This window comes from Lontra canadensis, unplaced genomic scaffold (assembly GCF_010015895.1).
Source record: "Lontra canadensis isolate GAN:19392208 unplaced genomic scaffold, GSC_riverotter_1.0 scaffold79, whole genome shotgun sequence".
Taxonomy (NCBI): domain Eukaryota; kingdom Metazoa; phylum Chordata; class Mammalia; order Carnivora; family Mustelidae; genus Lontra; species Lontra canadensis.
Window position 1 is genome coordinate 9691685 of NW_022631073.1, and position 142054 is coordinate 9833738.

The following is a 142054-nucleotide window of genomic DNA, read 5'->3' on the forward strand; positions in this document are numbered from 1 at the left end:
GAGAACAAAGGGAGCCCTGGGGACCTGGGCCTCCTTCACCTGGAGCCACCTGCTCCCCAGGCTGCGGGCCGGAGCGCCACGCCGGCATCTGGCTCCCGGGAAGGAGTTAAGTTTTGCTCAACGCTGCTCTTAGAAATCTGTTAAAGAAATCGCTCCTCCCTTGATGGCCTTTCTCCCCAGCTTGGGGACAAAATATAAGAGCTCTGGGACTCTAAAAGGGTTACTGGGTTTGTGGTTTTACGATGCGTCCTGCTCTGTATTCTCCGTCTCCTTCCCGGAGTTTACCAGGATCCCGGCAGCATCATTTTTCTCCCCTTTGGTTTATTAAAGTGAACTTCTTTTCACGTTTGGACGAAGTAGACGCACACTCTGGGGAAATGGTGTAACAAACTAAACAGAAATCAAGGGGAAGGAGGGAGGAACGCCTGGTGGAAACCGGGTCATTGCAAGGAAGGGAAACGTGCACCGCCGGGTTCCACAGGCCTTGCCCTGATGTGGCTTTTATTGTCTAACTTCGAAACATACCTCATCCACTAGGCGCAAAACCCCGTGCTAATGTACCCGATGCCTTAATTGGGAAACCCCAAAAGAGGCTAAGTTACAATCACCATCAATCAAGTATCTATTGAGGGCCTGTGAGCACAAAGGGCCTGTAGCAAACTGCCAGAGTCTGGCCAGGCACCTCGCCCAGCCCTCCAACTGCAAGATGGGGGAGGCAGCTGAGCTTTCTGGGGGTTCTAATTTAGTGGTCCCCGATGAACCCCCTCCCCCTGAACTGATGCCCATGGTCAGATTCAATGGGGCGTTTTTGAAGTGCATCACCCTCTTGGTTCAACCAGCCTTTCTCCCTCTGGGTTCCTGGCTCTGAACGCACAGCTCTGAGTTCCTGGGGACTTGAAAGAGGAGGAGTCCTCCCAAAGAGAATCAGAACCCACAGAAAACCCCTGTGGGGGCTCCTTCGAGTGGTCCCCAGAATCAGGACATGATGCTACAGACACCATATCACTTAGGTTCAGTCAACAGTAAGATTGCAGTTGTCCAACAAAGACCTTTCCTGGGAATTTCCAGGACTCTTGCCCAGCCGAGGAGTCGAGTTCCCACCCCTAAAGTCCTCTGGTAGCAGGACACCAGCGAGAATCCATGGGAGTTGGAGTGGGGGAGGCAGAAGCAGTTCCTGGGGACTCTCCTGTCTAAGGAGACCTCGGAGGAAAAGAGGAAGACAGGGTTCTCTCCAATGGCCATTTCCTGTAATCCCAGCAACACCCAATTTGGTGGCCAGAGCCATTAGTGGCTGTTGAGCTTGTGAAATGTGGTTGGCACTCCTGAAGGGCTGATGTGTAAGTTTTATTTAGTTTTAATTAATTTAACTTGAAATCATCCCACTGGCTAGTGGCTACCATATCAGATAGTGCCGGTACAGCTCTAAGCAGGGACGGTGGGCAGGGGGTGGCAATAGGACATCATGGTTAATCTCTTTCCAATTGCCCCACCCTGGCTAAAAGCACCTGCATATCTTCCCTCCAGTCTGCTGGGAGCCCATTGTTTTGGTGGAGATGGGGGTTGAGTGCAGGCCAAGGGTGTCGGGAAGGCACGGAGCCTTGCAGCCAAGGAATGACATGCCATATGTTCTTAAGCAGCAATGGGCCAGGGATTAGAGGATTTTCCTGGTAGATACCGTTACCAGCAGACAGGGGTCAACAGCAGGGTTCCTAGACTGTGGTTTTAAAATACTTCAAAGGGTATGTTGATTTCCCCTAACGCGGTTGCTCTTTGGTGATGGGTCAATGACCACTTTTAGTGTCTCTTGAGGCAGCGAATGTTCAGCGATTGGAAAAACTGGAGATCTTAGACAAATTTACTTTTTAAGGGGAGACATTATGCAAAAGAAGCAAGGCCAAGTGGGGGGAGGGGTGGGACATGTTCAATGGCTGTCCCAGAATCATATGGTTCTTGGCAACACTGGGTTAAAAACCCAGGTCTTGGATGTCTTGGCCTGGTGCTGTTCTACTGCACAACATGGCAGGTCAGATACCTTGTGACTTTGGGCAGTGTAGACATTACATGTGGCTGGTTTGGCCAACCATCGAACTGACCAATCGATTTTCCTTCACAGATGGGCAGGTGCCTGGTAGGATGCAGCCCTTGTAGTGGTGGTGAGGGGGGGTGGTTAGTGTTGAGCCCAAAGTAAAATTTCCCCAATTATTCCCCCTCCCGCTACTTTTACAGCAATTTTTGCTTTTCTTGAACCAGGATGCTGTCAAGGTTCCTGAATTGCCCATTTATCACCTTTGAGTAACAGACCTAGTTACCCAGTTTTAAATAGCAAACGTGTGGCAGATTATTAAGCCTTAATTCCTCAAGCACAATTCTTCAGAATTTTCCATTTCTATTTGTTTTCATAATATTGCTGATAAGAGTCATTTTTATGAACCACAAACGTTGGCCCTTACTTCTTCCCCTATTTTGAAGACTGCGAATTCAGCTTGTGAACTGCAGGTGTGTGAAAGAGGTCTAACAGTCTTAGGTACCTGAACTTGAAGGTTTCTTGGAAACGTTAACAGCAACAATGACCCTCACCAAATTCTTGGAGCACTTGAAGAAGTCGGATGAACCTATGGTGTGGGGGTAACTGTTCTCTTGAAATATTAACACTTGGGGAGACAATGAATTCTACTCACATATTTTAGCTCTGCCTTGAGTTGGACCACCTAGAAGCCATCGCGTGGCATGGAGAGGTGAAAATGGTTGAGTTGCTATAGTGGCCTGCTGGAAGGAATCGCAGCCCCATCAGGAGACAAGACTTTTGGTTTCCCTGCCCTGGACCAGTGGTGTGACCCTGAGGCCACCACTTCCCCTCTCTGAGCTCCACTCCCCTCCCTCATCAAATGTGGAGTGTCAACATGATGTTTTAACACACACTTCCTCGCCTCCGGTCTGGTCTCCTTAGGAAGACCCAGGCACGTCACTGAAGCCAGTTGGAGATCCGAGAAACCATAAGAGCAGAACGTAGTGGCAATTTTAATTCAGGTGCTTCTCATGTTTATACAAAAATTCTTTCTTGGGGCCGAATTTTTCACCAGTGTTAAAACAGCTTCTGTCTGACCTTCCTCCTGCCTCTCTTGCTACCCCCAGGTGGGGACCAATGGGTACCAAGAAGCATGAAGTTGCCTTCCATTCGGATAATCATTTGTATGACAGGCGTACATGCTGTACAGGTGGCTTTCCGTCTCAGGTGGGCTTTGGGTGGGCGTCACCAGGTCCTTCAACTGGGGCAGAGGGTGGGCATGGGGAATTCAGAAGTCACGGCTCCAGACTCTGTGAAAACCAGGCCATAGTCATATCCGGGTGGGGCCAGTGGGTTCTAGGCTCTTCACTGAAACACTTGAATCCTTCCGATAGACCCAGGGTTAGGAACATTAAGAACAGCTAATAATGATTATAGGGTACACATTGCATTTCCAGAACCATGAGGAGTATCTGAATAAAATCTGGTTTTGTCACACTTTCATTCATTTTGTCTTGTTAGTGACCCTATTTAAAAACTCCAAGATAGGTACCACGATTGTCCTCATTTTACCTGAGAAAATGGAAAACTCCGAGGAGTAACCTGCCCAAGGTCACACAGCCATTGAGTGAAGAGAGCAGCACCTTGCCTTTTGGAACCAAAGCGCCTTGCCTCAAAGCGAGGTAGGAATTCTGGAAGGACTGTGTCTCCAGGGACTCTTGGCTTTGAGATTCTGTTCTAAGTTTAGAATCATCACTGATGTTCGATGTGTGGTGCTGGGATTTATGAAATGCCGTGAGTTCCCTGAAGATGGGACTGAGCTGTGAGGGGTCAGGCCCCTCCCCTCATCCCGGGAGTTAACTAGGCTAACCACAGTCCTTGAACTAGTCTATCTTTCACCTCTCAAACGCTTCTTTCATGCTCCGGACATTATTGAGATGTAGCCAAAGGAATGAAATTCATACTTTCCCAGTGAGCTCAGGACATTAGAAGGGCTCATTAGCACTTAATGCCAGCGGCCTTTATTCATCTAACTTTTCTATGGGGCAAAGGAACAACCACCCATTAAAAAACAAATTATTAAAAAAAACTTCTGAATCTTTAGAGGAGAATGGCCCGTGGCTGCAAGGGCTCCCACCCCCCCACCATTCCCTCCTTTCCTTTCCCCTCCCCTCCCCTCCCATAACCGATGGGCTAGCGACACAATTTGTTTCTTGAAAGTCATGGGGCATCGGAGTTCTGGTGTCCTCATTTTTCTTCCTTCCACTGATGTATCATTACTAGAGTGAAAGAAAGAAGGGCGTCTCGAGGGCTTTTGAAAAAAAAAAAAAAAAAAGGTGGCTACTCAAGACATTTTGTAAAGGGGGGAAAATTGTGAAGAAAAGGGACGCCAGTGGGGGGCGGAGGGGTGGTGAATGTGGCCTTGTCTGGCGTTCTTTCAGCAGAAACCTGGTGCTGGCGTTGTAGTTCAGTGCAAACTGTCACCTTTAGTTCTTGCTGGCTTTTCTGCCCTTGGCCCTGAACCTCAACAGATTGGGGCTTATTTACCTATTCACACTCGGCCGGGGAAGCTCATTAATAGGGTTATTAGCAACACCATTCACGGGAGGCCATTGACAAAAGGGGTTCCAGCCACTTGAAGAGGGAAGAGAAAAAAAACTGTCCAGAGATTATTTTCTCATTCAGAAGCCTCACTGGTGTGAAAGCTTTCCTAGACCCTCTGAGATCACTTGAAGCCTAAATATGATGACAGAATTGGTTTTTGTTTAAAAAAAAAAAAAAAAATTCCAAACATGCTTTTGCTTCTCTCAAAACTGAAGAAGGTTGCTGCTGTGGGCCTGTGGGCCTCGTTCCCTTAAAAACGGGAAAACTCTTAAGAGAGTAAGGGTCTTGTGATGGATGGGTGTCTTTTCATCCCTCGAAAGAATAAGTTCTGCAAACTGCATTTGGACATGAAAGTAGGTGCTCTGATTTGTCATTTTCAGCGGAAGCCTGCCTTTTTATTCAGTGTGCGTAAAGCTATTGATGATTGGGGTGAGGGACGATGGCTTCCTGCACCAGTAATTTATGTGAGAACGTGTTAACAGCATTTTGAATGGCTGACGGATATGTTGCAGGACGGGAAGGGAATCTGTCCTGAGACACTTGAGTTTCCCGTTGGTGGGGAATATAAAGATGTTAAGTGCCAGGGCCTGAGCGGGCAGACATTCAGCCCCGTCTCTTTTTGTGACCCCAGGTCTGACGACTTGAAAAAGGTATTGGTGTGTCCAGAACCATCCGGGTGTGTGAGCGGATCCGGGTGTGTGAGCAGACTGGTAAGATGTCAGTTCATGAAAAGACCTCTGGACCGATCCAGGTGAAAAGACTTGACCAAACACATATGCCAGCACTTGGACCGATAATTTTGGTTGAGAATCTATTCTTTTTGCTGTCAGATTTCCAAAATAGAATTTCACAGCCATTTGCCTGAAGCACGTCAATGGATTTGATACTCCCAGCATGTAAGTCATTTCATGAAAGTTTTCTGTGATGTATCGTGAAGAAAAATTATTTTCTCATGATGCGTGGCACCTTCAAAAAAATTTTTTTTTCGTAAATGTTATTGAAGTGTGCTACGTCGGTGACCCAGGCGCAACTGCATTTCTCAATGCTGGAAAAGTCGATTTTCCAGGTCAGTTTTGTACTCACTACTCCATCTATCTTCAGGCCTCAAAAGCATTCTGAAGCACTTCGGGGTTTAATGACCTTTTCTAAAGAAAAATAATTAAGGTTTTTATCCATATTGTCTTGGACTTAAGCACAAAAGCTTAGGAGCTGGATGAGTGGGGAGGAGAGAAAGTGTATTAAAAAATAAATTACCCCATTGCCACAGCCTCCCGAGAAAGGTAAATGGAAAATATGAACTTAAACCAGGTGCAGCCTGGCATTTAGTTGAAGAATCTGATTTTGCGGTTGAAGAATCTGAGATTCAGGAGGAGGAACTGCTTTGCTCAAGGCCACACAGCTATTTATAGCAGAGTCATCTTTAGAATCTTTCTAATTTCTTTGGATTACTCCAGATATATATCACTAAACAACACTTTTTTTTTTTTTTTCTTTGTCGTTGCTGTTTTTGACTTTCGGGAGAGGAGGCCAGATTCAAAGTCAGGCTGTGCCCATAAGCGGCTGTGTGGCCCTGGGCCAATGACTTAACCTCTCTGCTCCGGTTTCCTTATCAGAAAGTGGGAATAGGACCTTCTGCGGGGCGTTGGGGCCGAGGAAGAATAACTTGCTCGGCGTGTCCTGCCCAGAGGAGGACCTCCAGAGATGCTGGTTTCTTCCCTCACCGCGGCTGTTTTGCAGGACAGAGAAGTGCAATGTCCTGCAGACCTTCTCATCCACAAGTTTCAGTTGCATTAACCCCTACCCCCCCACCGCCCCTGCCACCCCCACAGTGCAGACGCTTCAGGGGCAGGGCAGGCAGGCAGGTCGTCATTTGTTTTCTGCCTTGAACTAAAACAACGAACGCGATCAGCCGGCGCGCCGTCGGTCTGGGTCCCCCAGGGAAGGAGGGGGCGGTGGCGCGGGGCGAGGCCGTCGCCGCACCTCTCGGGGCCGGCGGTGGCCGCGGTCTCCGGCTGCTCGCGGGCGTCGGGAGCCGCGCCGAGTCGGGGCGGCCGGGCGCGCGGCGCTGATTGGCAGAGCGGGCGCCGCCGTCCAGGAAACGGCTCGGGTTTCAGCGGGGGCGTGACCCGCGGGGAGGGGGCGGCGGCGGCGGCGGCGGAGAGCGCGGCGGAGAGCCGAGCGGGCGGGCGGCGGGTGCGGAGCGGGGAGCGAGCGAGCGCGGCCGCCACAAAGCTCGGGCGCCGCGGGGTCTGCGCGCGGCGTAGCTGGCCCGGCGCGGCGACTGCTTCCCGGGCTGGCGGGGCCCGGGCGCCCCGAGGCCGCGGCTTTCCAGGGCGCCCCGAGCGTTCGCAAGTTGCGAGCAAAGTTTGGGGGAGGAGACGCCGAGCCTGAGTCCTTTCTTCCTCTCCCTCCTCAAACCCGAGGGCAGCCGGCGGGCGTCATGCCCGCGCTCCTCCGCAGCCTGGGCTGCGCCTGAAGCCTCGGAGCCTGCGCGCAGGCAGGACCCGAGGACCACTCGGTCTCCGAGTTTCCCCCGAGTTCGTCGCTTGCTGCATCCCGACTGGCGCCGGGCGCGGGGACAGACCGGCGGCCGAGGAGCGTTGCCATTCAAGGTAATCGCCGCGTCGGGTGCCTCGGGGAGCCTCGCCCGCCGGGGAAGCTGGCGCCACGGGAGCTCGGGACGCCGGGGGCACCCATCCCCGAGCGGAGGGCGCGGGGGACTGGCACCGTGGAGCCTGTTCCCCCTCCTCCCTCTTCGGCTGCGTAGGTGATGGGGGAGTCGGGTGCGTGCTGACCGCGGCCCCTCGGGAAGGTCTGCCTCTACTTACACCCCATCCAGATGCTGACATCTGCCTTTGGCGCTGACACCCCCTCCCTGTCAAACTCCGGCCGGCGCCGTCCCACGGGCCGGCGCGATCCTCCGACCCCAGGGCGGTCAGGCGAGTGGCGGGGCTACCTCGCTGGAGGTTCGGCCCCCTCGGGTCCGGGGTTCGGAGGGGCATCGTCGGGGTGCCTCATTCCGGGGTCTGGGGGGCGCTCGCCTGTCCCATCCAGGCCGGGGGTGGGCGGGTGGAGACCCTTCCCCGGGAGGGAGCCTCTGGATGGGACCGGCGACCTCTCCATATAGGGCTGGCTGTGCTGGGGGCGGGGGTGGCACCTTGGGCGGGTAGGCCGCTGGGGTTCCCCGGTTTCAGTAACCGGCGCCCCTCTCCCGCTGCCGCCGTCGGTGCTGGAGGGAGCGCCCCGCGCCTGGGGCTAGGGGGCGAACTGGACCGACTTTTCCCAGCTCGCCGCCTGCTCAGCCGGCAGCGGCTCCGGGGTGTCGAAAGCGCCGGCGAGTTCTAACTTGCGCGCTCATTCTTTCAGCGCCGGGGCCGCGCCGGGGAGTCAGCCGAGGGCCCTGCCAGGCGCTGGCTCCCACCCGCGCGGCCACAGGGCCAGGCTCAGCGGTCCCGGCCGGGCGCGCCGAGTGGCCGCCGCTCCCTTCGAAGCCCCGCTCCCGCCAGACCCTTCTCCGGGCCTGCCTTCCTCCGGCCCAATTCAATAAAACCTGCCCTTAAAAGCAAACCTGCTTTCACACTCGGGGCACCCATTATGTGTTTGGTGTGAAACGCTATCAACATTTAAAACCCCATTGTCCCCCTGGTCCCAAATCCCTGTAAATCTTCCACTGGCCGCGACTCATTTTCATCTGAAAAGCCTGTTTAGTTTGAATAGAAAAGCAATCAGGCGCCCCTCTCGCTCTCCCTGGAATGTCAATTAAAATGCAGATTTCTCTGAGCTCTTTAGCGCCCCAAGAAGGGGGAGAAAAACAGGATATTCCAGGCAAGCAAATGAAAGAAATGTTACAATGGAACAGGGGCTGGTGGTGTTCAGGAGTTCCCCAAAGCTGCGGCAAGTTCTCACTGGCTTGTTAACGTTAAAAGGGGCATGGATCGTCGTCCTGGATCAGCCTGTATTTTGTGTTTTTTGAGATTTCTGTATGTTGAAGAATCTCTTCTCCATCCCCCCCTTCCCTCACCCGCCCAGATTTGACCCCTGATAGCTCCCTCCATTACTCAGCTGGGAAGACAAGGAGAACAGTGGGGAGGCTTTGAGCTCACTGATAGGTCTGCCCCCTGGGGGGACCCAGGCATCCCAACCTTGCCTGGCACTGTTGACTTTCCTGAGGTAGAATCCACCAGAAACAAAGCACCCAAGTGCTCAACATGGGTTAGCCGGCAGAGGACAGATAAGCGCTCAGCGATAGAAGCTCCGTTAAGGTAGGAGGACTGTGTTGGTTTGTCTTCTTGGAGTGTAAGGGGGGTTGGGGAATATTTTGGTTAATTGAGCCCAGCACGAACCTGGCGTAGGGGCCACTCGCCAGCCAGGCTCCCTTGCTTGTCACTTTGCCTGTCTATGGGGGCAGGCTTGTGTCCAGGTGAAAACGGACCAGGGGAGCGGGTGGCCACGGAGAGCCGTCCATCATAGGGAGGGTGACAACTCCTCCCTGGGCCCAGGCTGAGAAGAGAGTTCCCTTTCAAGGGGAAAAATAAACACGCTGGGGCTTTCACTGAGGCCCAGACTCCAGGAAGGATTATGGTATTGAAGGCAGGAAGCCGGGATTGTGGCCTCCAGCAGCCTGCTGGGCCTGTGTTCCCAACACCGAGCCTCGGGACCTAATTATCCTGCCTAGGAGGTCCCTCCACACTTGTGTCCACTCTGGTGAGGAGCTGTGCAGACCTGCTGCCTTAGGCCTCCGCCTTCCAGAGATTTGGGCAGGGGGCGGCCTGGGGCCTCGAGCTGGTAATGGCTAAAATTCAAGTTTCTCCTGCAAGCTGATGGGATGAATGAATGGTGTGAGATTTAGCTGGTTTAGGTCACTGGCCAGTTTTCTCTGCTTGGAGGAAAGGAGGCCCCTCTGGGCCGGGACAGGTGTGTGATGAGGCCAGGGAAGCAGCCCAGGATGAAATCTCCTGCTAGGATTTAAGATTGTTTAATGAAGTTGTATCAGAGGTAGAACATTCCCATGCATTCTGGAAATGCTTAGTAAATCTATGAGAATGCTTGTGTACTTTCCTCCCACACGTGTGTAGAAATAGATACGGAGTTATCTTTTGAGGCTCTTAACTTCAAGAGGAAAGAAAATTGAGGGGGGAAAAACATCCTTCAAGCAAGCTGAAAATAGAGGGTGTGCTCACAGGCACAGGCTTTTCTTGCTTTTGCCCTGAATCACACCGTTTCATACGTGCTTTCTTTTGCAGCAGAGGTTTTCTTTTTTCCTTCCCAGGAACTAGTGCAGCATTCTCTTTTCCCATTTTAATTTTTAGTCAAGGCTAGCAGGAACAGTTTTTCTGATGTAGCTTTGGAGAGGCTCAGGCAATGTTGAAGTCTTACACGGCAGAATTTGGAAACATCGAGTTGGCATGCCAAAAATCCAGGCTTTGGAGATTTTTACATTAAAGTTCTCACCCTTACACTCCCCCTCCCCCTTAAAGTGAGGTTTGTTTGTTTCACCCCATCTGTGGTTGTTTCAAATTCTCTCAAGTTTGTATGTTTCGGTTGTGCACTTAGTCATGGAGGATAATGAATGCACTTAAAGTTATTTGGAATCCTTAAGCTTGGACAGTTCTCTTTGCTTTTGGGTCACATGGGTGCACAGACCAGTGAGTGGAGCACCCTCTGTAATTTTTGAAGTCTTAACTAATAGGTTAGCCTATTGGAAGTTATTGGCCCAATCACATACCAGGGCAGTAATATGCATATCACCTTCGTCCTTAATAAACACCTGCCTTGGCATCCCCTCCCTTCCATCACGAACCCCGTGTGGGCTGAAGACAGTTACGGGCGGGGGTTGCTCCGAGTGGTAGTGGAGGGGGATTCAGGCTTTGAATGTATTGGCAGCTCCGTTCATTCTCCTGTAAGTGGCTGCTTGGTGAAAGATGGAAATACACTTCCGTATTGGAAAATGAATCCTGACAAGTGTAAACTGGTGGGGGCTTTCTGGTCGCCTTCCTGCAGTTCCCTTTATTTTGCTGGTCTCCTTTCTGGTCCAGTGCTACAGGGAGGGTGGGGCCAGCCGCTCTGCTGCAGCCCCAGCAGAAAGTCTGCACGCAGACGCCTCCACCGTCCAGCTGTCTGAAGCCCCGCTGGACTGAGAGAAGTTAACAAGGCGGGTTCTGCCAACCCGAGCACTGGTTAACTTGCTTTTGTAGTTGCCCTTGAAACTAAGGTCACGTTGCTTCTGCGTTTTGAGGGCTGCAGAGGTGACAGTGGATGGCAGAGAGAGTGCGCCTTGCCTAACGGAGTGGCCGCAGGGAGCTGTGTCCTGGAGCTACTCCTTCATCTCCGTTTCTTAAAAGTATGCTTTCCTCCGATCAGCCCGACACGGCTCTCGGGGCACCGGTCTGGCGGGAGCACCTGGGACCCTGAGGCGTGTGTGCCAGGCATTTGCGGATAATGCTGAGGAACTGCTGGCGCCCGTTTGAAGAGGCTGAGAAACTGTTGTAGCCCACTTGGGTTTGCACCCGTTGGCACTGGGGAGGATTTCACTGACTCGCCGACTCTGTCTCCCCTAGAGGCTGCAGCAGCTGCGGGAGCAGCGGCCAGACCGGCAGCGGCTGCGGGAGCACCTGGGCTCCGGAGCCCACCGCAGGCTGGAGGCGTTGCTGGCAGTCCATGCTCGCAGGCGACGTGTGCAGATGGGAGTGACGTCCACATGGAGATATGGAAGAGGACGGGGGATTGGCACCGCCGCAGCCATGGTCAGCTGGGCCCGCTTCGGCTGCCTGGTCGCGGTCACCATGGCAACCTTGTCCCTGGCCCGGCCCTCCTTCAATTTAGTGGAGGATACCACATTAGAGCCGGAAGGTAAGTTGTTTCCTCTCACCCTTCAGGTCATCAAGTTTGTTTGGGGATGTGTCTGGGGAAGTGGCCCTGAGGTCAAGGCCTGCATTGTAAGTGAGTCTTTAAGAGCAAGACGCATGGGCTCTCTGCTCCCCGGCAGGTCAGAGATTGGCAACTCCCACCTCCCCCAAAGTCAGAGATTGTGGGAGATGCTTCCTTGCTGTGACACTGTGGTTAGAACGGTCCAGTTTGGTGGCTTCTTGGTGTGTGCGTTTGTTTTCCTGCGCTGGCTGAGGGAGGCAGCCGGCCCTTCACCTTTTCCCACTGCCCGGGGGAGCTGTGGGAGGGGACCTCTAGGTGAATGCCATCTAGAGCCTTCCTGGCAGGAGCAGTCTTACTGGAGGGAGAGTCTTGCTTATGATGTAAAGAATTGGCTATTTTCTGACAAAAGGAGCTGCAAAGGGAAATTGCCAACATCTGAAATGCTGACATTTTATTTTCATTGTCTAAGGAGAAAAAGAAGCTTCTGGAGCTCACAGAGATGCTTGATGGTTAATTTTTTTTTTTTTTTTTAAGCCACTGTATTTCCTAATACCTAAGCAATACGTCACAGAAGCTGCAAATTCTGTTTGAGGTAAATTTGTAAGTGACGGTACCTGGGTGTCTTCCACATCTCCTGACAACTTCCAGGTCGACCGGGCACACACTGGTGTTTCAGTTTTGGAAATTTAATTCTAAAGGTAGAAAGCCAGTTGCGAACGCTAAATGGGAGCGAATAACTCAGCTGGGCAGGTCTGGAACCTCTTTCCCGGGTCTTTCCGAGACGACAGTAGCCAAGCCTCCACTTGGGGTGGCATTGAAATCTGTCATCAGCCAGGAATATTGGTAGCTGAGTTATTTTTTGAGTGGTAATCCGAGAATAAAATGGCAGATCCCAGCACTCATCGCCACTTAATGAACCTGTTTGCTGAGAGCCCACCTGGTGCTTGCTTTGCTATGGGGGCCTGCCGTGGTCCTGAGTGGTCTGGGGTCAGTTCAGCTGTTCTGGAAAAGCACCCAGGGCCACAGGCTGGCCGAGGACAGAGAGCCTGGTCAGGACAACACGGGAAGGAGGGCTGCATTCCTGCCCGAGGTGACCGCACTGAGAGAGAGGCTCCTAGTGGGACCCCATGCATGGGTCGTGAAGGGATAGGAAAGAGCAATGGCTTTTCTAAAACGGCCCTGATTTTACCCAGAGCAGTCGTGCTCTAGCTAGAGGGAGGCCGGTGCTGTGTCTCACACAGAGGCCCAGAGGCCTCGTGAGAACAGGTGCGGTGACGTCACAGTAGCTTCTCAGGGAGGGGAGTCTGGCAAGAGTTTGTTTCTGTGGCACTTACAGGCTCTAGCTACGGTGATGAGGGGACAGCCTCCTTGTGACCTGTGCTGGGACGTAAGCACACATGTGATTTGCAAAGGCAGTACCTTTCTGCGGGGCTTAAAGGGAAAGAAAAGGGTCCTGGTTTCTGAAAGTCAGGGCTGTACTTCTTTAATTTTGCTAATAATTAAAATCGATGTGTTTCCTAATTGCTGGTTTTCCCTTGAGTGTGAGGCTCAGCACGCAGCCAGGCAGCTGAGCCAGGATTTCCCACCCGATGTGCCCAGAATGGCCCAGGTTAGGAAGAAACTGTCATTTTTCATTTCGACTCTCAGGGCAGCATATTCTTGGGAGTTTATCTCAGCAGAAAGTGTAAAACGGTCCTGGAGGACTTCTTTTCTCCTCCTTAATTACTGAGGAAAGTTTAAAATATGCAGGAAGAATGAGGTGGGGTAGAGAGGGGCAGAAACCATGGACAGCGATAAAGTGCCCCCAATGGTTCTTTGTGTAAAATTTTGTCTCCAACAATGGGAGTATTGTTGAAAGCAGGTATTCCCAACCCCGGGATCTGGGGCTGCTCTTGGGGGTTGGGGGCGGGGTGGTTCGCCAATTCCCCCAAATTATAGGAAATACTTTGCCAAAGTTGTTTGATGCATTTTCCTGGGCTCACAGCTTCTGTGAAGTTTGTGTCCAGGGTTGTGAGACATTTTAAATGGAAGGTGCAGACCCGCAGGACTGGCTTTGGAAAAGCATGGGAACCCCCGCCCCTCTGTTTTCCTTCCTGTCCTCCCATGGTTTGATAAGGTGACCTTGAAAGGTCTTCATTAATGTTGTGTGTATTAACGTTGTCAGGAGGCTTCTGGTTCTTTACGTTAAGAGATCACCAGGAGATTTCAGCATCCCTGGGAGCAGAGAGTGGACAGCATGTGGCCTGGTGTCTCCAGGGGACCCAGGACATGTCAGCCTCCTTGTTGCCCGTGAGATGGGCTCACGTGTCTGCCCTGTCCTGTGTGGGCAGGTCCTGCCAGGTGCCACAATGTCAGGAAACGTGGAGGCTCTTGGGGACAGTTGGGAAGAAAGTCACTCTGTCATGGAGAAGGCCCTTTGTGACTCCAAGCAGCCGTGTTTGCTTTCTGGAGGGTCCAGGTCACCCTGGTCTGTCCTAGTCTGTCAGTACCATATCGGCAACCGATTTGAGTTCTTCCATTGCAGGTAGTTTTGCTTTAGGGGCAGAGGTTATTAGGAAGGTCGTCTAATTCTAGATGAAAAAAGAGTTAGCTGGAAGCCAGTCGACTGACTGGGACAGCTCTGGTTTAGGCCATGGTCCTCCTGCCGAATTTGGGGGAAGGAGGGATGACGGATGAAAGAGTATGTGCCAGTCCCAGCCTGTCCCCTGTGGTTAGTGTAACTATACCTTTGGTTAATATCAGTTTAAGCTTAACCTTTTATTGCACCAGACCCCACCTTGGAAGACTTTCTGGTTTGTTAATTCGGAGGCTGAGATTAGATGAGGTCTGTTGGGCTGGGCTGGAGGAAAACGCACCCAGGGAAAAAAGCGAGTAAGTTCCAGGAAGGAGCCTGAGCCCTAAGACCGGAGGATCCTTTTTCCGTCTTCTCGGTTTTGTACGACATGATCCTTTATCATCATATCCTATCGTCCATCACATGCCCTTTGTCTTCTGGACACAATGAAGTAGAAACAAACAGTAGGGTTGGATCTACTCAGCTGACTTGAGAAGCAAATAATCTCTAGGAGATTTTAGTTAATATCCTTGATTAAAAAAGAGTATTTCCAGTTGGTCATTCATTGTTGTGGAGGATTGGCTGAAGGCTATAAATTCAGTCATTGATGCGGGGGTGGGGGGGCAGTCCTCAATGCCAAGTACTGTTCTGTTGACTAATATTCCCATTATTTAAAGTAGAGTCAAGCTTGATTATCCCGGGGAGGAGGTGACTCTTTCGAGTTCTTGTCACCTACTCTGGTTAATTAAGTCATTGTTGACATTAATGATATCTTTGTTTACACCAGCCCAGTAGGAGCTAAAATAAAAGGGCTTTTCCAACCCCAAACCCCTAATTACTTTCCCACCCTCCAGAAAGTGTGATTCTGGAGAGCAACAACCTGGGAAGAATGTAGTTTTCTTTTCAAACCAGTTTTTTTTTGGCCACCTTCTAAGAGGTGATGCTGTCCTGGACTGATGTGAGTTGGTCCAAAACTCAGTAGCAGAGCGGGTGAGTGCAGGACGCACATGGAGAACTTTTGAAGTTCAGATATTTCCAGCATGGTTTAAGTTCTTTATTAGAAGTATTGCAAATGCCACAACACCAGCCACACTCATTTAATTGCAAGTTAAAAGAAGAGAAAAAAAAGAATGTATCTGCATACCAAGAGTGAATGATTTAAAATAATCTTCTGTTTTGTATTATCTGCGTCTTTGTTCCTCAATACAAGTGTTAATATTAAGAGTCCGCTGGACCTGGAGAGTTAGCTCAGGAACAAGGACTTAACTCTGGGTCAGTTAAACCAAATGCAGGCTTATGCAGTTAAATACACAATGAAATACACACTCTTTATTAGTATATAAAGTATTTCACAATTCAGAGACAGAGAACTATGCTTAATATTACTTCGAGAGTGACAATTTGGCAAGCTGAGTTTCTATACTCCCTCCCTCTGATCCAAATTCAGTGTGTGTGTGTGTGTGTGTGTGTGTGTGTGTGTGTTCTGCCTGTTTATTCTAACCAGCCAGAACGCTTTGAGTACCTACTATGGGATGAACTCCCTGGTGAGAAGCCAGAAGCCTTTCTTTCCAAGTCCTTCTGACCCAACTGAGGGTGAGAATTCAGATAACCAGAACAATGCAGTGGGGGATGTTTCCAGTATGGGACGGGAGGAAGAATTACACCCAGGGTAGCATTGAGGCAGGAAGAGTCGTGTTCCGTGTTCATATTCTCCCTAAAATGTATCCAGTAGCCTTGCAGCCTGACATCTGTTTGGATATTGACTTACCCAGGGTAATTGTTAAAAGGCTACCACCCCAAGGGCGCCTGGGTGGCTCAGTGGGTTAAGCCTCTGCCTTCGGCTCAGGTTATGATCTCAGGGTCCTGGGATCGAGCCCCGCATCGGGCGCTCTGCTTGGCGGGGAGCCTGCTTCTCCCCTCTCTCTCTGCCTGCTTCTCTGCCTACTTGTGATCTCCCTTTCTCTGTCAAATAAATAAATAAAATCTTAAAAAAAAAAAAAAAAGGCTACCACCCTTTCTTTGCACAGTCTGGCCTGATTTTCCATTTCCACGGAAGCTGCCTGATTTTAATCTTTCAGGGAGAATGTGGGAAATCAGGTTTTGGCCCCAGGTAGGAAGTAAAACTGGTGTGCTACTTTCCACGGTCCTGACTGGAGTCCTACCATGGTGACTTGGCTCTGTAGGCAACTCCGAAATTATTTGGGGAAGTGTTTCAGGTGATCCCACAAAGGAATCCGATGCAGGGCGTTCTCTGCTGCTGTACAGAAATTCCTGTGATCTTTATTATTTGTTTTCCTTGAGGAGGGTTGACTTTAGCCTTAGGTTGTTTTTTTTTTTTCTTTATGATTTTATTTATTTGTCAGAGAGAAAGTGAACACAAGCCGGGGGCGGGGGGGTGGCGGCAGGTAGAGGGAGAAGCAGGCTCCCCGCTGAGCAGGGAGCCTGATGTGGGACTCGATCCCAGGACCCTGGGATCATGACCTGAGCGTCCCATGGCTCTATTCCTTTTTATCCGTTTGCGGTGTCCACTTATGGAGGGTTCGCAGTGGCTGTGTTTTTTCAACTTTAATGGCATGGGCTTGAAGCTGCTCACCATGCCTTTACCTCAAAGCCTCTGACCTGCCTTCTCAGTGGGTTTCTTTTAACTGATGGTGACTGTGTTTGAGGCTGTATGTGGCTGTACAGTGAGCCTGATGTAGGGGCCTTAGCTGAAGGGGGGTGAGGGGGTCTTGGTAATCATCCTTCAGCATCGTTGTATCCAAGATGAGCAAATGCCTAAGAACACAGCTTGGACTTGTTAGAGGCTCTTGGACTTGAGATTTTAGTATTTTTATTTATCTTATTATTTTCGTATGTAAGTTCAATTCCCATCGTGGGGCTTGGACTCATGACGCTGAGATCAAGAGTCACATGCTCTACAGACTGAGCCCACTAAGGGCCCGGGACATGAGATTTTAAAGCTCGGTAAAACTCGTGTTCCATTTTGGGGCAACTCTTTTATCTTCCTGTGGAGGCTTGAGGCTTTCTGGCTGCTGTAGAGTCTCCACAAAATGGCCTCTTCCTTCTGCTTACCCAGGTAACCTGGAGTGACCCAGCTGGTTTAGCTCTGGCCTTCTTGAATTAGGGAATGTGTAAAGAAGGAGGTAGGGAAGGGAGCCCGAGGCCAGGCTCTTTAATGAGTCTGGTTGAACAAGCTGTTGGCCTCTTTACTATAATGATCCTGTGTGTCTTGGAGATGCCTTCTGGAATGAACAAAGGTTACACTTTTCCCAAGTGTTTTTTTTTTTTTTTTTCTTTTCTTTACCCCTTCCTTGCTCTGATTTGTGACTACCCCCCACTTTTTTTAAAAGGTTTTATTTATTTATTTGATAGATCACAGGTAGGCAGAGAGGTAGGGGGGGGTGAGGGGGAAGCAGGCGCCCTGCTGAGCAGAGAACCTAATGTAGGGCCCAATCCCAGGACCCTGAGACCATGACCTGAGTGGAAGGCAGAGGCCTAACCCACTGAGCCACTCAGGCGCCCCCGTGACTACCCCTTTTAACAGGACATGATAGAGAACCCAAAATGGGTTTCACTGGGCTTCATTTATGTAACTTCAAGCTTTTACCCCTTCTATATTCATGCAAAAGGATATTTAATTCTCAGGACAGACTGGCTGCCCTTGAAGAGAGTATGTTATGTAAAATGGGCATGCTGTAGGTTTTTGGTGATTATGGTTTTGGGAAACTTACACCATGACGGAGTTGTAAGATGTTGGGTGTGAACTGTTGTCATTTATTCCACTTTGGAATACATAAGTGATTACGCCCCATTCTGGATTTTTGCCACTTCATGGGAATATTGTAAATTTCAGATTCTTTTTGTACTGAGTCAGGGACCTAGGCTGTGGCATATTCTTTCCTTTAACCCCTTATTCAGCTAAAGAATGGTAAATTCTAAGTCCTGTACGAATGGAATACATATATGAAATTTCAGGTTACAATGAATATGTTTTATGAGGAGGTCAAAAACCAACTTATAGGAAAGTTCTTATATATTCAGGAATGAGGACAAGGTACATATTTATTCGTTTGACTTATGTATCACGTTCCCTGGAAAGAAGGAAACCCAGTCCTGAGCTCTGACACCGAGAAACCCTATATGAATTGTCCTATTTATTTTCTAACACCAGCACTCCCTTCTTTGTGGTACTAGGGTCTCTCTTTTCACATGACTGTTCACTGTTAAGGTTTTCCATACATGACCAGGTGTCCTGCTTTAAGAATATGTAGACATCATGAAGGCCGTCTTGGCCTGTTGGGTGCAGAGCAGGGTGGAGAGGGGCCTTAGAGTGAAAATAAGGGTCATTGCAGTGACAAGTTTTGGATTTAGCCTTTTTTGAAAACCCTGAAGCTTCAGATTCTTAGTTGATGGTGAGATTGCCTCATAGGAGTGTGGCTGGCTGCGTTTAAGGCCTCCTCTTTGTTCGCCAAAGCTTCCTGGGTTTCCGCCAAAACGTGTTGCATTCTTAGCTGACGGGAGGTAGGTGTACAATTGAATTTGGATCCTAAATGTTCTTAATGTTTCAAAGTTAATATCACTCAAATCTTTAAAGACCAAAAAGCCCCTCTAAAATTAACTTAAAATTTTCATCTATTTTTTTTTCCCCCCATAGAAACGAATAAAATACTGAATGGCCTGTGTTGTGTTTTCTGGAGACAGACAGAAGGAACTTAGCCTTGGGAGTTAGGCAAGTCAGGCTGGAATCACTCTCCTCTATCTTCTGGTGCTGTGACCTTGGATAAGATAGATAATCTCTCTGAGCCTCCCTTTATCTAAAATGGGGCTGATAATATCTCCACGAAGGGGGTAATATGAAGATTAAATGCAAATGAAGGTAGAGCCCTTACTGGCGTTCTTGGCCTAGGAGAGGTGCTCAGTAAATGCTACTTTTCTCTCTACCCATCCCTACTTTTTGTCTATGTAAAAATCTGATAAAGGATTTTTAAACATTTTTCAATTTTTTATTTTTTAAAGTCGGGCCGGTGGAGGCGGAGGGAGAGAATCTTAAGCAAGCTCCTTGCCCAGCATGGAGCCCGATGATGTGGGGATTGATCTCATGACCCTGAGATCATGACCCTGAAATCAGAACCTGAGCTGAGACCAAGAGTCAGACGGTTAACATCTGACTGAGCCACCCAGGCACCTCGGTAGAGGATTTAAAACCAATATTTCAGGTATATTTACCCTACCACGTATAACGATAAATCTTCTGATGAGAGGCATTTACGTTAATTAAAATAGAATGAGTGCTCTAGGCTCTGGGCTATCCAACCCTTTTTATTTTCGTGGGGTCTTTCTAAGTCTGGACTTCAGGAGTGTGCTCTGATCGCCTTGCTGGTGGTAGTCCAGATGGTTCAGGGTTGACCTGTTTTTCCCCATTGAAGAAACTTGGGTGGCAGCTCTGCAGTCATGGTGGGACACACACTTCGTGGAGAGCCGTATATTTGGGCAAGAAAAGAGTTTTTCTTTTTTTTGTTGGAGGCTTCCAAAGGGTTGTCATCAGGCCCTGTGAAGAATGGTGGAGACCGGGGAGTGGGGGTTGGGAGCGGGGTTGGGGTGTAGCAGGCTCTGCTTTTGTCCGGGCCATCGTATGTTATGGACATCCCGGCCCAGTTTGCCCTAGTGATTTCCCCTGGGCAGCCTGCTGGGCTTTCCTTGGGGCCCAAGTAGTTAGGCTTCCAGAATTTAGGGAAGGGAGGGAAATTATGAGGGGACACACACGACTGAGGGCAAGGTGCTGAGCAGTCCTTCGCGTGTTATACCCTTGTGGGGTCACTTGATAGGACCAGTGGAGGTGAGAGGGGGAGGGGTCAAGATGGGTGGATGGGGTCATATTCTTTAGCCCATTCCTTGAGAGGATGAGGACGAAGATGGTATCAGGAGCTCATTACCATTAATTACGTGCCTGCCATGTGTTAGACATGGTGCTACATACCTTGACCTGTATTATCTCTAATCTTCCCTTTCCCCCTCCCCCATTAATTGAGATACTATAGGCATACAGCCTTGTGTAAGTGTAGGGTATATAGCATGATGATTTGACGTATTTATATTATGAAATGATTATTGCAGTAACTTTAATATCCATTATGTCCTATAGATGCAAATATAAATATAAATATATATGTATGGTTTTCCTTGTGATGAGAGCTCTTAGGATCTATTCCCTCAACAACGGTCACGTACACGACACAGTGGTAGTAATTGTAGCCATCCTACTGTGCGTTACATGCCTAGTCCTTATTTATGTACAACTGGAAGCTTGTACCCTAGGACCACCTTCTTCCGGTTCCGCTCTCCTGCCATCTCTAATCTTAATGACCCAGCTGATCCCAGGTGTTACGCGTTGTCCCACTTAATGGAGGAGACTCTTGGCTGAGACTCTTGGAGATGAAATGTTTCCTCCAAGTTAGCATTCCTCCAGTTAGCGTTGGCCCAGGCGTTTGGGTGAATTTATCGGTATGACAAAGATTTATCAGTTGATTCCTTCTCTTTCCTGAGTGGGGGGGTATTTTGTGGAATACTGTGCCGGCCCCTCGTTCTTTCCTAAATCTGTCATGGGACTCAAACATGTAAGGATGCTGCTGGGTGATTCTGTCTCTTGCCCACATATCCACACCTATTTTTCTAAAGCTGTATAAAGAAAAGTCATGGGCAATAAAACCACTCCAAGAATTACCCCTTTGTGATTCTTCTAGAATGGCCTTTGGCAGTATGTAGCATATTAGTAAGGAGCTAACCCTTCTGCTCCTCAGGGAGATGCTGCGAGTCCCAGTTAGCGACCCACGCTGAGTCACCTGGCAGGTGTGTAGGCAGGTAGGGCAGGCTGGCCTGGTATTTGCCCGTTTTCTGGCAGTTTGCTCTGGCTCTACGAAATGTTTGCCTTGTTGGTTGTCACTCTGATAGCATGTCAAGCTTTTCCTCAGCATGTCTGATTTTCTGTGGGTCAAGACCCACCCGCACAGACCAGTGTACCTGGGGCTCCTGCTGCCTGTGGTCATGGCAATGACAGATGCCATAGAAATGACAAATACCTGGCCCTTATGATGTCAGAGACCAGGGAAGAAAAAAAAAGTAGTGGGGAAGGAAAAAAATATGAAAGAATGAAAGGTCAGAAGGAACAATACCTAAGCCTCGGCCTCTTGGCTAGGAGGGGCATCCCAAGGGGAGGAAAAGGTTGGGGAGTAGAGCATTTTGCAAGCAAACAGAGTTCATTTGGGGTGGTTAAAAGTAATTTCTGGGGCACCTGGGTGGCTCAGTGTGTTAAAGCCTCTGGCCTTCGGCTCAGGTCATGATCCCAGGGTCCTGGGATCTAGCCACGAGCCACGGGCTCTCTGCTCAGCAGGGAGCCTGCTTCCCCCTCCCCTCTCTCCCTGTCTCTCTGCCTACTTGTGATCTCTGTCAAATAAATAAATAAAAAATCTTAAAAAAAAAAAAAAAGTAATTTCTGAGCGGAGCTGCTGGTCCTGGAGGTGAATCGGGGCTGGTTTAGTCTGCCGGGCTCTGCACAGAACTTGGATGGCAACTGCAGAACGCACGCTCAGGGGTCGCGGGCGTTGAGAAGGGGGTGCTCGGTGCCGGATGGAAGGTGTTGGCCCAAGGAGACCCTGCACTTTCCCTCCAAGCCTCGAGGCCCTGGTGGGGTGACCACTTGCAGAGCTCGGCAGAGACAGCCGATCGTCGGCACGCTCTCCACACTGCAGCGCAATCGACTTTGACTTTGTTCCCCCAGGTATGGTTTTTGAAACCCTGCTATGTCCTAGGCCCTGTGAGGATAGCGTTTCAAGCCAAAATCAGCCTCAAGTGCTGTTGAGTGGGCAGCCACGGACCTTTGTCACAGAGCTACGGAAGGGAGGCGCCTGTCCCCTTGCAGGGTGCAGGTGCTCTGAAGAAGCTGCCTGGCGGCCTCGCAGGGAGGTGGGAGGCCAGGGTGCTGGAGTGACAGGGGCCGGGGGCCTGTGTGAGGCTGGAGAAGTGGGCTGGGAGGCCTGTGGGCCATGCTGAGGATTTTTCTGGCTACTCCTGACGAGGCAGCTTCCCAGACCGCGCTTCGAAGGGAGGTGGGCAGCCACCCACCGCATCGGCCCTAGTGGGTACCGCCAGACGTGCCGGCCAGGTGGCTTCCCGTGCCCCTTGGGAACTGTCCAGGGCTTGGTCCCTTTGCTGGCCTCTGTCCGCATTCGCTCGTCGCCCAGAGGTGCCCACCCGTAAAGGATGGGTGGGCAGGGGGAGCTCTCGGCTGCCCCCCTGACGGTCTCTTTTCCAGAGCTGTAGTTATCAGGCCACTGGGGAGGTGGGAGTACCTGGCCCGGGTAGCGAACACCAATGGTGGGGTCTCTCCCAAAGACCTGGGGGTTCACATAAGACTTTTTCCTTTTCTTGGAGTGGGGTGGGGCACAGTCTTGTGTTCCAAAGGGCAGGTATGCCCTCCACAGCAAGCCAGGATGCTTGGGGGCCCAGCACAGCCCCTTCCAAGAGGAGATGTTCTGGTGGGTTTTGTAAGGGGCTCTGTCTAGAGAAGCAGGATTTCTTGAGTTTGTTTTCAGGAAGGTTTTTTGTCTATGCAAAGACGTGGCTTAGGGCCTAGGAGAAAGGTTAGGGTCTAACCCCGGTGGCACCTTTCCTAATTTGGAATTTCCTGAATGACTGTGGTTTCAGTCCTGGGGCACAGGATCGCCCAAGGGAGAATTTCCTTTTCTTTCTAAATCACTGGAGAAAAGTGACCCCCCAGCCCCCCAGCCCCAGGCTCGGACCTCCCTTTCTCCGTCCCGCCTTTCTTGGCTTGAGGGGCAAAGCCGGCTGGGGACGTGCCCCACCCACCGCAGAGGCTCCCTGCCCCCTCTGACTTTAGGAAACCTCTCCAAGAGGTCATTCCTACCCAGCTGCTTGCTGAAGACCCCTCAGGCTATGAACCTGTGATTTCTGCCCTGGCTAGGTCTGAACTTGCCGAGGCCTGTGTTGCTAGATCAAACCCATTCAAATGAGGAGGGCCATCTGTTTCCCAGTATCCAGCTGCTGTCCCTTCACTTGTAAATGGCCGGGATGCTGCTAGGTTGGGGCGGGGGGAACCAGTCCTGGGACACAGCTGCAGACTCTGAACAAGTGTTGGAGCTGGGGTCCTGCTGAGAGGAGAGAGGTCCAGCCCTTTAAGTCAACTTGCGATTGGTGCTGCAAAGGGCCCCCGAGTTGAAGTGCAGGCTGCGGCTTGCCCTTGAGGAGTCACTCTTAGCCCGCCCCCTTCCCTTTTCTTTTGTCCCTGGGGGCACTATTTCACTGGTTCTGAAAGTTATTCTTAACTGCAGGATGGGCTGGGGGAAAATGTCACAGAGGATCTGGATGTGATCTGACCTTTCAGGGACTTGTCGGGCAGATGTACCCACTTGAGTATGTCGGGGGGGTGGTGATCTGGTCCTGGAGCAGCGGTAACACTAAGTATGGAAAGGTGACTTGTGGCCCCTGAAGACTTGCTTCTGGCCTGTAGTCAGAAGGCTGGCTGTGGGACGTGGTCTCTGGAAAGCAGGCCAGTTTCCCCCTTGCTGCAGCTTGGCCCCTCCAGCTTGGGGGATGTGCAGGACATGGGTTGGGCCCCGTGCCCCAGGGGTTTGGTGTTCAGGGTTACTTTTGGCATGCTGTGGGGTTGTGATAAGGCATCCTGTCAAGGGAACTCTGCTGAGGTTTCTGTGCCCTGCATATAAATATGAGGGACCCCTGATTTGTGGGATGGATGAACAGTAGATGCTATTTTAATAAGCCACAGGCCTCTTCCCTCACTGAAGTCATCAAACAGGTGTCATCGGTGTTGGTAACAACACTCGCAGGACGTTTAGTTCCATTTACGAACATTCCAGAAATCCCCACTTAGGTAACTTACATAGATGCCATGTGACAGATCTGCGCATTTGTAAGAAAACCCTGTCTTAAAAGTCAGAGGAATGCAAATCAAGGTTCCCATGTGGTTGGGGAAAAAGAAAATCTGCTGCTCAGGTAGGATCAAGCTACGACCCACAGGTAGGAGCCCAGGTCCATCCTGGCTGCAGCTGGGGTAAGGGGCGCTTTTTCTCAGATGTGCCCCCCACTTCAGGGTTTACAAAGGCCTTCCTAGGCAGCGTCCTGGTTTGTCCTCATGGTGACCTTGACCAGCAGCAGGCTAGCCCGGAGGTGTTTTTCCTGTTCTATAAACCAGGACTCAGGCTCCGCAATGGGAAGGGGCTGCCCACGTCAGTGTGGGTTCATCACAGCAAAACCGGGCCTCAGACTCTTACCCTTGCACACTGGTGCTGAAGCTCTTCGACTGCTGATCCCCTCTTGAGGAAGGTCCGTCGGAGAGGGCGGGCAGGGGAGCGGACTGTACCCGGCTGTGTATGTACTAGGTGCATAGACAGAGGCTGTAGTGCCTTGGAGATGAGAGCAGTGTGGGCTGTGTTGATGGAAATCAGGAATTTTCACAGAGATGATATCTGAGCTGGGCTTTGAAGCCTGAGTAGGAGTTTGCCAGGCAGAGCAGTGGGACAGGGTTTCCAGGTAGAGGAATGAGTGCCCATGAGAACAGACAAGTCTAGGGTGTGAGGGAGAAGGTGGAAAGGGATCTGGGGCCAGGAGCAACCAGGGCCTTAATGTGGGTGATGTTCTTTGGGGTTTTCTCTGTCAGAGTGGGGAGTGGTCTTTGCTTTTTTTTTTTTTTTTTTAAGTCAGGGTCAGCTTTGCTTTTCAGAAGCTTGCTCTGGTGGTCTGTGGTGGATGATCATAGGGCGGACTGTGGCGGTGTGTTGGGGCCCTCGTCGAGGTCTTCTGGAGAAAAGGTAGGGGGCTTGCTGTGAACCTGCACGTGAGGTCTTGCCCTTGCTCTCTTTTCAGAGCCGTTTCAGAGGGAATTGGCTGGGGTGCAGGTGCGGGGTGCAGGTGCAGGGCCCAATCGGATGGGAGGCAGGAGGGAGAAGCCGGGCTTCAGGGCAGACTTGGAGCTTGAGTCATGTTGCGGGGTGATTCTGTTCAGCAAGGAAGGGCACGTGCTGGTTTTGGGTGGCACGTCTGTAGCAGGGCAGCTGGAAATGGGAGCCCGAGAGCAGGGAGTTGAGCGGCATTGACCTGGAGTGGGTGGGAAGAGCTGCTGAGATGGAGGGGAACAGAGGGCAGGGGAGGGAGCTCCAGAGCCGGGGTGGGATTTGGCACCTATTCACAGACACAGGGTGTGTGGAAGGAGGAGGAGGTCCCAGGAAGCCAGGAACACCACAGGGCTCTGTAGTTAGGAACTCACACATGCGCACAAGCAGAAAACAGAATGACACCGTAGGGGACGCCTGGGTGGCTCAGTGGGTTAAAGCCTCTGCCTTCAGCTCAGGTCATGATCCCAGGGTCCTGGGATCGAGCCCCGCATTGGGCTCTCTGATCGGCGGGGAGCCTGAATAACACTAAACCACGTGTTAGGGCGCCCGGAATATAATAGGAGGCTCCCCTCTGTTGTGTTACGTCCCCATCCTTCCATGCTGAGAACACCGGGTTAGGTGGCTTTCCTTTCGCTTGTGCTTTGTCCGCTGCCGCCGAAGAGCTAAGTTTCGGCTGGAAGGTCTGTCTTCCTGCTGGCGCATCCATTCGTGTTTCGCGGAGGGCCGGCCCGAGCTTGATGCTTTCCGCCCGCTCTCTGTTTTATTCTGTTCCTGGTTTGCAGGTGAAGAGACAGGAAGTGATGACAAAAGCTGAGAGGTTTGTTTCCGGGTGCACAGGTTTTAAGTGGCACATTGGGACTTGGGTCTGTTCTCAGTGTGTTTGCGTCTCCAGCGTGTCATTTTCCGAAGAGTCACTGGGGCGGGGACCGAGATGGGATCAGAGCCTGAATGCCAGGGCACCAGGAAGGGCCTCGGGAACCAGCTGTGGGAGTCCAAGGAGCATCTGATTAGGGCTTAACCCCTTTATACGAGGAAGAGGCTGTGCCATAGTCAGGACTGGGAGGTGCTGAAAACATTTTGGGGGCTGATGGGGGTTTTCAGAACCGGAGATGATGTGTTGATTTTAGAGGCGACGGCTCTGCAAGGCCACTCCTGATCTTAAACACTGTGTCGATAAAGGTCCGGCAAATCCCGATGATTCCTTCCTTCCTTTACCTCCTCGTGAAGCTCTGTCCCCCGGCTCCCCAGTTCCCTTCCTGATATAGTGAGTACGAAGCCTTCCCGTGGGGAGAGAGTTCCCAGGAGTCTGGGTCAGCCGGCAGCGACACCAGCAGTGAGTCTAAGGAAGCCCTGAAGATCTTGAGAAGTGCCCCTTCCTCCCGTGTCTGGCAAGTGTGTTTCCCGAAGGCAGGGGGCTCAGGCGGCCAAGAGCATGGACTCCTTGTTGTATACCAGACCGGAGCTGTGGGCTACTGCGACAGAACTTGTGGGGCTGGTTTCTGCTTCAGATAATCTAATGGCTTGCTTGGGATATGCTTTTTGAGCAGAGGGGGCTGACTTTGGAGGTTCTCACTCAAGCAGAGCTCCCGGGGACTTGAGGCAGAGGGGGCTGTTTGGTGCCTGTGTCCTGGGGGTCTGGTGGAAATTCTGCTGTCCTGAACATGAGGGTTCAATGCAGGTGTTGTGACCAGGGAGTAAACCCTCCTTTTGGTGTCCCCCCTCTCCCTTTTGGAGAACGTGATGGTTAATATCCCGGAACGCCAGGATCAAAAGGAGGAGGAGATACAGTAAGATAGGGAGCGAATATTTCCACGTTGGGTCCAAATCTTGGGGAATAGTAGTGACCCCTCAGATGGGCCTTCCTTGGCACTTGGCGGTTTCTCCAGTTTGATTTTCTCATGGGCAACAGCATCATTTCTTTTCAAACTTGGAAAGCTGTTCACCATGGTTCTCAGTGATAGACTGAAATTATATGAGGGGTGTGCCTAAATATATAATTTTTAATGGTTACCATATTGGGACCATATGCCATTATCCCATCCGATCATGAGGCATGTGAGCCAGTCCAGAATTTCTGGAACAGGCGAGCTACTGTGGCAGAGGTAGCTATTAGCCATTGTTACGGGCCCTGTGGAACCGACAAGGGGAGTTTTAAGCGCTGACGTGTGTCTATAAGACACCCCGACAACTGGTCGGAAAGAGAACTCCTCAGCCTTTCAGCCTGGTTATGTATCTGCGTTCCGTCGCTTTGACTTCTGTGTGTCCCCCGTTTTCCCGCTGGCAGCATTTCTCGAGGGAGGGAGCTTTCGTCTTTGCGCCGTGCAGCCTGTTTGCCTCTCCCTCCTGCCTCTTAAAGAACAAGTAGTACCCATGCCTTATAAGGTCTCCGTTTGATGTCAGGCTTTTCGTCTTCTGCAAGTCTGATCTTGTAGAGGGGAAGGTTGGAGGATGTCTCAGACGAAACAGCCAGGTCTGCCGCCGTCTTCACCAGCTGTGTGTCTGCAGAGCCCCCGTAGTAGGGCCCACGGGGGTGGTCGTTTCTGATGTCACTGGGGGGTGGGGACCCTGGTGCCTTTATGTCTTCCCGGTGGTGAGTGTCGGTGCCAGGCGGGCCGATCTGGTGCCATCAGCCTCTGTAGGTTACAGGAAAGCGGGCTGTGATGCCCAGGTCTCCACTGTCCCGACTCCCTCCAGTCCCGCTTGTGAAAATGCCTCAGGAGTCCTGTGTGAGGAGAGGGGGTTGGTAGTCCATTCCCGTGGACAGAAAATTGGGTACCGGCCAGTTAAAACTTTGTACCCGGACCATGGCGTGGTGGCTTCAGGCCGTCTCCAAGACCAGGAGGGCGAGTCGTGGCTTACCGGAACGGACGGGATCAGCCGCCACTTACTTCCATGTGTGGCACGCACTGTGACACTGCAGTGACATTTGCAGCTTCCTTCTGTGGCTGCTTCTGTCCCGACGCTGGCAGCCGCACGGTGGTGATGTTTATTTCTCTTGTATGGGGCGGTGCCGTATCTGGGAGGGCACCAGGAAACCCAGGCTGTTTTACTACTCCTGCCCCCGGGGCTGGTGCGACAGTTCCCGTGGGAGCCCCGAGCTGTGCCGAGGGGCGCAGGTTTGTCCCCCGCACCCTGCCACCCGCCAGGCCTCCGCTCCAGGTCCACACCCGGGGGTTGAGAGTGGGGGATCTGTTTCCCCAGTTCTTGCTCTTTCTCCCTTTTTTTAACCCTTTGTGGAGGAATATGTTTGGGGCTTGGGTGCCCCTGACTATCTGAGAGGCAGTAGCGCGGGGGGCTGCCTTCCGGGGGCCTCCCCACCGCATCCTCGAAGCCGGGGTTCCTGTTTCTTAGCCGTGATCGCCTTGGCTCGTGAAAAGCCACCGTCCCGAGGAAACCCCAGCAGAGGCTGACTCTGCCGTGTGACGTCGTCATCCTGCTGGCATAAGCCGCTTTGTTCGCCCGGGACAGTTTAAATCTGTCGTCCGCGCTCTTCAAGCGATTGCATGGGGCGAGACGCGGGCTTCCCATCTGTTCTCTGTTTGCACTTGGGCGCCATTTCAAAAACCACACGGGAAAGTTTATAGGCAAACGTTATAAAAAGTGACAGTCTGAATTGCTGCTATGGCTGGTTTGGCAACATAAAGTGTTACCTGAAATAGCTTACTGTTCCAAACGCCCGCCCCGCTTCGGTTGTCCCCAGGCGGTCCTGCTGGTGACACTGGCAAGGGACCAGGAACAGGCACGGTGAAGGCGTGTAAGTCACGGCCCTTTGCTGGCTTTCAAGGGATGCCCCCCCACCCTCCCCAGGCCGCTGGGCACAGTCAGCCAGGATTTGCTTCCCTCAGCTTGTTTACGCGGAGGTCAACACCCATGGCCTGCGGCCAGTGACATCAGTGCAAGTGTCACCCCGAGGGTTCATGACCTCTGCCTCAGTTTCCTTCTCTGCTCAGATGAGGTCCCTCCGCTCCCCAGGGGTGAGGCCACGAGGCCTTCCTGAGGGCAGTGGGGGGTGACCCACGGCGGGGATCACACAGACTACACTCCGGGAACACCGCTGCAGGCGTGCCCGCTCTTCCAGTTCCTAACCTCCCAGTGGTCACTTTATAGAGAAGCAGTGAGACCTCCTGCTGCTGGCACTTCTCAGGGTTTGGAACTTCTGGAGAGAAAGTTGAAATTCATGTGCCCAGTGTGTGCGTGCGGGTCATAGAAAGCAGCACGGTGAGCCCTCCCCGGACGTCACCTTGCCCGCCTACCTGCTTAGCGGTTTTAGGTCACAGCGACAGTGCCCAACGCTAGTGTGCGTCTCTGCTCGCTTTCTCACTTCTTTGTGAGCTTACATTATGAAGGACAGGCGGGGACGTTCTGTGTCTGTCTGGGGACATCCCTGAAAGAGTATTTGGTGTGATGCACAGTGGCTTCTGGAACCTTCCCCCGTTGTGATTTGGCGAGATCAGATGAGGGACGGCATTGGACTGCGCGTCCCATGGGGATGTCAGCCCCTGCTCTGCACGAGAAAGGTCAAAAGTAAGCTGTGGCACCAGAAAAACAAAACAAAACAAAACAAAAGACCCAAATCCAGGAAATGCTAATATGACTCTAAAAGGTATTGTTTAAATCTCCCGGGGAATACTTTGCCCTTTGTGGACTGTCGTGTGTTAGAGAGTGGGCCGAGCTGCCGGTTGGAGTCCGGGGGAGGCCCGGGCTGTGTCCGTGGAAGTGGACTGACCTCAGGGAGGCTGCTGGGGCATTGCCGCCGCGTTGTCACTGGTGTCCGAGGACTAGGGTGAGGGAGATACCTGTGCAGGTGTGGGCAGAGCACTCGGGGAGCGTGTTTGCCTGGCGCGGGCAAGAAAGCCACCTGTAGGTTTCGGGAACAGAAGAGAAACCCAGCCCGGAGTGGCCTATTGGGTATGGGTGGGGACAGAGTGGCCTCCACTGAGCCAGCTGTTGGGGTTCCAGACAAAGCACCCATGTCCTTGGCACCTTGTCCCGAGGTGTCCGATGCCCGAACCCACAGGTGGGCGGGGTTGCTCTGGGAGCAGTGGACCGGTGCGGCATCCCTTCCCTCCCCTGCTCACCCCCCATCACAGTCCTCCTGGTGTGCACCCCGGTCTTGCTGGGCCTCACACAGCCCGGGTGAGCTTTGTGTGAACGGATCTCTCCGGTGAGGGAGGAGCACGTGCTTTCTGATTTCCCACGCGGTAGTCACGGTCAGACTTAAAGAGTCAGGTGGCTTCATCTGATGGATGGACATCATTAGTGATGTCTTTGGGGGAGTTATTTGACTATCTTGAAGCTTATCACCTAACTGGGAGACTGGGTGACAGTTTTGACCTGGTTTTACTGGAAAGAAAAACCACTTTTAGTGTAAGTTATCTTCTATGGAGATGGGAGCCCGTCCGTAAAACCGTCCTGTGTCCTGCGGAGATCTGCCAGTCCAGGTTTTGTCCGAGCATCCTCTGGCAGGAGCAGAAGGAAGGCAGCAGCAGTGCCCTTCAGGGGCCCAACGAGCTAAAGGTGGGACTATGGGGTTCCTGCTGGTCGGCTCACTGGGCCCTCCCAGGGGACACCGTGTTATCTGGGCCTTCTCGCTCTTCAGTGGATGAGGGGCCGGGGATGCGGAGATAAGCAGGAACGGAGTGCACTTGGGCCTCAGGGCTCCATCCCCTTCTCGTGCAGGATGGCCCCCGTTTATCAAGAGGCCCCTGTGTGTCCAGCCCCAGACAGGACATGGTCCCTGCCCTTGAGGCCTCCTGTGCCCTGTCCCTTCTACGACCAGTAGGTGGTTGTGTCTTTGGTCACATGGTCCAGGTCCCTGTGATTTTGGTGAGACTTAGTGGTTTCCGTATTTCAGGTGAGGCAAAGGATTCTCAGTCAAAATGCTTTCCTTTAAAAACAGGCAAATCCTGGCTCTACCTTGGTCAGGGGAGAGATTTTTCTGTATCATAAGTGCAAGTATCTTGCTTATCTTTTTTTTTTTTTAAAAGCAGTGTGAGTGCGCCCCCCTGCCTGCCTGTAATAGGGACATAATTCTGACCTGAGGGCCAGGGTAGAGGCAGGCTGGCTGCATGGGTCCCATCTCTCCTGAAGAGAGAGGGCAACATCGTGGTTTGGGTCCAGCTCCCCCTCCTCAGTCGTCTCTTGGATGACCAGCTCTGACTCAGAGGAATATGCTTAGTGATGGGCGCATGAGGCCATGTGGGCCTCATAGATATTGATTATTTCATGACCCGGGCTAATCCAGTGTAAATTCACTCTAACGTTGCGGGTGCTTTTCAGTAATTATTGGTCGGTTATAGGGAACCAAAGGGCATCTGATCCTTGCTCTGACCAGCTGTGGAAGGGGTGGGCCAGCCGTCCTTTGGGACACTGTGAACCCTGAGGGGCTCCAGGCTGCTGCAAGTGGGGCAGAATCTGAGATTTGCGGCCAAACTGAAATACTTTTTCTCCTCCTCTTTTCTTCCTCTTGCCCACATTTTCCCTCCTTTCCCTTTTCTGCCTAGGCTTCAGAGTTCAAGGTCTTTCTCTTTGTCCTGCAGTTCAGTTGCATTAGGACTTGACCAGCCTCAGGAAGTGTGGCCTAAGGACCTCCCAGCTACGTTCCTAGCGGCGTTTTTCAAAAGCCACTTTGCCCTTCAGTCCCTAAGGAAGCCTTCCTCGAACAGCCCATTCAATGGGGCTTGGCAAACTTTTTGTAAAGGGCAAGGCTTTGCAGGACGGAGAGCATCTGTTGGGACACGTCCGCTCTGCCATTGTAGCAACCGTGGCCCCAGACAATACTTGAGGAACGAGCATGGCTGCGAGCCAGGAAAACTCTGTTTATAATAACAGGCAATGGCTGGCTTTGGCCTGGGGGCCGCAGTCTGCCAGCTCCCGCTCTGGGACGAGTCCTCCTCCCGTCTGTGCTGGTGCTGCTGTCTTGCGGGGTTGGGCTTCCTGGCCCTTGAGACCACCTCCCGTACTTTATACTTTTGGCCGATTTTCTCTTTATTGTCGGTCGCCTCCGCTGTAATTAAGGTCCCACCCGTGTTGCAAGAATTTCCTTGTGCCCTGCTGCTTCCCAAGCATCCAGGCTAAAGTATGGCCCGTGGTACGTGTTCAGCAGGTGTTGAATGAGGAAAACAGACTTACTTGGGAAATGTCATGTGCCTGCGAGTTGGGGTTTTCTGCCCTTGTTGCCGGCTATGTTTGTCCACGGTAAACTTGACTTTTATTTTCTTATACTTTGTTGCGGTTGTCCCTTTACGTCCACATCGTCTTCAGTGTCTGGACCCGTCTCTGCATGTGTGCTTTTGGAGGTGCCCCTTTGGGGAGCCCTGGGCCTCCCATGTTGGCTGTTGAGGGTGGTGCTGTGGAGAATTTCTAGAAGCAGAGGCACGCGGTCTTCCCTGTTCCTTCAACAGTGGGACTAAGCACGAAGCGACTTTATTCCCTTGTTACATGAGAGTTTTGTCCCGACTACGCTCAGAGGGACAAAACAGCCGTCTCGTGATGCCCAGATTTGGAGCCGTCCCAGAACTGGGAAGGTTGGGTTCCCGGGCCTGGGACTCTGGGTACCATTCACAGTTCCCATTGTGAGGGATGAAAGCCCATTCATGGGTCCTCGTGGGTCCCAGCCAGCAGCTCTGGCTGCTTTCCTTATAAGCCTGTGGCTCCGTCTCACCTCTCCTTGCACACGTTGTCCCGTCCCCTCTTGCCCTGCACATCTGGTGCCTGCAGTCCTGGTCCGCATGGGCCCCTTCCGTGTGTATGCTTGGAGGAGGGCAGGACACCCAAGGAGACCTGAGCCCTCCATCTAGACCTCGCTATCTCCCCAGAAGACAGGACACGGCCATGGGATCTGTGGTGCTTCCCCAGAAGTGGGCGAAGCAGGCAGGTGAACAAGAAGGGGAGATCCATGTCACTCCTGGCCTGGGGGACGGATGACAAGCTCACATCCAACAGGATGATTTGGGCCTTGAAGCATGAGTTGGGTAAATGGGGAGGTGAGGGAGGAAGGACCCCTAAATGGACATAAAGTTAGAGGCCTGAGGGGGCTGGAACCCAGGATGTGTCGGGGGAGCTGGTGGGCAGGGAGGGACCGGGCCTGCAGTGTCTGAGGTCGGTGTGCAATGCTCAGTAGGTTTGTTTCTAGATCGATTTGAGTGCGATATGGAGACCACCTCTCGGATGTCTGGAGGCATTTTGATCTTTTCGGTGTGAAGAAAAACAGTGTGTTCCAGCTTATATAGCACAGAATTAGGTCTCCAGACCAGCAAAGCAATCTGAGCCTGAGAGTTTTGTAGAAGGACTCATTTGTCTCCCTTGAGTTTGAGGCATTTCATTTTAAGAAGCTCGGCTTTGTGACAACAGAGTCTAGCAAAGATAAATACAGGGGTGTGTGTGTGTGTGTGTGTGTGTGTGTACTTGTGTATGTGTGTGTAGGTATAGACACACAGCTGTGCAGTTGCACTGCATGAAAAACACACATCCCTACAAATGAAAAAATGCCACAGGAATAGAATTACCAGGTGTGACAGTTGCAAGCAGACTTGGGATTGGCAATCGACTGAAAAGTTTTCTTGTACGATATCGTTCCATGCTGGGTTTCGAGTGTGTGTTTACAGCCCTCCAGCTCACACAGACCCAGCGGGGCCGCTTCTGCTGTGGTCCCCGTCTCAGACACTCAGTCTGCTCTGTGCACGAGGCTGTCTCCTGGGTTCCTGGGCGCGGGCAGAGGCGAATGCCTGCCTGGGCCATTTGCAAACCAACAGCAGCCTCTCCTGGGAATAAACGGGCCGCCACTGACCTTTGTTGGACGTTCTCTCCTTTTCCTCCTTCCCATCTGTCTCCATCTTCTCTCTCCTACCTTTCTGCAGAGCCGCCAACCAAATACCAAATCTCCCAACCTGAAGTTTATGTGGCCGCGCCCGGGGAGTCGCTAGAGTTGCGCTGTCCGTTGAGAGATGCCGCCACGATCAGTTGGACTAAGGATGGGGTACACTTGGGGCCCAACAATAGGACAGTGCTTACTGGGGAATACTTGCAGATAAAAGGTGCCACGCCTAGAGACTCCGGCCTCTATGCTTGCACGGCGGCTAGGCCGGTAGACAGCGAGGCTGTCTACTTCATGGTGAATGTCACAGGTGAGTTGGCCCGCGGGCCCTCCGCTCTCTCTCCTCTGTAGCTGTTTTCCGGGTCAAATCGTATTGGATGAGTGAAGTCACAGCGGGAGCCGCTAATTGGATGCCACGCACAGAGCTTTATAGTTTGCTGTGGATCTATTTCTGAAGTTCTTCCACGGGACCAGCTCGACCACAAAGGCTGGTCGTTAAAAATGATGGGATTCTCATGTGCAAAGTAACATTTCCCTTTTAAGACAGTCCACTCTTGTAGAAGTAAAAACACATCTTCAACTCCCATTCCCCCCCCCCCCCCCCCCCCCACACCTCGCATCCTTGGCATGTAGAACCCAGGATTGAAATTTGATGGGGAAGATTTCTGATTCCTTTTATTAAAATGTGAGTTTCTCTCCTTCTTGATGTTTCCTCCATGCAGTTAGGGGGAACCGCATGGACCCCCTGTGTGGCCGAGTTTAAAGGTTTGCTTTGAGAAGTCAGTGAATGGATGGAAGGCCACACAGGGGCTAAGTTGGGCTAGGGACTAAATACAGATTCCCTTCTTGAAGGGGATCCTGAGAACTGAAAGGTGGTGTTGGGAAGACTCTTTGGACGGATCACAACACAATCAGTCAATCTGTTGGGGACCTGAATGCTGTTTGAAGCTTAAAAATCTAGCTTCGATATATTTCCAGCTTGACAGCATGTTTAAATAACGTGAAAGCCAGAAAGCTTTGCGAACCATAATACAGACCAACTGTCATCACGGAGAGAACATTTAAGCCATTAAAACCATCTTTGCTAAGCACGGTCTCGGACTCTTGCGTGGGCTCCCGGGTTGAGGAAGGCCCTCTCTAGAAGGACCGAGTTGTACGTGATTACAGCCTCTTGCTTCACACAAACACAACCATGGCTATATTCTTTTGAATACAGATGCCATCTCATCTGGAGATGACGAGGACGACACAGACGGCTCCGAGGATTTTGTCAGTGAGAACAGTAACAACAAGAGTAAGTAGTGGCCGTCTCAGAAGGTTCCGGAGTGAGCAGAGCCTGGTGGGAAGTCCGGACTCTAACCTGTCGTCTCGTCCATTCTTCCGGATGCCGTGTCTTTCCTCTGGCCCTCACCTTTCCTCTGCTATGTCTGCTCTCCCGACTTTCTAATTCTGAGAATAAACCGTTGTTCCTGTACACCCTTCTCTACCGTTTGTCCTTTCTTACTGTGTCAGAAAGCCGCTCTCTCTGGAAAGCCGTCACGATTTTCCTTTCCTTGAATTTCTTTTTCTCTTTGGTTTCTCACCATTTGGGGACATCACCCGAGTAGAACCGAATACCATCTTCTGGTGTCCTGTGACCGTGTGGGGCTTAACTAGGGGGTTCTCCGCTGGGGGGGCTTCTCCTCCTTCTACCTTCCCTGGGGACATTGGGCAATGTTTGGTTGTCTCAACAGGGGGAGGAGGGATGCCAGTGGCTTCCAGTGGATTGAAGCCAGGGGGCTGCTGCGGTGTCCTGGACAGCCCATGACAAAGAGGGATCTGGTTCAGGATGTCAGTAGGGCTGAGGTTGGGAAACCAGGGCCTTTTTAAACATTACTGCGTGCCGAGCGGAAGTAAGGGGAGTGGTGTGCCTTACTCTGCAGACAGCAATAGAGAAGGGGACCGGCAGGCGCCGTCTGCTTTGTGAAGGCAGTTACTGCTGAGCAGTGACACGTGGGCGGCCTTGGTGTAGAAGCACGTGGCCTCTCTACCTCTGTCACTCGGGCAAATAATTTACTTCTGTGCCTCAGTTTCTTCAACTGTAAAATGGGAATAGCCACAGTGTCCATTGCGGTTAACGAGGATTTTGTTTGTATTTGAGTTTGTATTTGTACAGCGCTCAGAAGAGTGTGTGCATATGTTCAAGAAAGAAGGTAAAATAGAGCCTTCATTGTCTTTCCGATAATAGGGCTTGCGTGTTCCCGGAGTGATTTTAGACGGGTCCCTGGCATTCTTCCCTCAGGCATTATATTCTACATTTTTCCAAAAGGATTTTCGTCAGTTTCATAAATTTAAACAAGTCCTAAATAATAAGACAGTTATTAAAAGAGGCCCAGGGCTGTTTCAGGGAAGACGAGAAAATTGAAACTGTTAGGGACCCAGAAGAATGTGTTAAGTGGGGAATTGCACTTGTCCCTGAGTCTCCTAGCAGCTTAGGCAAAAAGGAAAATATTTTGGTCTGTAGTTTTCACTGTTTCGGAAAAAGGCTTAGGGCCTGGACCACTAACATCAGCGTCATCTCTAATAACTTACCAGAAATGAAAATGGCAAGGCCCCACCCCAGATGCACTGAATTAGAAACTCCTGGAGTGATTCTCCTGTCCCATGAGGAATGATAAGGTCTGACTTAGGGATTCCCACGTGTTGATGTGCCTTGAGCAGGAGTTTGCCGTTAGAGCTCTTGTTTATAAAACAGTGGGTGAGTGAAACTGTCTTCTGCTGTGATTTGTACCAACCCTTTAACAAAGTTATTATTACCATTTAATAATAAAACTCTGGTACATCAGGAGACATCACTCATTCCCTATTATTAGTTCTTTGGCTCTACAGGGGAGGATAAAAAAGACCCTGCTTTGGGCAGACTCTGTGCTGGTTGCTGGCTCAGGCAGAGCATCCCCCCCTGCGCCCCCGCCACACCTCACAAGGTAGAGAAAGGTATTATTCTAGTGTTATTGATTGGAAGTTAACGATTCAGCGAGCAAAAGGCAAAACTGCCATTTACTTGTAGACCGGTTGCATGTTGAGTCACAGTGCCCCTCTCCCAGTCCCCAGGGTGATGAAGGGGGCGCAGTGTTGTTTATAGCCCCAAGTGGGGCCCACTCGTGGGATACCAACACCGGCGGTGGCTGGGTTGTGTTAGCATGACTGCCAGCTGCACTGTCCCGCTGAACCAAGTCTGATGGCAGGTTACCTGCAATACTTGGGATGCAGTACAATGTAACAGCAAGGTATAGGTTACGTAACAAGTAGACCGACTGAACCGACCCTCTTTCTGACGATTGGGAAGGGTTACCTGCCTCGGAGCTCCAGGCTCTCCTCCTGAACACTAGTCCCAACTGCCCGATGCCTGTGCAGACAGGCCTGGGAGTAGAGCGTACTTCAGGGACGCCATGCCTTCACCCTGGGACCAGGCTTCTTTGTAATTAGCTCTCGAATGACACCAAGTCTGCCCCGCGATGGGTGCTGTGCAGTGATTAAGGGCTGGTGTTAGCTGTACCAGGGAGATAGTGCTGTCGGGAACTGCCTCTGTTTGGTGCCTGTGAAACATTAGATGCGATTTAAAGTGATAGCAGTTCTTAGCTGGCTACTTGGCCTCTGCCATCTGTTCGTGTGATTAGGCTGGTCTGATTCACAGGTGCAGCCTGGGGCAGCGGAGATTAAGCAGCTGTGGCCTGTGTGGACAGAGGAATGCCATGGCCAGGGTAATTGGCAAGGCGGGGAAGGGGATGTTGCCATTAAAACAATTTTTTGCCACCTCCAGTGTCAAATGCCTGACCTGATTAATAGGGAAAATTGTCAAAGCACCGAATACCATGCATTTTCAGCCACCTGGAAAACACCCGTGTGTCCAGATTGATTCCTCGGATGCCTTCTGATTGTCTGGAAATGCCACTGGGTGTGTTTGAAAGTTCCTCTTCAGTGAAGTTAACAAATGATGTTCTAGGGACCCTGTGCTGACAGTCACATTTCTGGGCTTGTCTCAGAGATTTTTTTTTTTTTTCCCTCTCCCTTTTTTGGGGTTGGTAATTGTTCTGCAGCCGATGGCTTGAAAAATATATTGCGGGTCCTTCCCTCTGCTGGTATACTAGATTTTGTTTATCTAAATTGGGTGGTTAGCTGTAAGAAGGCGAGCTTATCTGCCTGGTGGAGTTCTTAACTTTTGTATGGAGTACAAAAAGCATGGCAGTCAGGTCCAATGGCAAAAATAAGTTCAAAATTAAGGCAGGATTGTTGAATGTTGGCCATGAAAGTAGGTCTGATTTTTTATAGGGATGTTTTGTAATATTTAGGTTGACCTTAACTCTCACAGCATCATACAGGACCCAGCTCAGCTCAACGGTGGGTTTCCCTATAGAGATTTCCTTGCTTACACAAGCAGATTGAGTGGCTCGATCTTGAAAGTTCATGTGTCCTGTTTTCTGGCATCATGGGCGGTATCGCATCGTGTCTCAGACCCGCCTTTCCTGCTGGACCACTTTGGGAGGCAAGGACTAGCCTGGATGTTCAGGGAATAGTTTGTGAAATTACAGTCTTCACATACATCTTTTACGGGTCTCGTTACAAGTGGTAATGCTCAGGTCTGGTCTGTGCCTTAAGAGAATAAGCTGGTGTTTCCCAAAGTATATCCCTTTGGAACCCTAGTCCAGAATAATTCTGTGCCAAGAAGGAGTTGTATTTTGAAATGAATTTGAGAAATACCTTCTCCTATGACCCTTTCTCAGAGACTTAGAGCGTCCATCCGTAAGCATAATACAAACTCTGCAGCATTCAGTGATAAAACATCTGTTTAATTTTGGCTTTTCCCAGGGTTTTCCAAACTTAACTGACCATACGACCCTTTTTAAAATCCAGCATTTATTCGCATCCTGTTGCCCACGCTTTGAAAATCCCTGCAATGGACTGATCTGGTTGACCTGACTTTTGTCTTGCCTTTTAAGTTAAGTCCTTCCATCACAGATGGGAAGGGCATTCTCAGGTCATATTTTAGCAGCTGACTAGCTGATGACCTCACACTTTACCATCCCTAGACGTTTCCCCGAGCGGAGCAATCCTGTGATGTCATTACAAGCTTGGCTGCCAGGAAATAATGCTGCTTACGTATGCCCTGTAGTGAAACGGACTTTCTCGCTCTGAAAGTTGCAATTTCAAATGCTGATTTTTGAAATGGGTCCAGGTTGAGGGTTTTGAAAGGTTCAGAGTTTCTACTTCAGCAGGGAAAGCATAACTTAATTAGTCCTTGCTTCCCCTAGGTGCAGGTATCTTAATGGGTTATCTGGCAGCTAATAAGTAGACATGCATGTCCATTTTTTTTTCTCGAGTGATTTTTATTACCTCAAGCGGGTGTTTAAGTGATGAATGTTTCTGAAGAGCTAGAGACTTAGTTCTTGAGAAGATCAGGATTGACAAAGTTCAGGTTAACTACTGAACTAGAGAGAATTGATAGCGAGGCAGCTCTATCAAGATTTTTGCTCCTGGAGTGGTTTTTTCCTCTGGAGTGCAGAGAGACACAAGGCAATTTTCTTCCTTCCTTCCTTCCTTCCTTCCGTCCGTCCGTCCGTCCTTCCTTCCTTCCTTCCTTCCTTTCTTTCCTTCTCTTTTAAAGACTATTTATTTGACAGACAGAGATCACAAGTAGGTAGAGAGGCAGGTAGAGGGTGGGGGCGGGAAGCAGGCTCCCCACTGAGCAGAGAGACCGATGGGGGACTCGATCCCAGGACCCTGAGATCATGACCTGAGCCGAAGGCAGAGGCTTTAATCCACTGAGTCACCCAGGCGCCCTGACAAGGCAGTTTCCTATTTTGGTTTCATTCCTGTTGAGAACCGCAGGTACTCATACTCTGTGTCAGGGAGAAAGGCAATGTTTTTGAAACTAGCCAGGGAAAATGAAGGAACTTGGCTTGAGATTCCATACTCCTTTTGTGGTTAACCTGCTGATAATTAACAGTTCACCATCACCTTTGGTCTAACTGAGATTTTTACTTGGTAGAGATTATATCTAAGTTGGTAAATGTTGTGTTGCAGTTTCCAGGAATTGAAAATAATAGTAATAATAATAATAATACCCAGAGCACAGAGCCTTCCTGAATTTTTTAACATTCTTTCATAATGAAAACCTCACCCTAAATTGGTTTGGGTGTTTTATCACAAAAGCCAGGGATGGTGTTCTGTTTCGGAAGGTTGGGTTGAATTTTCTCTTTCTTGGCCTCCCCTGTGGTCAACCAGCACAACCAGTAAGTGGAGGGTTTTCCTTTGAAGGCAGATTCTAGGAACTCCCATGGGGCAGCTGGTCTCCCAGTAGACTCAGGCATTTCAAAGGAGGGTCACTTGCCTGGCTCGTTTTAATGTGTTTCTATCAAATGCCTCACTGGTCAGCAAGTTGTTGTTTTTAATGAGATTCTTAAATAAAGCCCGCCAACCCCATAACCACGCGCTCACTTATGTCTCTGTTATATTTGTTTTCTCCGAGTTTATTCAAAACTGAAAACAGATGAACCTCAGTCTACTGGGAGGACGGGGTTGGAGCTCAGAGGCATCCTCCCACCCACACCCCAGTCAGGGTCAAAGCATTCAAATGTCCTGATTAGTGATATTTTTAAAGGCCCTAATTATAGACTTAAGACAGAGGCCTTAGTGGGGCTTTAGGGAGTTTGTGAGACTTAATCTAGGAGCTGAAACAGGCTATGTTTTTTTATTTTTGCATCAATAAAAATACAGTTGGCAGTCATCAGCGTCCACAGCTCACATAAATCTTCAACTTTTGACTTAATTACCATGGGAGAGTTCAAAGGGCAGCCTGGAGGGGTTGAAAGAGCATTGCCCAGGGAGCTGGAGGCCTGGATCTTGCCTCAGCCCGGCCTTGGCCATGCAACCTAGATCGGATCACTTGACCTTTCTGGGTGACATTGATCAGATCTGCCGTTGGACCAGATGGTCACTGAGGCCTATTGGTACAGTGGTAATATGACTCCATGTTTTTCCTTTAAACTGCTGGACTGTGTTCTCTTTTTGATTTCAGAAAGAGAGGAGACCATAAAGCGTAGATGTCCATGTTGGCATACATACTGGGGCATGTAAGGGCTTCTTTGGGAGCAGCCCATGTTTTCAATGGCACAGTCAAAAGAAACCCTCTAGTCCTACCGTGTGTTGACATGATCGATATCTGCTTGCAATACCTGCACAGAATGTTAGGACGGGGAGGGACCTTACCAGAACATTCAGTTCAGCTCCTTCATTTTATAGCTCAAGCTTTTAGCAGTTGTCCATCTTGTACATTTATCCATCTGTCTGTCAGTCCGTCCTTCCATCCATCCATCCATCTATCTGTCCATTCAATAAACACTTGAGTGCCTACTCCATGCGCTGAAGACGACTCAGGCTGGACCCCCCAGGTGCTGTACTCTGACTGGTCAGCAGACATCGAAGGGGATACATTTCACAATGGAGCCCTCCTGGTGATGGAAACACGTAGATGAGAGAGAGGAGGCCCAGCGAAGGGTATGATGGATCTTCAGTGCGGGATGGAGGTGGTAGGTGGAAGGAACGTTGAAGGAAGTTTCTGCGGGATTCTACATCTCTGTTTAACCAGCACATCTTAAGAGGATACTGCCCTATTAAAGTAAAATTCTATTAGCATTTTCACTGATACCCAATAACTGTTTCAGGGTGGAAAATGATATTGAGTATAGGTATCGTATTCCTTGATGGAATGCCAAGCCTTGATTCCTTTACTTATTTTTTTCCATGGGTTTCACTCTTCCTTTAAGCTCATTGTTCGTATTTCGTGACTAGGAGAGCATCATTCTTTTGCTACATGTTACATCAGAAGATCTGTCCTATAGGTCAACTTATTTACCTCTGATTTAGTAGAATTTGTTTCTCTGTGCCGTCTGAGATTTATATCACCATTCCTTTTCTATGGATTGACTTTAAACTCACTCCTACACAAGTTTCATCTTTTATAAAGTTGTTGAGGAGATGTTTGCACTGAAAACCTACTACATGCAAGGGCCATCTCGCTTTTGTGAACTGTTAATTTGTTCAGTGAGTTCCTTCTGCAAATGAGAGTTAACACTGTTCACCAGCCATGGTTTGAAAAAAGGAGCCTGGTCCTGGTCTCTCACCAGCTGCATTGTTGTTCTTGGGGTGTGTGTATGTTGGGGGTGATGGGAGGAGGTGGCTAGCATTTCCACGTATCCAGACTGCAAAAATGGCAGGAAACATCGAAGACAAAGTTCGCGGAGGACACGAGGCCGCTGATGAAGAAAGCGCAGTGAGGGCTAATTCTACAGTCTCAGTATTTTTCTAGACCTTCCAGGTTCTTCAGGCTCCACATAAAACTAGTTTATTTCAGGAGGAACCATTATAAAATAATAACTCCTCCCCTCCAGCATCATGCTCATTAAAAAAATTTTTTTAATGCGTGAGCTCAAAATCTTAGAGGAAAGCCTTGTCACAGAAGCGTGTTGTCCTGTGTGATGTGAGTGGGACTGGGCAGAGCGTTGGGGTGGCCCAGCACTGCCCCCACAGAGAACCCGGAAAACTTGGCTCGACGGCTTTTCCGTCAAGTCACGGTTTTCGGGCATTTGGGAAAAGAGTGTTGCAGATGGAGGTTTCAAGCCTGAGCCGTGTAGGTGATGGGTTTCTACTCGGTTGATTAGATCTTACAGTGCCCCGCCCACCTGACATCTCTGTGACTTCAGGTGACAAGCCGGTGCCCCTGGGCTTCGTGGCTGTGCGTTTCTTTTGTACAAGCAGATTTTATAGGTGTAGTTTTAACGATTGAAATTTTACCCCAGGGAAGTGGCTTCCTGCCAGAAATTCCAGCAAAATTCTTTGCACTCTTGTCCTTAAATCATTCCTTAGGTGCCAAGACAAAGGTGCTGGCTGCCAGGGTGCTGTTGCCACAGGCCAGGCCCGTACGGGCTCCTGTGGTCTGGGGCGATCCCTGTGTGGGTTCTTGCCTCCGGACAGCTTCTCTCCGTGAGAGGGGAACGCAGCAACGTTCCCAGGTCCTTCCACTAAATCCTACTTTTTAGCATTTTAGGGAACATAAAAATCCTGCCTCATGGAATTGAAACACATATCTGTTGGTTCCTTTTATATGGAAAAAAAAAAAAAAAAAAGACATTCCAGAGGACCAGCTCAGCCCTAATTGATGCTATCTCAAAGAGTTACTACATTAATATTTAGCTAATTCATATGAATAGGCCATTGTGTTTACTTAAACAAATGACACGAGTATGGACACCTGACAGCATGAGGTATGCTTTTCATTTAGGTCAGATTTATAAAAGTCTTTGTGTAGTGACAAAGCTCATTATTTATTTTGTGCTCTTAATGGTTTCTTTTTAGTGGCTATGGCTGTGGTTGGATTTTTCTAAGTAGAAGCTTTTAAAATGAAAGATTATTGAAATTGTTCCAGTAGATGCCAGGCCCTGGGAGTCTTGTGACGAATAGCAGTTGAGCAGTCCCTGGTGAGCTCTCAGAAGAATGGGTGTGTTTATGGGCATTTGACACCCAGAGCCAAATGGGTTACCAAGTTGAGTACTCATTGCAGATACAACTGGTTTCAAGAGGAATGTGCACAGCCCCGTTGTTTTTCCCTTGGCTCTCCCCCTGCCCCTGCTCTGGCCTTTCTTTCTCTGGCACACAGGACCGACCACCTCGGCTCTGCCTTGCCTGCACGGTCTTGGCATCGTGTAGACACCATCCACATCGACGCTGATGCTTAGATAAACAAGGATAAAGAAGATTCGGCATGCCCTTGTTAAGAAATCTCAGCTCCACCTTTTATAGTCAGGTTTTAAGAGCAAGGGTGAGGCAAACAGGGGTAGGTGTTTTGAATGCACTTTTTCCCATTCCTCAGTCTGCCATGGGAGTCTGGCTGTTAAGGGAAGGGGATTGTTACCCCCTCCCGGGAGCAGGCTGTGCCATCCACAGAATAGAGGAGACTTGTAAATCCGCATCAGAGACAAAACCCCTGCCTGGACCTGTTTGTTTCTGGTTTGTGAAATGTGTGTGCTGCTGCTCAGGCTAACTAACCCTCATCAGCAGTAAACACGTTATGAATCAGGCTTCTAGCATTTCTGTGTTCTAGAATATTCTAGAATGTACAAGGCTCCCTGTTGGATGCTTTACGGAAGTTTCGGCTACCAGTTTGCTAAGACAGAAACACAAACGTGAAAAGTTGAATAGCTATACGAGATTTCAGTGGAACTTTTGGGCCGTCATTGAGAAGGCAACGAGCGTGCCTCTGGCAAGGGCTGGCTGTCCTGGACTCCGGTCTTGAATATCGGAGTGGCCGAAAGTATGGATTCTGACCCCTTGGAGAAGCTGGTTCTTACCAGCCTTGGAGAGTAGGGGCAAAGACAGTGGGCTCAGGAATCAGAGTGCCTTGGCTCAAACCTGCCTGCGCCTCTTCCTAACTTTGTAGCTTCTCTGTGCCTCAGTTTCCCTGTCTGTGCCCAAGGATTATAATAACGCCTTTCTTATCAGATTGGTGTCAGGATTAACATGCTAAACATGTAAGAGTTTTTAGAGCTCTGTTTGGCAAATAAGAGGCCCTCAGTCAGCAGTGCGGACTGTTGGCAGGCATGAAGAATTTACGGTGGTATTCTGGGTCGATGCTGCGGTTCTTACTTAGATAAAATGTCCTTCATTTGGGAATTTAAAAAGTTATCTTGTGAGTTTAAAGAATCACTTGTATCTATGACTTTGCAGGTCATTTAGAGGGCTCACCTTCATAGAACATGTAATTGATAGCCTCCTGTTAAGATTTTCCTGTTTAGAGATGGTGGTAGAATTATGGCATTCACAACCACTGAAAAATCATTGCTCATTAAAAAAAATTAAAACGTAATTAGTGATAGGGCTTTTTGGGTTTGTCATAAAAAGTCCTGGGAATTTAATGATACCTTCCTGAATGATTTCTCATCTTAGGATGGTAAATTCTATTATTGATTGTCCCTTACAGCTTCAGTGGCTAAGTTGACGTGGCTTCGAGCACACCTTGTGTGTGTATGCGATCACTTGCTAGGTGTGGTGATCCAAAAGGATACATTTTGGTGGACTCAGCTGTTGTTATCTATGTGTTGACACTGTCTATGTAAAGTCGCATTTGAAAACATGATTCGCTGTGAATTTATACTCTGGGACTGGGAACAAGGGTGAGAAGGTACCTTAGATACTTTTCCCCTGTTAAGAGACACAAACTACCAAGCAGTTTCTCTCCAGGGGCTTCTGCTAGGCCATCTGCTAGACTTCAGAAAATTTTTTTCCTAATGTAAATATTACCCGAAGATTTTTGAGCATGTTAGCTCGCTCTCATACAAAGTAACATTATCTTCCCTGCTATGGAAATGAAGCTCTCCTTCTCTGTACATTGTAATCTTGTTTTCTACTCCAGGAGCTCCGTACTGGACCAACACAGAAAAGATGGAAAAGCGACTTCATGCTGTCCCCGCAGCCAATACTGTCAAGTTCCGCTGTCCAGCTGGGGGGAATCCAACACCAACGATGCGCTGGCTGAAGAACGGAAAGGAGTTTAAGCAGGAACATCGCATCGGAGGCTATAAGGTAGAATGAAATTTTCAAAATGCTGTTTCTTAAGTTTTTATGAATCTCTGTCTCTTTTTTTAAAAGATTTTATTTATTTGACAGAGAGAGAGACAGCAGGAGAGGGAACCCAAACAGGGGGGAGTGGGAGAGGGAGAAGCAGGCTCCCTGCTGAACAGGGAGCCCAGGGTGGGGCTCGATCCCAGGACCTGTGTGGATCATGACCTGAGCCGAAGGCAGACGCTTAACCGACTGAGCCACCCAGGTGCCCCTCACAGTGGATATTTTAAAACCGTTTTCCTGGACTCAAGTGTACTTTAAAAGCATAGCCCGCATTTGCATTGTTCTTTATGTGAGAAGAGTTTAATAACAGAAGGGTAGAAAGTTGAGTCTGTTTTCTACATGCTTTATAGTCCATAAAACTGAACGTGAAGCAGAATTAGAGAAGCGTGAGTAAACTTGCCCTGTTTGAGCAGGATGTGTGAGTATGGATGGACTTGGCCTAGACGCTGGGTATGAAATAGTGTGTATGCGGACAGGATGCTTCCGTGGTGACAGGATCTCTGTCCTCCATCTGCCAGGCTCTGGAGAGCCCATCACAGAAGGTATAGTCTCCTCACACCGGGGGAGGTGGACCTTGACAGCCATCTCCCTAAAGAGGAGTGGAAATGCCCGTTCAAGCTCTTGTTCATCCAGTCAGCGATGGGGATGACATCCTTGGGAGCAGGCCCATCTGAGGTGCTGGACAGAGCACAACCCCAGCTAACCTCACGCTGGTTCCTCGTGCGGTAGGGAAGGTAGACCAGAAAGCCATTATCTGAGTAGGCTGAAGTCAGAGGAGCATGTTGTCCTGTGGGTGTGTGGGGAGAGAGGGTGTTGGCTCTTCCGGAGGCGACGGATTACAGAGGTCAGGAAGGGATCCTGGGCTGAGTTTGAAGGAAGGATGTCTCAGGAAGAGAAATGGAGTCTCTACATCATTTACCCTGGAAAGGGAGGCCTTGAGGAACGTAGTATGTGAGGAAAGCATAAGGAATTTGACTGTGACATTCTTTGATGCATTTGGAAAACATGAGTCGGTGTATTAGTTACCTATTACTGTGTAACAAATTCCCCCAAGGCGCAGTCGCTTTAAACAACATTTATTATCTCACAGTTTCCAGGTGTGGCTTAGTTGGGCCTTCCACGGGGAGGTCTCTCATAGTACTAAGATTTCAGTTTTGTCTGGAGTCTCATTTGTGGGGTCGGTTGGGGGAAGGACCTGCTCCCGGTCTCATTCCCATGGTTGTCGGACTCTCTTCTTTGTAGGCTGTTGGGCTGAGGGCCTCAGTTCCTCGCTGGCTGTGGGCTGGAGGCTGTCCTCAGTTGCTTGTCCCGTGGGCCTCTTTGTGTGGTAGCTGTCACCCCTCAGGGAGGGGAGACCGGAAGAGGTAGCATGTGAAGAAGGCAGGAGTCACAGCCTTTGGTAACCTAATGGAAGTGACCTCCAAGCACTTTGGCTGTTTTCTGTTATTCAGCAGATCATTAGGGAGGAGATGAATTCCCCAAGGGCACGGACATTGGGAGACCTGGGATCAGCGGGAGCCGTCTGAGCAGCCTGCAGGGGGACGTTCTCGCCCAGACCCCAGGTTCCAAAGAACCAGGTCAAAGAGGATTTCTTGGTGGATGGACTTTCCTGCTATAGATGTGTCCACAGCACTGATGACACGTAAGAGGGCGTGTGAGCCCTGACCTCATCGCTGCTGTGGTTCAGGGGTCCTCCTGTCCGCCAAAAAGTACCCTGGAGCCCTTTTCTGAAATACCCTACCCGGTTCTCATCTTTATTATGATTTTTTAAAAAATATTTTATTTATTTATTTGACAGAGATCACAAGTAGGCAGAGAGGCAGGCAGAGAAAGGAAGAAGCAGGCTCCCTGCTGAGCAGAGAGCCCGATGTGGGGCTCGATCCTAGGACCCTGGGATCATGACCTGGGCCGAAGGCAGAGGCTTTAACCCACTGAGCCACCCAGGCACCCCCGGTTCTCATCTTTAAAAGGGTTGTTTTCTTCTTCAAAAATGGCTGACTTTTGTTTTACCATTTAAAAACATTCAGAAGCCAAAACCCAGAGGGCAACAGGGAAAGCCTAGGAGTAAATTTCTAAGTGCAGACATGGGGCAGTTGGCATGTGTGACAGGTGTGAGGTACGTTTGCTGCCAGGTGGGTGCCTCGGAAGCTGTGGAAAGAGACACACGTGGCCCGTCTTCCATGACTCCTTGTTGGCGGGAGCAGGAGGCAGGAGGCTGCTTTGTCTTTTTGCTCTGAGATTGGTGCTTAACCCAGGTGCCACGAGAGGGGGAGGCTGGTTTGTAAAAGACGGTAAGACGGAGATTTACGTAGGTGGTTGCTGCTTGGAAAGGAGGACTTAAAACCACTCCAGTTGTGGCCCTGGGGATGGTTCTAACCACCAGATGCTTCTCGGGAACATAATCGATGTCTTTCCGATGATTTCATTTTAATACAACCGGAGTGTCAGAGCGGTGGTCAGAATCCTGGCTGTTAACAAGTTTCCTCACTTAAGTCAGCCTTGGAAAAAAGTAGAAAGAATTGATGAGCCTCCAGAAACTCCTGGTCTCAAAATAAATAGGACCAACATCATTATTATGGGTAAGGAGCTTTTTGCAAATCTGAATTAGTGATTATAAATGCGCTTAAAGACTGAGGGCGCCTGATGAGGAAATGCTGCTTGATTTTCAGCAGGTGCAGTTCAGTGTAAATTACCGAGGGCCGCATTCTGCTAACTGGAGAGCGCCCGGGTTCCACAAGCAAAGTGGGGGACCTTGTGCAGGGGATCTTTCTTTTGCCTGTGCGCGCGGAGGCACAGATAACCAAAGGATTTTTGTTGTTTTGCGTTGGAGCCATTTCTGGAGTGAAAGAGGATGGGAATTTGAGTGCAGGGGAATGGAAATATGAAGTATATTTTCCTATAGGCGTGCCTGGCTGGGCGTGTCAGCACCGTGTGTAACTCTTGATCTTGGGTGTGTGAGTTCTAGTCCCATTCTGAGTATAGAGATTAATTAAGTAAGAGTATCTGAAAAAAGATAAAGTGAATTTTGCTATTAAAAAAAGGGCAAAGAAGGGAGAGTATTGTACCTTTGGGACGTGGTTTGCTGGCTGGCGAGTGCACGTTGGACTCTATCCGGAGAAGAGTCCGTGGCCGTGCCTGGGCACCCTGGGGTGTGGCGGGGGTGTCACTCCGTCAAATGTGAAGGTGGTCCACCTGGGTTTAGTAAGGAGTTTTCACAGCAGTTGTGGTGCTGGACATTGATTTGGGGGAGACCGTTTTAGCTCAGGAATTCCTTCCAGCCAGCCCCAGGGGCTTCTGGGACTTGAAAGGGAAAGAGATCTCTCATCTCCTGGGGAGACATAGTTACCTACAGCATAAGCCTTGCTAATGATGTGTGAGGCTCACCCCAGGCCCCAGGTCATGAAGTCCTGGGGGGGTCACAGAGCCTGACAGCCCCACCTCTACCACGAGTCTAAGCTTTCTGGCTGGTGCAGGCCTTCTCAGGGCCCTGAACAGGGCAGAGTCAGGAGCATGGTTGCTACGGATGGGTTTTCTTTCTTACCTGCAGAGACTTTTTAAAAGAATTCTGCTTCTCCAACATTCGGCCTGAGGGAACCCTCCACCCCCCAAAGCAAAAGATCCCTTTGACGCATGGATAGCCTGATGTCCAAATGTCCCTCTCCCTGACTCCCATCCCTTTGCTACTTTATTTAACGAAGAAGCAAAGTGTCAAGTTTTCCAAGATGTGTTTTTCCAGAAAGCAAGACTTGAAAGTTTCCGCAAACAAATGTCTGTTATTTCTGTGATTTTTTTTTTTTTCCCCTTCATAAATCTCATTCCATAAACCATGGTTGCTCTGTCTGCCTTGCTCAGCTGTCGCTCTAGCTCTTTCTACCTGTTTATGGATCAGGCATTTTGGCCCTTGTCCACTGTGTTATAGCTTGTTTTGAAATGGTGGCCAATGAAGGGAGAAGGAAAAAAACCCAAAACAAAATCAAAGAGAATTATGAAATGGGACAGAAAGCTCATTTTAATTAAAATGACCAACAAAGCCCTTCGGTATTCTGTGGGTGGGTCTTACTTACCAAACAACTCATGCTGAGCCTTCCTTAGGTGATTTAAGAGTCATATTATTGTTTTTCTTAGTATGTTGGCACAGGCTGGGTGGATGTTATTATTTATGGTGATAAAGGTTGACTTGAAGCGTAACAACATCTCCCTAATTGTCCTCCCGCCTGGGCTTTTTCATCAGTCTCGACTGTGGGCAAGTTGTTGAAACTCTTCTTTTAGGTCATCTGTCCTTAAAATGGAGTTTGGATGGATAGTCTTGAACATCTGATTCCTTCCAACTGTGATTTAGTAGCATAACCACCAACTATTTTTTATCATAAACAATAGCACAGATTTTTTTTTTTTTTTTTTAGAACGAGGTTACCTATAAGGCTAGATATTTCAAAGGGCTCTGAATAGTAATTACAATTTAATGCAGAAAAGCAAGAAGATTGAGGTAATTAAGAGACCACCTCAGTTCCTGACTCATTCCTAGGTAATGACTCAGGCATAGAGGGGAAGAGTATTCTTAAAAACTGCCTTTCATGCCACTTAATAACTGCTTAAGAACCAAGAGAGATCACAGGGTCCAGCCCTCCCTCAATCTGGGCCCGGGACCAGCACAAGAGGGCGTGGCTTCAGGCCTCCTGAGGGTGAGAGCGCCCGAGGACCCCAGGCAGGGTGAAGTGTCACTGGATCTGGACTGTCCGTTTCCTTGTATGTTTCAGGTCCAAGAAAACATGAGGAAAAATCAGTTTTCTCATAATCCCGGCTAAACTGGTGGTTTTGCTGGGTAGGTTCACTTTCCAGGTTACTTAGCTGTCCTGTTAGTGATGTTTGATTAAATGTTATGCCTAATCCCAAAGTATGTTTCTTGGGAAAAATCACGACTGATGTCCTTATGTTTATATTTATATTTGGTTGAGCTCTTTCTCAGCCCAGGCATTGCAGCGTTTAGCCCAGCTCGGGCCATCTGGGATGAGGAAGCAGGTGTAGGTCAGCCAACCTGTGTCGTGACTGCGCTGGGCACCTCCCACCCGCCATGACCCTGAGTCCCCTGCACCACCCGAAGAGGGGGACGCTGTTATTTGGCCCCTTTTATAGATGACACTGGTCATGTGGCGAAGCTGCCATATTTGGACCCAGGTAGTTTTCCTCCAAGGTTCATGCTCTTCCTAAACTGCTTTCTTCAAAGGCGGTTCCATGTCTTTATAAAAAACACTGTGATAACTTAGAAACATGGAGGTAGTAGAGGCATCCCAGGAAGATGTAAGTATCAGTCAGCCCAGGGTATGCTGTTGAGAGCAAAGTTGGCTGTATGATCCATGACCAATGTGGGATTTTTCAAATTGTGATAAAATATACAGAATATAACATATGTCATTTATTTTTCCTCTCCCCAAACAGAAACTGTGTATCTGTTAAGCAATAATCTTCCTTTCCTCTTTCCCCCTCCTCCCATGCCCTGGTAACCTCCAGTCTTTCTATCTCTGAATTTGCCTGTTGTAGGCATTTTGTGTAAGTGGAATCACAGGATAATTGTCCTTCTACCTGGGTTCAGGTGTGTTGTAGCAAGAATCAGACCTTTATTGCTTTTTAGGGCTGGATACTATCCCATTATATGGATAGGTCCCATTTTGTGTAGCTGCTCCTCTGTCGATGGGCCCTTGGGATGTTTCCACCTTTTGGTTCTTGTGCATGAAGCAACTTCGAACATGCATGAGCAAGTATTTAAGTCCTTGCTTGCGGCTCCTTAGGGCATATACCTGGCAGTGCGATTGCTGGGTCATCTGATGGTTCTTCATTCAGCTTTTTGAAGAAGGTCATGAGATTGTAAAAAAGAGTGAAATTCAGAAGGCAGTGATCCTGCTGGCAGTCTGCCCCCAGAGCACCTTTCTGAGCTCCTTCGGGCGTCTGAGGACGGCCTTCCATGTTGTAATCCTCTCCTCCCTGCTCTGGGAGATCCACGCATTGTTCACGGAGTGGAGGAAAGAGTTGTAGTTGTGCGCTAGATGGGATCAGAGTTCGCCTCGCCCTGTTCTCTGGACACCTCCTGAAAAGCAAACTTCTGGAGTTCAAGCATTAATCAGGCATTTGCCTCCACATCTGCGTGGTGATAAGCAGCCGTGAGTGCCACAGCCCTTGACACGGGTGAGCTCTCTTTGTGCACACCTCCAGAGGTCTGGCTTAGAGATCCCAGGAACCTGCTGGAAAATGGGGTCTGGAATGGGATCGTAAGGCTATATGTGTCCCAGTAACAGCTGGGTTAATGGCGAGTTGCAGTTCACAGGCTGCCTTTATGAAGGCCGGGGTTTGAAGGGGTTGCTGCCTTTGTCCATAAACTAGGCCTGACACGGGTGGAAGGAAGTGCTGAGGTATTTGCCATCACACGGACACAGTATTCATTGACTTGGCATCGAGCAAAACTTTCCATCCAGCTTCTGGATGTTTATTCTGCTTGTTATCGAACACCTAGCTGTTTGGAAATGTCCAGAATTTTTTTTTTCTTTCTGCAATGTGGAAACCAAACATCCAGGTGACAGCCTGGGTCTTTGGCCTTTCACCTCTCCCCCGGGTGTTTTGGTATCATAACAAACTAAATCTGCATTCCCAGTTGTCACCTGAAGATAGCTGAGGGTTTCCACATGCCTCTTGGAAGACTTAGGTAGCAGAGGAATTCTGAGAAAACCTGTCTGGGCCACCTTTGGTCTTTGTGACCAGGGGCGTGGAATGTTTGTGGAATCCACCTTTTTTGTAGTAAGAGTAAAAGAGTTGAGGCCATTAGCTTCAACCTGCTTTGTTTCAGTATTGAAATGTTATTTTTACAAGTCTTTAGTGAACATAGTTTTGAAGCCTCATGCTCTCTAATTCTGTTCCTTGGCAGATGAAAAAATCATGATGAATTCCACAAAGATTTGGCTACAGGCAGGAATGAGGAGAAAGGATGGTGCGTGTGTCTGCTGGTGCAGGATTTCTGTTCTCCCTGGCCCTGTCGCTCAGTCTGCCAGAGGCTTACAGTCCCTGTGGTTTTGTCACAGAGCTGCTCCCGCTGAAGGGGGAGGCAGAGGGAGTGGTCAGTTTTTGGGTGCCATGTCTGTGATTTCGGGTTAAATTTGAAAAGTGAAAATGAGAAAAAAGTCAGCAACATGCATAACCCCAGCACCTAATTATATACAGTGGACTGCTAACAATTTAGTACAGTTTTGTTCTGATTTCAGCTATGTTTATACAGTTGTGCTTACAGATTCAGGGTGATACCATAGGCATCTGCAGGGCTGTGTGTGTGTGTGTGTGTGCGCGCGCGTGTGCGAGTTAGTATTTCTGTACAACGGAATCCTGAATATAAATATTTTTATCTCACCTACTCCCCCCCCCCACCATTTATCAGTAACTATTCATAGTATCTTACCAGATCTGAACGTAAGAATACCTCTTTCTTTTTTAATGACTATGTGTTATTTTGTTGCAATGAATTAACTGTTAGTTCATATAGGACAAAGTATATTTTAGTAATGATTTTCTTCCTGGTGGATTCATTTTTGCCGTTACAAACAGTGCTGGAAACCTCAGTCTTGTTCATGTGCCTTGAAGTCATCCTGCTGTTTTCTGTGTAGGTCTCATTGCTAGCGGTGGAATTAACTGGATAAAAAGAAAAAAAATGGGTTGCTGATTTTAATAGGCCCTGCCAGATTATTGCACAGAAAGGTTTTTCTCTATGTTCCTGTTCTCAGTTTGAGCCTCTTTTGCCCTCCACCCTCGCTAAGTACTCAGTGACAAGTACTCAGTGACGTGGCTCTTCCTAATTTTTGTTAATCAGCAGGTGAATAACAGGGTCTCATTATTGTTTTAATTTGCATTTCCTTGATTGTTAATGAGGTTAAGCATCTTTTCATATGTTTATTGGGTATTTACATTCCCTCTTCTGTGAAAGCAAAGATGTGCATTTGCTCTAACTGGCAGAAGAATGGTAGCACTAAAAAGATGAGGAATATAAAAAAAAAAAACCCACAAAGAGGACATCTGACATTTTTGTTGGAAGGTCAGTGTCTTTAGGTTGACCCTGAATCGGGGTATGGAAGAGGAGTGCTTAGAAAAGAAACACAAAAGTCTTTGTGTCTTTGCCCCCCCATCTTGATAGAGTTACTGTTTGTCCTCTCTCAGCTTGTCATTAAGCAACCACTAATTAATGGTAGGATATCCCCGAGGAGAGTGTCAAACGTTCCCACTGTTGGCAGCTTCTAAGGGCGTCCATTTGGAAAGTGCCACAGCTCATAAAATTTGGGATTGGTGGTATGTCAAGGAATCAAATACTGGAGCAGTGGTGTAAGAAAATAAATATTAACAGCACTGCATGGGGCGGTATTGACTGAGTACCAAGGTCTCGGGCAGGGCAGAAGCACCTTGTTTGGTAAGTGGGTTTCTCATTGTGAAAGCGTTTTATAAATGTTAACTTATTAATATTTGTAGTGCATCTCCAGGAAGGAAACATTTCGGGGAGCGCAGGCTGTCGACGAGGGGTTTTACGTGGAATGCCATCGCCCTGACAAGAGCCTGGGTCTGACCATATGCCCTGGGGTTAAACACGGCAGTGGTATGCCGAGCTGCCTATGCCAAGATTTAATGTCTTGGGCAGAGGCAGACGATGCCCTCCCTGTGCAGTTCAGGTTCAGCTCCATTTGGAATGTGCCATGTGCCAAATCTGGATCCAGGCACAAGAAAGACATTGACAGTTTGGACGGGGTCCAGAGACAGGCACTAGTCATGATTAAGGGCTTATGGGCATGACATTTGAGCAGGGGCTCAAAGAACTGAATATTTACAGCAGGGCTGAATGCTGGATTACGTGGCTTGGTGACGTTAGGCCCTGTGGCTTCATCCCCAAGTTACCCTCTGTGTGATTAGTCCTTCAGAGCCCAGGAAAGTCCCATTTCTGATACCACTGAGAGCTTGGGGAGAGGGAGGGTCTCTGTGTGGGCCCATCTGAAGGAGTTAGTTTCTGAGTCTCCCGTGCTCTTCAGCACACGGCTCCAGGGTGGCACCCACGGGGGGGCCAGGATTTCAGTAGAGAATTAGCAACCGCTTCTTCTTCTTGGTGTTCCCTCTACACACTGCATAGAAGGCTTATCCCTCCTGAGAGGAGACCTCCCCTCTTGCTTGGGTTCTCCTAGAAGCCTATGTACGGCCCAGCCGAGAGCAGGAGGGAGGTCTTTGCCAGTGGAGGGGACACACTCTCTCCACTGGGGTCTGATGCCTTCGGGTTCATTTTACCACCAGACTCTTCGCCTGTGACACTGAGAATGAATGTTCCCTCGTCAGCTCCATGACAGGAGATGGAAACAGTCCAGGGTTGTACGGGGGAGCTGGTGAGAGGACAGCAGCTTGAGCAAAGGGACTGTCTGCCCAGAACTCACTCTCATTTCACCGATCGTCCTCGGTGAAGAAGAGTCCGGCCCTTACCCCCATGATCCTTCATGAGACTGTGCGTGACGAGCAGTGGTCTCGTTTTTGAACCAGCATCGGTCGCTGCTGTCTGTGACAGCGGCTCACAACAGAGCTCAGCCTGTGACACGACATGCGTTGGGGGGTAACGGGCTCCAATAACCTCTTACTTCTGTGGGTGCTGCTTTTCGAAGTGGACAGCTGCTCTGCCCTCCCGTTTTTATAATGGAGAGTTCATGAGTTGAGTTTCTTTATTCTTTAGTTCCTTGACTCACTCATGTGCTTGCAGAGGTTCAGCTGGTATTATCGGTTTTTATGTGATTAAGGCAGAAAACACTTGCAGTGCTCAGGGAATCCTTCAGAAGGTCAGTTGAAATTCCCGAAATCATAGTTAAGACTGGTAGGGCCCAGGCTTTTGATTTACCTTTTTATTTTCTCCTCGCCATGTCTTCAGGGTGCCTTGTCCAAAATAGCTTTACAACATGATTTGGATTTGGAGAGAAAGGGTAGAGCCTTGAGCCTGCAAGAGAAAATCTGCATTTTGGTCTTAGTGAGGAAAAGTCATGCTTGCTTGAAAGTTTGAGTCGGTGGAAATATTTTAAAAGCAAGGTGGGAATGTCAGAGTCTAGCCTGTTTGCGTGTTGACAGAACTGTGGGTGGCAGTCCCAATACCTTATTGTCACATGTGCTGCTTATCTTTGAAAAAAGTCTCAAGGAGTCTGTAAGCAGATGGATATGCAGCTTAGGTTTCCTGAGGATTCATTGCTCCCATATTTGGAATTCTGAGTGTGTCTCTCAGCAATATGTAGCATCTATTCGACCACTGCCAGAGATGGGAGGGGCAGACCTGTGTTCCCAGTTGAAACTTCTGGCGGCTTCCAGACAGCCTCTGAGGGCCGTGGGAAAAGAAACTGGAAGGTTCCAGAACAATACAGAATGTAGCTTGTGGGCTTCTTGAGAGATTCACCTTAGCTGAGGCCGGATGGAGTGCTCAGAGCAGTGACTGGCATACAGTAAGTGCTCATTGGTGCTGGCCCTAAGTGGTCCATGGGTGCCCTGGGGCCTGAGGGTTCCTATTGGATGAGCAACCTTTCAGCCTCTGCTCTGGGGCACTAGTAGGGTCTCAGGTAAAGGGCAGGCTGCCCCGGCCATTTGGCAGCTCTTGGAGGAACTGTCAAACCATGACTGTGAGAGACCCAGTCCGCACACTTGCATATCTGAACGTGTCTGTTTCCCCTTGTGAGACATTCACCTTGAAGACAATGATTGTTTTCACTTGTCTCCATCCTGAGTCCTTTGTATGAGGGAAATGTAGAATTCAGGAGATAGTTCTCTACTTTCCTTGTCTCCCCCAACTGCTTTTTAGATCAAGAAAGCAAAGTATCTAGTATTCTGTGCTAAGCATGTTAAATAAGCACCTTTACTTTGATCTTTTCAGGTGCGAAACCAGCACTGGAGCCTTATTATGGAGAGTGTGGTCCCGTCCGACAAAGGAAATTACACCTGTGTGGTAGAGAATGAGTATGGCTCCATCAATCACACGTACCACCTCGATGTTGTTGGTGAGTTTGCTTCTCCCAAAGGGGCAGCTGTACGCCAGCTTGACTCCTGTGACATCGTGAAAGTGAGTCTTGTTTCTTTCCCATTGTTTAAGGAGAGTTGGTCCATTTCCTTCTTCCTCAACACATGCTGTCGTTAGAGAAGGATTCTTTTGTCAGATGACAGTGTTCTATTTCCCGAGGAGCCATGCTTTATGTATTTTGTGTGATCCTCTTGGTTCCCTCGCGTCTTGTGGAAAATGGACATAGTGTGAAAGGTGCTGACATTCTGGAAGCTGAAAATGGATGGACATAGAGAATGAAAATAACATTCTGGAGAATGTTGGTATGTTCAGGGAAGGGGCACAGATATGCTCTAAGAGAACTTTTAAAGATTTCTTTGTTTTAGAGGGAGAACAAGAGCAAGTGCAGGGGGTGGGGAGGGGCAGAGGGAGAGGGAGAGAGAGAATCTTGAGCAGACTCCACACTGAGCGTGGAGCCCGACATGGGGCTCGATCCCACGACCCTGAGATCGTGACCTGAGCTGAAATCAAGAATTGGATGTTTAACTGACTGAGCCATCCAGGAGCCCATAGACCTTTGCTTTTAAAAGAGAGAAAGCACAATCAAAAGAAGGGCTATTGTATTGTATTGTATTGTATTGTATTGTATTGTGTGGTATTGCCTGTGAAAGAGTAAAGGAAAAGGTATCAGTATGACTGAGCTGATAGCTGGCTGGGGCAGGTCAGGGTCAAGGTGCCCAAGTGAAAGTCATTCGAGATTGTAGGCTCAGCGTTTGTTCCTAGAAATGATTCCTTCTGTGGAAAGGGAACTGTGTATATGGGCTTGTAAATATCTAAGTGCTCAGATAGATAGGGCATTTTAATTAAATATCTTAAGACCAAGTAGTGTGATGTCCTGGAACTCTGATTTTGTCCCATCTTGCCTATTGTGATGGGTTGTGTTGTAACTGATAAGGAAAGAGGGTTTCTCTGTCCCGTGGGAGGATTGGAGATGCCGAGGTTTGGTCTCATTGCAGCAGGGATGGTGGCCTAAGATCTTTGGATCCTTTGTACAATCCATCTTTTCTCTGTCTTGTTGTCTACCTGGACTCTCAGGCTCACTGCCTGACCTTGAGTCCTGGCTGAGGGTCAGCTAACCAGTTCACCCTTCTCTTGCGGATTGCCAGCTTCAGCTAAGGGGCTCAACTCCAGGCTCTCCCTGATGGATTTTGCCTTAAGGTGACCCTACGTAACTCCACAGACCATGCCCACCCTTCATGTCTATGAGCAACGGCTTTCCTCCATCATTTCCTGTGCATGTGTCCCTAGTATTATTTCGTGTGTGGCCATTTCTTCTCCTTCAAGAAGCTATAAACTCTCTGAAGAGAGGCTCCATAGTGATTTGAATTGCCCAAAGAACCATGAAAACACCTTCCAAAAGCTTGATTAACCAAATTACCTAGATTTTGGTTCATTGAAGTTTGAGACTAACTGCAAATTGAACAAAACTATTTTGATTTTTTATCAAGTTGCCTTAAATTAAATCCATAAGAAGCTCTGCCTTCGAAAGCATGAGGTAGTATTTATTTCTGAGCATGTGTTAAAATTCAGTGAAAAAAGTATTTGTGACGCTTTATCTTTGTTATAACAACGTCAAATTTGGTAGCTTTTACATAATGTAGAACCCCTGGACATTCCTAGAAGACTGAGTTTCTTTGCTCACAGAGATCTCGGGGAAGGTTTCTTAGTGGGAATCACTACGCACATATATTTTACAGATCAAACCGAAAGAAGTAACACAAACATGAGAAGAGAATGGTGAACATTTATTTTGGCATCGATGGGCCATAAATCTGTTGATTAAGCACATAACATGAGTTCACATTGGGCCTCACATTGCCTGAATTTGACATGAGAGCATTTCTATTTAAGGAAAGAAAGATTTGGGGCTAGAAATTCTTCAATACTTAATTTTGAAACAAAGTAATTGATTGTGTGAATAAGATAATCATGTTGTAGCCGTCCCCAGGGATTCTGGCTTTGCACGGTCCCCCGATGGCTCGCTGGGATTGGCTGGGGACTTGTCCAGGAATCTGGAGTCAGCTGGGCCACCTCAGCTCCTAGCAGGTTTTGGGTTGAGTTGTTATGTAAAACATTCAAAGCCCCTCACCCCACCTCTCCTTTGAGCTTTCTGGCAGCTCATCTCTGTGAAGCCCTCTGCCGTCTCTCTTAGAGTTTAGGGCTGGATTTGAATTGGGCTGCTGAATAATGGAATTGTGCTGTCTAATGTTAATCCCCTGGCAATCAGTCTTGTTGAAAAGAGCGTATGATTCAGTGGTGTAATGTAGAGGGAGCATAGAGCGTATGGAGTAATGCAGAGAAAGGCCTGATTATGTCACAAATTTGGGAGATTGCCCAGCCAGACGTGGGCCAATAATGACACAATGCTGGTTGGGAATATCCATTAAAGCTCAACCCCTAATAATTTTCCAAGCCTTGAACCTTCTTTATAAATAGAAGCCAAAAGTCAGTGGAGTATAAGACATTTTCAGGAAAGATGGAGGTGTGAAATACTGTCATCTTTGCTCAAAACCCTGGTAATTGCTTTGAGAAGCACTAATAAAATAAGAATTGAGTCAGCTCGAGAGTCTCATGCAGACTTACGGGGTTGGCAGGCGGGCGTTCTGAACATCTCAGCAAGTGGCAGCAGAAGGGATTCGGGCTTGAACACCGATTTTCTGGGGGCCCACAGTCTGAGCGTAATATACCGCCCCGTGATAACAAGCTTCCCAGCTATAGCTGCATCGGAGACTTCCCCAGTGAAAGTGAAGTCCTGTCCTTGCTCACGTTCCTCGAGAGTTTATTTTTGTTGCTATGATACATAGGTTTGGGGTTCAGATACTGCGAAGCATCAAAATGGGCAAGATCTTTTTATTGAAATTCTTCCTTGGGAAGGCATTCCCATAAGCACTTTAATGTAAAAGCCATGTAATTTAAGTGACATTCTTGTGTTCTGGAATTAAACAGCCAGCCATTGTTGTGTGTGAGGGAAATGCTCTGTGGATGGCAGCCCTTTTAGGAGCCTCGCTTGATCCTCATTAAAATTGACACCATTACTTTTCAGCCATTTACTGGCGAGGGAAAATTAGCGCGAAGCTCCGCATCCCGGTAATTGTGACTCTCCTAAACCAGGCTCCCCTCAGAGGGTTGGCTGTGGGAGGTGGCGAGTCTTGGCCCTTGTTCATCAGTGAAACAAGGCCAAGGCCCTGGGTTCTGATGGCTCTGCCACCAAGAAGCCACAACCTGGGACACATCCCGTGACCTTGGGTTTCCCGAGCTAATGGCGACAAGTCCCTTCGCCTTTCCTGAGCCCTTCTGGCCTCACCGGGGGAGTTGGAATGTTGGAATGTATTTAGCTCATTCCTGTGATGGCGGGGTCTGTCTCCTAGGGGCTGCTGTGACAAGTGAGGGCAAACTGGGATGGGTTAAGACAACGGAGGTTGATTCCGTCTCCGTTCGAGAAGCCAGATGTTTGAAGTCAGGGTGTCAGCGGAGTTGGTTCCTTCTGCAGACTGAAGGGGCATCTGGTTCACGCTTTTCTCCCCAGCTGCTGCTGGCCACCCTCGGCTTGTGGACATGTCACTTCCGTCTCGGCCTCTGTCCTCCCATGGCTTTCTTCTCTGCGTCTCAGATCTCCCTCTGTGTGTCTCCTACAGGGACATGTGTCACTGGATTGAGGGTGTGCCCTCCATCCAGGATGGTCTCATCTCAAGATCCTTAATTAGAAAGACCTCGTTTCCAAATAGAGTCACATTCACAGGTTCCAGGGGTGAGAACATGGACTTACCTTTTTTTTGGGGGGGGGGTTTCAGTTCAACCCACTATAGTTGTTATGAGGAATCTGTTTGGGTTCAAAGATTAAAAAACAAAACAAAACCCAAAACACCAAATTGGCATCAGGTGGCCAGCAATAAATGCTGGTTTTCTTTTTTCTTTTTTTTTTTTTTAAAGATTTTATTTATTTATTTGACAGACAAAGATCATAAGTAGGCAGAGAGGCAGGCAGAGAGAGAGGAGGAAGCAGGCTCCCCCTGAGCAGAGAGCCCGATGTGGGGCTTGATCCCAGGACCCTGGGATCATGACCTGAGCCGAAGGCAGAGGCTTTAACCCACTGAGCCACCCAGGCGCCCCAAATGCTGGTTTTCTCCCTTCAAACCTGGACTCTCTGGAGAGTTAGAAGGCATTTTATTTATTTTTATATATTTTTTTAAAAGATTTTATTTAGTTGAGAGAGAGAGGGAGGGCATGAGAGAGAATAGAGGGAGAGGGAGAAGCAGATTGAGTGGGGAGCCTGATGCGGGGCTCGATCCCAGGTCCCCAGGATCATTACCTGAGCCAAAGGCAAATGCTTAACCAACTGAGCTACCCAGGTGCCTCTAGAAGGCATTTCTAATAGCTTTTATTAGACTCCATCAGAAGTTTTATTAAATAAACTGAGTGCCATAATGGGACCAATGGAAGGGGCCAGGGGCTGCCGTTCACATCCTGCTGGGTTTACCCCTTTGGTTAATCCAGTTGTCAGGGCCGTCCCAGGACCGATCCAGTCACAGAAGAGGATCATGGCGTGTTTGCAAGCCCCGAGTTCCTGAGGCTTTCCTCCACCCTCACCCCTCACCCCACTGATAGTTGAGGAACATCAGGTTTGGGGTGTTGGGGGTTGGTGAGGGATTTATTTGCCAAGGACTTAAAAACCTCCAGAGCCCGGGGCTCCATCTGGATGTTCTGGAAACCACGATTAATGCTCCGTCCGGCACTGTACAAGGAGGTCTTGGTTTTAGGTGTCCCGTGGTGTGGAGCAGCAGGGACCGCTGCAAAACTCTGAAAACCCCCCTACCCTGTGTTCCAAACAACAAAGAGAGAGAGAGAAAGTGTTTAATGGACCAGTTGGCCCTCCTCATTCATAGAGATCCTTTGACTTTGATTTATGAACTTTTTCTCCCTTTGGGTGTCCCAATTCTGCAATCCCAGAGACCATGATATAACTTTTGAGCTTTTCACCTGGTGGTGGGTATTTCCAGGGCAGGGTGCAGGGGGAGGTTGGAAGCGGTGCCTCCGGATTTGCCTTGTCCTTTATCAATCTGACTTTCTAGAGATTTGTCTTCCCCCAGGACAAGAAGTGTAGGTGCCAGACAGGGTCTCAGTGGTTGGGAGCCAGTCAGCGGGCACACAGGCCTCTGGCTGGGTGGGGGTCGCTTAGGCTCCTCACCAGTTCTGACTTGCTCAGCGGCAGAGCTCAGGGGTGCTGCCGACGAGTCCTTGACATAAATCTCCTCTAACTGGGCTCCGGACATGATGGGACGGAGCCTGAAAGCACGAAGGAATCTGTCCTGGCGCTCACCCCCCCTCCGGTGTGTGTTCAGGAGGAATGAAGCGTCTTTTATTCCAGCACTGAGGGACCGATAAGCCTGGCTGCGGGGTTGACACCTGGCACCCATCCCCAGTGGGAAAAGGAGAAATTGCGTAAATTGTTTACTGCTTCGGGTAGCCTCTGTCCGGGGAAGACAAAGCCTCCAGTGTGGTCCCTGAGCAGAAGGGGGACTTGGAAAAAAGTAACATTTAGGTAAATGAGGAAGTGGTGTCCTCATTAATTAACTGGTTGGTTTCTTACTGAAACTGTCAAAAATTGGGATTGTTCCTGATTGCTCTCCTCAGGGAAGAGCCCTCTCTGTCCTCATGTCTATCATCCCGGGGCTTCTAGACAAATCTTTTGTTTCTCTGTCTGATGAGGGGTGGCTGTTGTAGTAGGTAACGTTGAACTACATGAAACCGTGCGTCCACAGATTCTAACGCCTTGAACGCTTGACTTTCACGTCCAGCAGTTGCCGCCCTTGTGCATTTCCCTGGTGTCCACCAGCCTCAGCCTCACAGAGCCCCTGGCAGTTCTAAACTGGAGTCATCTTGACCTAGAGGCTTCCTGGCCGGGCCCCCTCTGATTTTCCATCTTCATCTTCTAGCTGCCAGCTAATTCTTTCCTTTTCTTGGTCTGGGTTTAAGATTTGGTGTGTTTCCCCTGATGCAGGTCCCGTGTGCCAGCTCTGGGGTGGTGAAATCCCTCCCGGGGGAGATAGGAAGCCCCTTGTTGATAGCGGGTTGGGGTGCCACGCTTGGTCATAGGTCACAGCCAATGCCTTTGTAAGTAGGCTTGCGTAGTTACTATAGGATCCTGGAAAGTGGGCAGGGTTGAGTAGGACGCGAAGTCATGTTGCTGCTCTCTTCTGTTGCTCCTGGAGCCATTTTCTTCCCAACCGATGCTACTGTGTCCGCCCTCATGGACTCCATGCCTTCTGGAAGCGACTCTGGAGGTTCGTGTGGGAATTACATGGTGGAGGGGTTCATGTTCCATTTCCAGCTTGGGCAGTGCTGTGGCCTTGGAAGGCGCGGAACCTCTGAGCCTCCGGTCCCTCGTCTATAAAGCGGGGGGCAGTGACCTCGTCCCGTTGTCCGGATGCAGGGGGTGGTGAGGTGGTGGGGGTCGGTGCTTCTAAATAATAGAACCATGTGCTTGAGGGTTAGTCACTCAAATTGGGTGGTCCCCTAGCTCTTCTTGGATGGCCAGGCTGAGCCACGTGCACTTGGCACAACCCTGGGTAAAGGAGTGGCCTGTCCTCTTTCCTCCAGGACAGAGATTTCAAAACTTCCCTTTGAGCTACTGTTTAAATGAGCTTTGGGTTACTGCAGAGCGGATTTTTATACCTGTTTCACAACAGGGATTCCAGGGGGTGAGAGCCGGTCACTGGGTAGTCCCGGCACCCCGAGGTACCGACCCGTAAATGAGTGCTCTCCTGCAGGACCAGGACAAGCCCGAAGTCCCTCCTTCAGGTCCGTGGGCAGGTGGTATCTCGTGTGCTGGCTCCTGAGGCTGGAGCAGGCACAGGCCAGCGTGGATGGGGCACATTAGGACTTCGCAGCGTCAGCGTTTTTGCCGTGTTCTCTGCAAGCCATCAGTTGCCCTCTGCCCCACAGCTGAGAAAGGAAGCTTTATTGATTGCTTTTGATTCTGGCAGGGGTCCTGGCCGAGGTGGCTGGGGAGAAGGCTAGGCTAATACCTGATCTCTTGTCTCATCTTTGGCATTGAGTCTATGGTGTGGGCAAAGAGGATGTAGAAGTGTCACAGATGAGTTACGGTCTTACGGCTTTTTGTACGAAGACGGTCTCTTCCCCACACCTGGTGGTAGGATAGGTCGGGGCAGGGGGGTGGGGAGAAAGCTGCTGCTGTCCAAGCGTGGTCTAGTGGTCTTGGCATGAGGATCTAAGTGCACTGCTGGCAATCGCAGTGCCCAGGAATGGGCTAGAACTTCCTAACGGCTCCGTCAGTGCTTGCTGAATTGGAAAAATAGAGGAAAAGCAGTTTAATGCATGACTTTCTTTTCTTTTTTAAAGATTTTATTTATTTATTTGAGAGAGCAAAAGAGAGAGCGTGTGCATGAGCAGAGGGAGGGGGAGGGGCAGAGGGAGAGCGAGAAGCAAACTCCACACCGAGCAGGGAACCCGACATGGGGCTTGGTCCCAGGACCCCCGGATCATGGACTGAACTGAAGGTAGGCGCTTCACCGACTGAGCCACTCAGGCCATCCCTGACCTGTGACTTTATAGTTGGAGTTTGTGGTTCTTAACATGGCAAGTTCTGAAGCGAGTGCTTTTCAGAGTTGCCTGATGTCAGTCCCCTTTATAACCAAAAGATCTTGGTTGGGAAGTATTAGGTCAGCTGTATTAAAACGTCAATACAGAAATGCTGTGAGCTTTCTTCCCGTTTCAAATGATACCTTCACCCGAGCCTTTATGCCTTTATGGGTGACGCCGCCCTTAGAATGGGGGTGGTACCCAGTTGACTGAGAGATCCTGTCGATGTTCTCATGTCACAGCACAGAAGACCCCAAAGCTGCCACAGTGAGATGATGATAGATAGGGATGGAGATTTCTGGATCTTGATAGAACGACTTTTTCTCTCTTTCTCCCAGAGCCTCCGCCTCAGAGGGTTCTCTCATGCAAGGATTCCTGTAGGAATCCTTTCCATCTCAAAGAAGTGTACAAATTAACAGGTCAGATTATGTGCTGGACCTGTTTCCCCTCACGTCAGCTGGAAAGTGGTATTTCGCAAGACAGGTGTTGGATATTATTCTAGAAGGATCATTTGGCTGTGGTGCTTTCTTTGAGAAAGAAAGTCCCTTTTATTTATTTGAAAGAGTGAGAAAGTGAGAGAGAGAGAGAGCATGAGCAGGAGGAGGGAGAGAAGCAGACTCTCCTTCTGAGCAAGGTGCCCAATACGGTGCTCGACCCCAGGACCCTGGGATCATAACCTGAGCCAAAGGCAGACACGTAACTGACTGAGCCACCCAGGCACCCCGGAGAGTGAGAATCTAACAGAGCCTCCATGCCTAGCAGGGAACCCAAAATGGGGCTCAGTCCTCCGACCCTGAGATCATGACCTGGCCGAAATCAAGAGCTGGACACTTAACTGAGCCACCCAGCCACCCCAAGAAAGTCCTCATTTTATTGGGTTCAGTGTACACTCAGGACTGGGGCTGAAGTCCTTTGCATTTTGCATTTGGCCAATAGAAACAAAACCACTCTGGGTGTGAAACCATCAGTGAATGTTCCGCAGTGTTGTGGGGGGAGGGTGGCGCTGGTCTGCAGGCTGGCTTGAGGCCTCCCAGCCGGCTCAGACAGTGAGAAATGGGGCCTCTCATGAGCTGGGTGACTATCTGGACTCTTTTCTGTAGGCGACGCTGACAGCAAGGGGTATTGAGAAGCAGTTCTGTGTTCAGTTCTGAGTTTGCCTCTAAGAAAACAAAGGAGGTTTTATCATTTAACTTCTCATGTTGTTTGCACCAAAGGGAGGCATTTCTTGTTTGCTCAGATGGGCTGAAAGCTTTTCCTTCTGCTTGAATCACCCCAGGAGCAAAATAAAGCATCGAAGAGTTTGGTGTGGTCGATTTTTCTAGACTTCCTCTAGGGCGAAGGCCTTTTCATGGTGGAAGTTGATTAACCTGTGAACATTATTTTCGTAGACCTCTTCCCACGTCTGTACGTGTTGTCGATTTCCTTCTTATTCGTGACCCCTGTGCTCTTCTGGATCTCAGATAGTTTATTTAATCATTTCCCTCTGGGTGGGTGTTTAGGCAGTTTCAAAAGAGGCAAGCTTTGTGCACACCATAGTTAGCTGCCTGGGTGACTCTTTTTCTGGGCTGGATTTCTGGAGCCGGACTCACTGGATCCCCTTGGATGTCAGTGAAACATCTCCAACCTAAAGAGCTCCATTTTGAGTACTGCTGTCTCTGGGGACTCCCCAGTGATGTGATTTTTAGCTTCTCTGCAGGTCGTTTGAGAGAAGTCATTCTGATCTGGAGTTCAGCAGGAAGGTATGTTTCATTCTGGGACTTTGGAAAAACATCTCCAGCATGTTCTTCCCATGGAGGGAACCCAGCTATGCAGACACCAGCTGATAATCTTACATTCCTGAGAGATGTCGCACCCCCTGTGGCAAGTAGCGGGGTGCTGAGGCTCTGGGACGTGGCTCCCAGCGTGACCGCTCTCAGCTGTGTTTATCCCAGCGCCACTGGAGCGAGCGCGGGGAGACTGACGTCTGAGTTTTACATCAGCATGAAAACCAAGCACAAGACAGGGAGGGCCCCTGTGCGGAGTCTTTGTGTCAGAACAGAGAAAAGCTCTCAGTAAACTGGGCAAGGTAAATACGCTTAACTAATTGAGAAGGCAGGTTTTCCGTGACCCTAGAAATAGATCTTGTTCGCTCTGAGATAGAGTCACCTTTGCCGTGTCTCCTTTTAAAAAAAAATGGCAGCAAAACATATATAACAGAATGTCTCATTTTGGTCAATTTCGAATGTGCAGTTTAGTGGCATGAAATATACATTTACACGGTTCTGCAACGATCACAACCATCTGTCCCCAGAACTTTCCTTCGTCCCGAAGCCACATCTCTTTTTAACCGGAGGAAAGACCTTTTTGACCCTCTCTTTTTGACCCTCTCGGACATAACTTTGGGGTCACCTAAGAGTCTTCAGTTCTGGTTTAACTTTTAAAGGCACAGAGCTCAGGGTATCGTAAACATTTGGGGGTGTGAATAACACACAGCTCTGCTCTGGTAATTTGCCCAAGAAGACCTAAATTGACACCCAGCTGGTACAAGCCACTCAGCCCCCAGCCACATAATACAGTCAATGACATTAATTAGGGAAGGCACTTTGCCTCCACCTGCTTTGGTCTTCCCAGGCCGCCGGACCATGGCCAGCACTTTGCCCCGTTCTCCACCTCATCGAGCAAGCACAAAGGAATTAGTGGTGTTTTGCTTCTAGCATTTCGCATGGTGCAGCCTCCCTAAGTCATTGAGGGACTTCGGCGCTGGAGGGAAGACACCGTGGCTTTCCCCAGACAGGCCTGGTCTGCAGACATTTTTGCTCTCTCTGTAGGAAAATTGTGTATGTTTTAGAGGAAACTGGATCCCCACCCTGCCCAGTTCTGCAAGACTTTCAGGGTCGGATGTCCAGGCAGGGGGAAAATGAGGCTCAGCTGAGCTCAGGACAGAGAGCAACACACCAGTGACCTTCTACAAAAAGGCATTTTCCTTTTTTTTTAAAGTTAGTCCAGGTGCTCAGTACCCCAGGCCACTCCGTCTGTTCTAGAAGATGACAAGTCGGAATGCCCGCTCCTGGTACTCGGACTCTTAATAAAAGAGATCAGTTCTACGGACCCTTTTTTAGTTCTGACCTTCTTTTGTGCCCATCCCTAGAGGCTGGAGAAAACGTAGGGAAAACAAAACTCAGAGCCCAACTCGATCTGTCCCGTGTGTGTGGAGTGTATCAGGTAGAGGCTTGACAAGGCAATGAACTCGTTCTACTAATTGTAATTAGCGCGAGGTCTCTGGCAGGTTATTGGGCGCCTCGGACTTCAGAGGGCTTTGATCGCCTCGTGCTAACTGGGTGAGTGAGTTTTTTTATGCAGCAAAAGCAACTACTACCTGCTCTTTAGAAAATCAATCGAGGCTGGGCTTTAGAGAAAGAATTCTCTGTTGTTTTCACTTGTCCTCCAAATCGCGTAGAATGTTCTTTCCCTATTCAACACCTTGGAGTTGCTAAGAAACTACCATTTTAGAGGAAGGGTAATTAAATTTTGATTTCAATTTAAGGACAGAGCAGGCATGGTTCTCTACTCTCCTTACATGAATGGGTGCCCCAGAGTAGAAGACCTCCTGTTTCCAGATCAGTACTGGCCACTTGGCGTGATTCAAGTCTCTGGGTGTTTTGCTGCCCAGAGAACAGCTTTGAAATGGTTCTTTGTGACAAGGGCTGCTGAACTTTTGGGGGAGAAATACTCAGGAGACTAGTGTGTGCTGGGAAACCTGCAACTCTGGGCTTGATTAATTTATAGGTGTAATTTAAGAACCTGGTCTCCTTCTGATCCCCGGGATGCGTGTTTACTGAGCCTGTAGGCATGAGGCCTGTCTGCTCTGTGGACATTTTTTATGGCCTTTGCTATGTCAGAGCTGAAGTTGTAGATCTCTTATGAGCCAAGCATATTATTATGTCCAGAGGAGGACTGGCATGTTATAAAGTTTCAGTGGTCAATTAACAAAGATTTATTCTTTGTCACTCAGGTATTTTCTCTTTCTCAATAATTACCTCTTGGAATGAAGCAGGCTCTTTTCCGCCTGCGTTTTCTGGTTGTGGCCCCCAGCATCAGAGCAGGACCCGAGAGGGTCAGTCTCGAAATTCAGACTCGGAGCAGCTGGGCCTTCCACTTGGGGAACGTGGACTGGCTTGGAGCTCCTGACCAAAGGGAGTGAGAGCGAGTGAACCCACGGGGGAGAGAACGTATTTTGTAAAGCACTTCAGTCTGTGTTTACTACGCATCGGTTTGGCGGAACCTTATTCCAGCCGGGCAGCCAACTGCCCCACCGGCAGCAACCGCACACCCTGGGCTTCGTTCCCTTCTGTCTCAAGCTGGAATTCGCACAGGGGCCCGAGAGCCGCTCCTTTCAAGGCGCGCGACCGGGTTCGGGTCCGCACCCCGTCCGCCTGCCACCCGCTGCGCTCAGAATGTATCTTTAAAACATCACAGGAAGGACGCAAGGGTTGAGCTGCTTGTCAGCCTGTTTTTCCTTCTATTTATGTCACTGCCCCTGGAAAGAGAAAAGTCTGTTTTCTGTAAGATCTGAGAGTTAAACACGCAGTAAGAGAACCTTGCCTAAAACCGTAAAACCTTCCTGGTAGAGGCTGTCATTTTTTTTGTTATCACACAGAGAGATGGGCCAGCTCTGAGTGTTAGTGTGTAACCCAATGATAATTCATTGACTTCTTCTTTTTGTATCAGCCTGTTGGCCCAAGCGTTGGAAACCTGAGGGGTTTGCTCTGCCCGGGGCCTGGTGAGGTTCTGGGGAGAGCATGTTAGCCTTTGGGGGCGGTCTTCGTGCCCACCATCACTGCCCTGTTCCGGGGCCCCTGGGGCGCTGGCCACGGAGGTCCCCTCTCTGCGGGAGCTACTGCCCGCACCCTGCTCTCCCCCCCGTGTTTCAGAAGCTGGAACGAATGTCATCCCCTTGTTGCTGATCACTGCTCTTTCGGGTCTGACAGACACCAGGAAAGAGTGATCGCTGAAGGTTTTGAGAAGAGGCATAGCTCTGTGCAGATCCCTGGCATCCCGGGACCTCTTCCAAGATGTTTGGGGCCTGGTCTCAGACTTGTTTAAGGGCAGAGAATAAGGTTGCAAAGGAAATCAAAGCCTGATGTGGAGAAACGAAACATGAGGCCTACTGACTTTTTAAAAACATTTTAAATAACATTCTCTAAGGTTTCATTTTATACTGAAGGCAGCTGTAATAAGTTTTGGAAGACGGTGTAAGGTTTCGATTACAGAGCGATCCCGACTTGCAGTTTCTGTACTAAAAGTGAGAAAGGGCGGAGGGACGCTGGGCTGGTTGAGAGGTTATTTTGTATAAGGTGAGAAAATGTGAAAAGATACATTCAGGACTGCAAGCGGCAACTTTTGTTGCCCTGAAATTTGCAAACGCAATAATATTAAACCATTGCAAGGACTCCCCCCCCCCCCCCCCCCCCCCCCCCCCCCCCCCGCCCTTGGTGGAAATAGTCCGGATAGCAATGGAATAACTTAATAAGTGGAACGCGGCAGCGTGCTGACCACAAGTGAACAAGGCTGCGTCTCTGGCGTGGACCCTGCCAGTGCTGTCCCAGGGACTACATTCCCTGCTGAAGGCTGGCGCAGGCCAGAGATGCCGGCCTTATGAAAGCACTCATTGTTCCCAGGGCATCGTTATTTGGTATTACATACACAGTGTTTGCTTGTGAAACGATTTATTGGAAACAAGTATGTTTAAGAAGGAGAACTTGGTTTGAAATTCAGTTGATCTGGCTTATGACATTTAAGGTTTTATAGGGCCTTTGTTTCTAAGAATAAATATTTAGGTCCATTGTAAATATTTATCTCGAAACACACAAACACAGGCACGCAAAACTGGAAAACCGAGCCAGGGAACGAAAGGGTACCTAAAATGCACTTCTCTGCGGGAAAGGGCAAACTACCTCAATATGTGTGAAGAAGGGGATTTTGTGAGCTTGGCTGGCAGTGTCTAGCCCAGAGGACAGATTCCCCTCCCACAAGGCGTCATGGGAGGAGGCCTGGTGAGGACAGAGTGTGTTTGTGTGTGTGTGTGTGTGTGTGTGTGTGTACACACTTGACTCTGTTCTCCTCTCGTGGATGGGGCTCACTGGGATTAAACCAGCCTTGCCCCTGCCGGCTCCAGGCCGGGTGCCACACCTGACCGGGAGGCTTGCCGTGGCCCATTGCAGAGCTGGCATGTCTGCCAAAGGGTGAGGCTTCCGGTCATGTTTCTGGTCATCTGTGGTCATGAAGAGATCATAGATTTGAGATTTTCTGCCCACAAAAGTAGGCTTTCTGGGTTCTTTGTTCAGCCTCCAGGGTAATGTCCTGCAAACGAATGACTTCTTTGGAGACTCTGAAATCCTTATCTTTTTAATGTGAAAGTGTAGGTGTCTCTGAAGTGATGGGAGATTCTGGAATGAAATGTGCTAAGAGTAACCCACTAGCATTTCTTTCTTTTCTTTTCCTTTTTTTTTAAAAGTTTTTAAAGACCAACAGGCTTGTGCAGTAAAATCAATTTACATGTGGTTTGGTTTGTGTCCAACAAATTCCACCAAATACTATTTTAAGGCCCAAATATAGAAGGGTTTCAATATCTATCATTGTAATTTGCTGTTTCCAGTCCAGCACATGGGGACACTCAGGTACAGGGTGGAGGCATGTTTGGTGTGTTGGGTTGGCTGGGATCTCTTCCTTTCCTCGGCCATTTCTTAAGCCGGGGGTTAAAGGCAGTGGCCTCTGTAGTGCGGGGAGACAGATAGGCTGGCTTGCAGGTAAGGTAAGATAGGCTTACGTGCAGGTAAGGTGGGGGTGGGATGATATGTTTGTGGATGGCTGGATGGGCGATTGGGTATGTGTTGCCCTTGACCAAACTGCTGTGTAGGAAGATGGCAGTCAGCTTATGATTCTAGAGCCTTTGTGGACGGGATCACACAGTGGGCTGCTCAGTTACCAGTTTCTTAAGGACACTTGTGTGCAGTTTCTCATGGTCCTTGAACTACAGGATTTCTATAGAGACCCCCTTGAAGCTGGAGAGGGACTTTTGCACGTGTAAGACGAGGGGTGTCTTCTGTTGAGAACTTTTTGCTTTGAGAGAGCGGCAAGGCACGTGAGGGTGGGAAGTGATTGCTAACATGTCCTCTATGGGGCTTCCTTAAACATGGCCTAGAACGTTGCCGGGATTGGGGGACTGGGGTCTGTCTGTGTTTCTTTCGGTGCCACATCTGAATAAGGAATGTCTCCTTGTGCACCTAGCATTGGGCAGACGGTAACACTCAGTATATATCGAGAAAACGAAGGGGTGGATGGTGACTAAAAGGGGTGAAGTCCAGAGTAAAAAGAAGAAACCCGTTGTTCATCCAGTCTGTTCATCACCTTGAACTCGTGCTTTCGGTTTTTCTTTCCAAACAAGAAACGGAGGTCTTCTCAGAGCGCCTTAGAGATGTTTTGGGAGACACTGAGTACAGGAGCCATTTTGGTGTTCTAGGTGACCTTGGGCTTGTCCCTTGCTGGTGACCTTAAGCTTATGGTCAAAGTGAGTCTCCGATATTATCCCAAGGGGGACAAGTGAAGAGGCCTCCGTCCCCCTGCCGTTTGTCTTTTCCATTGTCAAAGTAAAACCTTTCCCCTTGTTCGGTGAGTGGCCACAGACAACCCATAACTTGAGATATCAGAAGTTCTTCTGTGTGTTTTCTAAGTAAGTATTCTTTTTATAAGGGTCACGCTCTAGCAGTCTCCTTTGAAGTCGGTTTTGTTATACATTGGGTCGCGGTGTTATTTCAAAGGAGTCAGCCAGCAGACTTGAGGCCTTTAAGGCTTGTGTTCATGAACAGCTTTCTGGACAACACAACTTATTTATTCGTCTCCCTCCCCGCCCCCCAGAGCGATCGCCACACCGGCCCATCCTCCAAGCTGGACTGCCGGCCAACGCCTCCACCGTGGTGGGAGGTGACGTCGAGTTCGTCTGCAAAGTGTACAGCGACGCCCAGCCCCACATTCAGTGGATCAAACACGTAGAAAAGAATGGCAGCAAATACGGGCCCGACGGGCTGCCTTACCTCAAGGTGCTGAAGGTGAGGACTTTCTGAATCTCAAGGGACCCGCAGGGGACTCCATTGTGGACGTCAGGGCAGGTCCTCCGATTTCCTGTTGGATCTGGGAGAAGACGATTCTCGCATTTGACCAGCCAGGGGGAGAGTGTGTTAGGGGATTAGCAGATTATTAGACTCGCTAGTAAAATTGCATAAGGGCACTGGGGGCGGGGTGGGGTGGGGAGGAAGGGCTATTCGAGTGGGAGCCGGAATAATTCAGCTATTTATCAGCCCCGAGATCTCCGATGGGGCATTGAGGCTTAGCTGCATGTCCATAAAAGTGGGGGTCGCGATGCCGCCTCCTCTAGCAGAGTCCACGGGACGGCGTGCATTGAGAGAGCTCTCTAAACTCGAGGCAAGGTACCAGTACTTACCGTGATGCTGATGTCTCCATCTCTTAATACGATGTTAGGATCGAATTGGCGTAGCCGTCTGTCCGAAGCAATTCACGTTTTATTTTCAGAAGAGGGCTTTTAGCCTTGGAAACTCATTCACCTGTGGCTTAGACAATAAACTTTATTTTTTTATTTTTTAAAGATTTTATTTATTTATTTGACAGACAGAGATCACAAGTAGGCAGAGAGGCAGGCAGAGAGAGAGGAGGAAGCAGGCTTCCTACTAAGCAGAGAGCCTGATGCGGGGCTCGATCCCAGGACCCTGGGATCATGACCTGAGCTGAAGGCAGAAGCTTTAACCCACTGAGCCACCCAGGCACCCCAGCAATCAACTTTAGAAAATGGTTTTGCACCAGTGAAATGTTGAACAAGGAAGCTTTCTCCTTGCCTTTCATATTTGGCTCCTTGAAAGTCCCCAGTGGAGCCAGCATCAGCCTCTTTAATGTTTAGGTCTGTCTTGTTCTCCAGGATGGTGATGGCAAGCAGCAGCTAAGTCTACAGACTTTTCTTAGCCACTGCCTACCACGTCTCCTGCATGTAGGTGCTCAAAGAGATCGTCCTTAGACAAGAACAGTCTTCCCGTAGAACCATAGGTAGCCCCACTCAGGACTCTCAACCGGTGAGCGATTCTCCCCAGCTGAGAATCCCAGTGATCAAAAGAGCTGGAAAAAGATGACCAGCCCGGGGAACCGCGGGTTTGTTCTGCTTGGTCTTGATCACACGCCCCTCCCTCCTTCTCCACGGTCGAAGCCACGACTCAGCTCATTAAGGCAGTCGCTTAGACCTCATGGAAGTTGTTTTCTGTGTTAGTTTTTTTGGTGGTGTGTTGGTGGTGGGACCCTAGACAGCGCAAAGTCCTTCCTGGTTGGCCGTTATATTGTTCTCCTGTGTCTGTTCCAGCACTCGGGGATTAATAGTTCCAATGCAGAAGTGCTGGCTCTGTTCAATGTGACGGAGGCGGATGCTGGGGAGTATATATGTAAGGTCTCCAATTATATAGGGCAGGCCAACCAGTCCGCCTGGCTCACTGTCCTGCCAAAACAGCAAGGTAACAATGTTTTGTGTTTTTTTGTTTTTTGTTTTTTGTTTTTTAAAAAGAAGTCTGGATGTAGAAGCTGGAAAGACTTGGTGCTTTGGGAAACTGCAGGCAGCTTCTAGGATGACTCTGTGGCCTTGGTATATTCATAATCATATTTCTTCGGTGGTGCAGCTGGTAGGATGCCAGCAGCCATGGAAAAATGCCCACGATGCTCAAAGTGCTTGTTCTCATCTCTTCTAAAGATTACAATCCTCCACCCCCTCTCCCCCAACCCAGTTTTGAAGTCGTTCCTTCTGGCTTGTCTTGTTCGGGCTGTACATGCCCCATCATGACTGTCCACCATCAGCATGCCTGTTGAATTTGGGACATTGGCGTATCAGCAGAATTCCTACCTCCTTCTGCTCCAAATTGGTAGAGAAGTATTGGCACGCAATAATTTTTCCAACAGAATATCACTTCCTTGGTTACCCATAATGGGTACTCAGGAGATCCTGTCCCTGACCTTGTTGTCCCAAATTGGAGCACAATCCATCTCATGGGTGTGGACGCAGTTGAAGGCAGCCGCTGTTGAAGGCAGCCGTTGCTGTTCTCTGTCACAACTCACACTCAAATGTCTATATTGAAGGAAAAAAAACCCTGCAGTCTTTGCTACCAAGATTGTACTTTCTTCTGTTTTTTTTTTTTTTTTTTTCCCCCCACCCAACGTGAGTCAAAGTGGTGATACGTGAAAGTCAGACACAATAGCCCACCCTGGTTGGTGCCCACAGGGCTGGAAGGACGTGCCAGGTGTCCACTTGGGTGCATCTCCAGGGTTTTGCTCCCTAATGCAATAAATTCAAGACAGCACCATCCCTTCCTCAAGGTGGGAGTCTGCAGCCAACAGGACCAGAACCCAGCTGGGACTTTTGGGGTGTTCATGCTTTTGGAAAACCATCCCTCAATCCAAAGCAACACAAAGGCCAAGAGAAGGGATCTCTGTGGGTTGATTTTTCCATGCGTCTGATTGCATGCATGTCTAGGTGGTGAAGCCGGTGTGGTGATGGGCCTGTGGCGGCAAGCTGCTCAGTGTTGCTCAGTGTCTCTCGGTTGTGGGCTTTGTGGATGGGCTGCGATCGGAATCTTCTGCTGGCCAGCACCTGCCGGAGCCCCCCCGGTGCGATGCCTCCTGGTTCCACGGCCCCCTCCACGGTCATCCCTGTGTTGTCTAGCCTTTTCTCTTGCCTCCCTGTTTTCTAGGCCGCCGGTGTTAATACCACGGACAAAGAGATTGAGGTTCTCTATATCCGGAATGTAACTTTTGAGGATGCTGGGGAGTATACGTGCTTGGCGGGTAATTCTATTGGGATATCCTTTCACTCTGCATGGTTGACCGTTTTGCCAGGTACATACTGCTCTTTCTCTCCATGGTTTTTTCCCTTTTCTGGGTTGATTGCTATAAAATTAACACAGCTTCTGTTCTCAGAAACCGCCCCTTTTATCCCGGCGTAAAGATTTTGCAAAATGTCGAAAATTATCCCCCAGGGATAAGAATATTGCCTTTGGAAATTCACTTACAGTGAGATCCCACACTCACATGTATGATCAAGTGAAATTTCATCCTTAAAACCCAAAGGGATCTTAACATTTTCAGTGAGTCAATGTATAAATTCACCCATCCGCAGTTCTCTGCAGGAAGACGTGGCAATTACTTTGTAAAATTCAAAGTAATTTTTTCTCATTTCAAATTCCATTTCACTAAAATCCCATATGTACTTTGATCACGTGGTTCCACTCTCTCTTTTCAATGATACGTGAATAGAGGGATGTACGTTGGGGTGCCTGGGGAGAAGCACCCTGGCATGTAGGACGTACAGAAGCAGTGTGTTACCTACCATGGGAATCGGTGGCTTGCTGCATGTTGCAATGAAATGGACCCTCCTCTTGCTTTTCCTGCAAAGCATGCTCGCGCCGACGTGGGCTTGATGTGATTTCCGCCCTTTGGAGAAATCAACATCAGTGAAGGCCTGTTGCTACATGCTGCTGTGGTCTGGGTCTTCGACCAGCATCTCTGTCCTAGTCGAACCTCTCCTGATAACACGGTCTACTTTGATGCATCTGTCTCTGTCATTTCCTTTGTGAAGCTGCCTAGACTGGTTTGCTAGCTCATGATGTTCCACTCCAGTTCCTAATTCCTTATTTCTAGAGTAAAGTGCCTACCTGCATGCTTATTTTTATATCTAGTAAAAAAAAGAAATTGATCATTTCATTTTGTGCTGTGCTGCTGGGAGTTTTGACTATCTTGCAAGTATTTTTTTTCTGATTAAAATGGATAAGCTTTAAATAATACCATTGCATCCATTTTGCCTTTTGTTTTGAGTCTGCTCTGTGAATATTTGCTTTGAAACAATGAGATGCCTTTTACTTTAAGCTTGCTTTTACTTGTAGTACTGCATTCTACAGGGGCCTAATTGGCCCTTCTTAACCGATTTGCCTGACAGTACTAGCACATTAACTAAGGATGCAGTTCGAGAAAAATACCATTTGGAAATACACTGCTTGTAGCTCCATGACCACTGAGGACTGAGGAGGGAGCAGATAGTATTTTAAGTCGATCTAAGAACGTGTTACCTTAAGTAATTCCATGGATATGCACCCGTCATACCGTTTCTCTTTTTTCTTTTAGAGAAAAGTTGTAGTGACCTCAATATAAATAGAAAACACAAATCTTAAATGGTAATTGACTAAGGGATATTAGAAACGTTCCATGGTATGGATGTAATGATTCTGTATCAAAGGCAATTCGGTCTTTAAATTCAGTGCTTTCATTTGTTCCGTTAAATAATATGCTGGATTGTGTTAAGAAATTTGAAACCTTTCCGGACCAGCCTACTAAATGAATATTTATTTCATTTCGTATGGAAGTGTGTTCATCTGGGGGAAATCACCCCGTCACATCTTCCTTTGGAAGGGCTTACCCAAATAAGAGTGACGTTCCATCTGTTCACATGCGAAAGTGGGCGTTGTTTATATTTAGGAATTTTTAATTTGGTTCGCATCAGAGATCCCTTCGGAAGACAGTTTTTTTTCATTCTTTTTTTTTTTTTTTTAACAAGTGTGGATAACTGTCCTATTCCGTCCACACGTGGGACAGAATGTGGCCCAGTAGCCTGCCCTTCGTGTCTTGGAGCCAGCCAGTCCGTGACGATCACTGGATTGCAGAGGCCCGTTGCAGCTAGAGATAGTGGCTGCTCGGGCCCTGGTGGTCCAACGGGCAGCCCTTGATCACTCACCCTCATTTGGGAGCGGTGCAGGGCAGGCCCATAGCCCATGCCATTCTGCAGCACTGAGGCAATGGGAAGCCTGTCGCTGGGAATGGTCACCACCTTGTGATTCGTTTAGCTGTCTGGGATGCATCATCAACCCCGTGTCCTAACTCTGTGGCCTGCCTATCTGTTCCTCCCCTGTGGTGTCCACTCCAGCTCCTGTAAGAGAGAAGGAGATCACGGCTTCCCCAGACTACCTGGAGATAGCCATTTACTGCATAGGGGTCTTCCTAATTGCCTGTATGGTGGTGACGGTCATCTTGTGCCGAATGAAGACCACGACCAAGAAGCCAGACTTCGGCAGCCAGCCAGCTGTGCACAAGCTGACGAAACGGATCCCCCTGCGGAGACAGGTAACAGAAAGTAGATAAAGAGTTTAAAGAAATTTACTCCTCCCCGCACGCCCCAGCCAGCCCTCGGCTCTCTTTCTGGGCTACAATATCATCTACTTCTGTGAGCTTCAGTGCGCCACATGTTTCTCAGTGGCTCTCCAGTTAGTGTTTGGGGCTCAGAGAGTCAAATTCTGGTCCATCGATGGGGTCCGCTAGGTCAAGTTCCAAGGGCAAGAAAGAGGGTTGGTGTGAGACTCTGGGAGCTAATTGGCAGGACTGGAAATAACATAGGGAGGCAATGCCCTTGTGTGTTCGAGGCTCAAGTGTAACCGTCTTTTTGAATCATAGGCCACTTTTGTCCCCTGTGATCTAATGCTGTTTTTGAGACAGGCTTATGCCACTAGTTGGGAAGGGAGGGACTCTAGTTCTCTTTGACTTATTTTTTTTTTAAATATTTTTATTTATTTATTTGAGAGAGAGAGATCACAAGTAGACAGAGAGGCAGGCAGAGAGAGAGAGAGAGAGAGAGAGAGAGAGAGAGAAGCAGGCTCCCTGCTGAGCAGAGAGCCTGATTCGGGACTTGATCCCAGGACCCTGAGATCATGACCTGAGCCGAAGGCAGCGGCTTAACCCACTGAGCCACCCAGGCGCCCTATTATTTTTTTTTTAATCAAGGTCAGAAACTTATGCCCTGGAGATGAAACTGAACTACTGCTTGATTTAAACCAGACTATGATGTCTCTAGTAACTGGGTTTTGGCTCGACCTCTCTGATTCTTAAAATAGACGTGTACACATATATTATGTGTTATTGTTAATCGTTCGCAAGTGCGGCTGTGGATTTGGTGGTAGAAAGATTTTTATACTGAATGAGCAACAGATTGTTCTTAACCCTGTGTCTAGCCTTGGTGGTTACTTTCCGCTCGTGTGTCCCTCCTGATGGGTGTCGTTTTGCTCTGGAGAGACAGGGCAAGATAGAGCCTCTGCCGCCTCTGCCGTAACCCACAGCTGCAAAGCTGAGTGGGACAGGATATGCTTTGACTCCTTCTTCTGTGTTCCTGAACATGGAAGGGGAAGGCAGATGTGAATGACAAGTGTTTACAAGTCAAGTATTGGGAACTTTGTTCCGATCAAGGAATTTCTTTGGCGGTAGCAAGTAAAATGGCTAACGCGCCGCTCTGTGGTAGTGTGTGCTTTAGTGGAATTTACAGGGCGTCTGTTAAAATTGCAGATTCCCTAGTCTTAGCCCCAGAGGCTTGTCATCCAGTAGATGTAGAATGGGGCCAGGAATCTGTATTTTAAGTGGGTCCTTAGGTGATTCTGAAATGCACTCCGAGAAACTCTGGGTGAATCCCAGCCCCGCCCCCCCCCGGGACTTCAGGTGGCGATGACATTTTCTGGGGCAGGCATTAGCACGGATTAGGAACCAGTCGGCCAGCCGCAGCTTTGGCATGGCTCTGGCTGTTCCCAACCCAGCTCCACACTCCTGGCTGAATGGGTCCTTGTTGACTTCTCCGGAGCCATGAATCAAGCAGCTCTTTATTCTTCTTAGAGGCTGAGCATGGCATCCGGAGTGTGTGTCAAGTGCAGGTGGTTGCCCAGACTGTGAAGAGCAAGGGAAGTAAAGGTGCCCGTTGGGTGACTCCTGCCACCAAGAATGCTATTGTTATTAAAATGACACCACCGTCATTCTTGGGGCCTTCCAGAGCAGCAGTGATAGGGCCACTTGCCTGACTCTGGGCGAATCCAGTCTGAAGGTGACTCTTCACACGGCCAGGTGGTGCCTTCAGTGACCTTCAGGGGCTATGGCCACCCCTCCCCCTCCCTCCTCCTTTCCAGTTACCTCTGGGCCATTCTTCCAGACACCATCTTGAGAACCTGACCTCAGGGAGTTGCAAAAGGGAGTGGTGTTCCCATCTCTATTATTAATTTTTTTTCTAATAGGGGAAAATGCTACCTTCTGGAGGAAACCTGCAATTTGGTGTAGCTAGATCATTGGCCCGTAATGATGTCATCATCTTTTTCTGCCACTGTGACAGTGCTCTTCTCTTTACTTAAATATAAAAGACCCAGTTGCCCTTAAAATCTCCTTGACTCAGCCCTATTCATTGTATTTCCATTTCTCTTTGGCTGACTGGCCTTTTTTCTTTGTCTCCACTTTGGTTCGTCATTCTTTCTGTACTCTCCCCTGTGTAGCCAAAGGGAACATTAGGTTTTCTCTTTTTCTTCTCCTTCTTCTTCCTTTATTTATCATAATTTCCTGAGTGCTTGATCTAACCCAGGTTCCATGCAAGATAAGACTTGTCACCTTCCAGTGTTATTTGGCCATCGTCATTTAGAATGTAGCTGTCTTGGGTTTTAGCAGTGTCAAGGAGAATAAGAGAAGCAGAGGAAGGTGGGCAAATAGCCATGCCCTGGAGAGGGGGAGGGGAACCAACAGATCTCTGGGAGATTAATTTATTTGGGGGAATATTGATTATTCATTTGGGGGAATGATGACACTCCTCACCAACTCTTTTGTGTTAAAATGGGTGTGTGATGCTTGACAACGAGCACGGCCCCTTTGGTGGGGAAGGAGATGCCCACCAGGTATCTGGATAAAAGAGGGTTATTGGGCTGTAGCTGGAATGAAAACCCCATAAAGGCTGGCAGATATGTTGATGACAGAGAAAATACCACAGGGATGCCAAGCATGCCTTTACCTGGCGACAGGTGAGCCTGTAATCAGATGTCTTGAGGATGGGTTCTTTGTAGTTACTTGCAAGGCCACTTTTCAGGCTGTATCTGCCCAACCTCCTCTACCACGCAGGGAACACTGAGTGTCTTCATGCTGGAGTCCGAGTGTTATCTTCTTGGCCCTGACCCTCGCCCCTCCCCCAACACACATTCACACAACGTCTCACTCAGCTCAGTCCACCATTGTTCTCTGTTTAGAACAAGAGGAGTGGTGTTCTTATTTTTCCTTCTTTCTCTCTCTCTTTTTTTTTAATCCTTCTGTGAGTTTTTCCTTCTTGACATTTACTAATTTGTCCTGGACTTAACTGTTATAAGACCGACGTTTCAGTTTGTCATTTTATTTGAGTCAAAAGTACTTTTTCCCCGGGTAGCTCAGAAGAAATTCCTTGTGTGCCTGTCCCAGTAAACAGGAGTTTTTTGAGGTTCTTTATGCATTTTGATGCTTGAGGAAAGGGGGGAACTTTTTGGTTGTGGGGGAGGTGGGTGGCACACAGCATCTCTCCGTGTCCCTTGACCGGGGTTCACCCTGGCTCGGACACCGTGCCAGCCCCTGGCTCGCCCGCTCTCGCTCCTCTGGAATCGGCACGATCAAGGTGGGGGCCTGCCCGGAGAGTGTGTCCTCGTGCGCTTATCAGTGCTAGTGCAGGTGTCTGGGGCTGCCCGTGGATGGCTGTAGTCATTAGGAGGCAGCCTCCGCATGTCCACACGTGTAAGAGAGGGCTCTGCTTTCCCTGGTCGCACACATCACTTGGGCATCACTGGAGGGGGGTGCAAGGAAATTGTGGAGGTTTCTTTAGGAAGCATGAGCTATTTTGCTGGGTTTGGTGGATCCGGTTTTCAGTGAGTACCTCGACTTTCTTCTCTGGAGCCAGAAGTCTCCAGAGGGCAGGATGGAGATTTCCCTTTTGCTATAAACAGGTAAACCCATCTCCTAGGTGGGGAGGTACACACGTGCGTGCAGTGCACACTCCCACCACCACTGGCCTCTGAGAAGGGCTATGGGGTAATTTTTGTGAGACTTTAGTTTTGCCATCTCGGTTGTTGATACAGGTGGATCAAGGGCATCTTTTATAACAGTATCTTTGAGATGAGTGGCATGAGCCCAGAGACCTCCTGAATGGGACAGAAGATGTAGGGGTTGGGGAGGCCTGACTGGGTACAAGGTGATTCAGGAGCCAGTTCTTAGGGCTGCGCACTAATGGTTATTAAACGCACTGAGCCCTGTGAAGGCGGGTTCCACTCTTAGAAGCTCATTCACTGTCTAGCAGCCAGATACCAGGATCTTGGCATATTCTCCATGGTTTGGTCAGTCATGGGGTCTAGTGAGACCTCCCTGGTTCCAGAACACACGTGGGTAATGAGATTGGCCATGGGTGGCTCCCTGCACTCTGCCCTTCCATGTGGGCACCCCCATTGGGCTGCTCTTCCCCTCTCAGCCTTCCAGAGACAGGGCAGTGTGAGATCTGGTTTGGATTTTGGCTCCTAGAATCTTCTAGAAGAACCAGCCCATCCACAACTGGGGAGCCATTGCTCTGATGGGTTGAGTCATGGAGTCCAGGGAGCAGCGTAGGGGAGGCAGAGACATGGTGAAGGAGATGAGTGACAAAAATACCTTGTCTGATGACTTAAATTTTGTTATGGAGGGAAACAGAATCCAACCCCCAAGCCCCCTTGAACCTTTAACCCAGCCACCTGGTTGGAGGTGGTGAAAGCATTTTGTTTGGACATTGGGGAACGGCAGGCAGGTCTTACAGCAAAGTGTGTTAACTTGAAGCCTTCTGTTCTGGCTTGGGACCGGGGACCCACAGCTTCAGAGTCAGGAATTAGCATGCACATTCGTCACCGCCCCCCCTTCTGCCTTTGCTTCTGCCTGCCTCGTTCTCTGTGAGGTCCCCTGCCTTGGTTCTAATCTAGTCTAATCTAGTGTGCAGAGATAACACGATTTCTTGGTGGCCCTTTAAAAAGAAAAAAAAATCACTTCCTTTCTTAATCTCCCCTATAGACTGTAGAAATATACAAAAGGCACATTTTGTTAAAAGCCTGATTTATGGCACGTGTTAAAGAGATTCCGGAAAGTGGGGAGTTGAGTAGAGACTGAAAATACATGCTAGAACGTGCCTGTGGGGACTGAGGATGGTGAAAGCGGTTTATTTTAGGGTGTTCCCATTTATGGCTTGTCTATCACTTAATGATCGCCACCTATGGAATATTTTCAAATTAGATAGGCAATCCAATGAGGGGAGATCATGGTTTTGTGCAAAAAAAAAAGCAGTTTATAATTGAACAGTGCTGTGTTAGGAGATTCACAGGTGGGCAGCAGGAATGACTTGGGGGGTGTGTTTGGAAGGAGACAAGCTCCACCGAGATGCCGCGTTGCATGGAGGCATTGACAAGCCAGCGGGGGATTGCGCCAAGCCCCGGAAGCGTGTCAGCTCGCAGCAGAAAGGGAGTGAGGACAAAGCCAGCCATAGTTACAGTCCCAGAGGGGATTTTAAAAGCTCAATAAAAATGCATGGAGGTAAAATTAAGGTAACACCTCCACGGACAGAGTGACCAAATTCTAGTTTCTCATATTGCTGGCATTTTCTTACCTTTCCCCCCTCCGCTTAGTGCTTTTTATAGAAGTATTTTCCAGATTTATACATTGAATCTAAACCTCCACCCTTAATCTGGATAAAACTTCCCTAAGTAATCCTTTTTGTAAACACGATTTTCAGGTTTTTAATAGTCACGATAACAACCAAGTTTGCCAAGGGTTTCCGTTTTGAAAGCTTTCACAGGAAAACCTCGTTGAGATTGTTTGGAGGAAGATGCGTATGTATGTGAACTTCTGCTGTGGGTTTGTAGGCGAAGGTTGCTCAGGTCATAGGTGAGCCGTGGAGCAGTCAGCGTCTGACGGAACGTTAGGTTTTTCTGCTCTTAAGCCCCCTCTGAACCGTATTTGTCACGAGGATGTTTTTATGCTCCAGCTTTCCTCCTGCTCTGGGACCGACCCCCGATTCCCGGATCCTTTGTTTCTTGGGTTTGCTTTTTCCCTTGCTGGAGCCCCAGTCCACCGTGGCTGTGAGCAGAGGGTCTCATCTTCCAGGCCAGTAAGGCAGTCAACCCTTAATGCCAGTGGGTTTCATTCTTCACAGGGCACACAGGAAGCTAACATCTCCCACTCGAAACCACCACAGGCTCCAGATCTTCTGGGTTCCCCAGAGGAAGGTGCTGGTCATAAGCTCCCTTGGATCTGGGCAGCTCAGGATTCTGAAAAGGTGCTAGGAAAAACTACTGTGGTCTTGGCAAATATTAATTGAGCTTTTAGCAAGCGCCAGGCTCAGCACTAAATGTCTTACGGGCGTGACTTCATTTCACCCTCATGGTGCCCCTGCAGGGTGGGAACTTCCCCGGTTTCCTTCTAACAGGTAGGAGAGTCTAGCTTGAGATGGGTAAATGACTTCCCTAAACTCTCACAGTTGGCCAGCATGGGAATTGACACACGACCCCCACCTGATTGGGCCCCCATGTCGTAGATAGTTAGCAGGGGAAGGGGACCAGCTAGGGTGGGCTGCTTGGCCAGGGCTGGTCAGTGGGGTGCCCACGTGGGAGGGTGCCGAGATGCTGCAGAACCGAGCACAGGGGAAGGAGAAGGGCAGTGTTCTCGTCATTTCTACCTCATTTTGGAAATCAAGTCATTGTGTTTCAAACGTGTTTTTCTTGTTAAAGAAGGTGCTATTTCTAAAACATCAGAGAAATACGTAGGCAAGGTAATAAAATTCAAATGGCTTAGAAAGTTCTGAGGTAAAACAAATTCTGCCCCATCCCTCAACTGTTTGAGTCTCTCTCTGAAGGTGGCCGCTCTGAAATCTCTATCCTTCCTGAATGTTTGGAAGTAATGCTGTGTTCTCACACCCACAAGGGAAGAAATTCTGGAGGACCTCTTCACTCAGAACCACATCCCCCTGTGACTTCCCCACTGGGTTTCCCCTCCTTTCCACCGATGCCAGCACACCAGGCACCGATGGTGGAATTCTGGAAATCCTGCAGGGCCGGTGGCAAGAGTCTACCCGGCTGGCCTTGCAGAGAGCGTCATGACGGCAGAAACTGTTAGAGCGCGGCCTTTTGAGGCCTGCGTCATCTCATCGTGAGGCTGACTTTTACTAGTGTGTTTGGTACTTGTTGCTTGTGACCTTTAAGTACAAGTTCGCATTGTAGTGAATGGTGATTTTTTTTCCTCTTCGTGGGGAAGAACTTTCCAGAAAACACCAGCCTCTTTTGGTATCCATAGCACATGGCCTTGAGTCAGTGTAGTGCACTGTGTTGGGCCCCCCACACTGGAGGGGTGTCCCAGGTTGTCTGTTTGGCCAAGGTGGGGTCCCTGCCTTGGCCCCGGCATTAGTGGGGGCCAGGGGTGGACTCTGGGGGAGTCGCCATGGTTACTGCTGTGCTTTCCTCCTTGCTTCTGCCGTTCGAGTGTGTGGACACTTGGGTGTGAGGCTGCAGCCTTTTGGAGCCCAGTCTATTCATGGGGTTCTCTCAACTCCCAGATTAATGATTCTTCAACTCCTTTTGAAAGAAAAAAAATATTTATGGCGCTCACAATAACACGGCTCATACTGTCTGCATAGTAAAATTTAGGAGGGAGTCCTCTGTCAAAAGATTGCTTAGAAGGGTCAGAAATGTTCTCTTGTACGTTTTATTTTTCTTTTTTAAATATTAATATATTTAGGGGCGCCTGGGTGGCTCAGTGGGTTAAGCCTCTGCCTTCGGCTCAGGTCATGATCTCAGGGTCCTGGGATCGAGCCCCGCATCGGGCTCTCCGCTCAGCAGGCAGCCTGCTTCCCCTCTCTCTCTCTCTGCCTCTCTGCCTGCTTGTGCTTTCTGTCTGTCAAATAAATAAATAAAATCTTTAAAAAAAAGATTAATATATTTAGAGGGAGAGTGAGTGGGGGGACAGAGAGGGAGGGAGAATCCTCAAGCAGACTGTGCTGAGTGGGGAACCCAGCATGGGGCTCGATCCCACAGCCCTGGGATTGTGACCTGAGCTGAAATCAGGACTCAGTTGAGCAACCGACTGAGTCACCCAGGTGCCCGTTCTCTTGTACATTTTAAAAGATAATAGAAATTCTGGCTTAAAAATCCCATGCAACTTGATTTTAGTACTGAAACCAACTTCCTGTTCCTAAAATGATTTCCCCCTCCCAGTCCATTCTTGGGCGTTTCTTGGGATTCCATCTGCACTAAGGGCAGTTTGGGTTTACCAAGAAGAGAATAAAGGTTTTCCAAATAGGACATGGCCCAGGAAGTACAGATCTTCTGGTTCCCAGTGGGGATGGTTCAGGTTCTACTTTGTGAACACTCATCCCAACTAAGTTTGCTCACCTGCGTTCCGTCTTTGGCATCTTAATTTGAAAATTACTCATCAGCACAGCTGGGGCGTGCAGTTGACCTGTGCAGTTGACCTGCGCAGTCGTGCTGGGGATAGAACCGGGTGGGGGGGATGGCGGGCTGCTTTGTTGGACCATGTTAAACCTCATGTTCTGACTTTCTTGAGCCCCAGGGCTCGTTCATGGTTTAGAATAAGGTGGTGGTCAAGCAGCCCACGATTGTATCAGGACAGTTCAGTAACTGTCAAAACTGGCCTTCAGGTGGGCTCTGCGCGTGTTTTCCTTTACAGAAACCAGCACAGGGAGGACGCTATGTTTAAGAAGTAACCCTTTTATCAGATGCAGCCCGAAAAGGGTGATGGTGAATGACAAAACTCGGGGAAACCCTTGCCTACCTCAGGTGGGAGAGGAGCTTTGCCATGTGATCATGAATCGAGGACGTAGTTTTTTTTCTCCTTGACTCTTCATCCCTTGTGTTCAGTCCACTCGTTTCTGAAGGCGAAGTTGACAAGAATCTTGATTTCGCCGAGTGGTCGGCGTCAGCAGAGAACGGCCCCAGGGCCTGGCTTCAGGTGTCCTGGCATTATGGCCCTGGGAGCAAAGAGAACGCCCTTCACCTTCAAATCCTAGAGCTAGCTCCTTGAGACATCCGGCTTTTCTTTCCAAAAGGCAGATGAAATATCGAAGAGTGGATTTTCTAAGAAGGTTCCATGGAGTTGCATAGGCAGAGAATTGATTCATGGTCTGAGCTTGTCCACGGGGAGATTGATCGTGCGGGGCTCTGGGACAGATCTAGGCCAAAAGGCAATTGCGAAGCCCGTGGGGTGGTTGCCCCGTGCTCACGTGCTTATTTGGGAGGAATTAGGTCAGAAAGCTGACCTAGATGTTGCTCAGGCACCATCTAAAAATGTTTGCAAATCTGGTCTTAGGAACCTCGGATGTGGGTGAAATCTGGTGCTGCAGAGATGGGAGCACAGAGGTGCTGGAATCCGGTGGTTTGGGGCCTAAATTCTTGACTTTGGCCAGCGCTCCCACTTGTCTTCCTTTCTAAGGATCGAACATCTGGCTGGGCTCTGGCCGGCTGCCAGGCCTCCCAGGCAGAGCCAGGATTACATCTGGGGCTTTGCATTTTGTACCCAGGTTTCTGCCGAGTCCAGCTCCTCCATGAACTCCAACACCCCACTGGTGAGGATAACCACACGCCTGTCCTCCGCAGCCGACACCCCCATGCTGGCAGGGGTCTCCGAGTATGAACTGCCTGAAGACCCAAAGTGGGAGTTCCCAAGAGATAAGTGAGTATTTCGACTCGCTGCAGCCCCGAATGGAATCCTAGGTATAAACGGGGATGCTGGGTTGACATGTTCTTTTCCTGATCTTAACTGCAAAGGTCATGTGTGACGGTGTCAGTGGGAATGAGTGAGATTGTAATTCTGAATAACCAACTTCTGAAAAAGCAAAGAATGGATTTTCTCTCTCTCTTTCGATTTCACTGGTTCTTTGAAAACAGATGCTAGGCCTGGCTGGTCCCCAACCAACATAATACTTTCTTAGCACTTTTTTTACTTTTGAGATAATTCAAACCCAGTCACACGGACTTCATGGAAGGCCGTATCCCATTTGTAAAACAGATACAATGTTCCAACTTCTGGTTATTAGAACATGACTCTTCTATAGTTCATTTCTTTGGGGGAAATTAGGTATAAGACGTAGATTGTCTGAAGAATCTTCAGTCCGTGTTGCTCCTTTTTAAGTGTTGTTAATGTGATATGTGGCTGTGAAGGTTTGAATATGGTACCTGACGTCACATTTCCTCTGGTCCGTAATATTTTCTGTATTAGATGATGTGGAGGTGTTTCAATCTGATGTTTAGTCAGAGCACGGCCACCTGGGCTCTGTTGAAGGCATTACTGGGGAGTCTTTACGTCTTGATTTGGCGTCAGGCCCGTGTATTTGGGCTGTCTTGGTGGGATTTGAATCCTTGCTCAGCTAGCCAGTGGCTGGGCAGCCTTGACTCTCTGAACTTCATGTTCATAAAATGATGACCATGGTATAGACTTCACAGGACTGAGTACGGTTCTGGGCTCATGAGTTTCCCCGTCTTGCGCTCTCCTTCATGTAGTGGTAAGCTAGGGGCTCTGAACCGCAGACCCCAACAATATGGCGGTGCTAGGCAGAGAGTGTGGGAGGCAGACCCTGTGCTCCCGGCACTCTGTCTTCTGGGCGGGACCAGCTTCTAGACCTACCTTCTGCAGTATAGTCTGATGGTCCTTCAAGGCCCTCAGCTCACTTCGGGGGTACCACTTGTAGTCCCTCGAGTCTGAACCGTGGTACTAGTGGAAGGTGGAAATCATGGACTCTCCGTCTACATCATGTCAACTGGGACAAGCTCTTGCCTTGCTTCTGTAGAGCTCCTACTCACCGTTGGTCTTGACATTGGCAGTATCTCCCTGAGATTAGGTCAGAGAGGTGGTTAATTACAACAGAAGAAACTCATCCACCAATGTAGAGGTACCAAGATAAGCTTTTCCAGAGCCTGGGTCTGACGAGCTCTGTTTGGAAAGAGAGGGAGCTTATAGGGCACTGTGATTTTGATTCCCACAACTCCACGCCACTTTTGCTTCCCAGGAGCCAATCTGGACATACAAATGTGTATCATAAGCTAGAATCAAATAACTGCCCAGGTCTCACTCTGTCAGGAGGGTTAAGGGAGGTCATTTCCAGTGTGTTTGTGTGTTGTAGTGGACAGACCATTCACTTGGTTTTTGAACAACAACCAGGAGACATCAGAGAAAAACACAAAGAATGGTGTCCTTACCTGGGGTGTGTGGAAAGAGAACAGGGCTGTTTCTCACGAAGCCACCTCGCTCCCTCCTTTGGGTGTACAAGCAGGAGGGCTCCTGCGCACGTTCCTGTGCATAGAGGACTGACCTGGGTGGCTGTGATGGGATGTTAAGAAACGACGGCTCTCAGGTTCGGGCCACAGTGCTCGCCGCCCGTGACGCCGCCAACACTGGACGTCTGTGTGTGCCTAACCATCCGCTCCCACCTGGTGGTGGGGGCTGAGTGCGGAAAATGTGAGTGCTAAGCATTTCAGAATAGAGTTGAGCACAAATGTAGGTGGGGCAGATTTCCAGTGAATGAAGGCTATTTAGAAGCGGTTTATTAGATTGGAGACAGAGGTGGCACAAAGAAAGGATTGTTACGCTTGTACTAACAGGGCAGTGGGACATAAATTAGCCATTTTTCCAATGCAAATGTTTATTTTCTGCCAAGATATTAAATTTAATTTTAGTTCAGGAGAGAAACAGAATGACCTCAGCCTAGCGTACACTGCCCTCAGTCTTTGCTTAGCTTTTGTAAACCGTTGTGTACTTAACCATAAATACAGTGTATTTACTAAGAGCTGCTAAATACTTTGCTTTTTTGTGCTTAAGTGAAACACACACACACACACACACACACACACACACACACACACATTCATAAGCATTCCAAGGATTTCGCCGCTTTTAGAATGTCCAAAGACAATATATGGCCATTAGTAGGACAGGCACCGAGCTTCTGAGCTTAGAAATTGGAAAAATAGTTTATCGTGTTCACTCTGGATTTTCTTCATCAACAATTTGGGTAGTTAAGGATTTCTAAACTGTTAGGTCAAGAAAGATTTCCCTCAATTTCTAGAAATGTCTTTGTCCTTTAGGGAAAAATTAGAGATTCCTTGAAATGCGTTTAAGATTCATATCATGTAACTTGGCCAGGAATGTGACCGTAAAATCCACTGGTATTTGAATAATAGTGATATTAAAGACATCACTTCACAGGGACCAAAAAAGAAGAACAGCTTTAACAGTTTTTCTTTAAGATATTTTAAATTACGAATATTCAGTTGGCCTGAGATCAGAAGCTCCTCCTTGTTAACACTTAGGAAAGCTGACCGCCTCACTAGCAAGGATACCTTCCACAAAGAAAATAAATCGTGAACACAAATGTGAAACTTAATAGCTGTCCCGCCCGTAATTGACATTCTCTACAACGTCACTAAGAAAATACTCAAGCGCGTGTATACTCCGGTCTCATTAGTTCCATATGATAAATGCTCCATGCTTTTGCAAGCTGCTGAAAGATTTTTATATTTCGTTCTGGAATTTCCCCTTCACCAGATGCTCTGTGCTAATCCCCTATTTACACATTTAGGCTGACGCTGGGCAAACCTCTGGGGGAAGGTTGCTTTGGGCAAGTGGTCATGGCTGAGGCGGTGGGAATTGACAAAGAGAAGCCCAAGGAAGCAGTCACTGTGGCCGTGAAGATGTTGAAAGGTGCGTGGGGAGGGGGACGGGCGGGGGGTTGGGGAGAAGCCTTATCAAGAATGTTCCTTTTGTGGCATGTGAACTCCATCATGGCAGGGGGTCAGAGAGCACATAGTTGACCCAGGGGTTGAGAAGTTTTCAGTATAAATCAGCATCCTGGACAGACGATTTATCTGGAGCTGCGTGCACTTCCAAGAAAGAAAAGCCCGTTTTGTTAGAAAGGGGTGGCCTCCCATCCCAGATTGTTCTTGGTCAGCTCCTTATTGATGACTGTGATTTTTTTTTATTCCCACTGTATCTGTATGTGCTTAGAAAAATCAACTCACGTGTGATTGGTTCCTTTAGATGAGTCTGGTTATGCTGAATTTAACTTGCAAACAAAGGAAGGTTGGCCTCTGGGAGGGAGTGAGGAGGCGTAGGGAGAGGAGGACATACCTCTTTTGTAAGAGGAACAATGCAGAATTGACACTGGTCTGGGAGAAGCTCTTGGAGAGCTAAAAGGGAAGGAGCGGGATTGGTGGCCCGGCAGAACCTTCTGGAACATGTGAACAGTTACTGTGTGATGTGGATGTCACATGGCGTTCGTGGGATGACCGCCCAGCCCTGCTTCATGCTCATGTCCAAGGAGCTTACAGCACTTCCAACTGTCAGCTCCGTAGTATTCTCTTAGGAGAGGAGAGGAGTTCAGGGAATGGTTCTGTTACAAACCCTATTGTTGGGGGCTTTTCCTGTGTGTCCAGGCAGAGATGCCTGTTCTTGGATGTGGGTGCCTGTCCCATCGTGGATGCTCCCGGAGTTAGGCTTTTTCTTTCTTTTGTGGGCTCTCTGTGATGGTCATCCTGTCCTTCCCCAAGAGGGGAGGTAGCAGGGTGGAAATAGTATTTAAAAAAAAAAAAAAAAAAAAAAGGAATTTTTTTAAGCTGTTGATCTGAGTGGCTCTTTGGGAAGCTTGGGTGTTTTGAGCCCTTCACTTTGGGATTTGATGCGAGGGAGGCCCGTGCTCAGCAGCCCCATGTGCCTCAGCTCAGCTGCACCAACAGAGGTGGCCCTCTGGCTTTTGTCCTGCATGGCTGGGGTCTGCCTGTGTGCCCTCGCCCCCCTGTGTGGCAGGTGTAGGCAGCTGTGTGCCCCCAACAGCCAGCCTCAGCAGCCCCTGGCCACTGACCATGGCCAACGTGGGGAAGGCCTAGGCTTCCAGTCTCTTGGCTGAACTTTTGTTTGGTTTTTGGAGCTCAGAATTAGAGATCTGAGCATTTGTTTAGGGTAGAGGCGGGCATCGGCCCCAGAGCCCTGTGGGGACCCTGGCGACTCTTAACAGGTAGTGGGTGGCTCACGTCAGGACAGCCCTCCCCGTGCTCCAGCCCAATGCGTTGCTCATTCATTTGTGAAGTTAAAAAACTTTTGGCCACGTGGCTCCTATGCATTTCTTTATCTCATTTTTTTTTTAGTAAATGCAGAGTTTTTCATATCAAATGAACTCGAAGGGAGGCCCATGAGGAAGAGTCTTGCCACTCTCCAGAAGCTATGAGCCCATGAATGTGGGACCGAAGCTGTTTTTCTTGAAATTGGAGAGCAGAGGTTTATAAAACTTCTATTTTTTTAGGTCGGGACTCAAAGACCCCTTTGGAAGGCATGAAACTTTGCCTGCTCAAAATGCACACGCGCGCACACACACACACACACGTGCGCACGCGCGCACACACACACACACACACACACACACACTTTTGTAAACACTTACAAGGTGCCCTCTGAACCTGTCTGTGACTTCTGTAAGGGCTCGGATTAGTGGCATTTGATCTGGAGAAAGTCTGTTGATTTGGGATGCCCCATTCCCCTCTCCCTCCTTTTCCTTTCTGTTGGACTCCCAGTTGCTTTCAGGCACCTTGAAGTTCGATACGGTTTTTTGGAGGCACCGTAGATCTGCCAGAAGGTGGACTTGCTTCACGATAAAGTTAAACACCCCCACACTCGGGGGGGTTGCTTGAAAAGAATTGGTCTTCGCATCAGAGGCCTATATTCTTATCCTGACTTTTGACCCCACTGACCCCAAATTAGCTGTTTGACACGGATCAGGGCAGTTCCTGTCTGGGCCTTTGCCCCCTTACCAATAAAATGAGGGAAATGATTTAGAAAGTGTTTTCTGGTCCTAAAATTCAATTTCACGCTGTTTCCACTAAGTTTCTGGCAACTAGCAGCAGCTGTCGATGGGTTAGAGGAAACTACTAACTGGTTTTTAATTTACCTAATGTTTGTAGATGATGCCACAGAGAAAGATCTTTCTGATCTAGTGTCCGAGATGGAGATGATGAAGATGATTGGAAAACACAAAAATATCATAAATCTCCTTGGAGCCTGTACTCAGGATGGTGAGTAGGAGGAAAAAATGCTTTCATCCAAATAATTTGAGCTTCAGTGTTAACATCATTTTAGAAACGGTTGGACTTTTGGATCTTGCTGCTAGGCACCTCAAGGGCATGTTTAAAGTTCTCTTTCAAATCCCCTTAGGAAGATGTTCCTGGCTGTGAACACAAAGGGGACTTTGTGACTGTACAGGGGGACTGGGGAAAGGTAGGCGTTGAGAGGCTTTGAATGGGAGGGCCTTCTAGAGTCCTTCTGTTTTTAGGGCATATCCTGGAGGGTGTTTAGAAAAGACAGTCTCCTTATGTTTTTGTTTTGTAGTGCTAAGAGGGATTTTTCAAAATAAGACCCTATGGGGGGTGCCTGGGGGGCTCAGTGGGTTAACAGTCTGCCTTTGGCTCAGGTCATGATCCTGGGGTCCTGGGATTGAGCCCCATATTGGGCTCCCTGTTCAGGGGGGAGTCTGTTTGTCCCTCCCTCTCTGCCTCTCCTGCTGATGCTGTGTCTCCCTCTCTTTCAAATAAACAAAATCTTAGGAAAAAAAAAAAAAAGACCCAGTGTTATGGTTAACAAATCCCTTAAAATGGGGATTGAAGAAGCCATGTCTTGCTGTGGGCCGCGATGGCTGAGCTCCCAATAGTGCAGGAGAGGGACAGAGTGGGACGAAGGGACACATTATCTTCCTTAGAGGAGAGAGTGCTCTGCCTTCTCTCATTGGAGAGCTGACACTTTGGAAATCAGTTTGATGATAATTTATAAACTTGAAGATGGCTATCTTTGCCTCAGCTTTTCTCTTTTAGGTCTATACCAGGAGTTGGGAGACTTTCTGGGAAGGGTGATTGTAGATATTTTCGGTTTTGTGGCAACTCCTCACCTTTGCCAGTGTAGCGAGAAAGCAGCCACAGACAGTACAGAAATGAATGGACCTGGCTGTGTGCCAATACGCTTCAATACAGAAAGAGGCCGTGGGCAGGATTCGGCCTGAGGGCTATAGTTTGCTGGCCTCTGGTCCATGCCTCGGAGAGAGGGCGGCACGTGTGTGTCGGGAAGCAGACACAGAAATGTTCACTGCGCGCTGGAACCTGGAAGCAATGTCAGTGCCCACAAATGTAGGAAAATAGTGTTTATGTGATGGAATGTAGATAGGAATAGAAAAGGAACGATCTCGATTTATTTTTATCAGCCTGATTGGGTTCCATGCGAATAACGTGTAAGGGAATAATGTTAGCTGTAGCTCTATTATATATACGATTAAAAATAATAATGTAGTTTCTTGATCCATATCTGTATGTCAGATGGTTAAAGTGAACTGGAAAAGGCAAATTTATGATAAGCATTGCTCTGCAGGAGGGCGCAGGTGAGCCGGGGAGTGGCAGGGAAGGACGTTCCCTGTGTCTCTGTCTCTTCTACTAGGACTTTTGAGGCTATCTTGACCCAAGTCTCAGTGATCACTGGGGGAAGATGTGATTGCAGGTGTTGTGTTTTTGTGTGTGCTTTTCTATATGTTTCAATTTAAAAAAAAAAAAAAAAAGTGCTGGGTTCTCAGAAACAAAACTGGGCTGAGCTTCCCAAGGCGGGTCGGGGTGTGTCGTGTCAGCGAGCTTGCCATGTCCATCCACAGGGCCTCTCTACGTCATCGTCGAGTATGCCTCGAAAGGCAACCTCCGTGAATACCTCCGAGCCCGCAGGCCGCCTGGGATGGAGTACTCCTACGACATCAACCGCGTTCCCGAGGAGCAGATGACCTTCAAGGACTTGGTGTCCTGCACCTACCAGCTGGCGAGGGGCATGGAGTACTTGGCTTCCCAGAAAGTGAGTCCTTCGCATTCTCCTCAGTTGGGTGGATTCCAGTGAAAAAGGTCTGTGAAGAAAACAGGCAATTTGGACGTGCTCATTTGCTGAATCAAGCCCTTGCATGTCTTGTACAACCTGGAAAATATTTATCGTGTTATTCACGTTGGGGTTTGGTGAACTCTTTAAAAGCCAAAGCAGCCTCAGATGTGACATGGCAGAGATGAGCAGAAAAGATGTCTCTTCCCCTGGGATTCTGCTCTCGGCACGGAACAGCTAGGTTAGGGGGCGCTGCCTTTAATTCTGATGAGTTTTGGGGGCTTTATTTGTTTTGGGATGAGTTTTTGGACATAGACTTTGGGTGTCGTGTTTATAGTTTTAAGCTTGGAAGGGCCTTGAATATTCTACGACTAAAGATCACGCGAGGGGACGTTTTAGGAACACGGGGTCCTGGGTGTCATCTGGGTTTATTTTATCTCATTTAGCGGGGTGACCCTCTGGTTCAAAATTGGCCAGGTCCCCTGAGGTGAACCGTCTGCATTCCAAGCATGCCACTTGCAGTGGAACTTTAAACATCTGAGTTATTCTGAAAGCAGTTAGACAGGTGCCCTGATGTCCTCTGGGGCATTTTGGATGACCCAGGACACCCTGCCTTAGCTCACACTTCGGCAAGGAGGGAGGGTTGCAGAACTTTCCCCTTGGGCAGAAGTGGGGTTCCTTCCTACCTGTGGTGGGGCTTGATGCTGCTCTTTGGGTCCCCAAAGAAGTGAGGTTCTCTTGTGGGCGTGGACACCTTGTCACCAGGGACCTGGGCTCGGTCATGACTCTGCCCAGTCACAGCAGTGAGGGATGCAACCACAGGGATAAGGGAGGGGCGGCTGTCCCTCAGCCGTTGCTTCTGTGGCTGTGTTGGAACGTGGCCAGAGCTCCCACATGTTCTGTTTTTTGGTTTGTTTTTTATTTTCTTTTTTGTTTGTGTTTTATTTTCGAGGGAGTCCAGAGTTGGAGACTTTCTCAGATTTCTTTTTTTCTGGGAAAAGCTCTTAACCTGTAGATTTTAGGGAACTGTTGTGCCCGCAATTGTGTGCGTGTGCGGGAATACAGGCCCCGCTGAAAAGTCTTCGACGTGAGGAAATGGATCATATCCAGAATGGGGGACATTTGACAAGACATCACTTCCACATGTCCAAGTCGTGAGAGACAAAAACCACTGGGGGGGACAGTTCAGATTAAGGGAGGCTTAAGGGACAGGATAACCATGTGTGCATGTGTGACCCTGGACTGGGCCTTGGGCAGGGTAGGAAAGGGGGGCAGCTTTTATAGAGAATATTTAGGAATAATGGAAACCTGAATTGGGTCTACATTCTATAATACGATTGGATTGATATGCAATCTGGGGGTGGTGAGAGTGGTCCTGGATTAAGGTGGGAGATATTTTTTATGTGTTTGGGAGCGAGATGTGCAGTCACTTTTAAATGGTTCAGGAATACAAAGACGTGTGTTGGGGGTGCATTGTGAAGGGAGAGAGCCGGCGTGACAAGCCATCCCAGCACACACGGACCATCGTTGTTCTCTTTCACCTATGCTGTAGCTTTCAAATGTTCCTCACTAAACCCTGGGGAGCGTGACACCCCCAGGTCTGGGGGCCTGGCCACTCTGTACCCTTCCCCGCGTGGGACGGGGGAAGCATTTTTTGGATATAGTGTGGCTCTGCTATTAATACAAAGGCAGCAGGAAGGCTGGCTCGGTCATTTTATTATCCCTCAAGCAAACATTCCCGAGCACTCCTGACTCCTGCCTCGCGCCCTAGGTCAGGCTCCCTTAGTGGGTGGCCGCTACGGGCGGAGTCCTTAGACCTCTTGGAGCAGGAACCTTGGGCGACTGCAGGAGAAATCAACAAATAAGGATGGGAAAGGCTGAGAGGTGTGCTGTGCAGGAGACCGATTGTGGGAGGTCAGTGGGGGGTTGGTGAGCGCCCCCGCCGGGGGACAGCCAGGAGCCGAGTGTGAGATGTGGCTGGAGACAGGCAGGCCCAGCTCATTCCAGGCCTCACGGTCCCGGGCCAGGCCTCCAGACTGCACCCTAGGCAGGGATAATGGGGGCGGGTCTGTGCTCCAAGGATGGCTCCCTGGGACGCTGCTCACAGCTGGTGGGTCGCAAGCTTGGTGCTGGTGTGTTGGGCTCAAGTTTCTTGGCTCCTGCAGGTACTGGAGAAGAAGATGGATTTTGGATAGCTGTTGCTCTTGGGATACTTAGTGATTTCCAGCCTGATAGATCAGACGGTAGGACCAGGAGGAGGAAGACTCCGAGGCGGGAGGTCGGGGAAGACGGCGGGCAGAGATCCTGGTGGGCACTTGAGCAGGTGCTCTGAACACCAGGGAGAGCCAGTCAAGGGCCGGTGCCCTGCGGAGGAAGCTGCGGGCTGAAGCTCAGCCCTGGGGTCTGGGCTGAGACCTTGGGAGCCAGTAGAGGAAGTGTGGTTCCCAGGCATGGGCGGTCCTCTAGCCGGGGAGAGTTAGAGTAGAGGGGGAGTAGGAAAAGCTCTCAGTTTCTCGAGCTTGGCTCAAAGCACCTGATGGCAGTGGAGGCCGAGGGGACACAGAGAGGTGGGAGGAAAGGCAGGATATGGTTCACAGAGGCCACAGGACGGGTTTCTGGAGGGCAGAATGTTGTTCCACCCAGAACGGGGCAAAAGAATGTGTCTTCTTGCACCTGGCTGGTAGAGCCCGTGTGGACTCCTTCCTCATTGCTCCCCAGCCCTGAGGACTCTGAGATCCTTCTTCTTTGGAACTGTTGAATATAGGGAAGAGGGAACTTTGTGAAAGGGGGCAATTCTCATTATTAGTCAGTACCAGGTTTTGAGAGCTCAGCATCTGCTAGGCACAGGATGAGCATTTTCCATACAGTATCCTCCATAACCCCAGAACACATCTGAAATAGGGGCGATTTTAGGAGAAGGATTCTGAGGACTGTTTGGAGATGCCAGGACCCCTTCGAAACCAGGTGTGCCTAAGTCATTGTCCTCATTTCCAAGATGGGGACTCCAGGTCCACAGAGCAGAGCAAAGTCGCTGGTCCTGGGCTTCGCCCTTTGGCCAAGTACCCACCATGCCCCCCAGCCTTCCTCACTGCTCTCTGGTAATCCCTGCCTCACTCTGGTTGGGGGCGGGGGGGTGGGACGGGACTGATAAGATGCCCTGTGTCAGAGCTTTGCTCACAGACAGAGTGGGCTAGAAGGGATGGAGTTGTATGTCATTAGGGCCTTGAAGGGTTCCAAAGCCCTTCATAGAAGATTGCCTGTAGTTAAGGACCTAGAGCTGGTGTTAAGCCAGCAGTAGCTAAAGATCTTAAGAATGGTCCCCTTGAGTGGAGACTGCCTGCAAAGATGGAGGCTTATTCCTGACGGTGGAGGGTGAAGAAGCAGGGAAGGGGCCAGATTCTGGTCTGTTCGCACGCACGCCTCCCAGCCTCCAGCCAGGACCTTGCTGGAGGCCCGCTTAAGGAACTGTTGAGTGAGCTCTCTGGCTCATTACTGATGGAATGCAATAATGAATTCGGCTCAGTAAACATTTACTGGGTCAGGCTCTGCGGTCGGTGCTGGGAATATAGACATGCAGGGTCTGTCCCTGAGCTGTTGAAATACGCGCACGCGTGTGCATGTGTGCGCGTGTGTTGGTGGGGAGCTGGGGGTGGGCAAGTAAAGAGACACCAGGAGTATACAGACTACAACAAGGTAATGTGGGGTATTTGAACCTTGTACAAATTATGAAAGCTTTGCTTTTTAGTTCAAAGCACACTAATTTTGCTTTTTTCCAAATCCCAAAGCCAGTTCGACTTGCTTCAAAGTGTTAAACCTGAGTGGGTGGTGTTTTGTTACTACAAGCAGGGCCAGCTTCCCCATCTGTAAAATGGGTGCAGTCATACCCATCTCATGGGGAGCCCTGGGAATTTAAGTCAGTCAGCTGTGCAGTGGCCCCCGTCACACTGTCTGGGCCATAGGGATGTTAGTCTTCCTTCCCTTCGTGACTTCCTTAAAAAATGGATGCCAAATGGTCTGAGGGCCTTAGTTATGTAAATGGTCAGCTCTGCCCTGGAGAACAGCTCCGATTTCTGCAGATGATGGGAATTTGGCTTGATGTGAATTATTTTCTTTTTCTTGTATGTTGGTTCCAAGTCTCTTACCGTCCAGCCCAGAGGGTGGGCGTTGGTAATCTGCTAGCACCGTGGGATGTGGGACTTCGGTGCTCGATCCCGGCTCTCGCCAAGACAATGATGGAGGTCACTGTTGTGGTGTCTCTTGAGTTGAGCCCTCATGTGTGGTGGGAGCCCAGCGTGTGGGAATCCAGAGTCTTCTGACCACACAGCTTGCCAAATGCACAGAGCTCGTGTCGGCCGGGAGCACACCGCCGGGAGAGTTTGGCCGAGGGCTTGGAAGTTCAATCTGAGGAGGCCTCCAAACTAGAACATGGCTCCCGCCCCGGCCGGATCCCCAGGCTGCTTCTGGGAGCTCTCACGTTTCCTGCTTCCGTTCTGGCCAGGCTCAGGCATACTTACTTGCGGGCTTTTTCTGCTCTCCCTTTCCCGGTCTTCGCCCATCCAGGGGACCACAGAAGCATCTAAAATCAAGGAATTGTTGGGCAGTGGGTAGGAAAAAGTAACTCCTAATTTATTCTTCAGCGAGAGTGTGGCTTGCTCCTTTTTATTGGCCATTTCTTGGTATCCCTAACTACAAGCAGCCCCGTCTGACCCTTGTCAAGTGGCTATGTAAGACCTTCCTTCATCCACTAGTTAACTTTACCAGGAGCCCATGTCAAAACATTTGGTAGAACTTTTTGTTCACCTCCTTAGACTTTGCCTTTTCCAAAAATAGGGGATGGTGATGGGGGAGTCTCCTTACCGTGTGTCATGATGAAGTTTTGTGATACTGAAGTGTAACACTTTCCAAAAGCCTGTCATTTGCAGAAAGGAGAAATGGGAGTTATAATGACCAGACCTTTCTGAGACCGAAGAATAGGTATCAGAACTATGAATTAGCTGCCCTGTAGGGAGCGTGTCTGCATTCTCCACCCCGCCCCCAGCCCCCCCAGATGTTTCGCAGACCTAGGTGGGGCCCTTTGTGTGGGCCGGTGTCCTCCAGGCCTGGGCGTGGACAGACAGGCGTGGGTCATGATACAAGCCTGGAAAGGACATGGCCGGTTCTTTGAGAACCACAGCTTGTGGCGAGCATAGCAGGTGCGGCCAGGCTGGGTCTGGAAGCATGGAGACCAGTCAGTCAGGCCGGCAGTGTGGCTCTCCATGGGGCTGGGGGTGGGCAGTGGTGATGTCCTGGGCTAAGTGTGGCTAGAAGTGGGGACAGAGCAGGGTGGACAGACTGCAGGGGCCTGTGGGAGTCAGCGTCTGCAGAACTGGGGAGGGGTGTGCAGAGAATTCTGGTGTGTACCTCTTGGACTGAGAGAGACTCAAGATGAGAATGAGGGGAGCAGAGGCCTTGAATTTGAGGTGCTGACAGGATGTCACAGTGGAAATGTCCTGTAGCCTGTGGAAGATGACAGTTAGGGTCCCAGGAGAAAGGTTAGGAGAGAGGTAGGAATTTGCACATCTTTTGTGTGTATTAAGACTAGAAGCCCTGGGGATATGTAGAAGCATACAAAATTAATGGGCTATTTCTTCCATTTTAAGAGACAGGGGAAGAGAGGAGCTAGACCGGGAGAGGGTGAACCAAGAGAAGGGATGGGATAGAACTCAAGGTAGGGCGTGGGGACTGTTTTTTAAAAGGAGCATGAGGGGCACCTGGGTGGCTCAGTGAGTTAAAGCCTCTGCCTTCGGCTCAGGTCATGATCCCAGGGTCCTGGGATCGAGCCCCGCATCTGGCTCTCCGCTCAGTGGGGAGCCTGCTTCCTCCTCTCTCTCTGCCTACTTGTGATCTGTCTGTAAAATAAATAAATAAATATCTTTAAAAAAAAAAAACAACAAAAAAAAAAAAAAAAAAAGGAGCATGAAACAACAGTGTCCAAAGCTGCAGAAGGAAACACTGAGGGGTTAGACTAAGAGCTCACTTGGGTTTGACTGGAGGTTCCCCATAAACTTTTTGGGAGGAGCAGAGATGGAAAGAGAATGTTTGCAGACCTACCAGGAGGTAAAGATGATGTGGTATTGGAGTTTAAACAGCTCTTCTGAAAGTCTGGCTGTAAAGGCTGGGAGAGTCAGTATAGAGATAAAAGGTTTTTAGAATAATCTAGTACAGATCTCCTGGGAAGGGCGACAGTGTTGTTGGTCCTTTGCAAGTAAAAGAGAATTGGCAACTTGGTGTATCTTTTCTCTTTGAAATTATTGGGGCCTTGGTTTTTTAAGTTACCTCTAATTAGAAAAGAAATACCATTTTTTGACCCAAGATGTATTTTTCTGTCTGCATTGTGAGTATGATTTCTCTTTATTCTTGAAATAGTTTGAAACGAGTTCTTTCTTGATTTCAGTGTATTCATCGGGATTTAGCAGCCAGAAATGTTTTGGTAACAGAAAACAATGTCATGAAAATAGCAGACTTTGGACTGGCCAGAGATATCAACAATATAGACTATTACAAAAAGACCACAAACGTAAGTCTACGGTGGTTCTGTGGTGGAAGGGAGGGGGCTGGTGGTGGCACAGAACGTTCCAGATGAGAGATAATAGGCCTTCATTCCTCTGCCCTTTATCCCTGTTCCTGGGCCATGCTCTTGACAAACTTCTCAATAAGCACATCTCAGCTGCCTTTAAGATACTTCGAGTAAATGTGAAACAGCCTTGTCCATGGAACCATCATCAGGCTCTTTGTCAAGAACTTCCCCAGCCAAAACTAGGCTTGGGAGTTTGTGGATTGATTTTTGCCCAGGAGGTGGTCAGGGTGTGTCTCTGTGTGAGGGAGATCAAGCGTCATGAGAGTCCAAAGAAATGGCATTTTACTCGTGTGCCCAGATCTGTGCATTTTGCATGTTACACACAGGCCCTGTGGGGACTGATTTCTGCTCTGGGAACACACCAATGACAATCAGTGTCAGCTCTTAGATAGGACACAGCCTGCTGAGCGAGCAAAAGTAAACTGGTTGTAATCTAGCGGTTTTTACCTTTTTTTTTTTTTTTTTTTTTTACCCACACCCGCAGGGGCGACTTCCAGTCAAGTGGATGGCCCCAGAAGCCCTTTTTGACCGCGTGTACACCCACCAGAGTGACGTGTAAGTAACTCCCTTCTCTCCAGCTTCTTCGCCAGGTTGGGTTGCAAAAATACTGTATTCACCCTTCTTCATTCTTCGGCGCCTGCCGTATTTCACACATCGATGGAAGGTGCAGGAGCCGGCCTCAGAAAGGGCGGATTTTCTGGTAGGCTGGTCACCAGTGCACTGTTGCTAATCTGCCCAGCTTCAAAGTGCACAGGGTCGGGGTGGGGGGGTGTAACTTTGAACCTCCTCCCGCCAGGGCGGAAGTGCTCCCCCCTCCCCCCAACTTACTCACGGATCTACGACTACAGAGCTGCTGTGTCATTTGCCAGGCTGTTGGCGTGTTCTTTGCTCCCTGAAAGAAGGAATTTTGAAACCTTTTTTACTGAGGCTGGTTTGTCCTACTCCCCCACTGACCCTGCATCCTGGGCTTGTCCTTGTAGGGAGAAGCCAAGTGTGGCGGGTGATTTCCACGGGGCCCACTTGTTCTGTTTGTCCTCGGAAAAAATCTGACCTTGTCCTGCCATCCTTGATGAGATTAGAGAAATAGAGTGAAAACTATATAATGTTTCCATTATGATACACTTAAAAATACCATCAGGGTCAGGCTTCAACTGATATTTCAGAATTTCAGGTTTGGAAATTAGGTTGGAAGAAGTTATCCTGGTGGGAAACCAGGGGGAAGGTACGGAACATCTCTGTACTGTTTTTTCCAAGTTCCTGCGAGTCTATAATTAGCCCAAAATAAAAAGTTAAAAAAAAAAAAAATCAGTTGAGCTATTTTTATTTACGGGACCAAGAGGCTCCCTGGGGTAGGCCTGGTGTCGCTGCTGGTCCCCTTTAGCAGTCCTAGAAGAAAGGCATTCTGAAACCCATTTTTGTAGGGAGTCCGCTGCCTGCATTGTGCTCCCACTTTTGCTCTAGACAACACTGGGGAGAGTTTCATTGCTCACCCCAAGCCTGAAGGGAGTCAGGAAGGGTGTGTGTTTTGAGCCTCGGGGACGTAGGTAAATGCAGGAGTCTTGGCTTGATTATCCCAGGAATGGCAAGCATCCTGATGAGGCTCAGAAAGGCCAACTAGGCCTTCACGAGGTCAGGTACCCAGGGTGCCCTGCGAGATGCTTTCAGTTTCTGTTGTAGGAAACCCTTTGGGCTCTGGGATTCCTTCATTGTCACCCCAGCCCGGTGCCCGCTCCCTTCCTGACCTTAGTAGTGAAACCTTTGTGCTCTCAGATGCTCCAACTGCCACAGTGGGCTGCTGTTGACCTCGCAGAATGGGCTTGCTGGCCTTATTTGGTCAGCAGCCCCTACTGGTGGGTCCCAGCCCCCCCGGGGGGGGTGGCTGTCAGGTGCAGAGGCTGATGGAAAAGCTGGACGAGAGCATGAAGAATTTTGCAACTTAGGAGCTGAGATCCTCCCATGGCTAACGCTGCATTTAAGAATGTCAGAATAAAAAAGCAACCGCCCCAGATCTCCACAAACAAAAAAAAAAAAACAGAAAAATGGAGGGATGGTTTCCCACCCCTACTCTGTTGTCTGTTGACGGAAAATTCCAAGGGAACATCCCTCACGTCCTCATTTGGGAAGGATGCTCCTTTGGGGCAGGGAGGGGCCTGTGGGATGAACTGGAGGAGGGTTCAGGCCATTTGTCTTTGAACAGGAGAAGTGAGTGGGCGTCGACGTTATTCACTGGGTACGTTTGGGTTTTGGGGATTCAGGTGGGTCAGTGACACTGTTTTCTCTCTTCCTTGCAGTTGGTCCTTTGGGGTGTTAATGTGGGAGATCTTCACGTTGGGGGGCTCCCCCTACCCAGGGATCCCGGTGGAGGAACTTTTTAAGCTGCTGAAGGACGGACACAGGATGGATAAGCCGGCAAACTGCACCAGCGACCTGTAAGGAACCTGTTCTCTCCTGACACCGAGCGGACCCGCGATGCCATTAACGCTCTCCCAACTTATTTCGGGTTTCCTAAGGCCCCTGGTTTTCCGTACAGGCCCTAGGAAGAATTACTGCTGAAGCTTTCTGGGCTTAATCCCAGGACTGGGGAGGATGGCTACACCGATGGCCCTAACTGTCCAAAAGAGAAAACGTCCTTCCGAGGTGTATGGAGTGAGCTCTAAATCAGGGCATTGGGCTTCCCGGCTGAGGGCGTCTGACTTTATTAGAGAGCGAGGCCGTGCTTCGCTCTTCTCTCTTCTCAGAGGGTCAGGGAGATGAAACTGGCCTTCTCTCATACACAGGCTAGAAAGCACAGCCTTTCCTCACGACCTGTGTCTGTCCCCAATGCAGCCAGCGGGTGTGGGCGACCGCTGAAAATTGCTCTTATGGATTGACGTTGACCACATTTCTTCAGAGCACACTGGTGTCTGGTTACCTCTGTTCTACCCAGAGTCTAGCACAGAGAATTAAGAATGTGTCCAGGTGCCATCCTTGGAGTCCCAGATCTGACTATAAAACCATGAGCTGGTTTCGAGAAAAGCCTGGCCCACACTTCAAGTGGAATTATGTTGTGTTTGTGACATGCGTCTTGTGCAGTAGAATCAGTGCTTTGAAAGGGAGTCTCTCTTCCCAACCCCCTAGGATTAACTAAGAAGAATGATTGTCCCGGAGACTGTGGTCTATTGTGTATCGTTTCATGGGGATTTTATATCCGTAATCCCATGAGTGCTTTTCACTGTACAGTGGACATCTGATGAATGGCCACATTTTTATAGTATATTATATAAAGGTATTTATTGTGCTGCCTGTCATTCCTATTGCTTTTTCTAATATAGAGGGTCTGTCGAAACCCATGATCAAGATAAGGCCTGGGACCCTAGGCCTGTCCAAGAGTTAATCAGGAAGTTAATGTGCAGCCCTGGGATGGCAGCTTAATTCATGAAAACCTTACGTTAAAGTTGTGGTTTTCAAACTTCATTTTTTTAAAACTGAGGAGCCTTTGTCCTCTGTAATCATTAAAATAAAACCTGAAGTGTCAGGGAGAAGAATGTGTAGCGGCTTTGGTCTGGAGCAGGGGCCGGGGGGCGGGGCGCAGGATGTTCCGGGAAGAGACTGGAGAGCCCGTTGGTCCTAGAAGGCTTTTCCCCCCGCAGCGTCTGAAAGTGCCCGAAAGGTGTGATAACCACCGTGCTGTGTCACTGTCATAGGAACACACACGTCTGCAGCGAAGATTTAGGAAAAAGTCTCTCCTGATGGCATAGACACTATCCGAAAACATTTGGGGGGTAAAGTGTTATGTTTGTAGCTCAAAGCGCCTTTCAAGACAAATCAAGCAGTGAATATTTTGGGAAAGCAAATAACTGCTTTCTAATTTGGAAAATTCTGATAGATCTTCATATTTAGGACGTATCTCCCTAGCACCTGTTAACACTGGCTGGTAGCCATGCACCTCATCCTTACAGAGTTAATTCACCAGGAAATCCGTTTCCCAGGTATATGATGATGAGGGACTGTTGGCATGCGGTGCCCTCCCAGAGGCCGACGTTCAAACAGTTGGTAGAAGACTTGGATCGGATTCTCACACTCACAACCAACGAGGTAAGAACCCTCTTCCGGGAGCCTGGGGTCCATTCTTGGGAGGCCCGTGCGGCTTTTCCAACACAACCTCCCCCGTCGGAGTCTGTGGTGTAGGTGATCGTTTTCCCACAGGGGTCAGACAGAGTTAAAATGTGTGTTCCTCCTAAATTCTGGTTTCTCTTAGGACTGCAATTTGAGAGTTCTGACTCAGGAAACCAGACCGAGGGTCCTAGTCGAGGCTGCCGCTCTCTGTGGCCTTCGGGTGGTGGGTCCAGGCTGTAGTAGGCTGGACAGTGAGGGGACGAAAGAAGTGTCCAACAGCAGCATTTGGGTTTGTGTGTCAGGAGCTTGGGTTTCTGTGCCCTAGTAATGGACGCAGGAGCTGCTGACCTGTTACTGCTGGTCTCTACCGGAAGCAGTGAAGTCCTGTCATTCTAGCTTCCCGCGCGCAGCGCAGTCCGCCATGACCGTCTGGTAGTGGCGTGGGGCATGTAGTCTCCATCCGTGTGCATGTGAATGTATACACAGTTTCATATAATGAGGGGCTTGTGATTTTTTAAAAGATTTATTTATTTGAGAAAGAGCGAGAGAGTGAACGGGGGAGGGGCAGAGGGAGAGAAAGAATCTCTAGCAGACTCCCTGCCAAGCTCAGAGCCTGATGTGGGGCTCGATCTCATGACCCTGAGATCCTGGAGAGCCAAAATCAAGAGGCAGATGCTTAACCGACTCAGCCAGCCAGGTGCCCCTGGGATTTATGATTTTTAAGTGAAAACTTGTACCCTTTTGTTAAAATATTTTTCTAGAAAATATTTATAATCTGTACCAATGAAAGAAACACTCGTCTGTCCCGGACTGTCAGAATCCAGTCATGGTAGTGCTCAGCATGCGGACAGAGTGGTCTCTAGGGTTGTAGAGAGTGTCTGATCTGAGCAGGGAAGATGATAAACCCACCAAGGTCAGAAGAATCCCACGAAAAAATGGTTAATGAATCAATTTGTGATATTTAATGAGGGTTCAGCAAACAGTCTTCCTTCAAACAGGAAAAAAGTCCCAAAACCCAGTTCTCTTGACAACAACAAAAAGAGGTTAAAATTGTTTGAATAAAAATATACATTTAATGTATTTTTGAATACATTTAATAGTTTTAGAATGATTTTTTTTAAAATCAGATGTTGTGATATGAAGCCTTAAGCCAGCAACATTATCTTGTGCGTCTAACTGTAGCTGATAAAAGGGGAGATTGCATTTAAATGAATACAGCTGACCTTCAGAAGTTGAAAGGAAAGGAATAGTTCAAGGGGAAAAAAAGCAACTTTCTTCTCCTGCCAAAATTGTTGCTTCTAGTGTAAGTTCCTTTAACCCTAGACTTGGAATCCACTGATACCCCTCTCTTTCCTCTATCAGATCTGAACATTTATGGCTGCATTTAGAAACTGGGAAAGCACTGATATTCTATTTTAATGGTCCTAAGTCCAGGCGCAATGCTCTGTATTTAAATATTTATATTTAAAGTGGGCCCATTCATACTGAAATTTACATCTAGCATCCTAAAATAAAAAAGCAGAATGCCATATTGTCTAACGGATATAAAAATCGAAGTTTCTTTCCTTCTGAAAATCATTACCATATGCTTGAGAAAAATGGTTCCATTTAGGACAAAATTTCATTTTTATCATTGTAAGCAAAAAGTTCTCTTTTGATGTGGTGGGCGTGTTTGTTTCCAGTTGTGCGGTTAATGCTGATGTTGTTGGAACTGACACATTCCCCATTCTGGGATGGGGACTCTTTCCCTTGCCAGCCCTGGTGATGAATTATAGTGGGGTTTTTTTTTGGGGGGGGGGTGTCTTTTAAAATGTAGAGTCGCCAACATTCTGCGGCTTCTTCTCTGATAAGACCGGGCTGGTTGTGCTGTGGTCTGCGCTTTTCTGCCTCCCCTCTCAGCAAAACCACACATCCTGGAATGTGACTGACTGGCTTCAGGGTATGGGAGCAGAACCACTCCAGCGTGTGAGCCCAGTGGAGGCAGCAAAACCCAGAAGCTCCTCAGTTTAGAAATCTTTCCATAGTTTCTGAGCAAGGGTCTGCGAATCTGTTCAGTAAAGGGCCAGATAGTGAACATTTCTTTATTTCTGTGGGCCCAACAGTTCAGTTCAGCCATCAAGGCGAGAAAGCAGTTACGGACAAAACGTCAATGAGCGTGTCTATGTTTGGAGTAAAACTTGATGGACCCTAGCATTCAAATTCTATATGGATTTTATGTCCTTTGATATCATTTTAATGCCACGCGATATTATTTTTCCTTGGATTTTTTTTCCCCCCTCCAACCCTTGAAAAATGTTAAGAACATTTTAGCTCATGTTTCAAAACATGTTTTTAGCTTTCAGACCATGCAAGACCTGGCAGTGGGCTCTCACCCTGCCATAAGTTGGAGGAAATGTTATCCTGGGTCATCCAGTGGGCTCTCTTCACAGCAACCCCAGCAGAGGCTGGAGGGAGCAGAAGAGCCCCTTTCGAATTTCAAACTTTTCTTTAACAGTCCATTATGGATTTAACATACATGAGTACATCCGAGCCTTTTCTGAACCTGTTTACGTTTTCAAACTCAGAGAGCTTCTGAGAGTAATGAATTCCATCTGTGAAATTACTCGCTGAATGGAGACAGAGTCCCCCTAAATTATCCTAGAAACTGCAATAGTAAAGCGTAATTCGTAAAGTAAATATTCACGGTCTCCACTATTTTAAGGGGTCCCCTTAAAACACATTGCGTTTTTTTTTTTTTTTTTTCATTTTTTGTGGGGCCTCTCTCTCTCTCTCTCTCTCTTTCTTGACGAGGCACGTAGCAAGCTACTTGTTGGGATCTGTGCAAGTGGACTGGAGGGCCCAGAATTTTCCCATTCCCTCCTTGCCACTCGTTTATTGATGATGGATTGTAAGAGAAGAGTTCAAGGCAGCCTTGGGTCAATCAAGTGGGGGAGGGGTCTCAAGGAGGTCTTTGTGGGAGCGGCGGGGAGGGGGGACTGGGTCCCTGAATCCTCCAGGGGTGCCCCGTCCCGTCTCCTCTCCGATAGAGCATCTCAAGAGCCTGCATTTGAAATAAAAGTCTTCTCTTCCCTTCTTTCAGGAATACTTGGACCTCAGTCAGCCTCTCGAACCGTATTCACCTTGTTATCCTGACCCGAGATGAAATAAAACGTCTTCTCTTCCCTTCTTTCAGGAGTACTTGGACCTCAGTCAGCCTCTCGAACAGTATTCACCTAGTTATCCTGACACAAGGAGTTCTTGTTCTTCGGGAGATGATTCTGTTTTCTCTCCGGACCCCATGCCTTACGAGCCCTGCCTTCCTCAGTATCCACATGTAAACGGCAGTGTTAAAACATGAATGAGCTTGTCCTTCTGTCCTTCTGTCCCCACACGGGACGGCGCCAGGAGCCTAGCCACACTGAGCAGGGAGGCCATGCCTCCAGGAGCCACTTGGCTCCGCTTGTATATATGGATCAGAGGAGTAAATAATTGGAAAAGTAATCGGCACACGTGTAAAGAATTTATACAGTTGGAAACTTGTAATCTTCACCAGGAGAAGAAGAATGTTTCTGGGGCTGTGGACTGCCGTGGGCCGCCACGCGCCTGTGACCCACTGTGGGTCCTGGCTGTGGGCCCTCCGAACTCGAGGCAGACTTACGTTCTGCCTTCCTTGTGAATTTTGTAATAATTGGAGAAAATATATGTCAGCACACACTTACAGAGCACAATGGCAGTATATAGGTGCTGGAAGTATGTAAATATATTCAAATTATGTATAAATATATATTATATATTTACAAGGAATTATTTTTTGTATTGATTTTAAATGGATGTCCCAAGGCACCTAGAAAATTGGTCTCTCTTTTTTTCATAGCTCTTTGCTAAATGCTGTTCTTACACAGAATTTCTTAATTTTCACCGAGCAGAGGTGGAAGAATACTTTTGCTTTCAGGGAAAATGGTATAACGTTAATTTATTAATGAATTGGTAATATACAAAACAATTAATCATTTATAGTTTTGTGTTTTGTTTTGTTGTTTGGTAATTTAAGTGGCATTTCTGTGCAGACAGCACATCGGACTAGTGGATCTATGGCTTGGACTTAACTAGTTATCAGATTCTTTGAAAGAGAAATATTTACAGAGTATGACTAATTTGGGGAAGATGAAGTTTTGATTTATCTGTTTAAACTCTGCTGTCAAATGGTTGTTCTTATACCACCAAAACGCCAATAGGAAACAAACCCATTAGGAGGAAAGTATTTTGTTTTGCTGTGCAGCTCTGTCATTGGGCCCCTGGAACATTCAACCGGACTTCCCAAGACACATGGTACCAGCGTTCTCTTAAAAAGATGCCTTAATCCATTCCTCGAGGATGGACCTTAGTTGACGACTGTACTCCTCTCCGGCAGCTGGCCTTCTGCCCTGAGTTGCACGTTAATCAGATTAGCCTGTATTCTCTTCAGTGGATTTTGATAATGGCTTCCAGATTCACTGGTGTTAGAGAAGCCTTTTAGAATCTTCACGTCTCATCGTAGAAATTCAAACACTGAGTTGTTCTGCTCATGATTTTGGAGATACTTCCATCTTTTTAAGGGATTGCTTCTGCCTAAGTCTGGCAGGACCTCACCAAAAGATCAGGCCTCATACCAACGTCAGACACAATGTTGCCGTGTTGTGCGTTCTATATGAAAGTATCGTGTTTTGCTTTGGAAACAAACACCTACTCACTTTGCTATAGCCATGCAACATGAATGCAGATTACACTGATTCTACTTGTTACAAAATTGGAGAAAGTATTTAATAAAACCTGTTAATTTTTATACTGACAATAAAAATGTTTCTACAGATATTAATGTTAACAAGACAAAATAAATGTCACGCAACTTATTTTTTTAAGACTCGTGTCTCACCAAATGGTTTCCTGTGCTCAGGGGTGTTGACTCAGTGCTGTTTGGTGTGATCGCATGAAAGGCGCAGCTGGGAAGGTTCGTTGTTGGCTACGAACCGGTGACTTGCGACAGGGACTGGCCAGGACCAGTGGTACCTGGGACAGGTGCATCGGGTGAAAATCAGGGGAGTTGGTTTAAGCTCTGGCTCAGTTGCTTCCTGAGGCCCCGAAGGTGTCGTCGTATCTTTCTGGGCTTTAACTTCTAGAAAAGCAAACAAGGGATGGTGCGGGCGAAGCTTTGCAAATGGGGAGGTGTCCTGCTGGTGGCAGGTGCTATGAGAGGAGAGGTTCAGACGATCTGGATACTAGGGAGGGATCCTTGAAGCCTCCTAGGCTGGCTTCCTCCTGATGTACAGGGAGCAGAACTGGTTTCAACCTTTCAAGAGAGCTTGAACAAATGTTAAAATACTTTGACCTATTTCCAGGCCACCACGACTCTGAAGAGGGAAATGGTGTTTTGCCTGCTAACAAGGTGAATTTATTATTCAAGGTCCCATTATGTCTGCTTGCCGGCCTCCCTGTTGGGAAAGGGAGACAGAAATAGCCCAGATTCATTCAGACTTCAGCCCTGCTCTCAGAACCGTATGGTTGAAAAAGGGCCATGTTGAAGCTGTTCACTGGGTTTGAGGCCGGTGGTAGTGGAGCGAGGGTCTGGCCAGTCATCTGGAGGCTGACGCACTGTCCTGGGGTTCCGTGTCTATCTGCTTTTTACCCACCATCTATTATCAGTGGAGCCCAGTTACAATCCCACCTGAGAGAATGTGACCTTAGAAAATAATTGAAAGCAGCTTTGACTCACCTGAGAGCAGAATGCCGATTCTGCGGCATGCTGCACATCTTCCCTGGTGGGAGAACTTGGTGCCAGTGCCGTGTTTGAAGCCAGGACCCGTCTCTCTGCGCTGACTCTGGGAAGACCACTGGTGCGCATTTTATGCTTTGGAGACTGAAGGTGTAGTTTATGGCTCTCTAGGAGACCGTGTAGACTAGAGCCCTGTACTGGCTGTTGGCCACTTGGATTTTTTGAATTACTTTGGAAGATTTGTCATCCAGGGGAAGAAGTCAGTAGAGTGCGTGCGAAGAATGAGAAATACTTTTTTTTTTGAGCCCTGACCCCACATAAATAGATGGAACCAGGGTGTGGTAGGATCCTGGAGCTTGTGGCTTTCCCGCTCTTCCACCACCAGACCTAAGGAAACTAGTTAGACCGTGGTGAGATTGGCAACGTGATAGGAGTGAGTTCATTTACAAAAAAACAAAAGTGTCTGGCATCTCGCTGAGAAATGAGTAGGGACTGCTCTGTCTCCAGCTGGGAAGGGGTAGTTGAGAGGCTACCAGAACGTAGCTGGTGATGGGCTCGGGCCGGCTGGGGAGGACAGAGGAGCAGGGCAAAGAAGTGGGGCCTTCCAGAGAGTTCTGTGGATTCCTTTGGGACTGGGTACCCTTCTCCACTGCTCAGCCTCTCAATGCCTCTTTACCTTAGAAGCTTCCCTTCACCGGATCTTGGGGAAAGTTCTTTGATCGCACATACAGGGAAGTAAAACATGCAGTTACAGTCAGACACCTGGTAGACCTGAATGGCCACGGAATGAGGACCCAACCGCCCATCTGGAAACAGGAAGCAGGTCCGCTAGCTTGTACTGTACAGTTGAGGCTCCAGGAGGGCGGAGAACAGAGGTCTCTGCTATTCCAGATCGGGAACTGGAGGTTCCCTGAGGGTCACATGGCTGGAGATGGTCTAAAGAAGGCTGCAACCTTATACAGGGGAGGATGGTGGATTGAGACAGATTTGGATTGATTCATTTCTTAACATTGGACAAGTCACGGATTCTGTCTGGACTGTCCCTTCCTCAGCTGCAAAACTGGTTCTCACCAGCCTTGTGGTCTTAACAGTGAGGTCTATGAGTAGGACCTTAGCTCAGCTCTGGCATAGCATCCTTAATAAATAGTGTTCTAAGAATTTGTTTTTGGACACTTGTGATTTTTTTTTAAAGTATATTCACAAGGTTATGCAACCATTGCCACCATGTAATTCCAGAACATTTTCATAACTCCAAAAGGAAGCCCTGTACAAATTAGCAATCACTAACCATTTTCCTTTTCCCCTCGAGCCCTGACAACCATCGATCTGCTTCCTGTCCATGGTTATGCCCATTCTAGCCATTTTATAGAAATGGAATGGTGCTATATATGCTATATATATATATGCTATATATATATATGCTATATATATATATATATATATATATATATATATATATATATAGTCTTTTGTGTTTGGCCATGCTTTCACTTAGCATAATGTCTTTGAGAGTCAGATGGTATATACCCATTTTATAGTATTTCTTAGTACTTGATTCCTCTTTTTAAAAAAAGATCTTACTTGTTTATTTGAGAGAGAGTGAGAGCATGAGGTGGGGACGTGGGGGCAGAGGAAGAGGGAGATTGTTTCTCTTGGGTGCAGGCCTGGCGGGGGAATTGCTGGGACATATGGTAACTATGTTTAGCCTTTCAAGGAACTGCCACATGGTTTCCAAAGTGGTTGCCCTGGTGTATATTTTCACTAGCACTGTAGATTGCAATTTCTACATATCCTTGCGGACGTTTGTTATTGTCCATATTTTTTTATGATAGCCATCCTACTGGGTGTGAAGTGTCTTCCTAAGAATTTAATAGCAGAGGAGATACCACTCCCATCATGAATCAAAGATGCAGAATGCCTTACTGGGTTTTCTAGAACAAAATACGTAACTTCAAACAATGGGCGGGCTTTTGCGGTTAGATAATGGCCAAGATAGATGAGGGGCTTCGTTGGAGCCTCCTGGAGTGGAGGGGCTGAGAAATTGATCATTTCCTCTTGGCTGAGAAAGGAAGGAAGCACTGACATGTGATACAATAGAACAGACCTGCTTTCTGGCTGGAATCCTTGAGTCTATCTCTGTCCCGTGTCCCCAGTTTTAGGGAGTCTGGTGGGCTTGAGCAATCCACTGGGACCGATTAATGCACCATTACTTATGCATGCACATCGGAGCCCTCCTTATCCAGCCTGTGTTTTGATGTTATTTATTTTTTGATGTTTTTTAAAGATGAAAGCCAAGTTTATCTTCTCTCACATTTCATCCCCAGGAAGCCTTGAAATGGCCCGGTGGGGCACAGACTGCAGCAGTCTTCCACGGCTTAAGTGACATTCTGGACAGGGACCTCTCTTGTGTCCTTTCTCCCTCAGGGTTCCGGGGGTTTTGATGGACTCAAAATTGCCTCTTAAGTCCTGGCTCAGAGGTCACACGAGGTGCTATAGAAAGAAGACAGTGGCTATGAGAACGATCGGTGTTGACCACCTTGTCATTATCTAGAGACTTGGAAGTACAAGGCTGTGGATTTCCTCTAATTTGCAAAGCAAATTAGAGTATGTAGCAGCTGAGTGGCAGAATTGGGCTTAAAATACGTATGTAGGTACGTGATCCTTCCTCCTATGTCTCAGAACACTGCCTCCTTCTGGGCCGTGTCTTTTTAGTTTCTTTCTCTCTTCTAATTCCCTAGTTGAGGGCACTCAACAAAACCTTGCCTGATTGCCTTTCAAGTCAAAGTCCACAGCACAATGGATTTGGAAAGGGACAGAGAACGCTTATGGATTTGTAAATTAAGAATAGAGAAGGAGGGACGCCTGGGTGGCTCAGTGGGTTAAGCCGCTGCCTTTGGCTCAGGTCATGATCCCAGGGTCCTGGGGTCGAGTCCCGCATCGGGCTCCTTGCTCAGCAGGGAGCCTGCCTCTCTCTCCACCTCTGCTTGCCTCTCTGCCTGCTTGTGTGCTTTCTCTCTCTCTCTTTCTGACAAATAAATGAATAAAAATCTTTAAAAAAAAACTTTAAAAAATTAAAAAAAAAAGAATAGAGGAGGAAATGTATTCTTATTCTGTAAATGGATGACAAATGATCTCTTTCTCAGATGATTGTTGAATTAAATGAGATTTTTACCTGGGAAGTGCTGAACACAGTGCCTGCTACATAGCCCTCAAATACTAACAGCAGTTTATTTTTTTGAAGTTATTTTTATTGATCAGAAAGAGAGGGAGGGGCAGAGGGAGAGAGAGAGTCTCAAGCAGATTCCCCGCTGAGCCCGACACAGGGCTCGATCCCACATCCCTGAGATCATGAACTGAGCAGAAACCGAGTCGGATGCTTAGCTGACTGAGCCCCCCAGGAGTTCCTTAGCAGCTGTTTTTATCTATCATTTTTAAAAATAGATACAGATGCAAACATACACACAGATACAGACCTAAAGACAGAAAGAAAAAACATACCTGGGTATGTGTTTATAATCCCTACTGAAGAAACTGATTCCTGAAATTGCTAGACAGTTGTGAATTTCATGAGGGTGATTGTTTCTCCCCACTTTTGTAAACAAAAGTCCTTTAACTTTTCAAAGAAAATGATCAAAAATTTTTAAAATGAAATTATGCTTACGACATTCAACCTGTTATGTTTCCCTTTTATTTTTTAAAAATATTTTATTTATTTATTTGACAGAGATCACAAGTAGGCAGAGAGGCAGGCAGAGAGAAAGAGGGAGAAGCAGGCTCCCCGCTGAGCAGAGAGCCCGATGCGGGGCTCGATCCCAGGACCCTGGGATCATGACCCGAGCTGAAGGCAGAGGCTTTAACCCACTGAGCCACCCAGGTGCCCTGTGTTTCCCTTTTAAATAAGGATTTGCTCTATGAACACTGCCAGGCAATGCCCTGTCTGTGCTTTAAGGGATAATTCAACATGTTTGAACTGTATGGACCAAGCTGCTGAGTGGTTGAAGTACCATGGTCTAAAAGGCAGCCCAGAGCAGTTCAGGAGGGTTTTTGCAAGGGAAGCTCCTTCCCAGCTCTGCGTGTGATGTTGTTACAACTAAATCCAAGTGGGTTCTGTGACAAAAGGAAGTATCACACGGAAAAATCAGAGAAAGCCTGATGCAGTGTTTTCCCCTGGTTAGGGTTGTGTATTGCTTGGGGGCTGCCCCACTGAATCCTTGGGAATTGTGAAATGAACATAAGTTACCCAATAGGGCTGGAGAGCCTGAAAGACAGTGTGTTCCGTGGGGAAGTTCATTAAGGGTTCTGGTCCGCTACCGGCTTATCTCATTTCCTGCAGTGAGTACTGCAAGAGTGGAAATGGGAGAAGATGGCTTGAGAGTTTATGCAGACTGAGAACTGCCCTTTCAAATTATTCTGTGACTTGACTGGCTGACTCTTCTGGAAAAAAGGCTAAGTGTATCTGTGCATATACTCACCCAGCAGGAGAGGAAGTGAGAACCCATTTTCCTTCTTGGCATCATTGTTACTCCCCATGAAACTAGCTAGCCCTTTGGTTACTTTGTAATGAATTTGGATTTAACCAAAATGCAGAAGTTCCTGGTTTATTGCTGGCCATCACCCAGTCGCTGCCAGAGGGCGTGAAGGAAAAAGGCAATGTCAAAGCATTAAATCGCAGCATGGGCAGTGACATCACTGGGGTTGCCGGTGTGGTCGATGAGAGAGCTTCCCCGCTCTTGAGGAGATCAGAGTGGACAAACGGTGGCCCACAGACCCAATCCGGCCAACCACCTGCTTTTGTACTGCTTGTGAGCTGGAAGGAAGGTTTTTACATTATTTATTTATTAAAGATTTATTTATTTTAGACAGAGGGCAGGAGCTGGAGGGGTAGAGAGAGAGGGAGAGAGAATCTCAAGCCGACTCCCCACTGAGCAGGGAGCCCAATGTGGGGCTCGATCTCACAACCCATGAGATCAGGACCTGAGCCAAAACCAAGAGTTGGATGCTTCGCCAAATGAGCTCTAGTTTTTATGTTTTTAAGTGGTTGGAAAAAAAATATATATATATCTTGTGATGTATGAAAATTGCATAAAACTTCAATTTCAGCATCCATATAGAAAGTTTTATGGGCACACGGCTGCGCACGTTCACTGACGCATGGCGCTCTGCGCTTTAGCCCTGTGACCATGACGGAAGAGTCGCAGAAGCCGCATGGCCCAGTGGACTGAACACATTTGCTATCTGTTGCCCTTTACGAAAAAGTTTGCTGAGCCCTGGTTTAGACACACCAGTTGGAGCCCAGGCTTCATGCAAGTGGCTTGTGGGCAGGGACACCAGCAGATAAAGAGGTCCTGATGACGGGTGATGCGTTAGAGAAGGGGTCCACCCGGAAGAGAGGCCTGCGGGTGTGGATGAAAGTCGTGAGCAACACCCTTGGGCCAGGCAGGGTGTTTTAAGATCCTTTAGAGATGGTTAGTGGCCAATATGATGTGTCTGAACGAGCCTTCCTGGCGCCGTCTCTCCCTCAGAGCGCTGTGTAGCAACGTGCCCAGGGCTCTTCCAAACAAGGTTGCCACAGAGATCCACAAACCCAAGGCTAAATAAATAATAGTGTGACCCTTCCAGAAGCAGGGAAGGTGAGAGATTGAACGATGCTCGTTTGGCAGGAAGTAAACCTGCTCTCTTCCGGGGAAGGGGCACGTCTGTACCCTCACACTGTCTTCCTCGGCGGGGCTGGGAACACTGAGTTCAGGGGTCGGGATGGCCCCTAATCTCTTTGGCCGGGTTTTATTTTCCATCACTCTGGTGTTCTTGTGTGCAGTAGGATTTTCATGGACGAGATGGGAGGCACACATCCTTGTCCAAACTCTGAACACAAAGGCCATCGCTGGACAGATGGTATTGGGGCTACTTTAGTTTACCTGCCCTCACCACCAAGTACGACCTCTATTTGCTTCCCAAGAACCGGAGCTCAAAACATTTCCCAAGGCCAGGCTTGACCTGACGGGGCCACTTGCCCCGTACAGCAGCAGCACGCAGCTCCCTCACGTAAGCAGATAGGGGAAAAGTCTACATACGCGATCTGTGCGTATAGGTAATGGAGATTTGGAATAAAAATCCGTGGGTCTGGTTTCAGCTTTTCCCTTGTCTTTGGGATGAGGGTTAAAGCAAATCAAACACTAAGCCGTTATTTTTCTGACTGGATAGCAGGTGAGTTTAGTCAAGTGCAGGAGAGGGAAGATCAGGGGGAAAGGAAGCGTGGGTGTGCAGAGCTGCTTTGAGCAAGCCGAGCCTCTGGCAGATATCCAGAGTGAAAGCCTAGACCCTTTTCCAACACCCGGACAAGCGTGAGGGAGAAGGCAAGGGTGTAAGTGGTGCTCCTTGAAAGGTACACGTTGGCCTGGCCTGATTTACACGGCACCTGTAGAACCAAGGAGAAGCCGAGAAGGTGCCCCCAGGCAGCAGCCCGGCGGGGACGTGTGGTGGCATGTGTGTGCACGGGCACCCTGGTCGACTTGACTTTTACAATTTGCAGAACAACAACATTCAGAGTTGCCCCTGATTATTTAAGAAAGATCTCCAACACGACTCAAGAGCATCTTTGAAGAAGAGTTCAGATCAGCCCCTCACCTACAAGAGAGCGTGCCTGACAGAAGGGGCTGGCCTGGGTGGTTCCGGAATTTCTTTGACATCGGATGAGTTGAGGGTCTGCAGTTGGCATGGAAGGGGGCTTGGGGACTTGGAGCTGCTTGTGCAGAGCAAGTACCTTGCTTTTATGCAAATCCAGTGGTTTGGGTATTTTTGCTGCATTTGAGGGGTTGGAAGTTGGTGGGGAGCGTCCCAAACTACCAACCCACCCCACCCTGGCCCACCACCACCAAGAATTCTATTAGCTCGAGCAGTTTCCTTCCTAAGCCCTTCTCCCCGGCAGTCCACGGGACCCCCCACTTTCTAACCTCTCCTGACCACCCTGCCTCCCCCACCCTCACAGGGAGGAAGGGACATGAAGTATCTTTCCCCCTCTCTTAAGAAGTCGTGTCTTGCTGCCTGGAGCCGTAGCTTCTGGATCTATCTCTCGAGATGAACACAGAGCACCGTCTGTCTTTAAAGCCAAAGGTCTATCAGAAGTGGTTAACTTAGTTCCCGTGAGGTAGGTGTTTTGACATTTGGCAGAGCCAAGGGTCACGATGCATTCTGGAAGTGTATAGTCACACCCTGCTTCCAGGGGAGGAAAAGCCATTTGGGTAGAGTTGGCATTAGGTAAGGAGAAAGTGGGACAGTACCTTCAGAAATGACTCTGTAAGTCAGTGTGGGAAGTCACTTTGTCTTTACAATTTGCAAATTTGGACAATTTCTAGGCTCATTCTTCCATTCGCAATGGAACTTGCCAGTCTCAAGTTGTGTACTATGGGCCCAGTCCTGCCCTAGGGATTGGAGGGCGTGTTAGTTATCAGGCGTTGTTGAAACAGTCCTCTTCGGTGTTCTAGTTTCCTGTGGCTGCTGAAAGAAATTGCCACAAGCCTGGGGGCTTAAAGCAACAGAAGTCTGTTCCGCTGCCATTCTGGAGACCAGAGTCCCATATCACGTTCTCAGCAAGGCAAGAATCTATCTTTGCTTCTAGCTTCTGGTACCTCCAGGAATTCCTTGGCTGGTGGCGGGTGGCTCTCTCTGTCTTCACGTGGCCTCTCCTCTTCTCCACGGTGGCGCTCCTCCTCTGCGTGTCTCTGATAAGGACCCTCGTCATCAGATGTAGGGACCACCAGTTGATTTAAGAGGATCTCGCTTGAGACCCTTCGTTGAATGATATCTGCAAAGGCCCTGTTTCCCCTCAAATTCGCATTCAAGGGTTGCAGGGGTTAGGACATGGACTTATTTCTGTGGGGGGCATGACTCAACCCATTAACTTAGTGGAGGGTGGGATATTTGAGACTCACTGGTCCTCTCAAATAATGCTACATCAAGTTGGCAGAGAACAAGGCTGAAACTCATGAAATAATTTGCTGGGAGCTTCCATTTTATTTAAGAGCTTTCTGGTGTGCCAGTTACTGGCTAGATGAAAGCTCTAAGACGGGTTCCCTCCCTGACCCTGATGAGAAGGGAACTCAGCTGTGGGGTGGGGGCAGGGAGAGGCGTCTCCAAAGCATCTTCTCACACTTTGCTTTTACGACATTCCCCTGAGGCAGATGCACGGGGGTCACTCAACACGTCCACAATCACACAGTTGCCACAGGGGTCGCTGGGATCCGTACCCAGCCAGCCGGATTCTAGATCTGGAAGTCTTCTTCATACCTGCATCTCTGGTAACTGCCCCACAGTCAGTCCCTCCCTAATGGGTGAGAGTTGTGTGAGGGGGTGACCCACACCCGACTTTCTCAAAGGTTAGAACCCACTGAGGAAAGTGACCTCAGGTCAGAGGAATACAGGAGGGTCGTTCTCCAGAGGGCAACAGCCATAGGACGTCCTCCCCACACACTCACAGGAGGGAAACAGTGAGCACATCTGCCCGTGGGAAGGTCAGTTTTTAAGGAAAAGTGGTCGCCTGAGCTGACTGAGATGGACGTCAGCCCAGGTCTCCGTGGGGAATGAGAACAGGATCCCCTGGGGTTCCCTGCAGGTGGGAGAGATTCCGGGGGGAGGGGATGAGGCATGAAAGCTGAGGGTTGAGACCAACGTCATGCAGCCTGAGTGGTGACCAGCCACAGTGAGTTGTTTTTTCTCCCTTGTCTCCTGAGTCTGTGCCTGTCTTAGCTCCTGCGGCTGCAACAAAACACCAGAGGCTGGGCGGCTTAAACAACAGGAACCTCCCATAGTTCTGGGGGCTGGAACTCCCAAATCAGAACTTCAGCTGATTTGGTTTCTGGTGAGAGCTCCCTTGCTGGCTTGTTGATGGTGCCTTCTCACTACAATCTTCTATGACCTTTCCTCAGTGCCTGTGCAGAGTGTGGGGAGAGGGAGAGCAGGAGGGAGCTGGGGAGAGAGGGAGGAGGGAGAGGGGAAGAGAGCTGGGGAGAGGGAAGGGGGAGAGCTGGGGGGAGAGGGGGGGAGAGCCGGAGGAGCTGGGGGAGACTGGGAAGAAGGAGATGGAAGGAGGGAGAGCAGGAGGGAGAGACAGAGAGAGAGGGAGCACACTTTCTTTTCTCTTTCCCTTCATATGAGCCCACCAATCCTATAGGAAGAGGTCCTTACCCTTAGGACTTCATTTACCTGTAATTATTTCCCTAAAGGTCCCATTTCCACGCACAGTCACGTGAGGGAACAAGGCATCAACACACGAGTTAGGGAGGGACCCGGTCCAGCCCATAGCAGCTCTTGTCTCCCCCTGCCTTGTCTTCTTGGCCTCACATCCAGCCCCCAAACATTGTCCAGCAGAGAGACAAGGGCTGGATTTCTCCTCAGACCACGCCAACGTCGTCTTTCCAAGCTGGTGCGGTGGCCACCAAGCGGCCACGGCTGCTTAAAGCCAGGGCCGGCTTCTCCTGTCCGCTCTCACTGTCCAGAGCACGGGGAGACCCCCTGGTCTTCAGGGGGGCGGTGAGAAGAGGTCCCAGTGTGGCCAGGCAGCCTGCCCAGTGGAGATCGGAAGCCAGACTTCAAAGCCAGCCCAGCCGTCTAGCCAGATGGCCCTGGGCAAGTGACTCGGTCTCTTTGAATGTCAGGTTGTCCTGTCCCGCATCAGGACAGTGTTCTAAGCCCGGGCCCCCTCTCCCTGGCACAGTGGTGGTCAGGTAGCTTTGGGAATGCCCTGAAAAGGGACAAAACACAGTACGGGTGTGCAAATCAAAAAGGAACCCCTGGATCGGGGCCGCAGAGGAGATGCCTCCGCCCAGACTCCGCCGTGGGCCGCGGCAGACACGGCTCCGGCAGCCCCTCCAGCTCCTTCCGGTTGCTCGAGGCTTGTGGTTCTGGAGAAGAAGCCCGCTTGTCTCAGCACGGGGTCTTCCATTTCCCCTGGGGACGCAGGCAGTCTTGCTCTGCCTTCTCTGATCCCAGGGCGCCGCAGGGACGAGGGGGGTCCCTGCCACGGACCGCATTCTGCCTTCTCCCATATCTGGGCTTCTGAAAGAAAATGCCATCAAAGAGAAAGGAGGAAAACTCACTTTCCTTCCAGGTAATGAGTCTGACTTGCATTTAAGCGGAGTTACGCAGGGGCACGGGCTACTTGGCTGAAAGAAGTCCTTCGACGTTGTAGAATGTGGTCCAGGATTGGGACAACGGCGCCTGCTGTCCTCCTGCGCCGGGATGCGTGTAGAAGGCACGGGCAATGATGATGGCCTGGTTTTTAACACAGATGCTCATGCCCTCCTGAACTGTTTGGGTTCCTAGTGCCTAGAAAAGGGTGGCTTCTCCTTACAGAGAACAGCCTCATTTGAGCCTGACCTCCTCCGTGCTGTGTGACCTTGGGTAAGTTGCTTAACACCTCTGAACCTCCCTCTCCTCATCTTCAAAATGTAGACCAAGAACTGGATCAGGATTTACTGTGAGGAGGAGGAGTGGCGACAGACCAGAGGGCCTCGATGCCTGCAGAAACCCCTGTGGGCTCCTTGGGGTGGGAAAACAGGTCACCGGATCCCTGACACCTCTGTGACTTCAGCACATCGGCTTTTTCCTTTCTCACAAGAAACCACCGGAAACCTGAGGGTAAGGAGGAGGGCCCCATCTACCTGAATTCACCGTTAGCTCAAGGTTGACTCTGCATTCCAGAAAAATACCTCTTACTCGTGGAATGCTTTCTGTCAGCCGAGGGCTCAGAGTGCTAGGATGTAGCAGGGTGAGCCCTGGGAGTGCATGTTGTCCGCCCCCTCACTTCGGAGAAGGGGGAGTCAAGGCCCAGAGAAGGCAGGTAGCTGGCTCCATGACACACAGCAGAGCTGGTCAACGACCTAAGACAGAGACCTGAGTTTCCTGACTTCGGGCATCAGGATAGTGAGTGACACATGTGTCCTCTCGTCTCTTTCCTTCTCTTGATGTTGAAATTCTGCCTTGATAGTGATCAGGCATAGCAGAACATGGGACTCCAATGGCATCGGGGCCGGGAGGCGGCGGGGGGGGTTATGCACAGTGTGAGGCCTATGCTGTGTTGAAAATTTTTTTGAATTGTTTCTCCATTTATAGTTCAGAAGATTTCACACAAATGTGCATATTTCAAGCTTCTCTTGGAAGGTCAGGTACTGGCGACATTGGCATTGCATGGCCCCAGGCACTGGAGCGGATTTGCCCTCCCTCCCTTCGGGCCAGGCCTGTCGGCTCTGCCTGGTGTGCCTCGGCCTGGCCAGCCTTGCTACCCGCTGCCCCTGCCGGGACTCCGTGGGGACCCGAGGCCCTGTCATCTGGACAGAAGTTGCTGATCTGGCATCATTAATTCTCCCCGCTCGTCAGACATCATGTCTGGATAACAGGTGGATCCGGTTTTTCTGCCTCTGTTCCCTCGACCGGTTAACCTGGCTGCAGGTAGACGCGAAGGCGCTGAGACGTCCCGTTCGGCAGTGGAGTTATTTCTCCAGTGTCCATCTGCAAATGGCAAACTTTCCAGAAGAGATTCTTGCTCTCTTTCCCAGTTGTCCTAGTTGTACAGGAAAGTCTTCTTTTCTTCAGGAACAGAGATCTTGTGGGGTGGCCGTGTGTGGACAGGCTGGTCAGCGTTTCCATTAGGAACACTTTCCTGGGTTTTAAAATCCAGCCATAAAGATGTGTTTTGGGCAAAATGGGTCCTCCCCCAGTGGAACCTGGGAGTCTTTATTTCAAGGACACTTTCAAAAGAGCGTTCGCTCTTGGTACAAATATGTGTGGTTTGCGGCTCGGTTTGGATTTTGCTTTATGACATTTTCCCAACCTTTAAGTTTCAAACCATCCTGTCCTATATTTATTTCCATGGTTAGAGTTGGTATTTTCTCTCTCTCTCTCTCTCTCTTCTAGTGGAGGAGGGTTACATAAAAGGGGACTTTGTCTCTCCTTCCCAGTCGGGGTGCGCACCGCCGCGAGGCCTTGGCAGAGTCTGAGAGTGGATGTCTCCTAAGTGTGCTAATTTACGTTAACCGGCAGAAGTGCAGGACATGATTCCGTTACGAATGGAGAGGAGTGCTGCCTTCCCAGCAGGGCTTTGCTTGTTGCTCTCGTTTTGATGCCTGCCCGGCCTCTGACAGAATGTTAGGGTCCTCTTGATTGTTTTCATTATCGGGAAATGGGGCTCCAGAATCCATACGACTGTTCTCAGGCGAGTTTTGCAACTCACTCTGGACCACCGGGTTGTTTTCTTTTTTTAAGGATTACCTGATGTTTTAAGCATGGAGAGGAGGCCTACATAGGTAACTCACCCCATATGTATCCGTTTGCCCCATTCGCACTCATATACTCAAGGCTGTTCCTCTTCTCGGTTCCTTGCCTTGGTCCAGAACCTCTAGCCAATCTCCCTAGCTAGAGACAAGAAGCTGCCTTGATTTCTTCCCCCGCTCCCTCCCAACAACCTGTTAGCCACCACTTCCAGGCCCCAGTCCCCATAAAAATACCCCAAGTTTGTCTCCCTCCTTCCCACTTCCACACCACCCCCTTATTCCTGTCCTCACCATGTCTTGCCTGGGCTCTGCCTCCTGATAGCCTGGCTGTACCAGTCTCTGGCCAGCCAGGCCAACCTCCACCCTGCTACCAGCTTTAGTCCTAAAAAAGTCACATCTCATCCCATTCCATTCTCTTGCTTAAAAAGTTATGTTGGCTCCTGCTGTCTCAGGATAAAGTCCAAGTGGCAGCATGACGTACTAACCGACTTTCTGGGCTCCCTTCTTAGGAACCTTATCTTCCTAGCACTGTGAACCCATCATTCCGTGGACAACCAGGCCCTTTGCTAGAACCAGCGCTCTGTTCTCTGTATCTAGCACGGCGCCCCCCCCAGATGCCTTTCCTTTGGCAGATTCATTCAAGGCCCGGGTCAAATGTCACATCCCTTGGAAATCTCTCTGGCTTCTTCTAGGTGGAGTTAGTATTTTATTCAAGGATCAGTAACAGCATTTGTCATAATGTGTTGTGGCTTAACTTTCTTTGGGTCTTATCTTCTCCTAGTCTGTGAACACTTGGAAGATAATATTCCGGATCTTTACTGATCTCTGTATCTCTGCCACTTAATAGTGTCTGGCCTAGAGGAGGTGCTCCTTAGGTGTCTTGTGAATTGAATGATTGGAGCTAATATTGATGGAGAGCTCGGCATGCACCAGGTACCATTTCAAGTGCTTTACACATTTTAATTTTCACAACCACCTTTGAGGTATAAGCACTTCTGCAATTTTGTTTGCTGATGAGAAGCCTGGGGCACAGAGAGGTTATGTGAGTTAGCCAAGTCACACAGCCTAGATTGAATTCAGGCCAACCTGCGCATGGCATCTGCCTGCTGGCCGAATCCTGGCATTATTCTGTTTTCTGGTAAATGAGCGCCAAGTCAAAGGACCTGACCAACCACTGGCCAGATTCGAGGAGAAGGCCACAGGGTGCGCTCAGACCCAAGATCCGTTTCTGGTTCTGAGATTCGCATCTCGGACTGCAGCTGGAAGGTGTCGTCTCTATACTCTTCATCTCGTCAGTCTCCAGACTAGGGTGAGCCCGAGGGCCTCAGGAGGTTGGGTAGGAACGCTGAAAAATCGCTGGCCCGCCTGAAATCCTGATCTGAACAAATATCTCCTTGGGAGTGTCAGAACCTCAAGGACAAAGGCAGAGACACACTGACCCCTTTGTCATCGTCTTCATCATCGCCGTCATTGTCTGGGCGTCTTTCTGAGGTCAGAAAATAAACTCGGTGCCAGTCTGCGTGCCCAAGTGTGAATGGCAGCTTTCTGTATGTTTCTCCGGGACACAGGCTCACACATGAACGACCCAGCGTGACTGTACGATGTAGCTGAAGTTTCCCCAGGAACACCGGTCAGGAGGACCAAGGCAATTGCCTCCTTCCCAGAAGGGTTTGGATGGGACTCATCAGTCTGGAATGTTTAGGTACAATTTTCACTGGCGTTGGAGACCTGAACTTGGACTCTTCCCAGATCGATCTCACCCGGACAGAGAAGCCTGGATGCAGCATCAATGCCAAGTGTTAGCCTCTTAAATAGAGGGCCTCGCGGTAAAGAGCCCAGTGTGCTGGGAACAGACTTGGGAGCAGGCCTCACCTGGGCTCCAGGGCTGGCTCCAGGACCAAGGTAGGTGTGTCTTTGGTCTAATTCCCACTTCTCATCCCTCTCAAAGAGCCCTACCTTCTGTCCTGACGATCTGTGTGATTCCAGGGAAATGGATTCACCTCTTGGCCCCATAGATTGAGCCCAAGGTCTAGGCAGGCCAATCGGCGCATTCTGGCTCTCCCAGTGTCTGGTCAACTCATTGGACGTGAGACTTTGGTAAGTCCGACTGGAGCGCCTTTGCTGGAACGCAGGACAGTGGGACTCCCTTTCCCCTCCGAATATACTTGAGGAATCCTGTAACCCCAGGGGCTTGCTAGAAATGCAAATTCTTAGGCCCTACCCCTGACCTACTGAATCAGAGTGTCTGAGCCAGAGCCCGGGAAACAAGCCTTCCAGATAATTCTGATGAACATTCCCATTAGAGAACCACTTCTCTACTTCATTCAAGATACAAATGATTAAAAAATTAAAACAAACAAACAAAAAACAGGTTCAAAGAGGTGAGGTGACTTGCCCAAATTCTTCGCTGGTGAGGATATAAGCCCAGGACAGGAATTCCGACTTTGTTTCCACCCCCAACCATGTAAGAGGCATCTGTGTTTTCGTTAAGTTGTGAAGCTACTGGAGCACCAGAAAGCACTCCTCACCTTTTGAAGGTCCTCCCCTATCCGGTCCCTCTCTGCAGAGATGAGAATAAATTTCATGCAGTCCGAGGTTACGTGGGGTGAATCCTCCCTATTACTCACACGTTTATGCGCCATATCGCAGACTCAACGTTGGCTGCACTTAGGAGACATTAGAGCCGACAAGGACCACGTCCAGCCCAAAGATATGGGCCCACCTTTGGCCCAAGACCGAGGGCATGCTGGGAGAAAGGCACGGTTGCTGTCATCTCTGGGGTCAAGCTGCTGGATCCTTGGCTGGCTCCTTCCAGCTTGCTCTGGCTTCCCCCTGCTGCTTTGCCACCCAAGGCTCCGCTCCATGTGTGTGAGAGGGTGAGTGGGGGTGGGGGCATGGCTGGTCCCAGGCCAGCGTCGTGGCTCCGGTCTGAAAGTCCAGGCATACCTAAGGCGTCTCTCATGGCTCCCCAATGCCATATTAGGCTGCCCCCTCTGAAGGTCGGAATCTCTGACTCATCCTCCCCCTCCCCCACACCCCCTCACTCTTGCCAGTTTGGGCCAAGATTAGAATTCACTCAAATCTGTGGGTTCTAAGGTTTATGTGCTATTTCAGTTTGGCAAATGACTCTTTTTTTTTTTTTTTTTAATGTTTCGAGTCAGAAGAAGAAGCACTTTCACGAAAGGGGATCGGGGAGGTTTTTCTTTGTGTCCCCACTGCTTGGTGTGTCCGAAAATGGGATGATTTCAGTGCATCCGTGCACGTGAATCAGAAGTTGACTGTATTTACATCCTGGGGTGGGAAGAGCAGCAAGGAGACTTTGTCGTCAGAATGACAGCGATGACAACAATCCCCCCTCCCTGAGTGTCCTGCTGGTCTCCAGTCCCGAGCTAGACCTTCTGTGCGTTTTGCTAACCCACGCCCAGGTCCCTCCAGGTAGGCAAAGTTCCCCAACTTAGAGATGAGGAAGCCGAGCTTCAGAGAAGTGCAGGCTGGAGCTCGAGGCCACACAGCTGAGCGGTGGCAGCAGGATGGTAGCTCTGGGCTGACCGATGGTCTTGCCACACTGGGGGTCTGTTTCCTGGAGAGGTGGGGGTCTTGCTCTGCTGCCCTGCGATAAGTGGGAGGTGTGTGGCCTCCGTCTTTTTGCCTTGGGGTCTGGAGGGTGAACCAGGCAGGGCTGTTTAGGTGGGGGCGTCAGAAAAGGCCACTGAGAATGAAGGGATGAAACAAGACAGAAGATCCAGGAGTTAGGGCAAGGGATGGGGTCCTGGTCTGCCCGAGAGTCTTGGTGGAAGTCGGTAGATCTGTCTCGGTGCTGCCTCCGTGCCAAGGACACCGCTCTGTCCCGCTTCGTGTCTCTCAGCCCGTGATTCGGAGTCCAGCAAACACTTGGGCGGTGGGCTCTGCTGGGCTCGGGTGCCCTTCTCTTGGCTTGGGTTGGGCAGGCCATCTCCACTGAGATCTCATCAGACTGCCTCCAAGTTTCCAAAAGGAAGTTAGGAGGACCCTGCCGCTGGAGGAAAGGGGAGGGAGTGGGTGTTGGGTTGGATGCCAGCAAGGCAGAAAAGCACATAGCCTTGGGTGTTGGGGAGCCCCAGAGGCCTCTGATCCCTTCGCTGTGGGGTGAATCCTTCTCTTCTTCCTCCGGGGGGGTCCGCATGCATTTTTTTTTTTTTTTTAAGTAGGCAGACCTGAACACCTGGGTCTGTCAGAGGTTGTGCGGTCGCTCTGGAAGGCGGCACGGAGAGACGGGCCAGCGGTGGTGACGGCGCCGAGAGATGAGAGCCTCACAGAGCTCAGGCCTCCCCCTTCAGTGCAGAGCCCCCATCCTGCTGAGGCACAGCCCGTGGGGGCTCTGGGAGTGTCACTCGTGCAGATTCCGAGGACCCCGGTGCACCATCCAAACTGCAGAGCTCTGGGGCAGAAAAGTCCAAGAGATGACGAGTAGGAGCCGAGAACAGCTCCTCTCCCCCAGCCCACCAAGAAACATTCCTGTGATGAAGGAGGAAGAAGACACCTGACGGGTCTTGGGGGCCTGAGCTGATCTGGGTGTTAGAGGTGACCCAAGCCACGTTTTTACTTTAAGAGGGAAATTGAGGTCAGAGAGGGGAAGGCCAAGCCCAGGGCGGTCCTGTCAACTGACTCACGGGGTCCTCCCAGCCACTGCTCTGGCCGGCCACCCTTCCACTCAGCCCCCCAGCCTCCTTTGTTAAGCCCTTACTGTATGGCGGCGGGACACACCAGCCCTCACGAAGCTACTCTCTGTACTGGGGAGTTCACAGCAGATGGGAGGGAAACAAGGACCCAAACTAGCACAATAGAGGCTGTAGGTGAAGGACTGAGGTGGGCGCCTCTCTGACCTCCAGTAGACCCAAGGCCTTGCATCTTTGAAAAAAGACCAGTCAAGCTAGAATATTCGAAAGAGGCGGAAACTACAGAAGAGGGCTGAGGGAAGTGGGTGTGTGCGCATGCATGCGTGTGTGAGCGCGTGTGTGCAAGCATGGCTGAGGTCCCGAGTTCTTTCTCTTCCTCCCTGTCAGGGGTTGCTGGCAGCCGGGGTCATCATCGGAGTGCCTGTTTCCAGGGTGGGGGGTAGATATTCGCAGAGCTTTCTGGGGTCACGTGTTCTCCTGTTCTTGTCTTGGCCAAAGTTTTGAAGAATGAAGAATTTTAACGTTCCCTGGCAATGCCATTCCCACCTGGGCCTTGGCGGCTCTCTGCCCAGCAGCTCAGTCGGCTTCCTCTATGTCTGTTTGAACCTTCATCCCGCCCCTCCAAAGTCCCAGCTCAAAGGCCTGACCTGCTCCTTTCCTGCATCCCTGTCCCAGGAGCCCTCTCTCTGCAGGTGCAGAGGGAAGTGCCCAGGGCCCACTTGGGGGCTTAGCTCTTCAGGAAGGCCACTGTGCATGCAGCAAGGATAACCAGTGGAGCCCCCCATGTTTACCCAACTTTTAAACCTTCTTAGGCTCACCCCCAAATAGCACTGGCCCAGAAATGCTTTGTATATCTCGTAAAAAAAACACCTTGCTTCCGTCTAGGGCCACAAAATCATTGAAAGTGGGAATAACGCTTCCTTGAAGGAGACTTTGGCAAGCACATAGTGACCGCGGCAACACGGTCGGTTGGAACTAGAGGTTCAAGCCCCAGCTCTCCCGTGTAAAGGCTGTGTGACATCGGGCCACTGAACATCTCTGAGCCTTAGTTTACTGATCTGTGCAATGGATAGAATTCTGATGCCTATTCTCACCAAGAGGATGTGAGAATAAAATAAAAGAGTATAAATATGAAAGCATGAGGAAACCTTAGAGCATTGAGCCATGGCCCAGCCACACAGTCCATTTGAGAAAAGATGCAATAATTCAAGTCTCAGTGCCTGGGCCTAATCTTTACGATAAAAAGGAAGGGGAAAAAAAAAAAAAAAAGAAAAGAGAGGAATCTAGTAACCTGTGGCTGGTGGCTATTTTCTCTTAAAGACAAAGTTACAGTCCCAGAAGAAAGATTTGGCAGACTCGAGCTGATTAGATAATTCTCCGTGTGTGTGTGTGTGTGTGTGTGTGTGTGTGTGTGTGTTGGTGGGGGGTCTGCAATCCTTTTCCAGGAGGGCAGGCACGTGTTATCACAGGGCTCCAACAGAGGTGTTGAACTTTTTAAGTGAGTGTTCCCACCACTCGGCCTGGAGGGGTGGCCGGACTGATGTCATCTAGAGGTGGGGTGTGCCTGTCGCAAAGGGCAGAAGGGGACCAGGCCAAGAGGCATCTGGGCAGTGGAGGCAACCGCAGGGAGGCCCTGTCAGGAAAATGCCAGAACTTTGTGTTCTTTACAGAAACTCATTCTTTCCAGGAGCAGCATGGGGCCTTCAAAACATGGTCCCCTGATCTGATTCTATCCAAAGAACATGGTAACGCTCTCCAGGATGGGGAGACCAAAGGCTCGATGCTGTGGACCAATGAGCTGTCCCCAGAGAGAAAAGTCTGGCTGCAGAGACTGCAAGGCCCCGGGGGAAGGAGGAGGAGGGGCTGCTGCAGAGAGCCTCCCCCCCGCCCCCATTAAATCAATTGAAGGTGAGATGGGGAGCATTTAGATTTGGGTTATTAGATTTGGGTTATTCTTTTTTTTTCAGCCTTGAGATTTGGGGTTCAAATCTTAATAGTGTCTTAAAGAGATAAAGCTCATCAGAACCCATGAACCTCCACACTGTTTTTCCGCCCACATGGAGCCGTTGGCTCTCTGGACCTCCACTGGGTCCTCGGTTCCTCCCCTGCAGGCCCTGCACGAATCCTTAGTAGCTGGGTGATCTCTACACCATCAGAGTCCAGTAGTGAAGTGTGTCGGACTGCTTGGATTCCAATTCATTCAAATTCAAATTTCCTGCTCCCTGTGTGACCTTGGCAAATTACTCAACCTCTCTGTGCCTTGTGAAGTGGGGCTATAAATACACTACCTCCTCGGTCATGGTGTTCAAATGCCATGTATCATGGATCCTGCTCGACCCAATGCCGGCATGTGGTAAGACTCCACAGTGACCATGGAGGCCATCAGGACACTGTAGCCAGGAGGAGGGACCCTATGACACCCAGTGGGGCCATGTGACCGGCAGATAAAATATATGTAGAAGTGACGTGAACTCCGCAGGTAAGAGGTCCCCTGCCCCTTTCTGTAGGAGCTGTGGAAGTATCCTGTTGGGATGGAGCCCTGGGCTCCCCCTGCCTCCCTGCACTAGACACCGGATGGGAGGGAGAATTCAAGTTTTGGGAGTGAAGCCTCTAGAACACTTGGTTTGTTTTTTTACCGCATCTTAGCCTAACTACCCCTGCTGACTATAGTCACTAACAATTGCACAGCAACTGATCCGTGCATGACATGGTTCGAACCACGCAGGTCCATCCACTTACGTGCAGACTTTTTACAGTACAAGCACTCTAAGTGTATTTTCTCTTTCTTACGATTTTCTTTTTTCCTTTTTTTTTTTTTTTAAGATTTATTTACTTATTTTAGAGAGACTGAACTGAGGGGAGGGGCAGAAGGAGAGAGAAACCCAACCAGACTCTGTGCCGAGTGTGGTGCCAGATGTGGGTCAATCCCGTGGCTGTGAGATCACGACCTGAGCTGAAACCAAGGGTTGGACACTTGACCAACTGTGCCTCCCAGTTGCCTTTCTTCCTTATGATTTTCTAATAACAGTATCCTCTCTCCAGCTTACTTTATTGTAAGAGTACAGTTTACAACGCATAGAACATACAAAATATGTGTCAACAGTAAGCTAGTAGCGTTTAAGTTTCGGGGGAGTCAACGGTTCTACGCGTATCTTTAACTGCTCTGGGGTCACTGCACCTAATCGCTGCGTCGCTCCTGGAGCAAATGTATTTCTGCTTTAGGTTATGGTGCCCGGGGAACATTCTCCTTATTCACACGCACGCACCTTCCCTGCCAGGGGGAGACAGGTGACAGGACGGACAGAGCCCGAGCTCTGGTTGTGTAGACCTGGGTTTGAATCCCTCCTGGTGGCTGTCCGGCTCAGCGTTTTCAGGCAGACTGTTGAATTCCTCAGAGCCTCGGTGTCTGCACAGGATGATTTCTGCTTGGTTGGGGCTGGGGAGGGGCTCCAGGTGGCTGGCAAGGTCTTGCATGTTCCGCACTCAGGGGCTGTGACCAGGTTGGCTAATAGCCCTTTCAGCGTGGGCAGGAGCACATGGTCTCCTCCGGAGCTGGGCAAATGTGTCGTAGTTGCTCAGAATCCTTCTGACCGTTGGAGTGGGGCTGACAGCTCCCATTTCTCCCCGGGAACTGCTCCCCACCCTGTCTGCCTATTTCTGCCTCAGAGGCTGACACGCATGGGTACACAAGCAGGCCGTTGGTTTCCACTGAGTTTGGGACTAGAGGAAGGGAAGAAAGAATTTGGGATCGTTAGTTCTTCCGTTTATATCCCTAGCTCGCACCTTGTGACCTCAGGCTCGAATTGCCCCTTGACCCCAGGTTCCTGTTCCTCTCAAGGTGGCCTCAGCTGACCACATGAGGCTCCCCTGAGGTTGGTAACTGCACCCGGGGTGGTAAGGGGTGCTGTTGCCATGTTCCTGGGCCACCCCTGGGGTTCCCCTCATGCCGCCCACAGCCCTTCTGGAATGATCCTATCTTAAGAGTGTCATCTCGTTCCCGCTGAGATCCCAAAGATGCCTCAATGCACAGCCCTTTCTTCTCTCTCTCGCATCCTAGGATTTTTCTGGCCCGTCTTGCTCCCTGTGGCTGTAGCCATCTGTACGCACAGCAGAGTGGTGTGGCCCCCTCTCTCAATGCCTCATCTTTCCAGGGGTGTTACCGATGTGCTCCCGAAGCAAAAACTCTCAGGTCCTGACTGGGTGCCTGCCTGGGATGCGTGGAGGGCTCTCCTCCAGCCGCACACCTGGAGCATGTATAAAAATACAGAAGCCTGGATTCTGCCCCAGACCTGTCGTATCCAGGTCTCTGGGTGGGACCGGGCATTCGGATGAGCAGACGAGGGTGGAAAAGCAGTAGAGAGGACGGTTAGCAACCGCGCAGTCAGGAGGCTGTGTTGCACCCAGTTCTTGTTAATTACTTTATGATTGTGCGAGAAGCTTGATTTTGGATGTGATCGTGTTCATGGCCATTGCCTCGGTCAGTGCGGACCTGTGTGTAAGGACGTGCCTGGGTGTGTGCGTGAGCCGGCTGGCTAGTCTGCTCAATGCATACTGGAGTGGCTCTACTCACCCCTCCTTTCGAGGCTTTGTCAGACTATCCCCCTGCGGGGGTGGAAGAGGAAGACCCTTCCCTTTGGCTCTTTAAGCCCCCCTGTCCTTCAAGGCCCCCCAGCTTCAGCCTGCCGGTGCTTGTAGCACCCAGAGGGGGAGAGGCCCCCCTTGGTTCCATCTGACGCACAGTGTGAGCGGTACGTGAAGGGCCCCACTGCGTGTGCATTCTGAGAATGAGAACTGAATTTCAAACCTTCTTCCTTCTGCTTCTCTTACTGCCTATCGCCAGCCGCATCCGTGCCAGGGACCAGGCAGGGTGCCCCTTCGCAAGTCAGGTCATCCATCTTTACAACCTCCCTGTGAAGTAGAACATTCCCATCACCATTTACAGAGAAAGCAGCCAAGGCTCTAGGTGGGGGTAGAGGGGGGGGTGGGGGGCTGAGGGGTAAATAACTCATCCAAATGGCAGAACTGGGTTTTCAGCCTGGGTCTGTCTGACTCCAACTCCTTTGCTGTAAATCAGTGGTTCTCAAACTCTGATCTCGGGACTCCTATACTCTCTCTCTCTCTTTTTCTTCCAAGTTTTTGTTTAAATTCAAGTTAGTTAACATACAGTGGAGTGGGGGTTTCAGAAGTAGAATTTAGGGATTCATCGCTGACATCTAACACCCTGTGTGCATCACAACAGGCACTCTCCCCAACGCCTGTCACCCATCTCACCCGTCCCCTCACACCCCTCCCCTCCAGCAGCCCTCATTTGTTCTCTGTCATTAGGAGTCTCTTATGGTTTGCCTCCCTCTCAGTTTTTACCTCATTTTATTTTTCCTTCCCTTCCCCATGGTCATGCTTCAGTCTCACATACGAGGGAAATCATATGGCATTTGTCTTTCTCTGACTGACTTACCTCACTTGGGATTCCTATCCTTTCTTAAAAATTATTGAGGATTCCCAAAAAGGTCTTGTTAGCATGAGTTATAGCTATCAATATCTATCACATTAGAAATGAAAGCGGAGAAAGACACCGGGGTATTTATGTCACATAAAAGCAATCATGAATGTGTCACATAGAATACGAGTAACTTTTAAAGTGAATCTGAATGATGTTTTCCAAAACAAAAAGAGAGTGAAAAGTGGCATTAGTGAACATCGTACGGACTTTATCACAGCTGGCTTCTTGGACCTGTTTATGCCTTCAATCTGTCCCAACACCACAACTCACAGAGCCTCTGGAAAACACCGTACACTTCTGAGACAATGAGAATGAAGAAGGCAAATAGCTCTGAGTGTTGTTAGGGAAACCATTTTGAAGCCACGAACCCCGGGAAAGGTCTCTGGGACCCCCAGAAGTGCCTGGGCAGTATTTTGAGAACCACTGCTCTCAGCTGGGAAGCTCTGTCTTGCTGGCATGCTCACTTGTCTGGGTACTATTTGTCTGCAACACAGTCTGGACATCTTGCATTCCTGTCTGGTGTTGGGTAACGTGAGGGGTAGAGCATGGGCAGTCACTGAGCTGGGCTCTGCTCCTGAGCTCCTGGAGAGAGGCAGTGCTGGTCCGGCAAGCAGCCTAAATTCTCCACACTGTAGAGGGGACCCGGGAGGTCCTGGGCATCCTTGACCTGTATCACAAGAATTTGCCTGCTGGGCTTTATGACAGTCCTATGACCTGAATCACCAACATTTATTTTCAAGGAAAAAGAAAGAAAATGATATACATTTCTCTAGTACATTTGGGATCCATAAATATCCCTGTTGGCTTGTGGAGGAGGAGGGATGGATAGGTGGAACATGGGATTTTTAGGGCACTAAAAGTATTCCGCATGATTCTCTTATGGCGGACCTAGGTCATGACACATTTGCCATTTCCAACACTAAGAGGGAGCCCTAAAGTGAATGAACTATGACTTAGTTAATCATGTTTCAATATCAGTGCATCAGTTATAACAAATGAACCACGTTAATGCAAGATATTGATAACAGGGGGAAATAAAGAGGGAGGGTCAGTGGGTATGTGGAGCTCTGGACTTTGCGATCATTTTTCCGTCAAGTTAAAACTTCTCTTAAAAAACAGAACAGTAAACAGAACCTCGCTGCCGCTCTGGATTGCCGCCAGAGGCTCTGTGGTTTGGGGGCTGGGGTGGGGTCCCCCAGATGCCCCCGGGCTGCCAGCCTGACTGTGGCTCCGTGCTGGGAAGCTGCACCCGCTCACGCATCCTGACCCCAGATGAGCTGTTCTCTTGGGATCTTTCTCCCATGATCTGCAGCTCCCACAAGTCTACGGCAGTGTCATCAGCTTGGCTTTGGACAGTGTAATTCTGGTGGCAAGACTGGTAATTAGAGGATTGTGAAAAAGACTCCTGGCGTTGTTTAATTACTTGAGAACATCAGCTCATCATCACGGGGCGTAATGGGCCTCCGAAGCACACTGAAGCGGGCACCCTGTGTCTGGGGCTGGGGGGCCTCCTGGAGGCGGGTCTGGACGGGGAGCCCCAGCTCTTCTTTCCAGGCCACTTGGGGCGGGAATCAGCAGGAAGGTGTTGGGTGATGGCGGGATGGGTTGGAGGATGTGGCTGGTGGAAGTGTGAGAACTGCTAGTTTATCACCAACTCAGGCAGACAGGCCTGGGCTTGCTGCGCCCCCCTCCCCCCTCCCCCTGTCCCCCCTCCCCCACACCTCCCCAGTCTTCTCTTAGACAAGCCGTGTTCTGGAGATTGGCATCTTGCTCTCCTCGGTCCCTGGACATCTGAGGATCCAGGACAGGGACTAAGGTGTGGCCAGAGAGGCGCCCAGGCCGGGGTTTTGAGGAAGTGTGGCAAGGGCAGGCAGTGAAGGGGTCTTGGAGCCCAGGTCCAGCCCAGCCCCCACACCATGTCTTACCTTCTCCAGAGGCCGCACCTGAATTCCCCACACCTGAGTTGCTGAATCCTTCTGAGTGTGATCTCAGTTTTTTCCCCTGGCACCCATCTCCTTCCCCAGCTCCTTTCAGGCTGGCAGTCTCAGGAAATGCGGTGGACTCTGGAAGGTTCTTTCCACGGTCCAATGAGCACACAGGCTCTGAGGGGGGAAAATGTGCTTAGGAGACAATAAGAGGTTGTTCTGAGTTTGAAAGCGGAGACCCTAGTGACAAGCCATGGGGGAGGCTTTCTCAAAGGCTTTCAGGAAATTTTCTTCTTTCCCTGGGGGGGTGAGAGGGTGGGGGGCAGGGGGTGCTCTTTGTGAGGACAGGTATTGCAGTGACCCTCTCAAAGAATTTGCTTATTTGTTTGTGGGTTTTTTTTTTTTTTTTTTTTGGTTCTCTTTAATTAGTAATATTATAACTTTCAATTTAATCATTGACCTAAACGAGTTGCATTTTTATCTCAGCAGGAGTCTGGCTGGGCTGAAAGAAGTAGCCAGGGGAGCTGAGTGAGAGGGGAAAATCTTACTCTGAGTATTTGGGCCGGCAAGTGACACCACTTCTGCTCTGAGATAAGATGGAGACATTTTCAAGCTATGTTTTAAAATCATAAAAACCAGAGTCTCCTGCTGGAGATAAGCTATGTATGTCGGTGCAGAGCATCTGGGGGCAGTAAAAGAGGAAGGTTACACCAGCATTGCTGAGGTTATTGTTGAAACCAAGATTATAAGTAATTAAGGTTTTGAAAGTTTTGTCCAGGTGCACAATAGACGACTCAGTATCTTGGATGCCTGAGCTGGGGTCAGGTTAACTATTAAAAGAGGACAAAAGTATTTCTAACAAAACCTGCAGTTTACTAAAGCCTACCATACCTGCTGCTTTAGTGTGTCCTGCTTTGAGCCTCCCCCCCTTTCCCCGGCTCTTGGAATATCCAATGTTGATTCATTCTATGCATAGATTAATGGTGTTTTGCTTTAGTGTGATGTTACATTGGCTGCTCGTTCTTCTCACCACCTGGGATGGATGTCGCTCACTGCAGCGCTCGCTATGGCCAATGGACTCCCAGCCATAGGATAAATGGGGACCAATGACCATTGGATTTCTTCTCCACCTTCAACTGCCTCTGCTAGAACTAAGTGCTGGGTCAGCACAGAAGATTCTTGTTTGCTTTCTCAGAAAGAACGGATTGTGGAAGCATGAGAACCGTAACTATCATGTGCCTAAAATCTTCTTTATAGACATTCTTTTTCAGTAGCTTTGATCTGGAGGATGCAATCACATTTTCCCTGAAAGTAGACATCATCGAGAAAAACATGGAAGAGAAGAGCATGCCCTTAAATAACTCCTCAAACTGAATTTAAAATGTCATTTAATTATTTTGAATTACCCCCTAATTGCCCCTTCTCTATCTGCTGTTCTCGTCTTGAGCTGTAAAGGGTATTAGCATCCTCTGGCTGTGGCCCTTCTGTATCTCAGAGGAGACATTTCTTTTTTTTTTTTTTTTTTTAAGATTTTATTTATTTATTTGACAGAGATCACAAGTAGGCAGAGAGGCAGGCAGAGAAGCAGGCTCCCTGCTGAGCAGAGAGCCCGACGCGGAGCTCGATCCCAGGACCCTGGGATCATGACCTGAGCCAAAGGCAGAGGCTTTAACCCACTGAGCCACCCAAGCGCCCCGTCTCAGAGGAGACATTTCATTCACAAAGCAAAACTTTTCACTTCGTTTAAATTGGTGTGGAATGACTTTTCTCAGGATCAGAGGGTTTAAATATATATATTTTTTATTTTCCAAATGTCAGTTGACAAGAGGATGAAGAAAATGTGATACACAGTAAAATATTATTTAGCCTTATAAAAGAAGGAAATCTTGCCATTTGTGACAACATGGATGAAACTGGAAGACGTTACGCTAAGTGACATCAACTAGACACAGAACAATGAGTGTTTCATGACTTCACTCATATGTAGAATCTAAAGTAGCCAAACTTACAGAAGCCCAGAGGAGGAAGGTGGTTGCCCAGGGTTGTGTAATGGGGAAAATCGGAAGATGTTGGTCAAAGGGTATAAACTTTTTGTTATGTGAGATGAGGAAGTCCCAGGGATAGAGTGGAGGACATGGTGACTATAGTTAATACTTTTTTTGTATATTTTGTATTTGCTGAGAGGGTGGGTCTACGTATTCTCACCACACACACACACACACACACACACACACACAAACACACACTTAACTACGTGCAGTGATGAATATTTTCATTAGCTTGATTGCGGTGATCATTTCACAATGTATATGTCTATCAAGCATCAAGTTGTACATCTTAAATATATATAATTTTCATTTGTCAATTTATCTCAATGAAGCTAACAGTTGTTATACAAAAAGATGTTTTAACACTCATTTGAGCAAATGGGTACCACGGTGGTCACGATGCCTGTGTTGCAGGTGCCATACACCTGCTCCAAAAGGAGACACTGTCGAAGGAGTAAGGGGTAACCCCCAGAACTGTGGGGCCGGGCAGCTGCTGGGGCTCAGGAACAGGCTCACTCCGTCCCTTATGGGCCAAAATGCTCCCTGTCTTTCTCTGTCTTAGCAAAATGAGCTAAGAGTAACATACAGGGATGCCATGACCAACTGGAACCCTCAATCAGCCAGAAAAATATTTTTCCTCTAACTTTAGGGGCAAGTGGAAGACAGTCTAGAGGCTTATTTCAGAGTCCTGCTCTTGGTCTAAGTTCCCAGGGGGCATAAATACATGGTTTCACCTCCCATTGCTCCTGAATATCTTTTACATGCTTTTTTATTGTGATAAGATACACATCACATCAAATTTACCACTTTTAAGTGTAAAATTCAGTGGCACCAAGTACATTCACAGTGTTGTGCAACCATCACCACCACTCATGATCCCAAACAGAAACTTTGTGCCTATTAAGTAGTAGCTCTCCATCCGCCTGTTCCCTGCCCCCCCACCCCGTGACCTCTCTGTCTATGCAGTTGCCCATTCTAGATACCTCTTAGGAGTGGAATCATATGATAGTTGAACTTTTGTGTCTGACTTACTTCCTTTAGCATAATGTCTTCAAGGTTCATCCATGTTGTAGCATGTCTGAGAGTTTCATTCCTTTGTATGGACATTATATATAATTATACATATAATTATATATGTATAGTATATACATATTATATATAATATGTATACACAATATATACAATATGTATATATAGAGGAATTACATATATGTAATATGCATACTATATACAATATGTATATATAGAGGAATTACATATATGTAATATGCATAATATATACAATATGTATATATAATATATGCATAATGTATATGTATATATAATCTGTACATATACATATAAGATAATACAAATTTCTTTATATGAAGGAATTATATATAATATATATAATATTTACTATATAGGTATATATGTATACAATATTATATTATTATATTATATATTATATATTACATATATACATACACATATGCATTATATATATTACATATATATGTATTCCATTCATCTTGGAGCACTTGGTTTGTTTTGGGTTTTGGCTGTCGTGAATAACACTGATATGAACATTAGTGTCCATCAGATATCTTTGGGCAGTGCTGAATAAACATTCACTTTCATAAAAATGAGACTGTTATAACTCTAAATACAACAACTCAAAATTAAGTTTCCCATCCAAATGGAGGCTGTGTGGAATCACGGAGAGAGAGTGGGCTCCAGAATCCTACAGACTCATCTTTAATGTTGGGCTTTAATGTTCCTCATCTCTGACGTTGAGCAAATTATTTAAACTCTCTGGGTTTTAGTTTTCTCATCCAACAAATGACTGATGAAAAAGCCTCAAATGGACATTTCTGGGGTGCTTTGAGAATTTGGTGCTTCCCAAATTCACTTCACAATCAAGAAAGCGCCTATAACACTTTTGAAAAGCAGATTTCTGAGCCTCGGCCCGGAGCCACTGACTTGGGAAATGTGGGCGTGAGGTCCGGAGGGCTGCAGCTTTACCACAGTCTTCCGCCGATGCTGATGAAGCCACGTTTCAAACATCCCTGAAGTCAAGTGTATGAAGCCAACCCTTCACTCAGGACTTGACACAGAGGGGCTGAGGAAATGCTCATCTCCCGTCTACCTCTTCACACTGGACAGATGAAGAAAAGACAGAGGATGACTGCATATTATGCAACAGTAACCCTTTCATGTGACAACAGCAAAATTCAAATGGTAAGTTGTTTCTAAAGAACTCACCCGTGACCTTCCGCTGTAAGGTCGGCAGCTGCCGGCAGCTCAGGTTATAAAATCGTCCCCTTGATCTACGTATCTCTTTGGTTACACATTTGGGTACAATTGTGTTGGGTGCAATTCAGATCCTCCGATGAGGTGCTGGGTGACGAGGGCTGGAGGAAGATGCCATACCATGCTCTGTGGCCGAGGGAACTCCTTAGAGACGGTCACGCAAACCTGAGACGTCAGTGAAAAGAAACAACCAGCGAATTCGTATCAAACAAACCGGATGGATGTTTTTTTGTTTTGTTTTATTTTTGTATTCTTCAAATTATAAAAGGAGTGGACAGAGGGAATGTAGAAGATGTAAATTTGTTCCAGGTTTGAAAAAGCACATTTGTGTCTTATGAAATCTTATGAGAAAAATGTAATTCAAATTGGCTTGGGGATGAGGGCTGTCAAATGGATTGAAAGCTGGATTATAAACCAAGACTAATGAGAGCTTGCAATGTGCACAAAGTTAGGGATGGAGTCCAAGAGAATCGCTACAAGTTCTTACAGGGGAGGTAAACAGCCTATTAATTAAGGTAGCAGATGGTAGTAAATTGGGAGATGTTTCAGATTCCAAGGACAGAGAAAGAAATGAAAGCATGGGATCTGTATTGGGTAGTTAGAAACTCCGGCACGAAATCAATGACAGGAAAATAATAAGAGCCACAGGTGGTCTTGGGAGTGAACAGTATCTGGAATACCATGGGAGTTAGAAAGAGACTAGAAACGTTAGTGGGATGGCTTAGAAGCTTCTGGAGAAAAGGATCCATGCCGCAGTAGCATCGTTTCAGAGATCCTGCAGGTTGGCTTGGGTACATGTGGTAACGGGCTTCTGGGTAAGTTGGGTGTTAACATCTCCCCAGCGAGCATCTGCAAACAGGGAAGTTGCTGAATAGAAAGACTTAATTGCATGTAAATTGAAGAAGTAAATGAGCACTGGGGGAAAAAGCAGGCAAGTGAGATAATCAGTGTGATCTGACCAGCCTAAGAAGGCAAAGTGGTGAAGTAGCTAGAAGGAGGGTTTTGGAACTCTCGGAGCAGAGACCATCATTGACTCCTCCATTTATTTTCAGTTAATGGCTTAGCCTCTTTGAGACTCTTTCCCCGTTAATAAAATGAGGATGAGATTTCTTCCCTCCAATAGGTATTGTCATCTGGATGAGCTTTGTCTATAGATCGGCAGGAACATCAGAAGTTTTGAACACACGCACGTTACCTGCATGACAAATGTGATGAGTCTATACTTGTAGGAGAGGGTGGTGACAGGTGTTTGGAGAAACTTTGGGAAGCAAATGTCCCCATTTCTCATCTTCCATATGCAGAGAAGTTGGTTGTACTTGGTTCTTATGACAGGGAAATCACGTCTAACTCAGGGGTCCAATTTGAAAGCCATTGCGTGAAGCTAGGATCACATAGCATCAAAATTATCCTTGAAAATACCCCCAAAGTGCCCGTAAGGTATAATACTATGCTGTCTGTCTCTCATAAAGTTCCCTTTGGCCAGTTTTCCCACAGTGTTGGAATTGGTTGGATTTTTTATCTTGCAGTTGAGCCTCAGGTGAAGTTGTTGTCTTGCACTTTGGGCCATGCTATATGAAAGATGCTTCTCTCTTGATGTGAAAATGGCACTTGGCATGGTAGGACACTCGCACCAGAGGGACACTCAGGAATGGAGGGTAGAGCTGGGGCTCCCAGTTCATGCTGACTGCACACCTGTGATGGGCAGGTGCAGCTTTGCACCTGGGCCTCTCTTAGAGATTGTCTTAGTCCATGCTGGCTGATAGGCAATAGACCATAGACTGGGTGGCTTAAAAAACAGACATTTATTTCTCACTGATCCGGAACCTAGACATCCAAGAATGGGGTGATGGCAGGTTCTGTATTTACTGTGGGCCTCTTTCCTGTGGTGTCTTCTGGCCGTGTCCTCATGGGGTAGAGAGAGTAACTCTAGCTCCTTTCTCTTTATAAGGCCAGTAATCTCATCATGGGGACCCATCCTTGTGACCACATCTGAACCCAATCACCTCCCAAAGGCCCCACATTCTAAAACCTCCCCGTTGTAGGTAAGGGCTTCCACATAGGAGTTTGGGGGGGGGGTGCGTGTACAGACATGCCGTCTATTAACAGAGCTGTATGCAGACCTTTCCTGAGCTGATGTGACTGTCCTCACTCAGACTGGCCATCTGGTCATCAGCTTTTCTTGTGGAGGAAGAAAAGGTACACAGCAAAGCTCCACGTTGGTCAGCTTGCTAGGTCTCTGCTTAGCTGGTTATGCTGGATTCTCTGGGGCAGTATCAGAGGGCGGGAGCCCCAGCCGGCGCTGCATGCTTCGACACAGCACGAGTGTGGGTGACCAGCGTCAGCCTGACTATGCACCTCGGGAAACAAGGTCGACCAGCCTTGGCAAGGCCTATGCCTGCAGCTCCATGGCCCTTGGAGGGGAGTGTGTTTCTCTCTGAAGCCTGGAGAGGCCCCACGTGTGGGTCTGTTTCTCTGCTGCTACTGCCAGGAAGGTCAGTTAAAGTAAAGCTTGATCACAGGGGACACTTGGCTGGCTCAGCCAGTAGGGTATGTGACTCCCGATCTAGGGGCTGTGAGTTTAAGTCCCGCACTGGGTGTACAGCCTACTTAAAACAAACAGACAAACATAACTTGGTCAATTAATGCATTTATTTATTTATTTATTTATTTATTTATTTATTAGGCTCTGCACTCAGCATAGAGCCCAGTGCAGGGCTCAAACTCACAATGCTGAGATCAAGACCTGAGCTGAGATCACGAGTTGGACACTTAACCCAGGTGCTCCTCAACTAATGTATAAAAGAAAACAAATGACACCATGTATACCCACTGTTCTGCAGTGGTGTTTTTGTCTTTTTTTTTTTTTTTCCTTAAAAGTGCATCTTGGGGATTATTTCCATTGGTATATAACAGACTTCCTCATCCTTTTTTCAGTCGAGGTGAAATTTACATAACCTAAAACGTCCTGCTTTAACCGTTTAGCAATGCACAATTCAGTGGCTTCTAGCACATTCACAGAGCTCTGCAACCAACACCACCATCTA

At 49.0% G+C, this 142054-nt stretch overlaps 1 protein-coding gene across 12 annotated transcripts; it reads left to right on the forward strand.

Moving 5' to 3' along the window:
* The first annotated feature begins 6881 nt into the window (after positions 1 to 6881).
* FGFR2 (fibroblast growth factor receptor 2) lies at positions 6882 to 109467 on the forward strand. Of its 12 annotated transcripts, none has more exons than XM_032882175.1 (18): positions 6882 to 7221; positions 11167 to 11458; positions 33814 to 34080; positions 34987 to 35064; positions 45214 to 45383; positions 56332 to 56455; positions 72007 to 72197; positions 73511 to 73658; positions 77108 to 77310; positions 86531 to 86682; positions 89585 to 89706; positions 91956 to 92066; positions 93680 to 93870; positions 100322 to 100444; positions 100989 to 101059; positions 102796 to 102933; positions 104473 to 104578; positions 107772 to 109467. In XM_032882175.1, the coding sequence occupies exons 2-18, from the start codon at positions 11290 to 11292 to the stop codon at positions 107934 to 107936; spliced, it is 2529 nt and encodes an 842-aa protein (XP_032738066.1). In that variant the 5' UTR covers positions 6882 to 7221; positions 11167 to 11289; the 3' UTR covers positions 107937 to 109467. The 12 variants fall into 12 exon arrangements, with proteins under 12 accessions (XP_032738066.1, XP_032738067.1, XP_032738072.1 ...); XM_032882176.1 differs by lacking the exon at positions 73511 to 73658 and adding an exon at positions 74886 to 75030; XM_032882174.1 differs by lacking the exon at positions 6882 to 7221 and adding an exon at positions 8856 to 8871 and having other exon boundaries at positions 107679 to 107790.
* Positions 109468 to 142054: the final 32587 nt, after the last annotated feature.

Bases quoted from the DNA above. Each gene is read 5' to 3' on its own strand.
- FGFR2 (XM_032882175.1), top strand. From the start codon at position 11,290: ATGGGAGTGACGTCCACATGGAGATATGGAAGAGGACGGGGGATTGGC. The intron at 89,707-91,955 runs GTGCGTGGGGAG...TAATGTTTGTAG, and splicing joins GGCCGTGAAGATGTTGAAAG to ATGATGCCACAGAGAAAGAT. The intron at 93,871-100,321 runs GTGAGTCCTTCG...TCTTGATTTCAG, and splicing joins AGTACTTGGCTTCCCAGAAA to TGTATTCATCGGGATTTAGC.